Source organism: Lacerta agilis, chromosome 2 (assembly GCF_009819535.1).
Source record: "Lacerta agilis isolate rLacAgi1 chromosome 2, rLacAgi1.pri, whole genome shotgun sequence".
Lineage (NCBI taxonomy): Eukaryota > Metazoa > Chordata > Lepidosauria > Squamata > Lacertidae > Lacerta > Lacerta agilis.
In genome coordinates this window covers 18015708-18137603 of record NC_046313.1, presented here as the reverse complement: position 1 = coordinate 18137603, position 121896 = coordinate 18015708, and the positions used below count along the sequence as shown (strand labels likewise).

Below are 121896 nucleotides of genomic sequence, written 5' to 3'. Positions count from 1 at the left end.
ATCTTCTGACTTCTTTTCAGTAAATTGGTGAACTTGAGTGCGTTTTTTTTTTTTTTTTTTTTTGTCATCCGTTACTGGAAATTGAAGATTTATGTAGCTATAAACATTGGTCAAGCATTTGAACATGTTCTAAAGTGCAAAATACAGCTTAAAAAGAGACATCCAATATTTTTTCTGCCTGCCTTATTTAGCACGAATGAAAAATCTGCTACGCCAGATGTGAAACTGCTGCTAGAAACAAAACTAATATAGGCAATTTAGTACTACTTGAAAAGCACTCATGTGCAAGGCTGGGCATTCCATTCAAAGAGCCAGCTATAATATTCCAAACCTGAAACTCTTTCTACAGCCATAATTCTGCAACCTTCATCCAGTGACAATGTACAGTACAGTGGTACCCTGTTTCCCAAACGGCTTAGTTGACGAACAAATCGGCTCCCAGATGCCACAAACCTGGAAGTGTTTGTGAACATTTATCTGAAGAAGTGTGCATGCACACGGAAGCTCATACAAATAACAAACTTAGTTGGTCTCTAAGGTGCTACTGGAAGGAATTTTTTCATTTTTTATTTTGTTCGGACTACGGCAGACCAACACGGCTACCTCCCTGTAACTGATCATTTTTCGGAAACCGAACGTCCATTTCGGCTGTCGGAATTGTTTCCAAGCCAATTAGCCAATCAGAAGCCGCGCCTTGGCTTGCGAACGTTTTGGAAGTCGAACCGAACTTCCAGAACGGATTGAGTTTGAGAACCAAGGTACCACTGTATTGGCACACTAGAGTCAAACTGGCTTAGTAAGTAAATTAATTTCCTCTCAGAGGGGAAGCGGGGAGCAATTCACACATCAAAAAGGGAAGCATGATAACCAAACTACAATTCTCAGGAATCTCCAGGGCAAATCGGCATAAAGATGGTATATATTTATAGTTTTGGTATGAGGTAAAAAAAAAGGTAAAGGACCCCCTGGACGGTTAAGTCCGGTCAAAGGCGACTATGGGGTTGTGGTGCTCATCTCACTTTTCAGGCCGAGGGAGCCGGCGTTTGTCCACAGACAGCTTTCCGGGTCATGTGGCCAGCATGACTAAACCGCTTCTGGTTAATTCCTTTTGATATCGTTTATAGTTAAGAAGCCACCTATATCTGTACCATAGATCCAAAAAGCAGGGTAGACAGGGTTTACCACATTGATTTCAAACTGATGTAAAAGGGTTAACTTGTCAGTGAGGGAATAAAAAGATAAGCGATTGCTTGGAATGTCAAGGAGAACGCCAACCTGCAGAGGTTTCTCTTCACTAATTGGAGTTTCTTGATTTCTGTGCCATGCTGAGAGACATTTCCTTGACCATTCTATGCACCAGGATACCTCACTTCTTCCTAGCTTGTCACTCCTACCGATGTCCTCGCTGGCGACACCAATAGCCCATCCTGCGCTGTTTCTGGTGCTAACTTCCCAGTAGTGACACCCTTGGGAGAAACTCTGGGAGCCCAACACCTGGCTGATGCGGAATCTCTTTGGACAATGTTCATAGTCAGAGTCCCAAGGGGTCACAGAGACTGTCTTTTTATCTGCTGTGAGTTGAAGTATGTTGTTGACCCTCTTGGGATCAAAAGTCACGTGGGATGCCCCTATAATAAGCAGAATCATTTAAATTAAACAAGATCAACGTGTTGGATCAAGAGAATTTTTGAAACAGGCAAGGACCGCCTCTTTCCATATGAACCTACCCGGACCCTGAGATTATCTTCTGAGGCCCTTCTTCATGTGCCTCCTTCACAAGAGGTCCGGAGGGTGACAACACAAGAACGGGGCCTTCTCTGCAGTGGCTCCCCGTCTGTGGAATGCTCTCCCCAGGGAAGTTCACCTGGCGCCTTCATTATACACCTTTAGGTGCCAGGCAAAAACGTTCCTTTTTAACCAGGCCTTTGGTTGATCTGATTTACATCCTATGCCCTTTTAATATGTGTTTTTTGTAAGGGGGGGGGCTATTGGGTTGTTGTTCTTATTTTTACATAGCTTATCACCTTGCAGCGAGTCATCTGGAGAGACCAGGGAATTATGTCAGAATGCTGTTTATCGATTATAGCTTGGCTTTTAATACCATCCTTCCGGACATTCTTATTAAAAAGCTGATGGACCTGGACCTTTCTTCTACCATCTGTGATTGGATTAAAGACTTTCTGAGGGATCGCACACAAATAGTGAGGATTGGGCCTGTTACATCTACCTCTCTGAAGCTCAGCACTGGCACCCCACAGGGATGTGTGCTGAGTCCTTACCCGTACTAGTGGGATACATTATGATTGTATTTCACCCGATCCATCCACTGTAATTATTAAGTTTGCAGATGATACCACCATAATGGGTCTTATTACAGGTGGAGATGAATCAGAGTATAGGGAGGAGGTTCAAAAAGTCTCGACATGGTGGCTAGAGAAGAACTTGCACCTAAATATCAGTAAGACAAAGGAGATGGTGTTGGACTTTCAGAGGAAGAGAGGGGAACTAGCCCTGTTGTATATTGGGGGGGGGGGCTGTGTGGAGAGAGCCTCTTCCTTCAAATTCTTGGGAGTTTACCTTAGTGAAGACCTCACTTTGAAAATCACTACAACCCAGGTGGTTAAGAAGGCCCAACAGAGACTCCATTTCCTTAGGGTCTTGCATAAGAACAATGTCAAACAAAAATTGATGATCTCTTTCGACCGGTCCACAATAGAAAGTGTCCCTCCATACTGTATTACAGTGTGGTACACTGGTTTGACAGCCACGGACAGGAAGTCCCTACAGAGGGTGGTGAACACAGCACATGATATCATGGGCTGTCCCCTGAGTTCACTAGGTGACATCGCAGGAGACCGCTCGCTGCCTCAGGAGAGCGAGGGAAATTCTCAGGGACGACTCAAACCCCGGCCAGCACCTCTTTAATCTCCAACCTTCGGGCAGGAGATATAGAAGTATAGTCAGCCTCACCAACAGGTTAAATAACAGTTTTTATCCGTGGGCTGTTGGGCTGCTGAATGGAAATAAATAGTGGTTCAATTGACTTCCGACAAGCACACAGAGTGCAAACAAGACTGAGTGTATGGGGGCGGGGGCTCATTTAATTTCACTGCACACAGGTGGTGTAGTGACAATAAAGGTTTATTATTATTATTATTATTATTATTAATGTATTTTGTGGTTTTATATCTTGATTTTATTCTGTGAACCGCCCTGAGACCCCTGGATATAGGGTGGCATATAAATTCATTCAATCAATGCTTATTTTGTATCATGGCTATTTAATTAAAAAACCCATAGTACATTGGTGGGGGTGGGGTGGGGTGGGTACTGTATACTGGTATGATAAATATTTCTCTGTGGCTAGGAAATCATTTAGAACCAGATCCTATCTCACACAATCTAGAGAAGTTTACAAAACATCTTGCAGCTCAATAAAACTAAATGTACCAATGAACAGGATTTCTGAAAGCCATTCATTAACAAAGATTAAGAGATGCCATGCTGTGCTTTCAAAATTTAGGATTGAAAGAAAGGTAGTTCATGATTTCAGTGTGAAGGTTTGACTCTTAAAACAGACAAACAAACAAGTTTGACTCTTCAGGGCCGGATTTAGGTTTGATGAGGCCCTAAGCTACTGAAGATAATGGGGCCACATAATGGGGCCCTATGTCCAGCTGTCCTTTGTCAACAACAAATTGTCACTGTTTTTTGTGTTGAATATATGCTATATGGTAATTTATGGATCTAATAAGTATCTAAAGCCATTTGCACATAACTAAATATGTATTTTATCAAAGTAATTGTTGAACTGAAATACAATTAAGAAGTATATTAATAGTGAAATACAAGTAAGAACTATATCAATAGTGAAATAATTCTTAAGCTCTAACTGTATGTAGGTTTTATTTTATTTGTTTTTTATCTTATATTTTGGAAATGTACACCCAGTTGTTGTTTTTCTTTAATTTTTTTGGGGGGGCCCAAGAGAGTGGGGCCCTAAGCTATAGCTTGTTTAGCTTATACGTAAATCCGACACTGCTTTAACTGGACATAAACTGACAGAAGTCAGCAGCAGGACAATCAATCTAGGTCTTGCAGTACCAAAACAACAGTTCATTGAATGTCTTGTCCACACTTCCTAACACCACTATCTTGCATATACAGTGACTTATACTTACACTGAGAAAACTGACTTGAAATTGCTGGCACTGGACTATCTCTGGCCGGTGATGTTGCTGAAGAAGAGCAGCCGGTTCCCTGAAGAGAATCTTGATGGAGTGCTAATAAAGAGAGTCCCCTTGTTAGCAAGTAAGAGGTCCTTAACCAACAACAAAGGGATGGTGTCATTTGATAGCTGCAGAATATACAGGTGGCCCTAGAAACTCCTCCCTGGGATTATACTGTATATTTACAGTCGTACCTTGGAAGTTGAACGGAATCCGTTCCGGAAATCCGTTCAACTTCCAAATGCGTTAGGAAGCCAAAGCGTGGCTTCTGACTGGTTGCAGGAAGCTCCTGCAGCCAATCGGAAGCCGTGGAAGCCCCGGTTTTCAAAAACAGTTCGCATACTGGAACAGTCACTTTTGGGTTTGCGGCATTCGGGAGCCAAAACTTAGCTGTTCGAAAACCAAGTGTGACATTGACACATGAGAGCGCTGGAGGTGAAATAGTTAAACAGGTTACCCAATCAGAACCCGGGGGGTGGAGTCAGAGGGACTATAAAACCAGCTCTGGGAGAGGCAAGAAGAGTTCGTTGGCGTGTTGGGTGGTTGGTTGGAGTGGGAGTGAATTGGGAGAGTCTGTGGGTAGGTTGAGTTAGTGTAGCAGAATAAGCTGAGTCAGGAACAGTTAGGAGCTAAGAAGACAAGTAAAAAGCGGAGAGGTGGCTTAGGGAGTGAGAGCAGGGAGAAGAAGTTATAGGTCTGGATAGGCACCCCATGATTGTAATTGACGGAGATCGTTTATGAAACCACACAGCTTGTTAAACTACAATAAATAAACAGAGGTTTTATGTTACAATTGAACCCTGACTGGACTCAGTATTTTACCAGGTAGGGCCTGGTTGGTGGTAGCGAGAAATAAAGTGGTGGCACAGGGATCAATAGACGGTGAAACGTCCGGGGACCCTGTGTGATCGCCACACCAAGGTACAACTGTATTTTTTTACTTTTCTTACATTTCCATTCAATATTTCTTCTACGATGTAACCAAAGGTGGTATCCATGTGTTTTCCATGTGGCCACCCATCCGGGAACTAACCAAACCTACACCTGTTTAGCTTCACCAACCTCATGTGCTCTGAGACCATGCAGTGTGGGACTACACAGAGAAGTTACTTGATTTCTTACGGTGCTCAACATTTAAAGCACTATTTTTCTTGGAAAAGATCCAGGGGCCCATTGAACATTAACTAGAGGGAGCTGTGGCTTTCAACTCAGAAAAAATAAAAGAAAACTTCTGCCACCACTTGAAGCATGAGACTGCAGTCCCATGAACTTCTGTGCAGCTGCTCAAAGTTGTAATATCACCCAATTGAAGAAGAAGAAGAGGAGTTTGGATTTGATATCCCGCTTTTCACTACCCGAAGGAGTCTCAAAGCGGCTAACATTCTCCTTTCCCTTCCTCCCCCACAACAAACACTCTGTGAGGTGAGTGGGGCTGATAGACTTCAAAGAAGTGTGACCCAGCAGCTGCATGTGGAGGAGTGGAGACACGAACCCGGTTCCCCAGATTACGAGTCTACCACTCTTAACCACTACACCACACTGGCTCTCGAGCAACAGAGAAGGAATAAGATTCAATTAGTTAACTACTCACAAGAATTGCTGGTGGAGGCAATTTCGTCCTCTGCCACGTTGGTTTGGATATCATTAGAGTCACAAGTAATGTTACTTATTCCTGGAGAAAATTCTGTAGCACAGAAAAAGCATGCTCAATTAAATTACTGAAATGTGAAGCCTGTGTTGACAGCACATGTCAAATTGTTGCTCCTTTGCAGACTATGGTTTCAATTCAGATCTGAATTAGATTAGAATCTGGGGTCCTTAAATACATACCCAAAGTAAAAAACTTCTGTATATGTAAGGGGCTTATTTGGACAGCAATCTACATCTTGGAACGAACTGAGTCTTTGCGTAGACCTCATGGCAACAACATGCAGCCTAATTTTTAGACTCTTGTCTTTTTATTGCCCCTACCCACTTTTGTGCACCATCTTCTCTGATGAAGAGCTCTCAAAAACTCACAAAATCTGCCACACCTTTGTGATACTTTAAGTGGATCAAAATACAGTGGTACCTCGGGTTGCACACTTAATTCATTCCGGGGTGCTGTTTGCACCCCGAACAGTGCGCAACCCGGGTGGCGCTTTTGCGCATGTGTGAAAGCTCGATATCGCGCTTCTGCACATGCACAGACTGCACAGACATGCGCAGAAGCGTCCGCGCTCCGTGTTGCACTTCCGGGTTAGCAGAGTACGCAACCCGAACGTATGCAACACGGTGCGTGCGCAACCCAGGGTATGACTGTAAAGGTATTGCCCAACTGTGGATTTTGGAGTATCTTTAAACATCTTTGTAATTACTCATACAGTGGTACCTCTGGTTACGTACTTAATTCGTTCCGGAGGTCCGTTCTTAACCTGAAACTGTTCTTAACCTGAAGCAGCACTTTAGCCGCCAGAGCACGATTTCTGTTCTTATCCTGAAGCAAAGTTCTTAACCTGAAGCGTTATTTGTGGGTTAGCGGAGTATGTAACCTGAAGCGTCTGTAACCTGAAGCGTATGTAACCCGAGGTACCACTGTATTGGCCTGAAATTACCAAATATCGCACACATGTCCACACCTTTGGGGTGGGGGTGGGGAAATATTAGCACTAGAGCTGCCAATCAACAAAGGAACTAGTCGATTTAGTAATTAGCCAATTTAAATAAATGTGCCTATTATCAAAACCTCAACAGAGGTTCCCTTCTGGGATACTGCAGGAAATACAACACAAACACATTGCTAATAATAGCAGCTATCACTCATAGTTAAAAAAAGAAAGAAAGAAAGGCTATCCTTAATATTTCCTCCTTAAAATTCCCCATTTCACCAGAACTGAAACAGCAGTCTCAACAAAATAAACCTCTCATCAAGCATCCTGTCTGTACAACAAACAGGGTCCAGTACTCATAGTGTTGGCAGAACAGGAAAAATAAAAGGGTGTCTGTCGTGTGATATACCCAGAGCAAAAGAAAGCATCTTGAAGATGTTTGTGTATGTGTGGATATCTTAATATATTAATCCACAATCAGGTTCACTGCACTAAGAAGAAGAGTTTGGATTTGATATCCCGCTTTTCACTACCCGAAGGAGTCTCAAAGCGGCTAACATTCTCCTTTCCCTTCCTTCCCCACAACAAACACTCTGTGAGGTGAGTGGGGCTGAGAAACTTCAAAGAAGTGTGACTAGCCCAAGGTCACCCAGCAGCTGCATGTGGAGGAGCAGGGACACGAACCTGGTTCCCTAGATTACAAGTCTACCGTTCTTAACCACTACACCACACTAATACAAATTGTCACAGCTGTAAAGATTAAGAAAACTGTAAGATCTGATTTTTAAAAAATACCTATTGTGGGCAATTCCAGAGATTCAGAGTGCTCTTTGGAATCATCTATGAAGCTCTCCTCACTTACCTCCCAGGGGCATTTGGCTGCTGTCATTGTAAGGACACAATGTGCGACATGGTCTGATCCAGCCAAGGCAGTACTTACTGAATGTTTCTGGCTGTCAGCACTACACTGGTGTAAATATGCAGACTCCTATTTACTTCTTCAGCATCTTACAGGACTCAGCTTGGTAATGAGTCAAACACATTCCAGATTTCCTTTAACTAGTGGAAAATTTCAAACTCCACTCACCACGAGGCAGCTGCCTGGGGCATTTTTCCAGCACTGCCCTATCCAACTGCCTTCTGAACTCTTCCACGGCATATACGATGCCGGAAATCTTCTGAACACCAACAACAACTTCGGTCACTCTGATAGGCTCACCGATGGAAACTTCTTGTTCTGGCGAGGTATTCTAATATTTGAAGAGGAAATCACAACAACTAGCAACATTTCCAGCAAGGATTTCTGACAATTCTTAAGTTAGAAAAGTATACCGGTCGATTCGGGGCGGTGGACTGAAAACTTCCAATGGGGAAAAAAAAATCTGGAATACATCGGTATATAAATCTATCCAGGGCAATCTAAAACCTTCCAAAGAACGCTGATAATATTAACACAAAGTTTGAAAAAGGAAAAGGAAAAAAAGTGCCAGATTTTCCCATGTATAAGACTATTTTTGGGGACTCAGGTTTAAGAAAATGGGGGGAGATGGCTCCGTGTATAAGACACCCCCTAAATTTTGACATTATTTTTTAGGAAAAAACCTAGTATTATACAAGGAAAAATATGGTATTTTAATTCAAGGGCTAGTATGAATAAATGGCGTTTCTAAAATCCTCCAGTTATGTCACATACATACCTGGGGCGGCAAAAGAAAATGCCCCGGGGGCAGGGCGTTGTGACCGCCTGCGCAAAATGTTGTGTAGGCACACTCCATCGCAGAGCGAAAAGGCAGCTCGTGGGGCTGCCAAGCGCGATCGGCAGCTCCCCGCCGATTGCGCATGGCAGCCTCACAAGCCGCCTTTTCACTCTGCGGCTCAAAAGGGGGCTGCGGAAGCGGCGGTCCGACGACGGAGTGCACCTACGCGAAATGTCGCGCAGGGGCACTCCGTTGTCGGGCCGTGCGCTGCTGTTCCCGGGGCAACGGAGCAAGCGGCGGCGCATGGGGGTGACAAGCAGCGGCCCCTCCCGCCACTACCCATGCACCGCCGGTCACCCTGGGAGCAGCAGCGCTGCATGGACGGGGTGCTCGCTCGGCCATGCACTGCTGCTCCCGGGGTGACGCAGGGAGCCGCGGCGCGTGGGAGTGGCGGGAGGGACCGCCGCTTGTCACGCCCCCTCCCCTGTCACCCAGGGCATACCGCCCCCCCTAGCGACGCCCCTGGGTGTGTCTTATGGACCAAAAAATACGGTAAGTGTGCACCAATAATCTCATTCCTCCCCCACCGCTTTTACCTTAATCACTTCCTCAGAGTTACTTTGCAGTTCCAAAAGCCTGTGAATTCTTGCTATGAGTTGCTCATTCATTAAGTCTATGCTTTGTTGAGCTGCAGCACACTCTTCGTCAATAACATTCAGCACCTTTTCCTCTTGATCATTAATATACTTCTTCATAAAACTGAAGCCTTCTCCAATGGAACTTTTGATCCGAGATACAGAATCCTAAAACCAAGGAAGAGAAGCTGATTTAGGAAGACACATAAGCTCAGAGCTTCCTGAGAAGTGTGGCACAAAACCCCCTCTACCCCACAGACAGGAATTCTCAACCCCTACGTGGGCTTCTGCCTCTTTAAAACTATGGGAATTTATATAAGAAGGAACATTTCAATATCTGGCTTATGATCTACAGACGAGGATGGCACAATTCGAAGTAAAACTTTACAACTTGACTCGATTGAATTAATAAATGGCCTCTTGCGGTATGTGGAATAGCGGGGCGAATGGATGTACAGTGGCACCTCGGTTTTCGAACGTCTCGGAAGTCAAACATTTCGGTTTTCGAACACCGAACACCCAGAAGTAAATTGCTTCGGTTTTCAAATGCTTTTCAGAAGTCAAACATGCTACATGACTTCCGTAGTGAGTTTTCCGTAAGCAAATGCTTCGGTTTTCGAACGTTTTGGAACTCAAACAGTCTTCCAGAACAGATTACGTTTGAAAACCGAGGTACTGCTATAATAACCAAATGGGATAGCTCAGTCGATAAGAGCGTGTGGCTCTTAATTTCAGGTCCCCAAGTTGAGTGAAAGATTCCTATACTGCTGGGGGGTGGAGCAGATAGATGACTCTTGCGGTCCCTCCCAACTCTTCAGTGCCAGTGTGGTGTAGTGGTTAAGAGCGGTAGACTTGTAATCTGGTGAACCGGGTTCGCGTCTCCGCTCCTCCACATGCAGCTGCTGGGTGACCTTGGGCTAGTCAGACTTCTCTAAAGTCTCTCAGCCCCACTCACCTCACAGAGTGTTTGTTGTGGGGGAGGAAGGGGAAGGAGAATGTTAGCCGCTTTGAGACTCCTTCGGGTAGCGATAAAGCGGGGTATCAAATCCAAACTCTTTTCTTCTTCTTCTTCAGTTCTATGATACTATAACATGCCACCCCCCTGCAATCTTATGAGTTGTGAGGAAGGGTCAGGGGCACGGCAGACCTCAACTGAACATTCTCTGACCAAATGAACAACAACCCCAAAAGGCCTCTACATGTTCCAGAAGAGGAGAGGGTAGAAAGAAGCCAAACATATCATCGCAACTCATTCAGGTACCGACCTTCATTTCAGCGCTGTCCTTCGTGCACTTGCCAATTGCTTCACACGCCGCTTCTATTTGTTTGCAGACTTCACTTATTTTCACCACTTCCTGAAGGATGGAAAACCACAAGCCACATATAAACCTAGATCTTGAAAAAAATACCTCACAGACCGCCTCTCCCCATATGAACTGACCGGGATCCTGCGATTATCATCTGAGGCTCTTCTTCAGATGCTTCCCCAACAATAGGTCCAAAGTGTGGCAACAAAGGTATGGGCCTTTTCTGTGGTGGCTCCCAGTTTGTGGAAGGATCTCCCCGATGGGGCTCGCCTGGCACCTTCATTGCGTATCTTTAGGACCCAGGAGAAAGTGTTTCTCTTCAAGAAGGCTGATTAACACCACTATGGCCTTTTAAATGTTTCTGTGGGAGGAGGGTCGTTGGTTTCTTTTGCTCTTGTTTTTGTTTTATTGTGTATCTGGTGTTTTCACTTTGCATTTTTATGCTGTGAACCACTCTGTGATCTTCGGATGAAGGGCACGACACAAATTTAATTAATAAATTAATAGTTGAAAGCCCTTCCAGTTTCAACTGGGTGTACTTCCAAAATAGGCATGCAAAGGTTCTTTACACTACAGTGGTACCTTGGTTCTCAAACGCCTTGGTTCCCAAACGCCAAAAACCCGGAAGTAAGTGTTCCGGTTTTTGAACATTTTTCAGAAGCCAAATGTCTGATGCAGCTGTCAGCTATTGTTTCCAGGGCACCTGCACCAATCAGAAGCTGCACCTTGGTTTCGAACATTTCGGAAGTCAAACGGAAGTCATTTCGGAAGTCAAACAGACTTCCGGAATGGATTAAGTTTGGTACTTTTTTTTTTTTAGGCTTTTTCAGTTCATTTGTTTTTGTGACTGTGTGGAATCCAGTTCAGCTACTGATGGATTGATTGTGTGACTGCGGAAATGGATAAAAGCCTTCCCCCCCCCCATCTAAACAATGACTGTCATCAGTGCAGGTAAGAAAGGGGGGGAATGTTTGGTTTGGTCTGTGAATGTGTGAGTGTGTGTATTTCTGTATATTTACTTGTATTCTTTTTTACTTTTCGTTTCTTCTGGGGTTTTTATGGTTTTTGGAAAATAAATAAAAAGAATTTTAAAAATAATAATAATGTTATATTATTTTTTGTCATCTACAATACTGTTTTATTTATTTTATAGCACAGAGCATTGTTTACTGCTTTCATTTTATGGGTCAATGGTCTCGTTAGACAGTAAAATTCATGTTAAATTGCTGTTTTAGGGGTTGTTTTTAAAAGTCTGGAACAGATTAATCCGTTTTGCATTACTTTCTATGGGAAAGCATGCCTTGGTTTTGGAACGCTTTGGTTTTGGAACGGACTTGCGGAACGGATTAAGTTTGAGAACCAAGGTACTACTGTATATAGTCAACATAGCGCCCTCCATGGTGCCCTGTGATCTTCGGATGAAGGGTGGTATTAGAAATTCAATACATAATAAAATAATAGTAATATGCAGGGTTGTGTTTGTTTCTTTAAGGTGCCGGTACTCACCATGAAGTTGTTACAGTAAGTACCACACTTTTAACACTGGGACGAAGGGAGGTGCGGGTACTATGTACCCTTGAATATGCCCGGTGGGGAGCACTGGATATGTATTTTTGAGCCTTTGCTTTGAATCTAGAAAATATCACCCTGATCCAGCTTATAGCTGTGCCACACAGAATAAGCTGGTATGTATGACAATGTTCCTGTCACCGCAAAAACTCTACAATGGCTGGAGAAAACTAATGCTTCAGAACAAAGTAAGGTAAAAGGTAAAGGTAAAGGACCCCTGGACATTTACCGTAAGTCCAGTCCAGGGCGACTATGGGGTTGCGGCGCTTATATCGCTTTCAGTCCGAGGGAACCGGCATTTGTCTGCAGACAGCTTTCCGGGTCATGTGGCCAGCATCACAAAACCGCTTCTGGCGCAACGGAACACGGTGACGGAAACCAGAGCGCATGGAAACGGTGTTTACCTTCCTGCCGCAGCAGTACCTATTTATCTACTTGCGCTGCCATGCTTTCGAACTGCTAGGTTGGCAGGAGCTGGGGCAGAGTAACGAGAGCTCACCCCGTTGCAGTGATTCGAGCCGCTGGCAAGCCCAAGAGGCTCAGTGATTTAGACCACAGCGCAACCCACGTCCCTCAGAACCAAGTAACGAGTTCCTTGTGGGTATTTTTGTCAAGAGTCCCTGCTGACAAAACACTGCTACTCTCCCATAACTCAGATTAGTAAAGCTTCCAGGACCAAACAGTTTCAAGTCCTGGACGTCTCATTTTATGTTGTGTTATATCCACACCCACTCTCTTCAGCAACCGCCCATGATAACTGGAAAAGGTTGGTGTGAAACAACAACTAGTTTAGAGACTGTGTGCTATAGTGTGGCAGTCACTCACCTGGACTGCTACAAGTGCTGACCTTGGTAGATCTTCCTGGAATGCTGGAACAAGCAGTCACTCAAGGCAGGAAAATGGGTTTATAGGCCAGCCACTAGTAACTGATGAGGTAACAAAGTAAACAGCCTCGGCCTAGTATACCTGAAGGAGTGTCTCCACCCCCATTGAGGTCCAGCTCCGAGGGCCTTCTGGCGGTTCCCTCCCTGCGAGAAGTGAAGCTACAGGGAACCAGGCAGAGGGCCTTCTCGGTGGTGGCACCCGCCCTGTGGAACGCCCTCCCATCAGATGTCAAGGAAATAAACAACTATCTGATTTTTAGAAGACATCTGAAGGCAGACCTGTATCAGGAAGTTTTTAATGTTTGATGTTTTATCGTGTTTTTAACATTCTGTTGGGAGCCGTCCAGAGTGGCTGGGAAAACTCAGCCAGATGGAAGGGGTATAAATTAATTTATTGTTGTTATTATTATTATTATTCACTTAAGCTTTACTTAAATGTCACCAGCAGTGACAGGACTCCTCTTCCCACCCCAACTGTACACCATCCCCATACAGTATCTGCTCTGGAGGGTTAGGAAACCACAACATATTTGGGGGGGGTGAGGTCAAGGGGAGGAGGGGGTTTCCCACTTTCCCAAGGAAGCACTTAGCACTACTTTGAATACAAGCCATTATCAAATTTCCTTTGCTATACAGGGGAGATATTTTCCTTCAGTCCCGTTGGAATGTAACACTTAGTCCTGCCACAAAGGAATCAAACCCCACTGCTTGAAGTTCTAGAACCAGTTCATGAGAGCATGTACACCTCCTAATCTTTTATTGCTTTATCACAACTCAATATTTGACCAGTTCCAGCCTAATATGTGTACTAGCCACTGACAAGTAATGCCTTTGGTATTTGATCTTTGCCTGTGGCATTTGATAGTTGTTTATCCTTTCCCACATGCAATCTAATTGTCCTTAGATTTTGCAGTCACCCAGCCACAAATGTATGTGTCAACAGCGTCCTAATCAAGCCCGTACATACCTTGAGCTGATATGGAAAAACTCCAGCTGACAACTTCAGATCCTGGGATCCACTGGCTGCTTGATGATCTCTCCAGGAGGGTCCACACAATTCCTGGTGGTTTTTCTTCATCTGCTGGTAAGTTTCCACTATGTTCGCAAGTGATCTATTGTCTACCAAATTATTTTGACGGAGCTCCCCCCTGCACCTGGGGCAGAGTGCCTTGGGCCCCATCTTTTTGCAGTGCTTAGAGATGCACTCCTTGCAGAAGCTGTGGGAACATTTGATAATCAGTACTGGCTTGTTAAAAAAATCCAGGCAAAGGCAGCAAGTCAATTCGTCCTGCAAATTCTTAGCAAGATCAACAGCCTCCGCCGCGGTAGCCATGGCTGCAGGGAGGCAGATCTCTAAAGGACTTTCAGTTTCTTTTACAGTATTGGGATAGATAGGTTTCTGTACTTGGAAAGAAAACAGAGTAGGCAGGGTTTGCGCTTCCGCTTGCTGCTGTTTTTGATGCGGGCGGGCGAAGAGCTGTGAATCGGCGGCTTTCAGCAGCCTCTCCGCCGTGTAAAATGTAGACCCGGTTGCCCATCAGGCCTGAACGTGCGAATGCAAGAGCGCAGAGTCAGAAGCAGCAAAGGTACGTCGCCCCCACTAGCCTCGCCCCCCGCCGCCAGTTGCCGCAGGGGTCTGTGTGCGTGGTCTCCATTCTCACGTTAGAGCGGACACGAGTATAATAACACTTTGCGATTCTCTCTAAAGAGAGGCCTCCGATCGTGGGAAGAGACGCACTCCAGTGTAGAAAACAGCTGCGGGTCACTCCCGAAGCATTTCTCTCATTTTCATTTAAGGGTGAAAACAAGGAGCAGCCCTCCCACCTCCACCCGCGAAGGCCTTTCCCCGGGAAAAGACAACGGATGGGGGCGTCAAGAAGCGGGTCTGCTCCTCTGCGGGTTCACACGAGCGGCGGAGGCGGCAGAGGGAAACGCGCGTGTTAACTTTCTTAGAGCCGCGGGAGGGAGCCGGAACGATGCGCACTGGGCTTCGGTTGCGGGGTCGGGGGGACGGACTCCTTTTGAGGACGTGCCAATGGAACGGAGGCGGTGGAGGGGGAAGGAGAAGCGTGTTGCACCGAGCCGAAGTGGGCGAGGATGGGCTTGAGAGGGCTTCCCGACCTTCTCCGGGCAGGTAGAGACGGCATTGGTGCTTCCGAGGGAAGGTTTCCTAACGGGGTGGAAATTGGAAGAGAAGGGGGTGGCCTCTCTGATGCCTTCTTGCATCTCTGCCTCCCAAAGGCCTGCACAGCTGTTCGTTGCAGCAGCCCTGGCTGCAAGCTCCCCGGGTGAATGGTGCCTCTGGGGCTGGCCAGGGGGTGCTTCCCAGGCCCCTGGGGGGCAGTGCAAGGAGGCACCTCTCTTTAGGGCAGCTCAGAGACCAGGGGCAGCAGCTGCGGCCGCTCAGAGGACCCCCAAGGAGAGGGGAGAGGAGACCGAGGGAACACTCCACAAGGGAGGGTGTTCAAAAAGGGGCGAGGGGCTGCCAGCTCTGCAGGCAAGGGGTGACATAACTGGGCTTCTGAACCTCACAGGGGTGCCGTACAAAAAAAGTAGTTGGTCAGGGAGCCATGAACTCAAAAAGGTTGAAAACCTCTGCCCTAAAGCAAGATGCTGGGCTCTTAGAATCTTGGAATTGTAGAGTTGGAAGGGTTCCTAAGAGTCATCTTGTCCAACCACCTGCAAATGCAGAAATCACAGCTAGATCACCCATGACAGATAGCCATCCAGCTTGCTTAAAAAGCTCCATTAAAGGGGAGTTCTCCACCTCCCAAGGGAGTCTGTTCCACTGTCAAGCAGCTCTTACTGTCAGAAAGCTCTTCCTCATGTTTAGTCAGAATCTCCTTTCTTGTAACTTGAATCCATTGGTTCAGGTCTCCGGAGCAGGAGAAAACAAGCTTGCTCCATCCTCCATGTGACAGCCCTTTAAATATTTGAAGATGGCTATCATACCTCCTGTCACTGTCCTCTTATCCAGATTAAACATACCCAACTAACTAAGGATTCTTGAGAAAGATTTTTTTTTTTTGCCCATCACACAGATTCTTCTTCCAAGGATGAAGGGCAGGATGTTTTAAAAATAAAATGTGTATTCAGAAGTCCTGTTCAATACACTTACTTGTGTCTTTTATTGCTGACTGGCACAGAAAAGTTTGGCTAAACTATTCCCTATTATTTGGCATAACAGTTACAGGACATTGAGAATCTATTTACAGGTTTTGGAGAGGAATGTAGAAAAGATTCTGACAGTGAGGCCTTTTTGATAGATCTGTAATGAGAAATGGTGTGTACGATCCACTGAATTTTTCAACATATTACTCATGCTGGTGAAATGACTCAAACATGACAGGCCCTTTATTTTCAGGTAGAAGATGCTTTCTGCAGGTTCCATTTGGTTCATCTTCACTTCAACCTTTATATCTTCTACTGTGTCACAAGAAGTCAACATATGTCACACACCTGAATTCTGCACCAGCAGCTGAGAATTTTAAGGAGGCAAAACGTGCAATAGATGACTTGTATTCTACCGAGCAGAAATCTACTGTTTTGCAGCTACTAAATTCAGCATCCGAGAAAGAACTTAGTGCTGTGAAACTAATGCGAGGAAGGAAGTCCATGAACATAATAGAGTACAGGAACAAGCACGGGCCATTTCGGAATTTACAGTGTTTACTAGAAGTGCCTCTTTTTCAGTATAAAACAGCTGTTAAAGTCTGCAACTTTATTCTCAATCCCAATGCAAAAGAAGAAAGAAAAGAGAAAAAAACGCAGAGTGTCACGTCTGCAATGAAATATATCAAACCTGATATAGAAAGAGAGAGGCTGGAGGTATTGTTTTCATTGTGTCCTACGAATATTGCCATTTCCCACAGAGTAACATTAAGTCTTCAGTCATGCAACTTGGGAACAAGTCACTGAATCCCATTGAATACACCAGGGCTTACTTCTGAGTAAATATCAATGAAATTCAGCTGTGTGATTTTTAATATTTTAGATGGTTAGGCAGAATTATGTGTAATGGTGGATTCAAAGACTTCCTGTGAAGGTACCAAAGGGCTTGAATTTTCTCAGTGAGATTATTATTTTTTAAAAAAAACTTTTCCAGCAAACCCACTGCATTTTAAAGCTTACTCAACAGCAATTGTCTTGTTATTTTGTAGGGGGGGGGGCACTGCTGTTTAAGAAACATGAGGCAAAAGTTCCCTTGGGTGGGCAGAACTTGGTGTACTGTTATTTGGACAAAGTACATTTTATAAGAAATGTATTAAAACAGGCTTGCACACAGCCCAAGCATGTGGGTATCTGTGCTGCAAGGTAAAGGAATGTATCTGCACATACTGCGTATGAGAGTAGGTCATTAATGCAATTCATCCATTTCTCATAGCAAGATGATTGTGCAGTTGGGCACTTCTTATGGTGTTGCTTAGGGTTTATACAGTGCTTCATATTAGTAGCTATTTGTTCTGCGAATAAGTATGCATAAGCCAACTACTCACTTCTGTACTCTGCCACGTGTTTAACCTGCATGTGTGAAGAATTGCCCCTTAGTGTTTATAACAGGGGTCACCAACCTAAGGCCCATGGGCTGGAAGCGGCCCGCGGAGGTTGTTTGACCGGCCCATGAGCTGCCCCCAAACCCAGCTGCCCGCTCGCATGCTGTGCTAATCCAGCGTGGGGCAGGGACTTGCTTCCGCAGTGCCAGAAATCGCGTCTGTGCAGACACCAAAAATGGGGGGGGGGGCGGCACAATCCGGACCACGGAGGAATCTCTGCGGGGCTGATCTGGCCCAGGCAAGATAAACCTTGCCGACCCCTGTTTTACAACCATCTTAGCTAGACTAATTGCCATTCTTCTTTTGTAAAACTCAAAATAGAGATGCGTTTACAGTGTTATACCCTTTATTCTGGGGAGATTTTACAACCTGTAGCAAACAGGAGATGGGGAAATTATGTATTAGAAAACATGATGTGGTTAATACTGTAAGTACCAACAAATCTTTCCTATACTCCCTTTTAGACTGCCAATAGCATTGTGTCCATTGTTTTTGGCACTCGCAAAATTGCATGGGCTCATGTTAATAGACACTTGGCTGTTCAGGATTGGCAGCAGCAGGAGTGCACTATGTTTATGAAAGGTGCTTATATGCCAGCCGTCTATTTTGAAGAGGTAAGCCACGTTAAGTTTTGATTGTATGCAATTTTTCTAGCAGCATATTTCTTTTGGGAGCAGCATGGTTCTGTTAGCTACATATAGACCCAGTTTGCAGAAACCACAAAGCCAAATCATGGTTTGTTACAAGTGTGTGAGAGCTCCGCAGAAGGGATTGTGGCCACTTGCTCCTCCTCCAGTCCTGCTGTGAACTAACCCATTGATTGGATTAGTGCAGAGGTCACCTGTGAAGGCTTCCAGTGGTACCCCAGACTCTTGAGCATTTAAATTTTTTTTTTGAAGTAGGTCTCTAACCCTCCTAGAAAGAAAGTTATGGAGCAAAAAGTGCAGGTACCTTTAAAGCAATTTCTGTGAACTGAGTGTAGCTACCTTGTATATTTTTCATGGGACTGTACTGATAAATGATCCCTGTTGCTATTAGGTAGCAACAACATCTGTGTGCATGTGTGATCTCCATAATCAGGATCAGCAGGACTTCCCATGGTAAAAATAAAGGTGGTTGGGGGTGGTTGTCTCTCTAATTTTGTGTTATGCCGCGCCCCCTCCATGGCATCCATTTTGTGACTGGTGCCCCCAGCACACTCCTTGCCCAATTGGAAGTGCCTATTTACTCACGAAAGACATCTCTTCGTCCAAGTTAATGATTCTAGCTATATTCATGTTGCATATTTTTTTTTAAATGTGTAAAATTCCCTTCATTCAAAAAAAAAATCAGAGAAATTCTTTCATATGTTGAACCAACCTTACTTTGAAACCGTTCAGGGATCCAGTAGGTTAAATAGAAAAATGTTAACCTGTTCTGCATCCTTGTAGAAACAAGCCTTAGCCACATCTCAAATTTGTTTGTATTTCATACTGGCAGATGAATTTCATAGAAGCCTTGACAGCCTAATCGTAAGACATGGTTTTACTTCCTGTTGAATCCATTTGTTTGAGAGTTAGAGTCTCCCGTGGTGCAAGGTTGCGCCACTAGTCTTAGTTTTGGGGCCAGTAGAAGGAAAGGCTGGTACAGTCATACCTCAGCTCCCGAACGCCTTGGGAATCAAACGTTCTGGCTCCCAAACAATCAAAAACTGGGAGTGTTCCGGTTTTTGAACATTCTTTTGGAAGCCGAACGTCCGACGGGACTTCCGCAGCTTCCGATTGGCGGCAGGAGGTTCCTGCCGCCAATCAGAAGCCGCACTTCGGTTTCCAAACGTTTTGGAAGTCTTAACGGACTTCCAGAACAGATTCCATTCGACTTCCGAGGTACGACTGTACTTCTGTTGTAAAATGTTTTTTGCATGGTGCTCCACTAGGATTGATGCTACTGCAGTCCATGTGCTTGAGCAAGTGTCAGCTCCCAGGGAAGAAGTTGTTCTTTGTTTTTAAATCCCATTGCTGGAACTACTGTGTCAGATCTTTTTGTTAATTATCAAAGTATAGGTGCTTATAGGAGTATGAACAAAAACAGCTCAATACATTTTGCAAGTTGAAGTCAAAAGGTCCAATTCCTCCTGCTTCCTTAATGGTGATACAATTTAATCTGAGTTTGCTGCCCTTTAAGGGGTCCCCATAATCTACCACTTGAGACAAGCCATCTCACCCTTGCTAATGATAATGTACAGAGCCAGCTGTCCCAAAACTTTCTAAAATGTACTTCATCCTACTGTATATAATTACTTGCTCTGGGTAACAAAAAAATAGTGTAAAACATTTCTCATAGTACAGGAGATACTATGTTTACGGTGGATTGCTACTATTTATTCAGTGCTTGTTTATTTCAGATTTCTTCAGTAATATCCCAGCTTCCTGAAGCAGATTTTTACGTCTTGGAAAAAAGCGGACTTTCTGCTCTGAATGCTAATTTGTTTCCAGTAACGTTACATCTTCGTACAGTGGAAGCCATGCTCTATGCGTTGTTACAAAAAACATTTTCGCAGGATGGCCAGTACAAAGTATTAAGTATGGCCCGAAGCGCTGTAGGAAAGCACTTTGAGTTGATGGTTGGGGACTCGCGAACTAGTGGAATAGACCTTGTGAAACAGCTTCTCTTAGAATCTGTTACGCACGCTGAGCCCCGTGTGAACTTTTCAAGAGAGCAGGTAGTAAATTATCGAAACGTATTGTCATCAAACAAACAGTGGAGAGACGAAGAGCTGTGTGATTCCTTGCTGCAGGCAGTAGCTTTTTATGAGCTACTAATACTGAACAATATGACTTAGTTCTTATCTTATTCAGTTTTGTTATTTGCTGCCATGGATGATCTGTACAATAAGTTCCAACTGATTCACTGTATATGGGGCACTGGACAGCATTTGATAGGAAAACAGCATTTAATTCCTCCTGAGATATTAAACTTAATAAAATGTGTAGAAACACTTTATGTCAGGATTGTTGATAGTAACATGAGGTTTTTTTTAGGTTAGGGTTGACTGAAAAAAAGTGGAAGAACATAAAACAGGATCATTTTAACCATGGTTAGTAACAGCATGAATTAAGTGAATTAAAACTAGACATGGGGAACCTCTAAGCCCTCCAGCTGTTCATCAGTCACAGCCAACACAGCTAATGCTCAGGAATGGTGGGAGTTGTCCTAAAACACATGCAGGGGAGCAGGTTCCCCATCTGTAACCTAAACCTAGTTGTTATATTTACATGAGACTTGCCTCAAAGCCAGGGTTAGCTAATGTAGCGTGTTCTAGATATTGTTGGCCTCTCAACTCCCATCAGCCCTGGTGAGCATGGCCAATGGTCAGGCATGATGGGAGTTATCATTGAGCAATATCTAAAGGGCACGCAGTTAGCTAACCCCGTCTTAGATGCAGGTCTAATGTGAATGTAATAGGGTATACATTTAGATTACCGATGGGGTACCTGCTCCCCTTCCGACAACTATGATCTCATTAATAACATGTCTGTACATAAACCAAATCCGATGTTTAGATGAGCTGGACCATAAAAAAGACTGATCACCGAAGAATTGATGCTTTTGAATTATGGTGCTGGAGGAGACACTTGAGAGTCCCATGGACTGCAAAAAGATCAAACTTATCCATCCTTAAAGAAATCAGCCCCGAGTGCTCACTGGAAGAACAGATCCTGAAGTTGAGGCTCCAGTACTTTGGCCACCTCATGAGAAGAGAAGACTCCCTGGAAAAAACCCTGATGTTGGGAAAGATGGAGGGCACAAGGAGAAGGGGACGACAGAGGATGAGATGGTTGGACAGTGTTCTCGAAGCGACTGGCATGAGTTTGGCCAAACTGCGGGAGGCAGTGAAGGATAGGCGTGCCTGGCGTGCTCTGGTCCATGAAGTCATGAAGAGTCAGACACAACTGAACAACCGAACAACAACATTTCCTTTCAGAGCTGCTACTATCCTTATAGCTCCACATAGCAACTATGGAGGCTAAATCTAAAGAAAAAAGTTAAAATCGCTAACAAGTCTTGGATCATCTACTGTTTGCTTCTGCTGTCCAAAGTAACAAAACAAAGATGCAGTATGCTAAATGCTTGGATTTTATGAAACGTTTTGGATTCGTGGTGGAAGGTCTTAAATGATTGTCAGTTGATAGGCTTATATGGTGGTGCAGTTTCCATAGACAACAGGGTTGACCACTGTGAGAATGGAACCGTGGACTAGATAAGCATTTGGTTTGAGCAGGCAGGGCTCTTAAAATTACTACATTTTGCTGCTACTTCAAAAAGCTTTCCACAGCTCTTGATACAAGATCTTCTTATTGCTTCAAAGAGAACGGCACTAAGGATTTTAATGGTTTTGGGCTGCATTTTAGTACAAGCCATTCAGAGAACCTTAGTGATGGAGTGGCAAAGAGTTGTTATTAATATATACATATTGGCTATTTTCCCAACCTATCGACATGTATGCAGCAGTCTTCAGCAATTTTCAAATGCTTTCCTAGTTCAGAAGTATGATTAATGGTTATAACTGGGGATAATGTCTACTCTTACATCTAAAAGTCACCCTGCAAGAAATAGGATTCAAAGCCCATCCAGATATTTATTATTTCACTGTAGGTAAAAAAATTAAAAAATAACCCAGAAGAACTTCAAGTGTAGTGGTAGGAAAATATCAGATAGTATAAAAATAAAATGTACAGGGTTCCAGATAAATACAGATAAATATGACTATACAACCCAGTAGAACTTTTAGTATAAATTTACAAAACACAGATTATTTCTCCCAACTGGCTAAAGACCTTACTGTGTTGGTGAAGAAAACATTACTGGCTCATATGCACACACATAAAACCAAGCCCAAATGCAGCCTTTGCAATGAAACAGCAAAAAAGCTTACTGTTACTTCATTATCAGCTAGCTAATCTTTTCTCAAGTAGCACCATACTTATGTGGAAATTAGAAAAGCACCTTATAAACACGATATTATGCCTGAATATATGGGACAAAACCCACACCCTAAAAAGTCAGCCAATCCAGGAGTTGCAGCAATGGGCTTGATATGCTTCAGATTGTATTTGAACGCATCTGGTGTAGATTTCAACACATAGTCACTTCGCATTTGGAATGTGGAAAGTACCTTGGCAGTAGATATATACAAAATAGTTTGTATTTTTAAATACTTAAAAGATTCAAAATATAAGCAGCACTCTGTACATCATTAATGTATATTCAAAGGTACTACAGGTTTGTTTTATGGAAAGTCATTTGCCAGGCTGTTCAAAATTTCTCTTGGAAAATCGAAGTGAATTCCTTCAAGGTAGTGGAGAAATCTGTTGGAAAAGAAATGAAGAAACATGGTCTGTTTTCTTGAAAGAAAGGAAATAAGGAAGAAAGAAAGAAAGAAAGAAGGGAAAGAAAATGCAGTATGCTAAAAGTGACATGAAATTTACATGACTCTTCCCCAGTTGGGATATTTAATACATTTTGTCTACATGAATATCAGTTCTGATGCACAGGTTCTGTGCATGTCCACACAGAAGTCCCACCGAGTTTAATGTTAAGTGAGCATAGGATTGCAGTGTATGTCTCCTGATAAGATATGAACATGATTGTGTTGCTAATAACATGAATGGAAGATTACCTTCTTTTGGCTTTCCCCTGTTCTTTCTGTTTCTCCAACTTGCAGATGTTGCGGAGAATAGGCAGGTAATCCACTACACTTGCTTGTCTGTTACAAAGATTTAAAGAAGGTCTACTGGAAAATACAGTTTCGATTATTTCCAACCTCTTCTGTGCATTATGGTAAATGCTGCAAAAGAAAAGCACATAGGTTTTTCCCCGTCTCAGCTATAGTTTAACAAGAAATAACAGATTAAATTTCAGCAAATGTGCCCAATGTACAATCGCTGTTACACTGTGCTGAACTAGCATCTGTTTAATTCCTGAATTTTTATGATCCAGTTCTAGTATTTTCACCCTTATAGAACCCAGGATTTAGCCTCAAGCAAGCATCCCATTGAAAGCAAACATTTTTCAAATGTACTACAATTAATAAGTAGTTCTGATGTAGATCTCAAAGCTTATATCCTTCTTGGGAAGAGTAGATTGCAACCCTATTCAGTTTGAATCTGCTTGGGCATTGACCAATATTGCCTCCGGCACGTCTGAACAGACAAAAGCTGTTGTAGATGGTGGAGCAATACCTGCCTTTATTTCCTTGCTGGCTTCCCCCCATTTGCACATCAGTGAGCAAGCTGTGGGGGCTTTAGGAAATATTGCAGGTGATGGTTCTGCCTACAGAGACCTGGTTATTAAATATGGTGCACTTGAACCGCTTTTGGTTCTGCTTTCTGTTCCTGATCTCTTCTATAGCTCTTGGCTACCTGTGCAATGTAACCTGGACTCTGCCATAACAAGAACCCTGCGTCATCCATAGAAGCTATTAAACAATTTGATTGACATCCTATGCCCTTTTAAAATGTGGGGGTTTGAGGGGAGGGTTATTGGGTTGTTGGTTTTTCTTTTTGAGTATATATTTTGTGGTTTTATATTTCAATTTTGTTCTGTGAACAGCCCTGAGACCTCCGGGTATAGGGTGATTTATCAATTCAATAAATAAATAAATAAATAGCGTAAATTGTTTTGTGAGATTTGCCTGAAAAGTGGTATATGCATTACTTAAATAATAGGTTCAAAATTAGGTAGCATGTGTCCCAAATGGCAGGCTTAAAAGAAAGCCAGTCATAGAACTTCCAAATGTTGGCCAGGTTGTGTGTGTGTGTGACCTTTTTACCTGAAGAAGTGTGCATGTGCACACGAAAGCTCATACCAAGAACAAACTTAGTTGGTCTCTAAGTGCTACTGGAAATATTATTTTTAATTTTTAATTTTGTTTTGACTTTTTACCTGTGTCAGCCCACAGTCAGGCAGCTGACTCAGGATACTCAGCCAAAGCTTACTGACACCTGCAATCAATAATGTTGTTGCCGTTTCAATTCCAGAACACTGTTTTATCTGTTTATTTCTATGTTTTACCACCTCTTCCCAGTGCACAGGAAGGCTCAAACTGTGGGGAGGTGTAACATGGATGGCAGAGAAAACATTCCATGTATTTTACTTGCAAGGTCCTTTTGCTGTTAAAATCTCTTCCTTCCCTACATTTCACACATGACTGGGCAGTCCCGTATTTGAAAGATGGTTCTGCTACCACCTTTGTTATAGTTAAACTGAGGCTGAAAGCAGACGGGGGGGGGGGGAACTACTAAAAACCAGGCATCGCTAAGACTCCAACTAACATTAGAGTATTAGTGAATATTTGTAATAATTAAACAGTATTATTAGCCCACAACCAACATTCCATGGCTCTTCCAAAGCATACATGGAGTTACTGTGCAAGCAGTCTCCCTTGACTGCTTCAACTGCTTAGAGGTACCTCTGCAAATAAATATTCACAACATGAAAACGGAAGGGGGAAGCCTTTGCTCTCCCTGGAACTTTATATACTGAAAAAAGCATCCTTTTTCCTGTTCATTCAGTATACACCTGTGGTATTTTGACCTTACCTGGAATTAGCTATTGACTGACCAAAGTATAAATCGGCTCTGTCTTTTGAAACATTGAGTGCAAGTTCTTCCAATTCATCCTTCCCAGGAGTCCTGCTAGAGTTACTTTCCATAATTTTTGAAATCGTCTTAATGCACTTGTGAAAACTTAGTGCCTCCGCAGTTGCTTTCAGTTCAGTAGAGCTTTTGAAGTTCCACCAGTCATTATGCTCCATGCTGAACTCGTCCGACAGACCATTTTTTATCTTCCCTTTTGTCCAAACAAATTCCTCATATTTACATGATGGTTTTGATTCCTGACACCTCCTGTTGAAGCAATAATCTAAGAAAGACATATTGTCCACAAATTCAGTTACTGAATTTAGGCACTGGTATGCAGGTGCAGAGCTCTTGGCTTTTGTTGGCGTTCCACTGTCCAGTGCTGCTGTGTTACCCACCGCAGGTTCCAGTCCACCCTTTTCTTCTTCCAAGCATGAACTAGGCATGCCAGATGGTAAAGTAATGAAACCAGAATAGTCTAAATCACTTTCAAATAAATCACTATCATCTAAGAAAGCCGTAATTCTTTGGCGCTTTGTCCGTTTAACCTTTTTCACAGGGCTTGTTTCCTCTAAGCCATTGCTGTCCAAAGACTTATTATTTGAATTGTTTTCTGTAACTGTGTTACATGAAGGATTAGCCATTAGCGTTGGTTCTGGAAGTATATTAACTGGTAAAGGTAAAATGAATTCAAGATTGCTATAAATAAAGTCTATATTCTTCATCTGGAATTCTGTGAGCAGATCTGTCAGTCTACTCCAGTCTTCTTTTGTTGTAATTTCATGCTGTGAAAGATGGAATTAACTAATGAGTTTTAAATTTTTCTTTTAACAGATTTGTAGCATATACAGTCACTCTAAAGCAAGGGTGTCCAACTTCCAAGAGACTGCGATCTACTCCCAACTATAAATAAACTGGCAGTGATATAAGCTGTTTTGGGGGGAGGATGAGCCAAGGTTGTTGAGCTTTTTTTGGGGAGGTGGATCCCACAATCAACCAGTAGATCGCGATTGATCGGTTGGACAGGCCTGCTCTAAAGCATGCAAGCAATAAACAATAAAACAGATGCAATAGTATTTTCTAAAGCAGCCATTATGAGCACAGGACTGTGCAACTTTGGTTTAAGTGAGTAAGCAATATTTGTGTGGGTGTGTGTTTTGTAATTCCCTAGGAGTTCCCTCTTTAAAGTATTTTTCATGTGCCAACATGGCTGCTTGTCCATTCTACTTGGATAGTGCTAATTTGACTTCCACCTACAAAAATGCATGAACCAAACATTTTTTAAAAAAATATTTGAGATGCCACAATACAATCTGTTATAATAGTACAGTATTCTGTTTCATTTATGTCATTAATCAGCAGCATGCCCTAGGGAACTTCATTGTACCAAAATAAACGTACCTTAAGAAATTGGAACAAATCTTCGGAAGGCAAAAAGATGTTCTTAAGGCCAAGCAAGTTCTCAGTGCAGCCAGTGTCACATTTTGGAAGATTCGCTGGAGGGCCAGGTTTACTGATCTTGGAGCTGGTTGCATCTTCAATGCAAATAACCTGTTCTTTGCCACTTACCCCTCTCTCTCCTACAAATAAGAGTTTCAAATGGAATTCGTAACAATGATAAGCTCTGACAACAGTGTAGCAGTCCTGTTCCTTTTTATAAAAAAACTAGTGGATTCAGCCCGTTAAAATAACGGGCGCTAGAACATATGTGGTCATGCCGGCCACATGATCCGGAAGCTGTCTGCGGAAAAACGCATAAATAACGTTGAGGGGGAAATGAAGGTGGGGAGGGGTTGAACAGGCAGAGCGAGAAGGGCAGGAGAGGGAAGCACGTGGAGAGATCCTGCCGCCGGGCGCGCTTGCCTGGGAGTAAGTCGCGCTGAGGCGCTTCCTCCCGAGCAAGCGGCCCTGGTGAAGCCGGCAGGTCCGCGGAGGTGCCTGGGCAGGGCGAGCCCGGCGGCGGTCGGTTGCAACATCAGTGGCCCGGGAAAGCTGCCTGCACTAACTGCGAGCTCTGGGACACCCAGCTCTCTCACCTTGGGCTTGTCGAAAACGGGCGGGCTGTTCTCCATGCTGCTGCCTCCTCCTGCTCCTCCACCAGTCCGGGCTTTAGAGCAGAGGGGGCTGCAGCAAAGTTCGGCAGGTGACAGGCAGGCCGGGCTTCTGCAACCCTTGCCGCCGCCTCAAACCCCCCCCCCCCAATCTCAAAGGCCCAGGGGCGCAGCTTGGGGCTCCCCCCTGGGGCCGTCGCGGGGACAGCGCGCCGGTCGCGGCTAGGGGCCGCCTTGCCTCAGCGCTCCTCCTCCGGCTGCATCAGCGGTTCATGTGGGACTTGGACATGCCGCGAGTCGCGGCGGGGACGTCCCTCGATCGGGCCATGGCGCGACTCACGCTCTTGATTACCCTGATCCTGCCCGGTATCGCGCAGCAGGCCGCCTCCCTTCTTCCCCGCCGCCGGCTAGGTACCGACCCGCAGCTGCTCCGTGGTGCTTGACCCCATCTCCCTACAGCTGGAGACCGTGACTGGCTGGGTCCCTGTGGCCGTTGCCTGAGCTAACCTGACCGAGGGCATCCGGGAGACCGGGTAGGTAGGCGGGCGGGCGGGCGGGTTTTCGCCCAATGCAGCGGGTCAAATAGGTCCCTGGGGCAAGGCTGCGGTCCTAGCGGCTTCATCCGGGGCGGAGAAAAAAGTAGGAGCCCACGTCCCGTTTCTCCCTCCTTCCCTCCCTCCGCGTCTGGTGCGCTGCACAATGGCGGCAGCCGCGACTCCCAAGCTCCGGCAGAGGAGAGGCCGCGGCCTGCAAGAGCGGAGCAAGGAGGGAAGCGGGGGTGGTGATGGAAGCGGAGGTTGCGAGCGAGTGGGGGCCTCCAGAGCTGCGGCGCTCCGCAGGCCGGGCTGCTCTGGGCCGCTCCCGGGCTGCTAGGCCTCGGGGCTCTCCTTGTAGCGGCAGCAGCGGCAGCGTGGCCTTCCTCCTCGGCCGCCCCTCTCTTCTGGAGGCCGGCGTTCCATTTCAACGGCCCCGCTTCAACTGCCACCGCTGCTCCTGGCCAATGTCTCTCCATCCAATCCCTGTGTCCCTGGGGCACATGCGCAGTAGCGCAAACCCAGAGACACACGGACTGGACGCAGAGACACTTGCATTTTATATATATAGATATTTCTTGGAATACATTTTTTAAAATTTTGGATATTTTCTCTGCTGTCATTACTCATTTGATTGTTTACTTCTTTTAGTCTAGTTTCCCCTTGTTGCAGCTTCATTCTGTAATTTCCTCATCTGTTCTATGTTGCTTCTTCATCTATCCAATAAAAAATCACACTAATCATTCTAATAACAAATTCTGGTGACTGAGTGCCAACAGGATTGCATCCTAAAGGGTGTCATATACTCAGGTGAAAGCAGATGTATGCAGAAGTTAAAAACATTAAAAATACAAAAAAGCAGGCTGAGAATGCCATCAGCTGGAAAAGGAAACCATGTGCACTAATTTGTTCACCACTCTAGCTGGGCAGACTTGCTGTGCAGTACCATACCTTTTTCCTTTAAATAGCCGCCGCCACTTCGAACCCAGAACTGTAAGTACAGAATACTTTGTCTGACGTCACAATTATTTGCAGTTAACAAAGCAGCAAGATCTCTTATATCCATTCTTAAGTTCTCAGCCAAACAGAGAACTTGGAGATAGCTGGCAACATTTATCTAAAATAAAACAGATTGAAAAATTAATAATACAATTGGGGGGGGGGGACAACAGCAGCATGTTACTTTACATGGTAAGAATCTGTGCCTACTAACCAATGCTGTCTGCCATGAATGGGTAGTGTTTAAATACAACACATGTAAGCAAAATTTGAACATTTAGGGCAAGAGCTGTAGCTCACTGGTAGGGCATCTGCTTTGCATACAGAATGTCCCAGGTTCAGTCCCCAGCATCTCCAGGTACGACTGAAAAGTTGCTGCCAGCCAGTGCAGACAAAGCTAAGCTAGATAGATCAATCATCTTACTCAGTATAAGGCAGCTTCCTATGTTCCTAACTGCAGTGTTAAATCCCATTTAACTACTAAAAAGTACCGGTAGGTGGAAACCCAGCCAGATGGGCGGGAAATGAATGAATAAATAATAGATTGTTATAAGTCAACTGTGCTGTAAGGTGCATTATTTATAAAGATTTGCTGTCACTGCAGAGCTGTCTTAAAGCTCCTTGCATGGGGATGCTTGAACTAATGCATAAATTTCACAAATCTATAAATTCAACTGCAGTTGTAATAATAGTCTGGTCCACGTTTTGTCATACTAAAAAATCGTAAATTACCGTACTTGTTTTATATTCCAAAAGTGAAAGACTTACCACAGAAGGTATACTGAAGGTGATTTCTTCAAGGTAGCCATCAAATATTAAACTAAATGATGGATCTACACAAAAGATTCAGAAGTAAAGCCTTTTAAAAATTGACCATTGAGAATTATTTTAATGTAATATTAAAATGTGACCCCTGAACGTATATTACAACTGGAGAAAAGGAGAAAAAGATGGGGGGGAGGGGGGACAGAAGCCAGTCTTCAATGCTTCTACTCTCCAATAGCTCCTGAATAGGAAAATAGCTCCCACTGCTGTTCTGCCAACATTTATACAAGTCCTAGAGGAAGAGTTCACTCAGTGTAAAAACAGGTAAACTGCCCTGCGTTTTGTGTAGTATGGTGTAAGGTAAGGTAAAGGACCCCTGGACAGTTAAGTCCAGTCAAGGGCGACTATGGGGTTGCAGTGCTCATCTCGCTTTCAGGCCGAGGGAGTTGGCGTTTGTCCACAGACAGCTTTCCGGGTCATGTGGCCAGCATGACTAAATTGCTTCTGGCACAATGGGACATCATGACGGAAACCAGAGTGCACGGAAACACTGTTTACCTTCCCACCACAGTGGTACCTATTTATCTACTTGCACTGGTATGCTTTCAAACTGCTAGGTTGGCAGGAGGTGGGACAGAGCAACAGGAGCTCACCCTGTCACGAGGATTCGAACCTCCGACCTTCTGATCAGCAAGCCCAAGAGGCTCAGTGGTTTAGACCACAGCGGCACCCGCGTGGTATGGTGAATAACAAAGATGAAGGTGGAAACAGAAGTAGGGTGCCAACTTATGGGGTGAGACTCAGAGAAGACAAAATGTGGGCACAACAAATGGGGTTGCAGAATTAATTAGATCCACTATGCTGTTTCGAAGAGAGACCAGCCTACAAACAACCATAATAGCAACAGCATGTTTTGTTCCCTCAGCATAGAGTACTGAGAAGTAAACAGTTACTTTGAGCAGAAAGCACCCATAGGGAAAAGGGTTAGGCATCCCCCGCAGCACTGCCTGAGAAACCTCCTTGAATTCAAGATTTCAGACTGTTTTCTCAAACTCCAAAACAGAAATTTCACTGTTCTAATGTTCAATTAACAAGATTCTTGGAATCATAATAATAATAATACTCACCATTGGTAGTAAGAATGACAGGTCTCTTGGTAGTGCTCATGAATGTTTTTATTGCATTTAGAAATCCAACATCTTCATCAAATATTACATCAACCTATGAGAAGTGGAAGGTGTTTATTCATATAACGTCCAACAGATTTCATATTTGCTTTTTCTATTTTTCAAATGATTCCAGATCCGGTGTGATGTTTGAGTACAAAAATAGGATTGAATTCAGACTAAGTTAACCAAATATAGTTCCCATTGAAATCAGTGAGACAAGTCATTACATTCCCAATGAAATCAATGGGACTTAACTAATTTATTCTGCATCCAATCCATATATTTTTTAACAGTTTAAATATACAACATCAGAACTAGAATATGTGCAGTTCTAGATCAAATCAAGCAAATAAAATTCAGAATAACATCAGCAATTTTCTACCTCTCTTTTGCTAGGTTTTGGAATACTGAGAAAGCAGTGAGAGTGCTTTCCACACGTCGCTTGAAACCCAGTGCACTAGAGATGGCATTGTGAACCTTTTATCAGTTATACAAATGTAAAAAAAGAAAAGAAAGGAAGCCGACATAATTATGAATAAATAAATGAATAAATTTTAAAAGTACAAAAGTCCTCCAGCTCATTGACCATGTTTGGCAACAACATCCCTTGGAAACCTTAAAAGAAGCTGCTGCAGGAGAGACAATGTGAGCAACAGAGGGAGGTTTCTAGGACTCCGGTGAAACGTTCCCTTCTTATTTTTGCTGTTGGATGCTATATGCTGTTTAAGTAATCTTGTTGCTCTGGTTTCGCCAGAGGCGGCTTAGTCATGCTGGCCACATGACCCCGAAAAACTGTCTGCGACAAACGTCAGCTCCCTCGGCCAGTAAAGCGAGATGAGTGCCGCAATCCCAGAGTCGTTTGCGACTGGACTTAACTGTCAGGGGTCCTTTACCTTTACTTTAAGGTTGTATTATGGGAGTTGGGGGAGATATACAGCATAGCTGGCCAACTCTGGCCCTCTTTCCTTTATTCTGGATGGTGCTGGAACTTTTTTCTTCTGAAAGCAAGACCTGCATTTATGTCTTACCTCTTCAAAGAGGATAAGAGAAGTTGCACTTTTTTTATTGGAATCCTCTTCTCCAGTTTCCCTTTTTAAAGATTTGAGCTGCACTTTTTCTCTAGGCAAGCGTTCTGTATATCCTGAAGGAATAATATAGTGGGATCTGTATCAGTGGAAAATAAAGGTCCAGCAATGCTGCCAAAAGAATCACTTAAGCATGGTGACGTGTGCCACATATACATAAAAATATCTTCAGATTGCCCTTCCTCTCAAGTCTGATTTTACAATGATTTGTAATATCTAAGCAGTACATCGAGAGTTTGCTCATGCTCTCAACATTTTTATTCTGTAACATTTGCAATCATCCCCCAAGCAGCAACCTTTCGATTTAGCACTTGTCTGGTCTTGAATACATAGCCACTAACACAGATTGCACCCATGGCTCTCATTGTTCCTCTGCTGGTACTGAAAAGGATAGAAAGGAGGCAGGGAGCGCTGCGTGTCACCTTCATTCTGCTGTTCTAACACAGGGCTAGACCATGGAGGCTATACACAGTGCTTCTAAATCCATTCTATCCGAAACTCCAAAATAAGGCAATTATTTCTACATACTCAAAGAACCACAGAGATACACTGAATATATTTGTTTGTAAAGGGGGGGAGTTTTTTTTATAAACAAACTTGTAAGACTCAGTAGCTTCCAGCACCTCAATTAGTTTGAGGGTGTTAGTTGGGGAAGCGGGGGAGGAAAAGGAAGACCAAGGAGGTGAGGGAGAGGACATTGTTCTGCTTTTGTACCTGGAATAGCACATCAAGAGGTGTTTAGTTGGCAGAAAGAACAACCACCCTACATTTACATGGCTGCCATAGATTATAGCTCAGTTTTCGTGTCTGATAACACATGCTGTGGAGTTCATTGCTACACAAATACACTATGATCTTTTGTTTCCCATCTCCAAAGATCAAGGACATGCATGTGATGTTAAAAACCTACCTTTGTTGTTTTCTTGCACCTTTTCTCCTTCATTCTTAGGCCTAGGAGAGATTTTGAAGTAGTTTGCTAGTGTTCTGGATGCCGAGCCTTGCTTTAATCCAACTCTTTTGGGTGAAACTGGAAACTTTCTTGGGGACTTCTCTTTTCTGGGAGAGCTTTTTCCTGAAATATACATTTTACGTCTTAAACTTGAAAGAGAAAGCATTGGCCTGCATAATCCAGTTGCAGAACCCCACACCCTTTCCTCAGAGGACTATGGTGAGATGAGATGTGCTGCCGTGGCCAGCAAGGGCAGACTGCTTCCATCACAGATGAGCAAACTTCAGCTGCCCAATCCCAATGCCTTGCTCAGGGGAATATGAAAGAACAAGGGCGAGGTCTGCAAATACTGCCCGAATTATCCTGGTTGCATACAGGTGCCATGCAATTTCTGTCCTCTGTCCTCAAAACTGATTGTTTTATTTTGATAATCTTTTAAAAAAGATTTTTAAAAAAATCTTTTAAAAGCTACTGTAAGAGCCTCTCAGGACTACAAAGCAGGATATAGGTATTCCACATAAAATCAGTCTTGCAATATTTATGCACCTTCATGATACAATTTCAGTTTCCAAATTAAGTGGTCTCTAAAGCCTCAACCATCTTTTGCCTGAGAAAATGAGGGTGAGGTGGTTATCTTCCTACTTCCATGCCCCTTAAAGCTTCAAATAGACAGAAGGCCCAAGGACCAGTTTCTCTGGGGTTGGTTTCACTGAGGGAGAAAGGAAAGTGATGGGAGAGGGAAGTGTGGCTTCTTTACAACAATACCATTCTGAAAGTTTCACTCCATGCATGCTCTCTGGACTCATAAACACTAGAAGGTCAGCATGACCAGAAATTCTGAAGTGCCATTTATATATAAAAAATTCCCATTATTTGGCCATGGTACTAAGGTGCACTCCACTCTCCTAACCTCCGGAAAGCCATGTACAATCTGAAGTACCCATGTGGCCCAGTGGTGTTGGAAAGAGTGTGCCTCCATGGTGCCTGCCAGGAGGTACTACTGCTACTATAGACAAGGTGGGGGGGGACAGGGGGATGCCCTGATGAACAGAACTGTGAGAAGGAAGCACCCTCATTCCCTTGGCATGGAGCTGACAGTCAGCCATCATGAGGAAAGCAAGGGCAAGACTTTCTCTCAGCACTGCTCCTTGTTAACTGCAGCCCAGCAGCAAAGGTTTGGGATATTGGCCAGGGAAGGGGAAGTAGGAGGAGGTCAACCTCACTCCCTTCCAATTAGCAATATGTATTATACCATCAAAAAGTATGTATGCCACTTCTATAAATGGCAACCATGACAAGCTGACAGCTGAGTTCTGCCTACATGAAAATTAAGGCATTTATTTTACAGCATAGATTCCTTTTAGTCAGCAACTGTGACAGTACACTGCCCTGAAACTCATTAAAAAAAAAGGTGTGGTGCATAAAATCTTAAAAAATAAATGCATGTTCCGACCAATTCCCCCCCCCCCCAACTTTTCTACCGATAAAACAAAGAAGCCCATTACTTACTGGGTGATTTAGAGCTACTGTAACTGTTAAAGAAGCATGGCTTATGAACATTTAGACCTTGTTTGTCCACCTGATGAGACTGAGTAGCTTCCTTTAGCTGAGAGAGAATCTGCCTTCCACTTCGCTGACAAGAAGCATTAACTTCAAATATCTACAAGAATGTTATAAAATTAAGATTTGTTAAAATCACTTTGCAGATTCCACATTTGTTATGTAAGTATCTACCCAATAACAAACCTTGAAGCCAAGCTCCTGTGCGCAGGCATAAACCGCTGCTGTCTTCCCAATGCCTGGGGGACCGATAAGCAGCATTGTATTGCACAGAACAGTCTCTTCCTCGCTGTCTGACTTCTCATCTTTAAAATCCGCATTGTCAAAGGATTCTAGTAAGTTAGATCAGAGTAAACACACACATTTGGCTGTGTTATTTTATATACCGTATATTTTTCTGCCTCCCTTTCTAAGAAAAAGAAGCAAACTCACACCAACTTCCATTAAAAAAACCCTAGATGAAACAAAATTTAAAACAATCTTACATATTCTAAAACTTATATCCCACTCATAAGTCTTCTTTTGGTTTCTGAAATAAATCATTTTTATTAATATAAAACTCAGTATTTTACAGATTGAAGATTCTGAAGTACCATCTAGGCTGCCATTTTTTGCTTCTTTTTGAGTTCTGTCTTCTTCGCTGTCAGCTCTTTTTTTCCATTCACATAGCCACCTAAAAATAAAGACATAGGACTATTTTGGTGTCTTTGTGCACATTTGTACTATTTATTGGGACGTATAAGACTGGTTCTCATATCATGCTAAGCTATGGCTTAGCAACACATGCATGAGCAGGACTGGCAGCTGTTATTTTTGCTTTCCCTTAAAGACACGAGAGATCATTTTGTATTGGATGAAGTACTGCATCAAAGAATCTGTATTATTAAGCTATATATGTGGTATTATTAATTGACATCTCCATCAGTTTCTGCTCTCCAAAATGTTCCCATTGGCAAAGGCTGACTTTCTGTATTATGTAGTGACCCGCCCTGCAACCTTTAGTTGAAGGGTGGGATATAAATACTGAAAAATAAATAAATTAGACAGAGTTGGTTATAAACCACAATCTTTGGTCTGGATGGCAGGACAAGCTGAGAAACTGGGGAGCGGGAGAAGCCGCTCAAGTCATGTGTGCATGGTATGCAAATTAAGCCACTATCTAAATGTGCAGTGTGTTCTAACACGACACTGAAAGGGTGGTGGTAAGGAGGAGGAATAGCACATAACCAGAGACTGTTTTCACTAGGGGGTGGGGTTCTTTTGTGAAACTCTCAGTGCTTTTTTAAACTTAAAGGTGTTTATAAAAGTCGTTTAGGAGCTTCATGAAGCTGCCAACACGGACCCAACAGAATTGCAGCTATTTAGCTGATATACACTTAACACTGTCAGTTTTCCTAACCAGATAGGAGACTGGCTCAAGCCACATACTCATGTACTCTCCTTTGCCAGCATGGTGCAGAGTCACACCTAGTTAACCAGAACGACCTTTAACTAGCAAAACATATCACAAAAATCTGGAGGGAAACCCAGTTGCTGCACTAAGCACTTAAAAAAAAAAAAAGATACAAGAAATTCAACAGTTTCTAACCTGTGTAGTTTTTGAACTGCTGCAGCATTTCCTACAAGCTCACTGGAGTGCTGTGGCTGGTATTTTTCTGTCCAGAGCACATCTTCATTTGCAAAATCTGCAGATGATGAACATGAACACAGAAATTACCGGTACCTATTTTAATAATTACCCCATGCAGAAACAAGGAAGATTTACTATTTCATTTTCTGAAGATGTTTTTAGCCCAAATGTCTGGCCTACAGAAAGGAAACAGTGAAGTAAGTTGTGATCAATATTTATAGGTCAAAGCTGCAGTGTTTTAATACACAAAACATTATATAGAATGTCTTACATTTCAGTCTCAGATGCATTACTTGAAAGGGAGTTCTACTATTTTCAACAGACGTAACTGACAAACTGACAGCAGAGGATATTAGAATATTAATAGGTATTATTGATTATCAGATCTTTTGACAAACATAAACGCAAAGACAAATGCTCGAACTACTAACCCTGAAGGCTTCAGAATAAGTGGATTTGAAAATAACTGGATTGAAAGTTACAGCTTTATGTTTGCAAGAAACAAAAGGTAAATGGTTAAGACACTCGTGAATATATAATCTGCATTTTTAAAACAGCAGTCTAACTTATAATAAAAGAGTACCATAAGTCAGTATAATGGACTCAAAGATCCCAATGGCGAAGCAAAAAGCAAGTGTATATTATAGATTCCCCTTCCTGTATGCCGCTCCCAGTGCCCCGCTCCCAACAATTGCTTCCAGAGACCATAAAAAGCATTTTTTTTTCACTCATAGAGAAGGCAACTGGTAAAACTAAAACCTTCTAAGGCAGGATCCAAGTCATGGTGCTTATTTTTTAAAGTACATTAATTCCTTTTAGGTCTACTGGGCTGTGCTCCAATAAGGTTCTCTGTGAATCAATAGACTGCAACGTCACTAATATCCATATAACAATTGTCATTTAAAGAAAGGGGTATGAGGTTCCAAAGAACCCGTTAAATATATTCTTTCATTGCGTAAGAGGACTGTACTGATAAGGTGGACTTTGAAATGTCACTGTTCTGTTAACAGCAGTCAGAATGTCAATCCCAACTTACTGGAAAAATATAGTTTCCCCCTGCCCTTGTCAGAGCAGTTTTTTGGGGATTCAGGATTTAGCTGCAATATATAAACTCAGTTATTATGTCAGGAGCAAGAGAAAGTGAATTATATGCAAACAGGTTTATTGAAATATGGTGCTTTTGTGATAAATATTTATAATAAAAAATTATTTTTTAAGACGTCATTGGCGCTGTGGTCTAATCCTCTGAGCCTTTTGGGCTTGCCGATCGAAAGGTCAGCAGTTTGAATCCCCGCGACGGGGTGAGCTCCTGTTACTCTGTCCCAGCTCCTGCCAACCTAGCAGTTTGAAAGCATGCCAGTGCAAGTAGATAAACAGGTATTGCTGCGGTGGGAAGGTAAACAGCGTTTCTGTGAGCTCTGGCTTCTGTCACAGTGTCCCGTTGCAGCAGAAGCAGTTTAGTCATGCTGGCTCCATAATAGTAATAATAATAATAATAATAATAATAATAATAATAATAATTTATTTATACCCCGCCCATCTGGCTGGGTTTCCCCAGCCACTCTGAGCGGCTTCCAAAAGAATGTTAAAATAGAATAATTAACATTAAAAGCTTCCCTAAACATGACCCGGAAAGCTGTCTGTGGACAAATGCCAGCTCCCTCAGCCTGAAGCGAGATGAGCACCACACCCCTTAGTCACTTGTGACTGGATTTAACCATCCAGGGGTCCTTTACCTTTTTAAAGAATTTGTCATCTTGAGCACAACATGTATTAATTTAGGACATTTCAGATTAGCCATTTTAGAATGGATTCACTTCTACATCTAGTTAAATAAGAAACATGTTCTTAATCACAACAGCCATACTTAATATGTTCTAAAATATTATGGATAAAGTGTAAGTTACCAGAAGCAAAACTACTTTCTGATCGAAGTTCAGAGTCTTCTGTCTCATCTAAATTTATTATGGGGATTATGTTTTCCATGCCAGTCTGTTTTTCACATGGAACCTGGTCTGGAAATTTAATCTCTGCTTTTCCAATTTGTTTCCTTCTTTTGGATTTGTGATCTTCAGCTTTTCGTTTTCTTTTGGTTGCTTTTCGGTTATCAGAGTCTGCATTTGTCCCGGTGCTTACAGCTTCACATTGCTTTACTAGACAAAGAAAAACAAAACATGCAACATGTCATACCACTGAACAATTCCTAGCACCTCTTACTCTTGCCACCACCAACTAATCCAGACAAATAGGCTTTAGTCACGCTGGCTAAGATGTATAGTACTGTGTTCAGTGTTCCACAAGAGTGTGGGGTTTTTCCAGCTCCCCCCTGCAACCTCATATACTAAGACATGGCCCCACTACCTGAAGATCTCTGTGGAGCAGCAAACGAAACCACCACTACCACTACTTGCTTGAAGAAAGACTCTGCTTGCATGCATGCACAGAGTTCAGCAAAGATCTTTTAAGTTGCCTAGGCTGAAATCCTGTGTATACTTTCCTGTGTGTAAGTTCCATTGAGTAAATAGGCTTTATTTCTGAGCAAAAATGCTTCAATATAGCCAGGCCTCCACTTGGTCTGCCACCTCTAGGGGAAGGGACTGCAGTGGTAACAATTAACAGCAAGCATGCTTAGGATTGTGCTGCTAGACATTTACTTGCTACCCATGCCTGAATTTTACATGTCAGTTACATATACTTGCTAACCTTGTTTAGTAGTTTGGTAAGCAGCTTGTTTTTTCAACAGCAAATGAAAAAACCGTTTCACAGGAAACTGGGCATTGGAAGAATGAATCTCCTCCAACAAACAATTCCTTTGAGTTTCAGAAAAATCTGGTCGCCATCCAGAAGACTATAAAACAGAAAAAGCAACGCAATATATTTATACACAATTAATATTTTTGAAGATAGAAAACAGAGTTTAGTAGCACATTACCACACACAGGGAAGCATGTGATCTATGGAATTTAAAAACATTAAACTGCTACATGTCAGTTTAATAAAAACAAAATGATAAGAGCTTTCATAAGAACAGATCAACTGAACTGAAAGCCATCATGGCAATAAAGATTTGTAAATACTAACCACAACAATTGGAGAATCAGTACTGTCAGACTGTGTTTTTAACACAGAAAATTCACCAAGTGGAAAAGTGAGTTTTGCAATATCAGTTACTTCAGAATTCACCTCTCTCAGATTACTTAGAAGTGATGAGGGTGGTGCCAACCTCCACATCAAACATCCTATGAAAGAATAAAGACTCAATTAGCAAGCGGGGTTTTAGAAATAGGTAACAAGGAATAACTTATAGAAGGATATTCACCCAATGATAGAACGCTTTGTTGATAGTAGCCAGGCTCCTTGCAAAGAGCATTAGATACAGTGCAGCACTCAGACTCGGATGAATTCAGACACCTGAACTAAAATAACTTGACAGTTAGGTCCCTTTAACTAAAACCAGTGATCCACTTACCCTGGCATGCACTGTCAGCACTTTGCAGTCCCATACGTGCTGTTAAAAAACCAATATCTGCTTCTTAAAATGGGTGCATCTTTATACCTAGGCTGCTCCTATGCAAGCTGTCCTTAACATTTTATCTCTTATGGCTCTTCTACACAGCCACTCTTCTTCTAATATGATACATCTCTAGGGAAGCACAAAAAATTATCTGATCGTATACTATTTCTCCCAACTATTAAAAAGAACATTTAGCAGCATTAATGTCTATAGTTGGGGCAGAGGAGAGCAGAGGAAGGACTAAATTAGTGCTTGTTTTTGTCGCCGCCTTCTTCCTTATGAAAGAAGCAGTCACCATTCCCACTGCTCTTCAAGTTTCTGCAAAGCAAGAGGCAATCATCCTCAAAGCTAGGAGTGTGAACAGTGTCTAAGCTGAGAACCACATTATAACAGGAAAAGCTGTCAGAAGCTGCATGCAGTAGTAGGTGGGGCCTGACACACACAGTCACATAACACAGAGAAAGCTATTCCTCATAGGGACAGAGGCATAACTTATTAAGTCAAGTTCCATCTTCCATTTTCTCCACATTTTGTAAAACTTTGTTTTTTAAAAAAAGCTATCCAACATCCTTTACCTGCCCTGACTGCTCAAAAATGTAAACACAACTCAATCCCTGTAAAATAACACAAATGTCAATTGACAGGTGAGCTACAAACCCTGCCCTATAGCTATTTGGAGCCCCTAACTTCAAAAATGCAATTGTATCCCTCCCAAACGCAATTCATGCAATTGCAAAGTGTGTGGACGTTTTTTTCTCATACAGTGGACCCTCCGGATATGAACTTAATTCATCCTGGGGATCCATACTTACCCTGAAAAGTCCGTATCCAGAGGCGCCGCTTCTGCGCATGTGCGAAGCGCGCAGAGCACTTCTGCGCATGTGGTGAAACCCAGAAGTATACACTTCCAGGTTTGCCACGTTCGTAACTCAAAATTACATTGCCTGAAGGTAACATAACCCAAGGTACCACTGCATTTGAAAGGGAGACAATCTACCACTCTTGCTGAAGCATTTCCTCCTCTTGCTTTCATCTTCTTGTAGCAGATACAGTATACTGGCAGAAGAAGGAACTGTAATTGCACACTCTGCTCAGTATCAAAGCCCTTTCCCTTATCAGCTGATTCCTACTGAACAGCTGATGGATAGGACAGGGTCCAGGGGCCACAAGCTGGGGTGGTCACCTCTGCTCTAAGCCCAAACAGAATATAGTTTTATGAAACTCATCTAAATTTATGCCACCCAAGCATTTGTTAGTCTCTTACAGTAACAAAAAGTCAATAAACGTTATTTTAAGGCAAAAGCTCCAATAATGTACAGTCATTGCAAGAACTTCAGGAGGTCAATACTCACCACAGTCCTTCTGCTGAACATGGACCACTGTTCGAAAGCAGGAATTAACTGAAGAATATGCTTCCAATGCTGCTGCTTTCTTTGCAATCTGCCTTTTTAAAGACTCTGGCAAACCACTCATTAAAAATTCACGTTTCGCTTTGAACTGCTTGCCATCTTGTGAATTTTCAGAATCTTGATCACTAGGTGTAAGTGACAACCAAAAGCAGATAAGCTTCATTATTTAATGTTGTTTTGCATTCCTTTCAGCAAAGGCTTTGGAACTGTTCAGGAGAACCCCAAGATTCCTGAGCAGCTTACCACAATCTACAATGATTATATCAGTAATGGGAGGAAAGCTTCTCCGAAACACCACTTGCCTACAATTACTGACTGTTCTCTGGAGTGTGCAGCCCTGAGAAGAACCGTCAATAATCTCTCACTTTATGCTGCATCCTTGCTTGTTGTATTGCACCAGACAACCCTTTCACCAAGTTTCCACTTGTGTACACTAATACAGTTCTCCTCCAAGGGGCCCAGGTCTGAATACAGTGAAACACACCACATTTCACCCTCTGAAAGGTTAAGCTAGGTTGAGAGAAAGGGGATGTCCAGAGTCACCCAGTGTGCATCATGGATGAGCAGGGGTTGGAAACTGGGTCTCTCCCATTCTAGTTGAACAGTCCTTTCATTCCATTATGTTGCTCATGGTTCTATAAAAATGGGTGTGGATTTATGCAGTTCCATCTCATTCATTAACACACACACACACACACACACACACATCTCATTTCTAGTCATAAAAAGTATCAGAGCAGTTTACAACAATCATACATAAAACCATAATATAAACGCCATATTAAAAAGTTGAAATCAGCTATTATGGAAATATGGAATTCGTAATTGCCTGCATAAGCCTAATGAAATAGAAAAGTAGGTGTTTAAAACTTGAAACAGAAGGTGCCTATTGGCAGAGTGTTTCATAATAATGGGCCAATGACACTTAAAGGCTCTGTTTCTTGAGGTCGAATGAGCCTCACCAGCTTGGGGAATGAGCAGTGATGCTCCTACAGATGATCACAGTGATCATGCTGGGATAGAAGGGCTCAGAAAAGTCCCTGAGGACCTAAGTTGTTCAGGGCTTTGTAAACCACTATAAGTATATATGTGACAAACTGACCTGCTTTCATCCAAAACATAAATTGCTGCATCTGTAGTCTTCTGGACCTTTTTCCTAATTAATGAAGACACTTTCTCTTTGCCTTTAAAAGTAAAATATTGCCAGATTAGCAAGGCACTAATATAGCCCTAACTCAGTGCTGCAATGTAAAGTTATGGAAGGAACAGATATACATCAAATTAACCACAATTAATAATTAACTGCACACTATATCTCAGATTCTTAAATTATTACATAAAATGTTTTTAAAAGTACACTGTTTAATTTCCCCAACGATATATTAACTATGTATATTTTAGCTGAATTCCATGCTTCTATGTTACACAGTCACAGGACAGATATTCTCTCGGTTTCTGAAAATCTTAATATTCTGTGACCACAAAACAGTACTGTTACCTGAATGAGCATGTGTACCAGGGTGCACATATTTCAGAAAAAGCAAACAATTTCATTTTCAGATTTATAGTATAAGGAAGTATGTAACAAATTTTAGGAAAAAATATTGGGAATGTGGAGTTTTCAGAACAGTGCACAAAACTCCTGTGAACTTAGTTGTTTATCATCTGCTCATAAACGTGTTTTAGCTGTATTTTAAGTTCTGACAATCTGCATAAGCATTTCTGTCATTATGCATGTAAAATTTATACCAAACCCCCCAACAGGAGAACACAATCCTCAGGGTGATAGCTGTAACACACACTAACACACAAAATCCAGATTTTCTCTTAATGGGGAACATAACATGCACCTCCCCACCCATTGAGGCTATATTCATTGGGCATATAGTGCAGCTTGAGAGGGCTAAACTTTGCCCCTAGCATCATGGTCCCATTCTAAATAACTCCCATGGCTGCTTTTAATAAACATTTAAGGAGATGCGAGATCACAAACCTCCAACATTTCAATATATTTCGGCTCTGTGATAGGTGCTTAATACTGTACTCATCTCACGTTGAGTGAAGGACACTTTGTGGTGACATGGAATAGGAACCTTCTTTGTGGTGGCACCTTGACTGTAGAATGCCCTTCCCATTAATTTAGGCTTGGTGTTGATATTGCTTACCCTTTGACACCACTTGAAGACATACCTCTTTCCCCAGGTTTTTATAGCAGCCCACATAGTGGCTAACACAGTGCAGTGAGTTGAAAATTTTAGAAGTGTCCACCTGCTTTTGCTACAATGACTTAAAAATGCTATTATTTAAATTGTGAGTTGTTTTATCATTGTAACCTATCCCGATTTTATGAAACATTGAAGTATGGGCTAGAAATTGGAAAGTTAGTGAGTAAAATTTGGTACCATTTGATTTCATAGCTGTCTTCACATTTCCAGTCTTCTTCCCCAATACATCATTCAAGTTTCGAAGTTTCTTCGGTTTGTTCACATTTTCTGAAACAGGACTTGAATCCAGAAAAATCACTGAATCCTGAACACAAACAGGATAAATATTACAGGTCTCAGGGTGGTTCACAGAATAAAATCAAAATATAAAACCACAAAATACATAATCAAAATTAAAACAACAACAACCCAATAACCCACCCACCCCCAAGTAATTTTATTGTGCCTATGGAGCCCTGCATGAAAAAGCTCTTGCCACCGTTAGATAACTCACACATCCCCAGTGCAAAGTCCCTGACAAGGAGGAGAATGCAAAAATACATGCTTCAATAGAGCTCTATGCATACACTGCAGTTCACCAGACATTTATTTCATTTTATTTAAAGTATCAGAAAATTCTAGGGCAGTGCACAACATTTTTAAAAAAAGCAAATATAAATGAATGCAAACCAAAAGACATGATACTAAGTAACAAAATAAGCTCTAGCAACTTGCATTTGGTTCCAATATTTCTATGGTATTGGCTGCTACTATATTTCAAATGAACAGTTGTATTTCATACAAACTTCTGTCAGTATTACATCAAATAAAAATGACCCTCTCTATCTACTCAGTGTAGTATGCAAAAACTATTGCACAGCTGGATGTGGAACTTGAGCTCAATTCAAATTCACCATCAAATTCACTTGGTAACCATGAACAAACCACTTTCCCTTTCTCATTTTCCCTTGTGTAGAACAGGACTAGTGAGAGATCAAGAAAGTACACTGCATAGATACAGTTAACAAAAAGTTCATTTTTTATAGAAAGCGTGTTATACGTTCACTGAAAATGTTAGGAGAAACTATACAATTTCTGCTTAGTCTTCTTAACATACGGAAGTGTTATATTATTATAATAAATACTCAAGAACACTAACAAGCACCTAAAATGTGATCATCAGCATTTATTGGAGTATGACTGACAAGTGAGAACAAACAATTTTTAGTTATTCATAAAATTAATCTCAGAGACTGTCAGAGGTCAGCAAACTAAGGTCCGCGGGCCGGATGCAGCCCACCGGGCTCGTTAATCCAGCCTGCGAACCTTGCGGACCCTGCCACCTGCTCGGTCAGTCCCCGCACTAAACAGGCGCAGCATGGAGGCCTTGCCGTGCGGAAACTGACTTCCGCGGCATGGCACGGCTTCTGATTGGCTGCAGGAAGCTCCTTCAGCCAATCAAAAGCCGTGGATGCCTCTGGGCAGGCAGGACGCTGGCGCAGCTTCTGGTTGGCTGCAGGAAGCTCCTGCAGCCAATCAGAAGTCGTGGACGCCTCTGGGCGCCACCCCTTCCTTCGCGCTGAGGCAGCTGAGCGGGAGGAAGCGGCCGAGCAGGAAGGAAGCGGCAGCGGCACAGAGGCTGCCTCCCCTGCCCAGGCCAGCGGCTTGGGCTCTGCACCTTGCTGAGACAGAGGACACTGACGCTGCTGAAGACGAGGCGGCGTCGGCAGCTGCGTCGTGAGTGGCATCGGCAGGGGGGCGCCTTTTGGGAGGGGGGTGCTTTTGGGAGGGGGTGGGTCCAGCCCCCCACAAGGTCTGAGAGACAGTGGACCAGCCCCCTTCTGAAAAAGTTTGCTGACCCCTGGTTTACACTCATCTACTTTATCACTAGAACAGATACTTTAAAAAATTGTTTTCAGACAAATTCATAGCAATGACTACAAGTTTACAATATCATCACAAGTCATTTCAAACCCCTTATACTACAGAATAGAGAACAGGTCAAAGACAAACTGTTGCTTAAAGCAAGTGAACTCTAACAACAATGCTGATTCCATATATAAGCTAGTTTATGGACTTACTTCTGTGTTCTGTGACTTTTTCTTTTCAGTCAAGGCCTGTTGTCTAGAAGAGCGTCGCAGAGGCATGGGTAATGTCTCTTCAGTAATCTTCGTTGCTCTGTTATGCTGTAGAGCCTTTGCTTTCTCAACCAATTTCTTTGCTTTGGACATATTGTTCATCTACAGTAAAATTAAAAGGAATCATTAATGGGCCAAGGGCCAATGTACACCGTGGCTTGGATCTACAGAGGCAAAGGTGGAAATGTTCTTCACCAATTCCTCCTACTCATTAAAGCACCCCCACAAAAAATCCTGCTCCTGGGGGCTGGGGGACTCTCCAAAATAGCATGGCAAATTACATGGGCTTGCAGCAGGTAGGGGGAAGCGTGGGAAAATCAGACACCATGCCTTGTATGAACAGAAATCCTTTCTGCTCAACAATGCACTTTTCAATCTGTGCTAAATTTAAATCTATTAATCCAGGTAAATATTTAAAAGCTGTGTATGTTGTATTTTTAAAAATAATTACATAATTATATTAAACTGTTTCTCACTGAACAAAGAAAGATTGTGTATGCCAATATATCAAAGTGTATGACCAGATATATATTAAGAGCCTTTTCATACAATAATTTCCCTCAGAAACCTAGACATGCACAAAGATCAAAAGAGGTTCCAGATTTGTCCTCCTCACACTCAACATTCATTTGTGTAAACATAAAGCCAGAACAGGAAATTCTAGGTGATATGCAATGTAAGTCATAGATAGACCCACTGAAATCAACGTACTTGAAGTCCATTAATTTCAACAGGTCTATAATTCCATCTTTATTTCAAATTTATTTTCAAATTTGGATTGCAATGAAGATGGTAATTCCTGGTTTCAGTGTTACACTCTAAATATAGTGAGGAGCTTGGAAGAACACCTAGAAGTAGTACAATGCTTACGTTCTACTGCTGAGGGGGAAGAATAATATCATTCAAAGTATTCTGTGCATAATTCAAGGGTGTGCAACAACTTTTTAGACTAGTATATTTAATTCTATTGGGCCTTCATATTCAAATTACAGTGAAATTTATTCAAAACAATACCTTCACACTCTGTTGCGTAAATCTTTCAGATGTACTAATTCGAGTGAATTTCATCCTGTATGAGGGTGAAAAAAAATCCCACTTATTATATATTTATTAAACACCACTCCTTAATACTGTTTTGGGATAAAGAGCAAAGTGCTAAAGCTGCAAATGTTCAGAGCTACTGTCTCTAGATAAAGTTTAGGTACTTAAACAAAAATTACTTACACTCTAAAATATGTTTACCTTATTGGGCTCGTTGAATCAAAGGGTTCAGTAATCACCACAGCCTTATACAAGACACTTTTATTAAAGGATTTGTTTGTTTGGGGAGTAGAAGCCTGTACAGGAATAGGATCTGATGTGTTTTCATCAACAGTCTCTGAAAACCTTGTTTTTTCTGGTGTAATATTTATGGAGCTTTGGCTTTTCTTTTGCCGTGGACTTCTTCTCAATCCATTCTTTTTGGGGGACAATTTGCTTTCTGCTTCTGTTGAAGTGGTTTCCCCAGCAGCATGGTCCAGGCTGTTGTTTGTATTTAAATCTTTCTCCTCTGCTCTTAGTATCATCTTTTCCCTGCTGAGCTTGCTGTTTCTTACTCTGGTACGACCTTTCTTAACTGTATTACTATGGGAATCACTACCAACAAAATCAGATGATAATTCATTTCCTAGTTTTTTATTAGAAACATCCTCTGATTCTTCCACTTCCAGTTTGTGCTTTGAAGATTTTTCTACTTCCTTCTGTTTACCAGGTCCTTTTTTAGATCCATTTTTTACCGTATCAGATGCTGGTTGTCTAAAAGCTTTCATAAACTGATATCTTTCTTCTGCAGTGCATTTTGACTTCATGCTCTCGGAACCTGCAGCTTCTAATACTGCCAGTTCTAACTCTTCTTCTGCTATCACCACATTAGATTTTCGCTTCTGTGTAATTTGCTCAGCATTTATCTCTTCTGAGGCAGACGGACTGCTTTGTCTTCTAGCTGCTTTGGTTTTTTGCTTTAAAAAGATAGAGGCTATTTTCCTAGAAGAGGGAGATTTTGGAGGCATAGAATGAATTTGTGCAAGGACAGTTACTTTCTTAAGTGGGAGCTGCTGAGCAGCTTGGCAGCTCACTGTTTCACAGGGTGCAGCGGGACTATCTGATGTTTCTGCTTCGGGAATTTGATGACTTTTAACTTCACCTTGGCTTTTTAGAAAGTCTTCAAATGATACAGTAACTGTGCAATCATTTAAAAGTGGTGTCTCATGCCCATTAGTCTCAGGATGCATAATGTTTTCTACGCTTTCATTTTCTGGTTTACTTGCAGATATACCTTGTTTATCATCAACTTCTCTACTATGATCTTTCTGTTGTGTTTCAGCAGAAAAATGTTTAGGCAAGTCCACCTTATCTTTGTGTTTCCGTTTCTTTAATCTTTTTTTGCTACTTTTTATTCCTTCTTCATGTTTCCCGTCAACAGTGCTGAGACAGTGTTTACTACAATCATTTAACATTTCTTCCAGATTTGTAGGGCCAAGCAATGCAGGAACACTGTGACTATTGAAACTGTTAGAGTCTTCTTTTGAACTGAGAAATTCTCTACTATCATCACTATTAATTTCTATCACATGGTCATGCCCAATTGTTTTTATATCTTTTAATTTATTATTTAAATTATATATCTTTCCTTTCCTCTTGAGTCTTGACAAAGCCTTTGAAGAATTTTCCAAGGGTGATCTATCCGTTTTACTTTTCTTCTCTGTTACAGGTGCAGCAATATTCTCATATGTGGGGGAAGTTTTTTTAAAATAATCCATTATATTGTTGGACTTTGGTGGTGACAACACTTTATCAACATTTTTTCCTAATGGTGAAAAATATTTTGTAATTGCTTTTATAGAAGGATCATCTTCTTTCCGTTTCTTACATGGCTATAAAGGAAAAGCAGAGTTGTTTTGTATAAATGAACAGCTTTAGCTAGCATTAAAATTGCTTATGTGTTTATTTCTTATTTGTTATTCAGAACACAAATTGTCTAAAAAGCTTGTCATGCTTATTACACCAGAACTGCATTCAAACATTTCATTTTAAAAGAAATATGGGGCATCATGTTAATCGGTAAAGCTATGTTAATTGTTAAAAGCAAAATAAAAATGAAATATGATCTATCTATGCCACCTCAGAAGCAGTTAAGCTGGAAATATTATTAAAGCAGGCTGTCACCTATGAGACTGGGTTGAATGAAATAACTAATTATTAAAAAGCATACAAGCAGCCTCTCATTTATGCATGTTCAATATGTACGTGACCATGTATACATGCATTGCACTGACCCTGGAAGTGACACAAAAATGTTATAAAGATTTCACTGAAATATCATTAAAAGGGCGGAACAGGAGTGGGGTGGAGGCAGAATGAGATGTTTGCGGGCTTTTTCAATGGGTTTCAATTATATGCGATTTCATGTAATCCCAGTATGAACAGGGGGCTGCCTGTATTGAATAGCAAACAAACATGCTCCTATCTAAACTGACATGAACTTTATTGTTCATTCTGAAGATCCCATTACAAATACAAGAGACTGGTATTATTTCTATTTTAGCCAGTGAATACAAAATTGGGCTCAGACCTGGGAAGCTCAAGTTCTAGCTAGAGCTCAACTACTGAGTCAGGCTTGCAAAACTAAAAAGGACAATGTAAATAAATTCAACCACCTGAACTTCAGCAGGTACTTCTGTACCCTCTACATCCCTACTATAGGTCAGCCAAATGGAACTGCCCCTCATCCTGAGCCTTAGGGCCCAAGTGGGATGTTTAACAGTTAAGCTGGACTATGACTGTAAAAACATTCCCTAATGAAGAACATGTGGGTTTCTTTTTTTCAAAAAAATATACACACATTTTCTCTGAAAGATGATCCCTCTCAGAACATGGTATATAGCAACAAACCAATCACAAGGTTGCTAAGTTTTCTCTGGTACAGGCCGCTATGCCCTCTCACCCAGAACTACCATTCCCAGGATTCCTTGGGGACAGAAAAATGTGGTGCTAAACCGGTTTAACACCACACACCCTCAACAGCATCATAAATGAAGATTTTCACCAAGGCCCTCATGTCGGCCTATGTGTGCCTGTATGTACTTTCACATTTATTTTTATTCTATTTATTAAATGTATATACTGCCCTTCATCAAAAGATCTCAGGGAGGTTCACTGAATAAAATACAAGATAAGACTATTATAAAATTATGAAGAAATCTGTACTGGAAAACTCACCGACCCCACTGAGACAGTAAAAGGCGGCATTTTTCCAGATCTCCACCATCAGGCTATGAGAGACTACCTTTGATCCACCAATTTGTTTCAAATGTTTAGAATTTGAATGGGGGTGGGAAGTGAAAACACGCCTGATGCCACACACCCCAGTAAACAGAAAAACATCAAGAATGCTATTTTAAAAAGAAAATAAGGTGCGCATACGGGAGTGTGTCATGATTAACCCCTTTCAAAAGAGCCAACTCCTAGGGGCAAATAAATAAATATCTGAGGGGGCTGCTTCCCCCCAAAAAAGTTGATGAGCATCGCCATCCAGATGGTGCGAAAGTGCTGAGCATCAATGTGATCAATGACATGAGCTGAGGCTTATCAGGGGGCCGCCAATATTTTCTTCAAGTTATTGTTATTGCTTATTACATTTGTTAGTCGCTTTATCTTGCTCAAGGCAACCCAGGGCGACTTACAACCAAAAAATCTAGCCAGTTTGCATGGCATGAGTAGCTCCAAAATTGGCGCCCCTGGTCCCTTTACCTCTGCCACAGGAACCAACTCCTAGGGGTCAAAGGGTGTCTTCGACCCCTAATAAAATAAAATATTTGAGGGAGCCGGGCCAGCCCCCCCAAAAAAAGTTGATGGCCGTTGACATTCAAACAGTGTGCGTCCACCCACGTCATGTGATCGATCATGTGAGGCGGGGCTCACCTCCCCCCAAAATTTTTTTGTTGACTCGAGTTGGCACCCCTTTACCTCTGCTGTTCATGACTCTGACAGCTGCAACCCGCCCAGAGGCGGAGCCGCCTCGTACGTATCCTAAGCCCATTTCACTGGCACCGAGTCCGCGAAGCCAGAGGGAGAGGGAGCTTCGCCCTCTTTCTCTCCCTCTCCCTCTCCCTTACCTGGACGTCGCCGTCGGTTGAGGCAGCCGCAGCTTCGGCGGCCATGGCCACCCTCCCCACCACCTGCCGCCTTTCCTCAGCAACGGCCGGCGATTTATCTCGCCTCTCAGCTCAGCGGAGGAAGGTCCTCGGAGCCATGAAGGAGGCAGGCGCTCGCTCGATGGAGGCCGCCTTTGGACACCCCGCCTGCCGACCGGCCGGCCCGGTTTGGGGGGACACGGGAGGTCGTGGAGAGAGAGATCCTGTCAGAAATTCGCGCGCCAGACAACAATCGGACAGAACTAGAAAAGCGCGCGCTGGAGGGATTCCGCTGCGGTGGGCGGGGCGTGCGCCTCTGGAGCTCACGTGACAGGGGAGCGCGCAGCCGCCTTAGTTCCCCCAACCTTCGCCCGTGTCACGTGAGCTGTTCCCGGCCAAATGTATTGTAAAGGGAATCCGGCTTATCTCGGGGTGGAGTCGCGCCCCACAACCTTCTGCTTTTCTGTTTTCTCGCGAGAACTTGGCCTCTCTCGAAGGAAAAAGCACCACGCGCGGCTTTTTCGAACTGCAGTTCGCAGGCGACTGGAGCTCCCTTGACAGATTGGTGCGCATTTAAAGCACGTCCGGGGGGGGGGCACACAGAATCATAGAACTGTACAGTTGGAAAGGGACTTCCCAAGAGTCATCTAGTCCTACCCCTGCAATGCAGGAATGACTTTTCAAAATTTGTTGTCATTCAGTCGTGTCCGACTCTTCGTGACCCCATGGACCAGAGCACGCCAGGCACCCCTATCCTCCACTGCCTCCCGCAGTTTGGCCAAACTCATGCTAGTCGCTTCAAGAACACTGTCCAACCATCTCATCCTCTGTCGTGCCCTTCTCCTTGTGCCCTCCATCTTTCCCAACATCGGGGTCTTTTCCAGGGAGTCTTCTCTTCTCATGAGGTGGCCAGAGTACTGGAGCCTCAACTTCAGGATCTGCCCTTCCAGTGAGCACTCAGGGCGGATTTCTTTAAGGATGGATAAGTTGGATCTTTTTGCAGTCCATGGGACTCTCAAGAGTCTCCATCAGCACCATAATTCAAAAGCATCAATTCTTCAATCACTTCCATACATTACTACTGGGAAAACCATAGCTTTAACTATACGGACTTTTGTCGGCAAGGTCAGGTGATGTCTCTGCTTTTTAAGATGCTTTCTAGGTTTGTCATTGCTTTCCTCCCAAGAAGCAGGCGTCTTTTAATTTCGTGACTGCTGTCACCATCTTTTCAAAATAATCTTTTCAAAATAATAATAATCAAATCTGGGAACTGTAACGTGTTTTTTAAGGTGCTGGGAATTGTAGTTCTGTGTTGGGGGAAACTGCAGTTCCCACAATTCTCTGGGAGAAATGGCATGGGCATAGCCGAGCTAAATCCTCAAAAAGCATAGAAAAGTGTTAAAAATTCTGAATTAAAGGAGTTGAAATAATAATAATAATAAAAATAATAGTCCAGTAGCACCTTAGAGACCAACTAAGTTTGTTTTTTTTTTTTTTATAAGAATTTATTGGCATTTTTCTATAACAAACATATACCCACACCCACACCTACAATTAACAAATGCAAAACAAATAAAACAAATACAAACAATGTCAAGCTTTCTTATTGCATCTTTCTAGGAAAAAAATTTCTAATTCCATATCTTGACTTTTGACTTCCCCTGCCTTTTCACCTTCGAGTTTGTATCCTTAGTCTATTTTATAACCATTTCTCCTACAAAAAAAAAAACATTAACTACAATTGTATAATTACCTTCAATTATATCTTCAACAATTGCTAAAAATACATCATCATAATAATACCTCACCATTTAATCTTCTAGATCCATAAACTTAATCCACTTAAATTCACTTTGCTTATACTCCACCTCATAAATCTTCTCAAATCATTCACATCTAATCTATCTCTTCTATCCTTAAGGTTGCTGCTAGTAACATAAACACTTGAAATATCTCCTTTCATGTTCCAATAAGAAATATAACAAAAAATTGTTGACAGTATTCACCCTCCGATTTCAATTTACCATTTCAGGCTGCTTAAAGTTTTACTTAATGCTTCACCCCACACCCCCTCTGTCCATTATTCTTCTCCTAATGGCATCAGCACTGAACTTCCATATCTCTTCCCTCTCCAAGCGTCCACAGATCCAGGCACAGTCCAAACCTCTCCTTGCCGCAAGTTCAGAGGTGTCCATCTCATCATCTCTCAGCTTCTTCGGTTCTTTGTAACATTCCTTTTCTTCTTGTAAATACCTTAATTCTCTGTCCCTGGCCCCCGAGCTCACACCTCGGGGACTGGATATACGAAATCTTAACGTCGCCTTGGGGCTGCCACCCCCAAAAAGCGAATTTCTTCTCCGAAGTAGCTCATTCATTTCACTCCATCTTTGCATCCATCCTCTCAGCTCTTTGGCAAGGCTTTCTTCCAAAGTATCAAAAGTTTTGTAAGCCTCCTCTGTGGGCAATTGGTTCCATTTCAGACCCCCACACAAGACTTTGACTTTTCTATAAAGCAGTTCCACCTTCAAGGCAGTGAGTCTCTGTTTGTCCGTTAGTCCAGAGTTCAGTGCCAGTTCAAGGACGAAACCCATCATACTGGCAGAGGAGGAGGAAACGGGTGTCATATTTCTACTCCTCTCTTTGTTCGTCGCCATTTTCCTGAACTGGAGCGCAAATACCGCAACTTTAAAAGGAGATATTTTCCTCTAGTTAACTTCCCAAAAGAAAAGTTTGCCAGTCTCCTGTGTCAATTTTAAGTACATTGTAACCAGTTCTGTAGCAGCAATCAGTCAAATTGGTTAGATTCTTGAGCTCGAAGGGAGGGAGGGCAGGCTGCCATTCTCCTTCCCCCCGGATCGTTCCAAAAGCACGATTTCTGATCAATTTCTTTACTCACGACCACCGGGTTCTTTTAGCTCCATTCTTCACAGGTAGAACTTGGACGCTCACCGCGGGCTCTGTCGCCGCATTTGCATCCCGGTTGGGGCATGTCCCCGAAGCCCGGCTCCGTTTGCCCTTCACCCCCACTCCCCCTTTACAGGGGGGGCAAGGGAAGGGTTCAGAGCCTCCGCGGGCGCAGCCGGGGAGCCCAGGGTGCGGGACGCTCTTCCCGCACCCCAACCGGAGCCGCGCGCTGCGGTAGCGCGGCTCCTAACCCCCGGGATGGACAAGGCGCTTCGGACCCGAAGCAGCCTTCGACCACCCGACGATGGCGTCGCCGCCGGAAGTCGAGACCAACTAAGTTTGTTCTAGGTATAAGCTTAGTTGGTCTCTAAGGTGCTACTGGACTATTTTTTTTTTTATTTTTTATTTCAACTGTGTCAGACCAACACTGCTACCTACCTGAATCTTGAATTAAACGAGGTTCTGCCACACCCCCCAACAGAAGCCTGCCCCCACAACAAAAGTCTGCCTCCCCTAATGGGGGATTTGGGGGAATTTTACCCGTGATTTCCCCCAAAAAGCTCAACAACTTTTGGGGCACTCTGCCCCCAAAAAAGCCTGCCCCCCCCTAACAAAATTCCTGGCTATGCCCATGGGAAATGTCATGCCTTAAAATGTGTGCGCAGCTGGTATTTCTCTCCCCGTTACTGGTGATAACAGAACAGCATGGCTAGAAAAATTCAGAGTGGTACTAGTTGCATTAGTATATACTTGTTTTCTAAAAATATCTGTATATACAAAAAACAGCAATGAAATGAAACAACTTCTAAACACAGTAATACAGGTGGGTGCAATTTGTGCAGCTAAACAAACACTTTTCGTTGCCAAGTATTAAGGTAAATCAGCCTCTAAACACCACAACAAAGTAGGATGACAGCCTATTGCAAATAAAAACACTTTCAGTTGCCATGATCTGTCTATTATAGATGAGCATCATGTTCAGTTGCCAAATGCGTTTTGATCCCTCAGTTTTTTTCAGTGGCACATCTTGAAATGTAAAGTAACCGTTTCAGACTGAATCCAGAATGCAAAAGTCATTTTTATTTCGGGGCATGTTGTGCTCTTAAACAAATCTGTAAAATAATTTGATATTTTTCTGTTACTTGTGTTGTATTCACCTCTATAATTTCATTTAGAATCTTTTAAAATTATTGTTATTTTTCATATAAGAGGTTGCATTTTCGTAAAGAAAAATAGTTGCTGTTTTAGTCCTACTTCAATACTGCATTTTAGTTATTACTAGTATTTTTTAAATTTATATGTTGCCTGTCATTTGAAGATCACAGGGCAGTTTATAGTATAAACACTCATACAAAAACACGGATCATAGTAACAAAACAAGACCAGTCAGGAAGTTTTTTGTCTTCCTTTGCTTTGCCCCTCAGTTTTGCTAAACTATTCACAGCGCCGACAAAAGGGCTGCTTAGAGTTAAAACTACGACAAACTTCTCCAAAACAGTCAGTTAAGCTACTTTGAAAAACTAAGGTTCTGGAAGGTGTAAATACAAACAGGAAATCTTTGCTGCGCACACTTCATACAAAATTTGTCAGCTTTCATTTTTTTAAGTGCCGTATTGTTTTGAATAATTTCCCATCAAAAACTGTAAATCCAGATAAGTCATGATGCTTAAAAAATATGTTTAGGGCTGGATTTAGGTTTGGTGAGGCCCTAAGCTACTGAAAGTAAAGCTAAAGGGACCCCTGACCATTAGGTCCAGTCATGGACGACTCTAGGGTTGCGGCGCTCATCTCGCTTTACTGGCTGAGGGAGCTGGCGTACAGCTTCTGGGTCATGTGGCCAGCATGACTAAGCCGCTTATGGCGAACCAGAGCAGCGCACGGAAACGCCATTTACCTTCCCGCCAGAGTGGTACCTATTTATCTACTTGCACTTTGATGTGCTTTCAAACTGCCAGGTTGGCAGGAGCAGGGACCGAGTAACCGGAGCTCACCCCATCACGGGGATTCAAACCTCTGGCCTACTGATCGGCAAGCCCTAGGCTCTGTGGTTTAACACTTTATATGTCCAGCTGTCCTTTGTCAACAACAAATTGTCACTGTTTTTTGTGTTGAATATATGCTATTCAACATATAGGGGATCTAGCCAGATAAAATAATAATAATATATGGTAATTTATGGTCCTAATTACACCATGGGCGCTTACACAACACAAAACAAAACACTGTTGCTGTATGTAGGTGTTATATTATTTGTTTTTTTATCTTATATTTTGGAAATGTACATCCAATTTTTTTCCCTTTCAATTTTTTTCGGGGCCCCCAGGCGAGTGGGGCCCTAAGCTATAGCTTGTTTAGCTTATACTTAAATCCGGCACATGCATGCATCACTAAACATTCTTATAGCAAACAACAACAACAACCAAGAACTCCCGCCTTGTTTACCCATTGTCTAAACTTCCTCTCCGTCCCCGCCCTGCGATGCCTCTGGGAGAGAAAGCGAGCCAAAAATACCGCCAATTGGCACGAGTCCAGGAAGAGGAGACGGGGAAGCGGGGCGGGGAGAATCCCCCCAGACCCCGCCCTTTTCCTGCGCCTGCCGACGGCGCTGGGTGCCCGGATGCGGGTCGCTTCCGGGTGTGAGGCCGCTGCCAGCAGTAGGTCCGCCCGCGGCCTGCGAGCACCTCTCTCGCTGTCTCCCCGCCGACGGGGACGGAATGGAGACGGAGGCGTTGTTGCTGGAGGCTCGCGAGAGCGTCGAGGCGGCGCGCACCTACCGCCGCGAGCTGCAGCAGCGCTTGAAGGGGCTGCAGCTGGCACGGCAGCAGGTAACCGGGGTGGGTGCGCGGGGCTGCGGGTGGAGTAGCTGAAGGGGACCGGGAGGTTTTGCAAAGCGCCGCGGAGCCCCTCTCAGCCTGAAGCTGAGATACCTCCGCCGAGGGTCGGGGCAATTCGGTGTTGTGTCGGTATTGCCCCTTCTCTACTCCTGACAGGGCTTTTTGCGCCTTCTCTGCAGCCACGGCTGCTGCTCCTCCCGGGGACGCCAAGAGGAAACGTTTTTATCTGTCTCTCTCTCTCTCTAGCTATTTCTTTGGCGTTTTTGAACATCCTTTTAAACGTGTTTGCTAGGCGGGGCTTATTAGTTTGTTCTGGGTTTTTTCTTTTTTAATTGTGTCTTTTGTTGTCCTCGTTTCTTTTCTTTCTTTGAATAACTTTATTATTATTACAGGTAGGTAGCCGTGTTGGTCTGCCATAGCCAAAACAAAATATAAAATAAAAAAATCCTTTCAGTAGCACCTTAGAGACCAACTAAGTTTGTTCTTGGTATGAGCTTTTTGTGTGCATGCACACTTCTTCAGATACCAACGTTTTCCATTCATCTTGACACCAAATTCATCTTGTATGACTTCCCCCGCCCTCCCGGTTTCCAACTTTTTTTTACATTTCTTCCCCTTGCATATAATTACTTTTCCAATTCATTTTTTAAGTCTTATTTTTTAAAACTAAGATATCAGATTACTTCATAAATGCTACACCAATCCTGCTCATGTTTTAACATATTTACAGTGTTCTTTGTCATAATCTATAAATTTTATCCAATCTTGCTTGAATTTCTTCTCGTCTTTTCGTTTTTTGAATAACTTTTTATTGGGTTTTATAAAACAAGAAAAATGTTATACAGATAAGTATGCCAAGTTTTCTCATGTCATTTGTATGTCACAAAAATAGCATAATAAATATCTTCAACGTATGGTTCATTATTAGTGGTCAGTGTGGATAAGTTCTTGGTTCATCAACTGGTTTAAACAAAGGGGAAACAGGATAGAACAGAGTATTTTTATTTCTATTTTGGTGGGAAGAAAAGAGGGTTGGAAGGGGTTGGGGGGAATGGTAAGTGGGTGGGGTCAGGTTGTTATGTTGTGGTGTTCTCGTTTTGATTTTTTCATGCCACGAACCACCTTTGGGTGAAGGATGGTATACAAATTTAATAAATTATGATGATAATGAAGATGATGATGATAATCAGTGCTTTTTTTCCTGGGGAAAAGATGGGGGAACTCACCATGAAAGTTAGTTAGTTATGAGCCTAGTCCCCCCCCCCCCCGCATAGACACCCTGCAGGCGGTGGCAAAATATTAATATGTAGGTGATTAAGGAACTTGATCGGACAATGATATGAATCAGAAATGGCCACAACTTTATTGATTACAGGTATAGGTGGATTTTGGCCTCAGGGATAGGGTGTATGTCTGTTCCAGCCCCCGCAGATAAAAATAATTATTATTTGATTATTATTTTTTAAAGGTAAGGGAACTCAGGTGCCCCGAGTTCCTGTTCAAAAGCCCCACCAATAATACCGGTAATAATAATAATAGGTGTCATCAGTATGTTCTTGTGCAATAGGCAAGGGCGAAACTAGACATTTCGCCTGGGTCAAAGATCCAGTTTGGCATCTAAGAGCGATAGCTATGGGGGTGGGGTAGCTGAGTTTCTTGCCCCTGGTGAAGCCTCCAGAGGGGCTCCATTGAGGCTTCCACCCATGGATATCTATGTAGTTGGCTGCACATTGATTTTTGTATTTTGAAAAGAAGCTCTTGCTTGTTTTGATTATGATCAAGGACTGTAAGCATGACCCCTAAAGGAGCTAATTTTTAATGAGCTCAGACAGCTCCTGTGTGTCTTCAATAGACAGGAATTAAGTAGATCTTAGATCTGCTTGCTGACCTCTTCCAAATGTTTGAAGATGTTTTTGCCTGTTCAGAACCAGGTTAATTAAATAACTCTGAAATTGTATAAAATACAAACCTAAATTATAAAAACAATTTCACTGAATGTGCAGCTCACTGTAGTAATGGTCATAGAGGTAGCCGTTTCAATTTGTGTTGCAGCAAGAAGTAACAAACTTATAATTGAATAGGGTCCACTTCATCAGATGCATGAAATATTATCCCCACTTGCAGGAGGATTGTAATTGGTGAGATTAGTGGGGAATTAAGTAAAAAAAAAATCAGATAGTGGACAATTCAATAAAAGCTTTAAGGTGTGCAAAAATAAGCACAGTGACCCTTCTCTTCATAGCAGAAGTGACAGGTGAAACACAATCAACTTAGCAATACTGGGTTAATTAATATCTGCAGAGACAGGAAATGGTTGTTTTTGTACAGACCCAAAAGAAACTCTTAATAAATTGTAATCCAGCTGCTTTACATTGCAACTCCCATTGAAATCCCTTTGTTCAAGAATGCCCCCGTTATGATCAGTAACAGAAATCAGCTGGTTTTTTAATATTGCCATTTCCTACGCCACTCGTTTCTTTTTCAAAAGCCTGCTTGACCTATCCAGAATGTGCTGCCTTGTTGTAAGTGTGGTTAAATAAGGGATTGGAGCTCCTTCCCAGTGAGGAAGGGGTTTTTGATTTCGAAAAAATATATATTCATAGAGCATAATTAGCTTATTGGGTTCACTGCTACTGGCTTGTGGCTGGAATGGCCAATGACTTGTTTGGACTGGTTTATCAGTGTCTTTTATGCATGATCCCCCAATGAAACCAACCCGTTTGGAGGCACTGTGATACTCAAGACCAATTGCTATGAGGAAGCAGGCTGGCAAGCTTCCTTGGATTCCTTGGTTGGTAGATCTTTGGTGGTCTGTTCCAGCTAGGCTGCTCTTGCATGCACACAAGACCTGCAGCCGGATACAAAGGGTTAGTTTGAGTGGGATTTTCTTCCAAGGAAGTTGGTGTTGAATTTCAGCCTTAGAAAACTTCTAGAACAATGTAACAGTGTCATCATCAAGGTACGATCTGGAAAAGTGCCCACTGTTACGTACAGGGTTGTACAACAGCCCGTCTTGCTTGCCACACTGTAAGCACCTTCTGAAACTCCTTGAAAGCATGCGTTGGTGGTGTGAGCATTTAGGCAAGAGAGAGAGAGAAATCTGTACTGCGCATACTTCATTCTAACATTTGGTTTATTGGTCTTGCCTTCTATTTAACCTGGTGCTGGGTGTACATATTTAAGCTCAGTATTGAGAATACTTCCTTTGATTTCTTTGAGTTGTTATCAGGGCACATGTTGATATTTGGGTTATTGGGGCTCAAGGGCAGAGGAAGGCTAAGACTGAGTGATTGATGGCTCTGAAATTATGCTCCTCTCATTCTCAATTATTTTTCTATGTAGCAATGAACTTTAGCATAGTGGCTGAAATGCTTTCATGGGCTTACCCAACTTGGTGGCTCTGCTCTCTCTTACACAAGCCTGGACATTTGGGATGCAGTGGAATGTTTTTACCATTATGCATCACTGTAATTTTTCTTTAAAGCTTTGGCTCCAAAGCCATAATTTTCTGAGCATGTATGTGCACATCTTTCAAGTTCCCACAGTTGGGTAGTCAGGGCAGATTGAGTAAAACTGATTCCTTTATGTAAAAGGAAAGCTTGGACATGCTACCGGTAGGTGGTGGGTGTTATGAAGCGCCCTTGTTTAAACAATAACCACAGTTTAGGATTCAGGCGACACGCTAAACTGTAATTGATTTCAGAAGTGAAATCTTCCAGAATTTGATTGGCAAATAGCAATTTTGAATTGATATAGCAACCGAGGAATTTCGTTGTTTCCCGCAAGGGGACAGTGACAATAAAGATTTACTCTATTCTATTCTATTCTATTCTAAATGAAAGCAAAACTTCTTGGACTGTTGTCTCTTGCTGTCTTGTTGGCCTGTTAGTTCTGCGCCTTCAGCAACGGCCAATAACTACTTTCATTTAGGCAATATTCTCATGGCACTCTCTTTACCTCAGAAAAGGCAATATTTAACTACAACTGCTTATCTCTAAAACTTCTCAGACTCTTGGTGCCTGTTGCTGCCAACCTCTTCTGTTAGTGCCAGATAAATGTTTCTTGCAGAATCCAGATGCTATTTGGCCTTGTATTTGTGTATCTAATCTCTCTAATCCAAACAACTGTAGGTGTATCAGCGTAGTAACTTCCATTGTTGATGCTGTTCAGGCAGCAAGATAGCCATATGTTGACTTTAAGGCCTTGATTTGAAGCTGGAGAATGTCAAGGGCCAGTGTGGTGCAATGGTTATAATGTTGAACTTGGACTGGAGAGATTTAAGATCAGCCATGGAGCTAGCTGAGGCTGCACTCTTCTACCCACCTGCCTGGGCGCCAGCTCCATTGAATTCTGATTGGGCACTGTGAGTAACCTTGTGCTTTTTGGAGCATTCTTGTTCTTGGCCTAATCTTCCTTAGCACAGGCTGTGACTAACATGCTCCAGGAATCCTAGTTAACACATGAATTTGCAGCATATTTACCCAAGCTTGCAAGCAAGTCCACATAACTCATTGGTCCACAATATTAGATAGAACACCTGTCCACTTGGGCTTTCATTCATCATTTGTGGCCCAAAGGAGAGAAAACAGAACCAACTGTAGCCTAGAGACAATTCTTGCTTGCCCCAGATGTCCAAACAAGTGGCTTTTTAGAAGCCTTTTCTAATCGAATGTAGCTGCCTGCAGGCAGTGTTTTTACACTGGGGCAAGCTGGCATCTTGGATGGCATCCTGTTCTTAATCAAAAATCCTGTTCTCTGATTGGCCTTGGCATTAACGTTTCTGAATAAGATACTTGCATTTTCTGACCAAATTATTGCACCAGTGCAAAAAGGTTCCCTGCTCATATAATCATAGGAATGGAGGGGGCTTTATTATAGACCATCTTGTGTGACTGCCTGCTTGATGGAAGAAACCTAGAACTCTTACAGCATGCTTATGAGAGTTGGACTCCAACAACATCTGCAGGATCCCAGATTCCCCATTCCTGACCTAAAGTAAATACTTTTTTTATTCTTGCCCAGGCATTTTATATGCTGTTTGAACTGTTTCGTTTGCTAACTTTTTAATAAATAGTGTATTTTTTTTATTCCAATGTGAATGTAGCTTTCGTTATTTTTAACCTTTTGTAAACAGCCCTAGGGGACGACAGAGGATGAGATGGTTGGACAGTGTTCTCGAAGCGACTAGCATGAGTTTGGCCAAACTGCGGGAGGCAGTGAAAGATAGGCGTGCCTGGCGTGCTCTGGTCCATGGGGTCACGAAGAGTCGGACACGACTGAATGACTGAACAACAACAAAACAGCCCTAGAAGCTGTTTCAGTGAAGGATAATATATGCAATTAGTTTTTTAAAGGCCTTACACTACTGCAGTTGTGCTGTCCTGACTTGCAGCATCAGTGCAGTTTGTCCCCCTAATATGAATGCTTTATTTATTGTGCTGGATAAATAATATACTGTACCAGCTGATAAATTGAGATTTACTCATGCAGCCACCTTGGCCCTGTGTCCTTGCACAGCATGGTGGAGGATCTTCTGGCTTAAAAGATCTGGGGGAGAAAATAGTGCTTCCCTTCTCCTTTTCCTGCCACTTCTGTTTTATGTATATAGCCATATACTTCCTTTTTTCTGAAGCACTGAAAGAGCAAGTGAAGTCTTAACTGCAAAGGGACTTCAAAGTCCTTTGAATGTGGCTTAAAGAGGAAGTTGAGCTTTACATAACGGTAGAGCATCCTGTGTTTTTCTGAAGATCAAGAAGTTACATCTGGCTAACATCTCTGCAGCCTCTCCGATTGAGAGGAACTTCTTAAACAACTTTTCCATCTGGACCAGGATTGATTTCTCTCCTACTGAGTGGCTTAATTCTCTTTCCAAGCCAGATTAAATTTACAAACGAGCTCTATTCTTTATCGTGCGAAATGGTTATTGCTAAATCATTTTGGCATCTTGCGGTGGTGATTGCCATCAGAGTGTCTGTTCTGAAATTCAGCTGCTCTGCTTGGCATAAATTAGGCACGTTGCCGTACAATTAGTGCCATTTTTAAATTCGCACCACTGGCTACTCTCTCCTTGCATCATTGCGTTGCTGATTGCATGAAGCTGTTGATTAAATGAGGGTGGCAGCAGTGGACCTTTCTGGAATGGATGAGAATGCCTTTTATGCCTGGTTTTCAGGGCAGAAACTGCCCACGCTGCTTTGTGCTTTTCTCCTTAATGTAAGCAAGATGCTTTGTTCTGTTTTGTTAATCAAGGGTGTGTGGAATTCTGGGGGGAAGGCCGCCTAATTCTGTCGTGGTGATTCTGCATCACAATGCAGATCCTTTTGATGAGCTATGCCAGTGACATCGACAGGCTAAGCCAGATGTAGTATAAAGGTAAAGGGACCCCTGACCATTAGGTCCAGTCATGTCTGGCTCTGGGGTTGCAGCACTCATCTCGCGTTACTGGCCGAGGGAACTGACGTTTGTCCTCAGACAGTTTTTCCAGGTCATGTGGCCAGCATGACTAAGCCGCTTCTGGCGAACCAGAGCAGCACATGGAAATGCTGTTTACCTTCCCACTGGAGTGGTACCTATTTATCTACTTGCACTTTGATGTGCTTTCGAACTCCTAGGTGGGCAGGAGCAGGGACTGAGCAACGGGAGCTCACCCCGTCGCGGGGATTCGAACCACCAACCTTCTGATCAGCAAGCCTAGGCTCTGTGGTTTAACCCACAGCACCACCCGTGCCCCCAGATGTGGTACAGGAAGACCTATAATCAGCTCTCCTGTTTTCTTTTTTAAACTTTAAATCGGATGCAAGGAGCACCAACTTCGATGCAGCGACGAGAGGGGGAGATGCTGTATCCTCCTGTGCCATTTCTCCAGTCTAAATCGTATTGTTAAAATAGTTTGTAGGGATCAGCACAAAATGTCAAGATGCTTACAAAGTGCTTACAAAGGTGTTTACAGTCCTGCTCCCCAAACCAGCTGTTAAACTGCCTGGGGGGGGGATATGTCTCTTCCCCCCTCCCCTTGGAGCTAACCGTAACTTAGAGAGGGGAGTAGTTTTTACTTTGGAGACCTTGTTTCTTAGATTTAGGAATACAGATTGGGCTGTTCCTTCTCGTTTTCTGACAGGAATAAATAATTAAATTGATGATGATGATGATAATTGTATTCCTGTAATTTTTCTCTGTTGTGCTACATTATTTTGAGAGCTCTCCTGCACACTGTAGTGTTACTACAGTCATACCTTGGTTTTTCAACAGCTTAGCTCGCAAACAACTTGGAACCCGAACGCCGCAAACCCGGAAGCATGTGTTCCGGTTTGCGAACTTTGCCTTGGAAGCCAAACGTCCGGTGCGGCTTCCAATTCCTGCAGCCAATTGGAAGCCGCGCCTTGGTTTTCAAACATTTTGGAAAGTTGAACGGACTTCCGGAACACATTCTGTTAGAAAACCAAGGTACAAACTGTACTATTCATCCCCAAATCCTGAATGGCAAGAGCCCAGTTGGGTTTGGCCCGGCTTCTCATGCCTTTTGTCTCCTTCCAGATCAAAGAGAGTGCGGCACTGACAAGGGATGTACTTGAACAGCATTTTAACGACTTGAAAGGGACCTTGAGGAAGCTTCTGGATGAGCGGTTGGTCTCCTTGCTGCAAGAAGTGGATGCCATAGAAGAGGAGAGCATCAAACCGTTGGATGAGTGCCGGAAGCTAATAGAACAGGGCGTTGGCACTGCTGATGAACTCCTCCGGGAAGGTAGGAGGCTATCTTTAAAACATGGCAGTTCTTTTTGAGCATGGGGACTCCCCCCCCCCCCCAATAAACCTCACTTATTTACAGCACACATGCAGGGATTACACTCTCTTGCCCCACTCCTCTGCCAGTGATGCCTCCCACATCTTAGGTGACAGTCGGCTGGTCCTACTCAGGTACCAGTATACACATACAAGACACCTCCAAGCGACGTAGAATCTCGATTGGCTCCTCCCTTGGGTGGAAGGAACCCAATGCATGTGTGATATTATGCACTTAGAGCCTGTCCACATGACTGCCAAGCATGCAGTGTCTCTGATTGGTACACCCACACACATCATTGGTGAGGGGGTGGAACTAGCTGCTGCGACACCCCCTTTGCACATGTTTTCAGTGCGTGTGGATGTTTCTGTGGAACACGCCCTCCACACACACATGATAGTTATATTTCATTTATGGTACACATGACATCAGCTAGGCTCATTGTGCTAGATCAGCCTTCCCCAACTCCCATCAGACTCAGCCAGCAAGGCCAATGGGCAGGGATGATGGCAGTGGCGTGCGGTGGATTTTTTTGTAGGTGAACAATTGGGGCCAGAGGCACCAGCTTGCAAGGGTGATTTTTTCTGAGGTGGGGAGACGTCATGCGCGAGCATCGGACCTCCTTCCCGAATCCAGGCAGAAGTTTCTCTGGCTTTGGGAAGGAGATGCCAGGCCTCTCAAAGGATGCTGGAGCCCTCTTTTCCAAAACCAGACGGGCTCTCTACAATAGAATTATAGAGTTGGAATGGATCCTGAGGACCACCTAGTCCAACCCCCTGCAATGCAAGAATAAACTAGATCATACATGACAGATTACCATCCAACCCCTGCTTAAAAACCTCCAAGGAAGGAGAGTCCACCACCTCTCGTGGGAGTCCGTTCCACTGGTAAACAGCTCTTACTGTTAGAAAGTTCCTCCTGAAGTTTAGTCGTAATCTCATTTCTTGTAACTTGAATCCACAGGATTGGGTCCTAGCCTCTGGAGCCATTATATCTGTTGTAGAAATACCTTCCGATACAGAATTGAATGTTGCATGTTTCCAGTTGCTGCCTCCAGGTCAGGCTTGCCTTTTCTCAATTAAAAAAAAAAGAAGAAGGTAAAGGACCCCTGACAGTGAAGTCCAGTCGCGAACGACTCTGGGGTTGCGGCGCTCATCTCGCTTTACTGGCCGAGGGAGCTGACGTTTGTCCGCAGACAGTTTTTCCAGGTCATGTGGCCAGCATGACTAAGCCGCTTCTGGCGAAACCAGAGCAGCACACGGAAATGCCCTTTACTTTCCCGCTGGAGCAGTACCTATTTATCTACTTGCACTTTGATGTGCTTTCGAACTGCTAGGTTGGCAGAAGCTGGGACCGAACAACGGGAGCTCACCCCATCGTGGGGATTCGAACCGCTGACCTTCCAATTGGCAACCCCTAGGCTCAGTGGTTTACACCACAGCGCCACTTTTCTCAATAGGAACCTCTTAATTTTTAATTTTTATTCCAGGAGAAACTGTCATCCATGGTGTAACAGGGGAGGAGAGTGACAAGCTGTGCAGCTTTACCAAAAAGGCGTTGCATATTCAGCTGGATAGGTAAGAGCATGGGTAGGCAAACTAAGGCCCAGGGGTCGGATCCGGCCCAATCGCCTTCTAAATCCGGCCCGTATACAGTCCGGGAATCAGCATGTTTTTACATGAGTAGAATGTTTCCTTTTATTTAAAATGCATCTCTGGGTTATTTGTGGGGCATAGGAATTCGTTCATTCTTTTTCTCCAAAATATAGTCCGGCCCCCACAAGATCTGAGGGACAGTGGACCAGCTGAAAAAGTTTGCTGACCCCTGGGTAAGAGCCATGAATTGAGGGTGGAAGTTTGATACTTCTGTGACTGGCTGATAATGGGTGTCAGGGTTGATTTAGTGCTCCCTTTTCCCAGTTTAGTACAGTTGATCTGAATGAGAAACACCTCTTTAAAAAAAAGGTATAGTCTATGCCAGCCTTTCCTGACCTGGTGCCCTCCAAATGTTTTGGGACTGATGGGAGCTGTAGTCCAGAACACCCAGAAGGTGCAAGGTTGGGCATTGCTGGTTTAGACTTCCCTGGCCTGTTCATACATGAAACTAGCAAGACTGGTGTGCTTAGCATCATTTACCCTTACAACTCAAAGCACTGTCTGGTCATCATTTGAGATGCCTGGGCTTCAGAAGAGATTACTGTGAAACTCAAGTAGGCTAAATTTGGGGTTTTGTAAAGAGCTTTTTTTTTACATTGGAAGGTTCCTTTGACATTATTCCCTTGAAGCCCTTGAGGGGTGAGGTTGGGGAGATAATCAAATACATGTGCACTCTCTTGTAAATCCTTTCTCTGTAATCAAATCAAGAGCGCCAAACACTTGTTGATTCTTTGAAAACAGTTGCTTATCAAATTGCTAACAGTACTGAATAGTCTCTCTCCTTCCCTCTCTCTCTCTTTCTAGTTTGCCAGAAGTACCATCCTTGGTTGATGTGCCTTGTTTATCTGCCCAGTTGGATGACTCTCTCCTTACAGTAGTGAGAAATCAGATCTTTAACCATGGAACAGTAGCATCTCGACCACCAATACAGATAGAAGAGCTGATTGAGAAGCCGGGGGGCATCATTGTTAAGTGGTGCAAGGTGGGTGGAAAAGAGTGTTTTCAAGACCAGTCTCCAATATGCACTTTCTTTCTTTTTGTTTGTGCTTCAATCCCTTTCATTTAAGACAGTTTGTGATTTTTGATTCTCAGGCAAGACAGTTTGCAGTTAGTCTGCCCTCAGTCCTAACCGTGTATACTCAGAAGTAAGTCCTGTTGAACTCAGGGAGGGCTTACTCCTGGGTAAGTGGGGTGTAGGATGCGACGAACCCCCACCTCTCAATTACTAAAATCGTGTCCACAAGGGTACAGGGGTTAAACCAACCCCCCTCCACTTGGTTCGTCTCAAAACAAACCCCTCTTACTTCAAGGGCTTAATAGTAATGAGAGTCTTTTTCCAGCTTTTGTGGCCTGATATCCTCACTACTCTGGGTTACTTAAATGAACAACCTCTTGCCTACAGTAAAGGGCCTCTCTCAGCTCAGATCCCCACTGTCTCGATTTGCCTCAACACTCTGGCAACTTTGTGGCACTCTAGGTTTTCACCATCTAACCCTTTTCTGTGTGACTCTAGGACACAAACTATCACCTCCCTTTCCTCAGGTAAGTTTTGCCCTTTCTTGAGTCCACACCTCTTTGAGATTTGATACTCTGCTGGACCAATAATGACGATTCCTCCTTGGCACCAAAAAGAACTGAACTTTATTTTCTTGAGAACATAGTTGTTTTAAAGATTCATGCATTCGCCATCTTTGTTGCGGTAATACAGAAACATCTTTTGATCTATAGTTTCATGTTAAACTACTCCTAACCTAAACCACCACTATCCTGGCCCCACACCCTTCTTCTTCCCTGTCTCCACACACACCCTCCCTCTTCTCCACTGTCAAAACGGCTGTTCCCTCCTTTTAAACCCTCCTTTAAAACCGGGGACCGCCCCACCCCCAAAGGATGAACTGTCAGTCAAGATGAAGGTGGATTAACTCCTTCTGAGCTGGGAGGTAATAACTCCTCCACCCTAGAGCCAATCCATCACATAGGATTTCAGCCTTAGCTGGCTATGATTATTTTTTTTTTCAAAAATCTGTCTTTTTTTGCTTTGCCTTGGAATGTTTTGGACAGTTTCTGCAGACTTCTTGAAGTTCTTTGCAAAACAAAAATTAAGTTGCAGCATCTATAAGCAAAAACAAGAAGAAGGGTACAGAAAACATGCCTTCCTCTCTCTGTGCGTTGACCCAAATTATTCCCCTTTTGAAATTACAGTATATTTCATTGCTTCATATTTCATAGACTCAGGAAGCTTCTCCACAAATTAAAGACTTTCTCGTGAATTCATATTACAAGTAGCAGTTTTTAACTCCATGATTGTGTGGCTTACAAATACCTACTTTGAGATGGTTGCCTAAACGGATATACAGTGCGTTTTGGGGTAACTTTTTGCTTTTTAAAAAAGAAGTAACCAGCCTCAATAGTGAGTGAAGACTGATATCCCGCTAATGATTGCAAGCAGCTACAATGTTCACATATTGATTGATTTAAATTATTATTATTATTATTATTATTATTATTATTATTATTTCATTGCATCTTTAGGTCAAGGTTAGGAACATTACACATAACAAATGCAATGCAATAGTAAGCACCCACAACAACCCATTAAAGAAAACACAACTCCACAACGATAAGTCAACGCAGTAATAAAATAGCACCATCATGTCATCAGCTGCTTCCTGGTCTTTTCTGCCTCCGACAGGATTTATGCTGCAGCCAATGGAACTCCAGTGTTCAAGGGATACTTTGGTGCTCTGCATGGCTTCCTTTTCCCTTCCTTGTGATTTCTTGCCGTTCTCGACTGCCACTTCTCGTTTGTTCCGTCCTTTTCCTTCTGAAACCGCGCAGGTTGATTGTTTATTTACTTATATCCCATTTGCATGCCAAAATAGCTTCTAAGCAGTATAAAATAAATTACGTTTTGTTTTTAAAAAAACAAAAACCCCACAACATGATTCAACTCAACATAACAGCCAAAAACAGAAACAGAACATCACAGAGTGGTTTACAATTACTAACAATAAAATAGCTTAAAAAAATACTCAGCTGAGTAGAATATGATAAAAGTTAAATTAAAATTTCAAACTGTATATAGCAAACCATTCCGTTTCAGGACTGAGGTCAGAAATTTTGCCATATGTAAAGTTACAGTCGGGTCTGTATCTTGCAACAGAAGAGCAAGGTAAGTCTCTTCCAAATACCCCGGTAATTTTTGAATTAGTGGAAGTAGTAAAGTCTTTCGGGCATCAGAATACAAGGGGCAGACAACCACTATATGGTGCAAGGATTCAATCGAGCGGTTATCACAGGCACATAAGACTGAAACTTTGCTCACTTTGCTCCCAGAAAATCTGTGAAAAAGAACGTTTGAAGGGAAGACATTAAACCGTGCTTTAGTAAAAGCAAAATGGTGACTAGCAATAGAAAGAGATGATAGATAATGGCAGGTGTTTGAAGTGGGGGTACAATGCCCAGCGATCTCAGTGAGCATGTCCCCCCGCCCAGCATAATATTGAGCTGCAGCTCAATACCATCCAATCTTTGGGAGATGGTCTTCACAACATAATTTAATTTCACAATAAAACAAAGCCCTAAAAAATCATTAAAAAAATCACCCACCATTAAGACGTACAGTAAAAACAAGCCATTTCAGAAGCATAGCAATTAAACCAGCTCAAAATACAATTAAAACAGTTGGATCAGATAGTTTAAAGTTCAGGGGAATGCTTGTCTAAACAGGTTCTTTGAGCCCCCTTGCCTGTTTCTTTTTCTTTCCACAAAAATTACAAAGAGTGAGTTCAAATAAAACATTGCAAGCTGATTCCTTTTTGCAAATCGAACATTGGTTTGCATAATTATCTGTTCACACTGTTTTATTCAGAACACACAATTGGACTTTCCGGGCACCCAAATTTTTATTTATTTATTTGCTGCATAATGCAATTAACCCTGAGATGTTTCTCCTTTCGCTGCTGTGACACGAGAGCTTGTGTTGCCCTCCTTCCCCTTGGGAGAGGTTTCTTGAGGACTTCCTGACCCGTGTGACCCTGAGCCAGCAAAAGATAGCGTGTTGCTGCTTTGCAATGTTACCTTGACAAATGTTGCACTTTTTGAGAGCTAGCAAGATAGTTGAATTGGAGGAAGATTAAAAGGCAGCGTGTTAATCCAATAACCGGGCTCTTGTTTCAGGTCGACGAGGACTTTGTGCCACAAGATTACAGACTCCAGTATCGCAAGAGTACGGCCAGCCACTTTGAAGATGCGTATGTCGGCTCGGACACAGAATTCATAGTGCTCCATATCGATCCAAATGTCGATTACCAGTTCAGGGTTTGCGCACGAGGAGATGGCCGCCAAGAATGGAGCCCATGGAGTGTTTCTCAGACTGGTCGTTCCACCTTGGTGCCCCACGGTATTATTCTTTGCATTTATCTGTATTATTATTTACTATTTGTACCCCGCCCATCTAACTGGGTTGCCCCACTCTGGGCAGTTCCCAACAGAATATTAAAAACATGATCAAACATCACACATTTAAAACTTCCCTAAACAGGGCTGCCTTCAGGTGTCTTCTAAAAGTCAGGTAGTTGTTTATTTCCTTGACATCTGATGGGAGGGCGTTCCGCAGGGCGGGCGCCACTACCGAGAAGGCCCTCTGCCTGGTTCCTTGTAACCTCACTTCTCGCAGTGAGGGAACCGCCAAAAGGCCCTCGGAGCTGGACCTCAGTGTCTGGGTTGAATGATGGGGGTGGAGATGCTCCTTCAGGTATACTGGGCCGAGGCTGTTTAGGGCTTTAAAGGTCAGCACCAACACTTTGAATTGTGCTCGGAAATGTACTGGGAGCCAATGTAGGTCTTTCAGGTCATTATTAATATAATTACCATCATGATGCCCAATTGATGCGAGGGGTTGCAGAGAAATTCCCCCGACAGGACTCAATTGGATCCTGCCCTTAGGCATTGATTCCAGCGGGACCTCTCTGTGTGTGGACATATTTGGGTCCAGATGTAGGTGTGTTTAGGAATAGAGACTCGTTGTCTTTGTAATGCTGCTGAAGTGCGTGCATTCTCTGGAGTCGTCCCGTCCCATCCCCCCCCCCAATTATTTTTTTTCAAAATAATGCGGTTTTCCTATTTTGGAGTGCAGACAAACGTTCTCTAAACATGAGAGCTGCAGCCCCTCTTTTCCCGGCTGGCAAACTGGGGTCCCAACATCCTGGGAAGGCTGTGTTGCATCGCACAGCCAGCTTGCACCTAGTTACTGTTTGCCCTCCTTCACTAGAATGGACGCCTGGCTTTGAAGGCTACAGCTTGAGCAGCCGAAGAAACATTGCGCTTCGAAACGATTCACAAGTGGGTGGGGTGCTGTACTCCAGGGCTCCAACCTACTATTGCGGTCAGACATTGACATTCCGGTAAGTCGTGTTGCTTAGCTAACGTGCGGCGGCATGTTTTTCCTAGCAGGATTTTGTGTGTGTGTGTGTGTGTGTTCCTTTCTTCTTTGAGAGATCTGGCCATCTGTTGTTTTGACTCAGTGGAAGCAGTGCCCGATTTTACCCAGCATTCCTAACCGTTGCCTTATTTTGCCCAGCATTCCTTGAGCACAAAAGGGGGCAAACCTGTAGCACCAAGGGCAGTGTTAGAAACTCAAGATATATAAGCTGGGAACCAAGTGGCTCCTTAAACCAAGGTTGCAGTTGCCAAATTGGAATGTCTAGTTGCCATTTTGGGGCAAGATGGCTCTAAAGTCTCTCCCCCCCCCCTGCCAAATGATGGACTGACTGTGATTGATTCTCAGTTAAACATCTGGCGAGATCAGATGACAACCTTGAACTAGGTTAAGAACTTTGAGAACTTAAAGAAGAAAAGTAACTTTATCCAGGGACAGTCCGCATATATATAATGGCCTGTTCCAGCCTCTTTTTTTCTTAACGGCGACATGGATCATTCATAACGTGAAAATACAGGGGACCCTCCGGATATGAACTTAATTCGTCCCAGGGGGGGTCCATACTTACCCTGAAAAGTCCGTATCCAGAGGTGCCGCTTCTGTGCACACACGTGGCAAAACCCGGAAGTATACACTTCCGGGTTTGCTGCATTTGCAACCTGAAACTAGGTTACCCGAAGGTAACGTAATCCGAGGTACCACTGTACTCTTCACAACTGTGAGCAGGGCAGTGGGGTGGGGTAAGTGAAGACAAGTTACAACAATTAAATATAACGTTCACAGCATTTTGGTTCCTGAAATTCAATCCGCTTGTGCAGATAAAATAAAACCGGTAGATTTCTACAGCATGCAGTATTAGTGTGTGAAAACAGTCTAGATCCAATGACCCCCAGGCACACACCTCCAGATGATGGAGATGTCAGGCCCCATCCTGGCACCCAGGCATCTTTACTTGGTCGCAAGTGGCCGCTAGCTAGGTGCAAAATGCGCCTGGCGCTTGGCTCATTTCGAACACTGGCCAAGGGTTGGCATGGATAAGGGGCTGCCCGTTGCTTGACCTTGAGAGATCCCTGACACTGCTGCTTCTCTTAAATAGTGGTGCAGACTGGGGGCAGAGCAGAGGTGGCATGTCTGTAGTCCAGCTTTTCTCCACGTTCTTCTTTCATTAGATTCCAAGATGGACCATATCCCCCCCCCATCAGCCTTAAAGATATTTGAAGCCCACAGTGCCCTAAATTGTTCTGAGTGGTCCCTTATCTAGTCACTTCCTCCCTTGGCAGAGGAGCTCACTTGTTCAGCTGGAGCCATTGCAAAGATTCCAGCTGCAATTGCTGGTTCATTTGTGTCCAATATTTGCCACCTCCCCCTTAATTATAGATCTGACTATGCTACGGATGGCTGACTTCAGCGGAAACTCCCAGCGGGAGGAGGCTGCTTGGGCAACGTTGACTTTCGGAATTAAACTTTCTAATTTGGGACAGTGAAAATAGAAATCTTGGCACTGCTCCTGTCCTCAGGGTGATGCTGTTTGGGCCAAGGAAAGGCCCCTGTAGAACCGCCCTGGTACCAGTTGTTATTAGTAGGGTAAGAGACTTAGTCTCTGATTACACAGGTGCTTAGCTTTAGGAAGCCTCGTTCAATAGGCTTCCCACTTGCTCTAACCAGCTCCATATGGCTCTGGTAGGCTATTGGCAGAGGCCCTACTTTGCATCCTCCTGCCTTCTGCGGCTAGTGGGTGGGGACCCAAGAGTGGACCTACTTGGCTGCTGCACCCAGGTCTCTAACCTGGGTGTGGCTCCCCTCCTCCCCTCTTGAGTTTCCATCTGAGTGTTCACATTCCCACCCTCTGGAAGCACATAATGCAACCGCCTTGCTGGAGCTAAGCTTAGTCTAGGTCTGTTCAGCGCCTGAATGGGGTCGTAGCTTTGCCTTGAGTTCCACGACAAGAGAAAGGTAGGGTGTCGTTTTTCTTTCGTTTTCAAAATAATAACAATCCTAAAAAATAAAGCAACCGTAAAACACCACAGGTATAAAATATCAGTTACTACTAAAGCCGAGAATAAAACAGGCTCAGAACTTCAGCAGTATAACGAGATTCCTGCCTCCATCCAGTGAGCAAGGCAAAAAATTGCTCTGGGGAGGCCAGTGAAAACCAATGAAGAAGAGGAGTTCGGATTTGATATCCTGCTTTATCACTACCCGAAGGAGTCTCAAAGCGGCTAACATTCTCCTTCCCCTTCCTCCCCCACAACAAACACTCTGTGAGGTGAGTGGGGCTGAGAGACTTCAAAGAAGTGTGACTAGCCCAAGGTCACCCAGCAGCTGCATGTGGAGGAGCGGATCCCCGCTGGTATCCCAGAACCAGAAGAGGACTGAAACAGGTGGAGCAACAGCATTGTAGGCGCAGTCTCTGATTGCTTGGGGGAAGCCCTGGAGAGGAGGTGACTTAGATGACTGTGGGGAGGTGGGGACTTTCAGTCTCGACAACTGAATCATGGGCCAAAGCCTACTGGGGATGAGCTGCTGTGCTCATTTGGCTTGACGCTCAGGCAAGGGTGAAATGTGAAGATCGTGTTTTTGCTAATAAAGAGTTAAGGTATGATTTATTGCCGGCCAGCCCTTAGACATCAACTCATTTTATAGGGCCATCATTCACCAAACACAGTAGTGTTCCATGTGTGAGTAGTTAATTAACTGAATGAAATGCTATTGTGTCCATAGTTGCTCCCTGCCTCCCCCTCCCCACAGCTTGGGGAGAAACCATAGGTCAGTCGTAGAACGTATACCACACATGCAGAAGCTCCCAGCATCTCCAGTTAAAAGGAACAGATAATTAGGGGGGGGGAACTCTTCTCTTCCTGCGTTAGATCCTAGAGAGCTCCTGCAATAGTAGACAATGCTGGCTGGTTTAATGTAGAAGCATATCTGAGCCAATGGCTATAAATAAGTGCAGAAGTTTAAAATAGTATTTATTTTTATTTATTTTTTTTAAAAAATATTATTTAAAAGAAACCAACATTGGCTGACAAGATCTGATTGTAAATCTCGGGTTTACTTTTCCAAAGAGAGCTGGATTGCTTCCAGATGTAAGAGATTTAGGTTTTCCCTCCCCTTCCCCCCCCCCATTTTGCAATGCACATTTTTGGCTCTTGGGAGGCAGGAAAGCTTGGTGGGAGTATTCGCAGTGCAATACGGCTACGATTTTGAGCTGTACTCAAAATGTCTTGACAGGCGACTCATTATTGCCCAACCTGTCCTTTAAAAAAAAAAGCAAGCAAACAAGCAAGCAAAACAAATGTAATTTCCTCCTGAAAATTTCAAGCGATACTTATCGCTCGACACATGTTCCATATCCAGTTTGCTTTCATGGCAGGCTATAGGAAATTGCGTCATCTCTAAAATAAACTGGTGTGTTTTCTTTTATGTCTGCCACTATGATCAATGTCTACAACTTCACTGATCTGTTTAACCGGCAAGAAGCAGGGCAGTAAATGTGCTTCTCTCCTTGCATAGTTCCAATCTGCAGGTGTTTTGTCTCATCGGTCTGCCAGATAGCATTCTTCCATGAATGCTGGGGATTTTTTTTTGAAATGGGGGAAAAGAATGGTGTCTGCCCTTCCCCGTTAATAACCCTCTGAACAAGGATAATGCAGTGTTTTCACATAGCGGTGCTTATGACACATTGATGAAATGGGAAGATTGGCAGGTTCTTCTGGCAGAATACTTACAGCTAGCAGTGTTGACAGGGAGAGTTAGAGGCTACTCTAATCAAAAGGTCCAAAAAGAATGGGATTTCCCCCCCCCCCCAGAATATTTAAATCAGTACTATAATATCAAAATCTCCTGGTAGACTTAGCGTGATTCTTGTATATAAAGAAAAATAGCCCCTCTGTATCTAGAAAGACCCGAAGAAGACAACATAATAACGTAGATCCGTGTATAAACAAATGGTAAAAATAAGGACGCAAGGAGTGTAATCGGAAGTCAATTGTGTTTATTTTGTGTTGTATGTTTAGTTTTGTCTTTTCTTTTTTGTTTCTTTTTCTTCCTTTGCTCTACTCGAGCTTCTTTTTGCTTCAGTTCTTTTCTTTTGACTTTTTCTTTTCTTTGATTTTGGCATACTTTTATTACTTGACCTACAGAAAAAGAAGGAAAGTGGGCAAAGCTTAATATACCCTGTTTCTCCTAAAATAAGACATAGCCATAAAATAAGCCATAGCAGGATTTCTATGCATTTGTGAAATATAAGCCGTTCCCCAAAAATAAGCCATAGTGACGTGGTACCTCCCATTAAAACAGCCTGGAGAGGCGTGGCTATGCAGCATACCGATGCGACACGGTTAAAATAAGACATCCCCTGAAAATAAGCCATACTGTGTTTTGTTGAGCGGAAAAAAATATAAGACGGTGTCTTATTTTAGGAGAAACACGGTATATTATGGAGGATTCTTAAAGGAGGTTATAAATTAACAAACATATTAGCTTGTAAATACGGAGGAAAGGGTCAACGGTAATGAAGAAATGCCATTATGTTATTGTTTTGTTATGTTATGTCACTATATGTAATTAATATTGTTAATTTTGATTTTTTTATGATGGAAGTTTCAATAAAGTAATAATTTTTTTAAAAATGAAATGTCAACATTGTCACCGTAATTTTCAGGGTGTGGGTGTGCGCTGATACCATAAGAAAGTTGCATTGTCATTGATAAAAACTGATAGAACTTATATTAAAACCTCAAAATGCATCCAACTTTCTCCTCAGAATTGAAACAGTTGGTCAGCCGGACAAAAAAGACAGTATAGGTGTTTGTGTGGCGCAGCAGAATGGCGCCGATTCCCTGCAGAGAGATAAAGCAGTTTGCGTGAGCACCAACGGTGAGTTACCCAAGAATTCACTTGCACAACTTTTAAAAAAAATTATATGAAATCAACACATTATGGAACAAAGAGTAGGGCTCTTGAGAACAGACTTGTAAATACAGTGGAACCTTGGTCCTCGAACTTAGTCCGTTCCGGGAGTCCGTTTGACTCCCGAAACCGTTCAAAAATCAAGGGGCGGCTTCAGATTGGCTGCAGGAGCTTCCTGCACTCAAACGGAAGCCGCGTCGGACGTTCGGCTTCCTAAAAGCGTTCGAAAACAGGAATGCTTACTTCCATCTTTTTGGGAGCCAATTTGTTCGTCAACTAAGCCGTTTGAGAACCAAGGTATGACTGTACCCAGCTGCCTGAACATCTGTTGCAAGTAAGAATTGCCTCCAGGTGACAGAAAAGTTAGATTTTGTAGACACTTTTTTCAGATAGTGTCATAAATGAAATAATAAAGATGTGTTTGGACCGATTAACTAATGCTGATCTCTTGCTGGCCTAATAACCTTTATAAAGTTGTTTTCGAGGCTGCAAAGGGGGATAGAATAGTCAGGTCACAGGCCAGACGTTACTGGGTTTTCATGTCTAGTTGATTGTCGTCCGCGAAAGCTAAATGTTTCTTGCCTTATCTGTTCCAGGTGCCGTCTTCGTGAACGGAAAAGAGATGACAAACCAGTTGCCTGCGGTTACTTCAGGATCAGCTGTGACATTTGACATGGAAGCTGTGAATTTAGGCCCTTCCAATAATAATAATGAAGGGGGGAACTTCAAACTCAGAGTGACAATTGGCTCCAACAACAGGGAAGTGGTCTTTGACTGGGTACTCGATCAGTCCTGCGGTTCTCTTTATTTTGGGTGTTCGTTCTCCTATCCAGGCTGGAAAGTGCTGGTGTTCTAACTTTTCCACCTCTGAAATGATGCCGACTGTTTTTAAACTGTATCATTCCTCCAGTGGTTGGACTAGATGATGCAGCGATTAACTAGTGCAGGCTCTGAGTACACTGGTGTGAGTCTGTGCAGGAGGGGAGTTCCCTAACGCAACCTGCCTATGTGATACAACATTACTTGAACTATTTACTGGATGCAGTTTAAAATACTGGTGGTGTGTTTGAGTAATCTGGGGGGGTGGGGTGGGGAGTAAGCCTTCACTGTTGCTATCAAATTTGTATTATTTTTATTTTTATTAATTTTAAGGGAGGAAAAGCCAGAGTCGATCCTTTTACTGTGCTCCTGCCTGTGTGGTTACGCTTAATGAACAGCCCAGTTTTGCTAAAGTGCTGTTCTTTTGGCTCAGGGTTTATGGACCAAAGTTATTTGTATGCTTATCCTATTCATCAGAGTACGGTACTGTAAACTGCTGCTGGGCATGCACTCAGCAAATGCTTCATTTTTGTGAGTTGGATGCCAGGCATTAGCGTTTCTTGACCTGCTATCCCACCCTGCTCCCCATTTACTGCAGCAAGTTGAAGCATTAGTTTCGCCATGTGCAGTACCTCGGTCTCATCTCTTTACCTGTGTGCCTTGGTTTTTATTGGAAAGTATTGTACAGGACGGAGAATTAAGCTTTCCAACAGTGAACATGCAGTGCCTAGTTGAGTGCCACTGAACGGCTGATATTTAAGTTGGGCCTTATATTACCTCCTGCTTCAGAAAGTGCCTCCACCAAGATGATATCACATGTTCCCAGGGGAAATTCTGTAGTAGGGGAGGCCAGCCTGTGGGGAAGATCCTGCCCAGGAACCTATGTGTAGCAGCCTGTTAAGATCAGGCAATTTTGGTTACCTTCGGAAAGTGTCTCTTTTCCCTCTGGCTAAGGTACCATTGCAGGAAGATCTAGAGGCTCTGAGAGAGAACACTGCCTTCCTTGCAGTGGTGGCTCCCGAAAGGAAGAAGAGATTTTTACAAGGGAAAAGAAGAAGTCCTGATCTAGATGTTCCTCTCCTAGCCCAGTACTCCCATGAGGAAAAATGCTGTTGAAAAGATCCCTGTCTCTCCCTCCCTGCCTCTGGTTTTTCTGCTGATCAGCAGAAGGGGAGGGTGTGTCTGATATATGGATAGTGACTCTGCTGGCCACTTCTGGCACATGGCTGTTAGTGAGCTGACCCTCAACAGGGTCCTTCAGCTGAAAGAATTAAGCTGCCCTCATTCTGTAAGGAGGTTTTGTAGAACTTCTGAGCATTTGTGGGTGGGTGGGAATCTATAGTAGGTGGCAGTCAGAATTAACCAGAATTCTTACACATAGTTGCTTTGCCCTTTCTTACCCACCCGTGAGTTCAAAGAACAACTCTGCAATAACTTAGTTAGGATAGCGTGCTACATGAGTGATGCTGAAGTGGAGGTACCATGTAGACAAAAGGTGTCTGTAAATGCATCATCTTTCAGGGATTTTATTATTTTGCTGATGTAGCAAGGTCAGTGCGTAGACAGGGTAGTGATATTAAACAGGGAATAACTGCCGTGTGGCACAGTTGTGCACTCAGTCGGGGGTTTCCCAAACTTGGGTCTCCAGCTGTTTTCGGACAATTTCCATAATCTTTGAGCATTGGTTCTGCTAGCTAGAGATGACGGGAGTTGTAGTCCCAACAGCACTTGGTCTAAATGATAGTTTAGGCCAGGTGTGACCCTCCAGATGTTGCTGAACTACAACTCCCACTAGCCTTGGCCATCGGCCATACTTGCTGGGACTGATGTGACTTGTAATTTAGGAAGCTCTGGGAGGCCAAAGGTCTCTCCCCCCCTCCACCCTTTGTTTAGGCAAATTCAACCATGCAAGTGACGTGAAATGCCCTTTTTCCGTGTTTAAAATACAGTACAAATCAGTATTACTTGCAGACATGTCCTGTCACAAACTGTAGCTGCTCAGCGCCAGCCAGAGGCTGCTTACCACAGCATCCTGTTGGGGACAAAGAAAGTAAGAAGTTGTTGATGAAAAACAGGAAAGCACCTTTCTGTATATCCCAGCTGCTCTAGGGCTGCGCTAAGGCCGAGACCTCGGGTGCCGGCACAAGAGCTCCAGTGACCCTTAAACTGAAGCCTAAGAGGATGGCATTATCTCCTTGCTGCACCAAGTTTGGGCCTCTCCCCTGTCCTGAAGCCTTAAGGCTACTAGTGGGGAATCTTTGTCCATCCAGATGTTGCTAACTACAACACCCATCAGCACTAGCAAGCATAGCCAATGTCCCGGAATGATGGGAGTTGTAGCTCAGTAACATCCAGAGGGCTAAAGGTTCATCCACCTCCTCTGTAGCCCAACAGCTCTGCGGAACGGGGGCTGTTGACATTTTGCAAGTGAAAGGCCCCCCCCCATCCCACCCGGCCACTCCCTTGGCCTCCAAGTACAAAGCTGGGGTTTGTCGTGGACTTTGGGTTCTCTTGTGCCACATGCCGGTATATTTCCCTTGCACTCAGGCAACCAGCCTGCCGTATTCATGTTAACACAGGTTTCATCGTAGAATTGGGAGGGATCCCCCCCCTCCCCGATGATCATCTAGTCCAACCCCCTGCAATGCAGGAATCGCAATCAAAGCACGAGCTACGTTAGAGCAATTCTAAGAACTGGGCAATAAAGTAAAATCTAATGTAAGCAAGCAGAGCTCTGCAAACTTGAAATGGAGCACACACAAAAAACACACTATGAGATGTTAAGGGTGGCTAACCCTTCTTCCCTTCAGATCTGTTTCCTAAACCTCCCATAACAGATTTTGAGGGTGCATTGGGGAAATCCTGTTGCATCATTAGGCCGATGATGTCACCCAGCTGTTACATGGGAAAATGTGAAGGCAAAGACCAGTTCACATTTAGCTGTCAAGTGTGTGTGTGAGAGATATATACACACTGGAGGGTGGGGATTCTTTTCCTCCCTCTAGAATGTGCTTGTAACAAAATAGAAAATTCTTTCCAGTAGCACCTTAGAGACCAACTGAGTTTGTTCTTGGTATGAGCTTTCGTGTGCATGCACACTTCTTCAGATACACTGAAACAGAAGAAAGCTCATACCAAGAACAAACTCAGTTGGTCTCTAAGGTGCTACTGGAAAGAATTTTCTATTTTGTTTCGACTATGGCAGACCAACACGGCTACCCACCTGTAACTGGAGCTTGTAAGTGTGCCTCTTGACCAGGAGGAGGCTGTGCTGCCTTCCACAAAGGCACACATATGGGGGGAAATTGTGGCCTGCCATATGCTGCTGGGACTACAGCTCCCATCATTCCTGACTGCTGGCTGCGGGGAGTTGAGAAGCCCATGCACCAAGTCGTGATTGGTTCGTAGAAAACCTGTGGACAGAACTGGGTGGCTGAAGTTGCTCAGCTTCACTCCTACAACAGTAGTTTCCAACCGTTTTCCCAAATGAGGAAGACCCAAAGGGCAAGCTAGCCATTGGCTCTATGTTTTACCAGTTCTGATGCTTTCATTTAGCCCAAATGCCTTTCTACCATTGGCTGACTCGTCACATATGGGGGGTGGGGGTGCAGTTTACGTGGGGCTGATAATCCTTTGAGGTAGTGTGTGTGAATGAGTTATATTTGGGGAAAAGCAGCACTGTGCAAAATATTGGTTTGAAAACTTACCAATAAAGCTGAAACAAGGACCAAAAGGCTTGATGGAGATTAAAGGCACCTAGCAATGGACCAGTGATAAACTGCTTGGCTAGTGAAAAATGTATATAAAAAGGAAAGGTTCCGGATACATTCGCATTTATTTTAATAATACCCAAAAAGTATTTGGTCCTTTGGAATACATTTTACCCCATACAGTGTTAAGGTAAAACTTTGAGACAATGTTGTGAAGGGAATGTGTTTATAAAACTTCTATTTACCTCAGCATACGTACTTTGTATTAAGACTTTTTAATAAAAGTTTGTCCATCTGCCTGACTAGTGTTATTCCATTAATACTGACTTGCTATACGTGACCATTCATTCAGCAGCAGTGGTGGCACTGAATTATCCTCAGACCAACACTAGGGCCAAGCAAAGTGAAAACAAGGCTGAAAAGTTGTTAAAATTCAGTATTATTTACTGTTTCATTGATAAATGGCTACAAAGTTCATGGGAACATTATTGCCTTGGGGGACCAACTTTCCTCTAATTCCTAAAATCTCCACTGCCTTTAATAGTAAATTCGTGAATCTGAGCCAGAGAATTCTTAGACCAAGTTGTTATGAGCTACTGTGGAATCATCAGTTTAATGCATGCCAAATAATTATTTCATTATTTCTATGCTGCCCGTCTGGCTGGGTTTTCCCAGCCACTCTGGGTGGCTCCCAGAATATCCAAAACACAATAAAACATCAAAGATTAAAAACTTCCCTATACAGGGCTGTCATCAGATGTCTTCTAAAAGTCAGGTAGTTGTTTATTTCTTTGACATCTGATGGGAGGGCGTTCCACAGGGCGGGCGCCACTACCGAGAAGGCCCTCTGCCTGGTTCCCTGTAACCTTTCAGGAAGGGAACCACCAAAAGGCTATTCGAGCTGTACCTCAATGTCCAGGCTGAATGATGGGAGTGGAGATGCTCCTTCAGGTATACGATACCAAAGCCGTTTAGGGCTTTAAAGGTAATCACCAACCAGTGTTAGAAACTGAGATAAAAGTACATTAAACAAGGCTACTAAAACCTAAACAAAACATGTTGGGTTTAAAAGAAAATTTTCACGTCCCCAATCTATGCACGTTTTACTTGTGAGGAAGCCCCACTGAACTTGGTTGGGATTTACTTCCAAGTAACAGTGGCAATTTTAATCTGAAATCTTAGGGGCAATACTGCGCCCAGAGCTCAGAAACTGTTCACATTTATGAAATTCCCTGTTGCAGGACGCACCTAGAACAATGGGAGTTTTGAACGCTGGCACCAACACTTTGAATTGTGCTCGGAAACTTACTAGGAGCCAATGTAGATCCTTTCAGACAGGTGTTATATGGTCCCAGCGGCCACTCCCAGTCACCAGTCTAGCAGACACATTCTGGATTAGTTATAGTTTCCAAGGCACCTTTAAAGGTAGGCCCACGTAGAGCACATTGCAGTAGTGCAAGTGGAAGATAAGCTTTTCAGGCTCAAGAGATACAACCAGTCCTCATTTTATGCAGGTAAAAAGGGAAAGTAAACAGAAGTTACTTCATTTCAATAAACAAATAATGCACAAATTAATGCATAGAGAACTGTCCATATCAGGCTGCAGATCACAATACCTGTTCCAAATTCAAACTATAAAGTGTTTTCAAAACTAGATATGCCTGGTTCCAAGACAGAATCTCTCTCTCTCTCTCTCTCTCTCTCTCTCTCTCACACACACACACACACACACACAGCTTACCTGGTTGCACATTTAAAAAAGCAACAGCACACCTCAGAAGATTTTATATTATTGAACTTTATGTACAAAATCCAATTTCAAATAAACATTTAATGTAAAAACAAAAAGGTCCATTAAACACTTCTTTTATATCTACTGTACCATTCAAATGTTCACCCAGTTTACATGATTTACTGAAAGTCTTATTAAGGGTACATATAGAAAATCCATCTTTATTATAAATAGAAACAAAGGGATTCTCAGCTTTTATTATAAATTGACATGACATACAAAGTTTATTGGACAGAAGTAATTTTATTACTATTTTGGGAGGGGTCACCAACTTTTTTTGTGCAAACAATGCTAGCCTCCTTTTAAGTATTAAGAGCGCAGCTGCTTAAGAAGTGACATAAGCAATAGTTCTACAACTACGTCTCTCCTAAAATATATTTTTTACATATGTGCACAGCTTTAGCAAATTAAAGCCCAAGAGAAATGCTTGACCGGCTATTCAAAGGTGTAATAAGAGTTTGCTACAACTCAAGAGCAGGAAATTCGAGAAGTCTAAAGAAAGCTGCAGTCTCCCTCTTTCCTATTGACACAAATCTGTGACCAAGAACTTAATACTGGATGACAAATCACATCCACACCATTAGTTAAATAGTCTCACAGTTAAACACATCTTTAGGGACCAAAGTCAGTATTTACAGTTTTATAAATTTCTGGGAAAAAAAACCCATTACAAAGCTTACCCCCACCCCCACCCCCACCCCCACCCCAAACAAAAAACAAAAACCAACAGGGATCTGCCTTCTTGTGGTGGTGGAATGAAATAAAAAATTAGAAACACCTGTATTTACATAATCAATCCTTTATAAATAAAGAATATGAAAAAAATGAACTATTCAAGAATTTTAAAAAAATGAGGTGATGCCACTCAACCACAGTGCTTGCTGGAATAAACCCTTGAAGCTGATACTGTACCAGTAGTGAAGCTACTTTCCATTGGAAAAAAGAAAATCTGTAAACATGTGCATAAAATGTGTTAGCAGTGCAAGACTGCACAGGTTAGCATCTGTATTGAATGCAATACATCACAGAGTACTTGCATAAGAAGTGCAACACATTTTCTGGCCTAATTTTACAGTGCATTTCCCCCTCAAAACTTAGCAACCAAAAATCCTCTTTAACGCCATGCTTTGATCTTACTGTCTGTATATAGGCAAAATAGGTACATATCCAGGCACTGCCTACCACGGCCTCTAGGTGTTAACACTTGATTTCTTAGCCAAAAGGCCGAGAAAGGCCTGGGTGTTAAACAAAGCATTCTATTAAACAACTCTCAACAGTTATGCTTGATTAGGTTAAAGGTTTGATCTAGTACACCTTGTTATCTACAGATTCGCTCGGACTACTGACAGAATTAATATGGTACTTCCCCTGTGTTTGTAATGAGAAAAGGTGGTCCCCCCCCCCAAAAAAAAACAGGCTTGAGACAAAGAAATGCTATGTTACAGCTGAATGTTAAAAAAGTGTTTAAAAATTTGCAACCTGTAGTTTGACACCTATGAGATCAAGGTAAACTTTAAATGGTGTGTTATTTGCCACAAAAAAAGGTTAACCTAAGGAATTTCTAAGTACAAAGCATAAACTGTCCAAATCTCTTTCCCTAATTTTCAACTCCATGGTAGGTAGGAAAGACAGCCAGTACAGATGCAAAAAAAGGAAAAAAAGATCTTTATATAAAAACTGGTTTACATATACTCAAGTTATGTAAATTCAGTACAGTTCATAATTAAAATTCCCAAAAATTGTATTGCTCTTCATGCTCAAACTTTGAGTATTGTCATTACACCACTAGAACTGATATACATGTAGTACTTGCATAATCAACTCAAAAGGAACCATATTGTTGAAATCCTGTTTCCAGCAGTGCCTGTTAGGAGCCTGTGTATCTTATTAAATTCCTTATAGAGTTCATGCATCTTAAAAAATGTCACTTCATTATTTGTGCATTGAATGCCCCTTCGCTCTTCTTTTCAGATCTTCTGTTTTCTATTCTGTTTTGCCATACACGAGACAGCATCCATTTCCGAGGATCTTTCCCTAGTGTTAGTTTCACTGCAGCCGTTGGTTATTCCAGTTTGTTCTTCAGAAATCTCCTCTGTTGTGGTGGCAGCAGCAGACTCTCCTTTTTCCAATTTCTGCTGCATTTCTCGAAGCTTAGTAACAGCTTTGTCTATGGACATTATGCTTATAAGGTTAAAGTCATGCATGCTGACCAGGTGAAGCATGAAGTTTCGACACAAGTTCTTCTTAATTATTTTGTGTCCATAATTTTCAACAAACAGCATACAGGCATGATTCATTTGATTGTCTGCAATAAACCTGTGACATAAAAAAAATGATGCAAGGCATTATTACAGATTTGGGTGCCCAAAGATGCCTGCAATATCAAAATCCTGCTCAGACATGCTATCACGTATCACTTGCTTCTCCACAATTCCTACATAGGGTTTTGGAACTGCTCAGTAGTTCACACAATAAAAAACACATTAAAATAACAGATATGTGAAATGTTTAAAAGGATTTCAGGGTTGTTTTTTTATTTTTAATTGTAACCTAATCACTTTTCATGAATTTATAAATTCTAAATACGCACCCGTGCTTCATAACGTGTAGATTCCATAATTTCATCACTTCTTTTTCTCCTTCATTCACATCTGAAAACTCTTCAATTTGCTGCAGTGAGACAACCATTTAAAGGTCATTAGCAGGCATATATTTAAGTCAGGCAGTACTTGGCTTGTTTCCCCCATCAGCAGCAGCAAGAGCTGGGAAAAGGCAAGCAGTTTTGCTACAAATGTCCCTGAAGTTACTTTTGTAAGAAATTGAAGAGATAACAGTTAAGATATTTTGGGAGGGGAAGGGGGAATATAGGGAAAGGGCCTTGTGCTTGCATCTGAGTGTTTACACTAACAGAAAATATCCCTGGTTCCTTTGGGGGTTTTTGCGCAATGGCAAAGAGATATGAGAGGGGAAAGTCTATTAAATCCCTTTATTGGGTTGATGCAAAGGCTCTTTCACTTCAATATACACATATTATTTGAACTGGAGGTTTCATTTAAAATAATGGTTAGATATCACTACATGTCAAATCAATAGGATGAAACTTGAACAGAAAGCTGAATGCTGTCAAAAAGCAGGGATGTTACATATTTGGTGATGTGGTCCTGCGATACAAACATTATGGAGGTGAATAGTAAGGAAAATTAAGGCTGTAATTGAAGTAAATATTTCTTCAGACCTTTTAAATAATTTTATTTTAAATAATTTTATTAGGGTTTTTGGAAGAAACAGAAGAACTAAATTTTTGTGGGGGGGGTTATTGGTGGCAGACAAAATACTAATTAAAAAAAGGAACAAGTCCAAAAATGATTAGAAATTTAAATGTTAAAAATAATCAAGTTGGCAAAGTTAACCTACTGGATTAAATAGAGAATAAAAAAGGAGCCTGTAAAATGAATTATTGTGAAACTTCTTAAAAAAACTGTAAAAGTAAGCTAATTTTAAGTGGAAATTGGATCGAATTAATGGAGTTCTAAGCAGGTGTTTATAGATATGGAATATATATAGATTTAAAATAATTGTTGTATTTAAATTATCAATGTATAGGTTTAAATATTAAGTTGTTATCTGAAGAAATGTATTCTCAGATTTTGTGATTATTATGAGTATTTTATTTCTAAAGTGGAAATAATAGCAGTAATCATAAAAAGAGCAGGTTCTTTCATGAGCCTAAAATGGGTTATGACGAATGAGGATTGCCATGCCTTAACTTCAGTTTCCTAAACAGTCCGCAGTGTTTTGTATTGGGATTATTTGTGTGGCATCCAACAATGTCAGTCTGCCAACAGAATGGACAAAGCAGGCAGAATTCCTCTCCCTTCTACAGCACTCCCCAATAACCCTGCTCCCCAATAACACCAGTACAGATTTGGGGAGGGGTGTGTGGGAGTTGCAAGGGGGAGGAGAGGAAATCAAAGCCTGCTCATGTGACGTTAGAGGTCACTCTTCAATCTTGCTTGCCGAACTAGTCCTTAGGCCATTACTGAATATTCTAGTATTGTCCAAGTGATAATATTCTGTTATGATAGCTTCTAGCAGACATTCAGTATCCGGCAATTCCAAAATGTTTATGGCACAAAATGTGCGTGCATGTAATTGTTACTGCCTCTGACAGTCACAACCTATTATTTATAGGGAAGAAATGCCAATGAAAACCCTCGTCGTTATATATTTTACACGGCTGTTAATTTGTATTCATTTTAAAATTTTATACATGGGTGTTTTTTGATGGCCAATACTTGTAATGCCTAATAAAGGTTTGGCGAAGTAAGCAAGCTAGTCACAACCATCAATTTGGTCCCGTTTTATCACCAAGCTCGCACATCCAATATTTCACCACCCCATAAAAACTAATTGTGTTAACAGATGGCTTCCTCAACCTCGGCCCTCCAGATGTTTTTGGCCTACAACTCCCATGATCCCTAGCTAGCAGGACCAGTGGCCAGGGATGCTGGGAATTGTAGTCTCAAAACCTCTGGAGGGCAGAGGTTGAGGAAGCCTGGATTAAGACATAGTATCGCAATGTGCCTTTTCCAAGAATCCAAAGTGGGAAACACAGCATGTAGGTTTGTCCCATGGAAAGCAGGAATATTGCTCAGCAAAACAAGAACAATCTGCTGTTGGACAAAGTTACCGTGATAGTTTTCTCCCTTAGCCACTCAGGGTCCTTTTCATCTTCACTGTCAACTTCCATTTCTTGTGGACGGAGAGGTAAGCATGTATCACTGTGGAAGTATAACCGATTGTGTCCACTGCTGTATGTTCTTTGCTGTTCCACTTCTCCATCTTCAGATTCAAGGAATTCAGACATGCTAGCTTTTGTACGCTTTGGTCTGAAAAAAAGATACATTGGGGGGGGGGATATGCATGTATGGTTTGTAGCAGGTACCTAAACAGCTTGGCAGCCATATATCTGCAACACATAGAACAGATGATACCTACAAAGCTCACTTTTCAGTTGGATCAGGGCTATTCTATGATCCTAGAGTTGCTGCCCATCTGCAATTTACCAAGAACTTAACAGCATTTAGCACAAAATCCACGAAAAGAAGGCCAGATGGGTATCCATGTTAGCTTCTTACAGAAAAAACAATCAAGTTTTATACAGGTGATCTTTAAGGTGCCACAAGACACTTTGCTGCATTTGTGGGGGGGGAAATGGAAACATATACAATGGCTAGCAATATGGAGTGTCATTGCTGCACATTTCCAACTATTTCAAGAACCCACAATAGTCTGTTTTGACAGGTTTCTGCCTCTGCATAGCATGTCACTAAGGAATTATCTGAGCCTGACTAAAAATCAAGATCTGATAAGTGGTGAGTATCACAGACAATGTCCTGGCAACCAAATTAGCTGGATACCGCAGTTTAAGAATAAAGAGCTTTGTTTAATTTTCCGACTTCTATAGCTGTGGGAATAACATTCTGATCACTACAGCCACATGCACAATCCTAACCTTGTCTATGCTACAGAATCCATTGGGGCTTACACCCAAGTGGGGTTAGGACTGCGGCCAAAGTTACTAGAAAATAGGAAAATCTAGATTGGATGCTATAAATTAAGCCAATTTTTGTTAGGCCTGCAATACGTTTTGCTTGGTAGAAGAACCAAGTGATCAGGGGAGACCAATTGGAATCAACAGAGCTATGAAAGAAGAGCAGACAATTTCATTTTTTGAGGCTGTGGCATTACAGGAACAGCAAAGTATTAAGGATGGCCTTTACTTTCAGTGGGTGGTAATGCTTATTAAAGGAATTCCTTCGCTGTGTGTCAAAGCAGGCTTCCACATTTTCATTTGACGCAGTGGCTATGGACACATGCAACACTGAACCAAACTGTGGCTCAGCATGAAGCAGCAAGCCTGCTAATGCAGTGAGAAAACAGCAGCCACTGTGCTGCACTCCTGTGAGCTAAGCCATGGTTCGGTTTAGCATTACATTTGTTTGGGGAGCCAAACAATGAGCTCAGATTGAAACATAATGCTAAACCTAACCATGGCTTAGCATGGCAGCAGCAGGACTGGAGAGAAGCACAGTGGCCACGGTTTTTGGTAATGTCCAAATGTTTCAAAAGGCAGGCAGAATAAAAGCTCCTCAGTTGATGGTCCTAAATTATCCTAAATTAAAGTTATGTTTAGGCTTGTTGCTGAATTTAATTTACTCTACTTTGATCACTGCCCACCACTGGCTTTATTTAACAAGCAGCACATAAAGTTAAACGGAATGTACCATTGTGCACCACTATAATATGTCCTGCAAAGAAGAGGGCCATTTTTAATTTAAGTGGGAGGAAAACATGGAGATCAAGAACTTACTGTAATAAAACTGTTTAAGTCGCTTTAAGATTTTCAGTAGCAGGCAGTACAGAAACGTTTTAACAGATAGAGAGAGATAGCTATATAAACAGATTAAATAAGATCTTACAGACAGGGAATGCAAACAGTTGCAGATATCTGCAGAACAGTTTCCTACCAACCTGCATACAAGAATGTGCGTAATTGGTGTTCGCTTGACTGGCCCATTGCGACTGAATGCAAACCCAGGCTGGCGATGAATATCCTGAGGATTTCCTGCATATGAGCCATCATAACACTCATTGATGGAAACATCTATCCTAGCACCTTTGGGATGATACTGTAATAAATAAATATTTAGCATCGTAAGTGTTAATTGCAACCACACATTCCTTCCGCGACATGAAAATTCTGCTTTTCCTTTTTTTTTTTGTATTTTTTATTGCTTTTATTCGTTACATCAACAGATTCACATAAAGAGAATAACGACAGTTTTAAAACTTATTACAAACAGTTATAAATTCAGACATTTTCTTTGTATATCCCTATACTCTGCCGAGTATTGTGACTTCCCTCCCTTCCATCCCTGGGTTTCAATCTTCTCATCCTTCTCTCGCTTTAGTTGTTGTCCATCACCATTGATATGTACATTTTTGATTTATTCTTATCTACATCTATTATCGAATATTCTCACATTGCAAGTATTTTGTTAAATCCTGTTGGTGTTTCCATTTTATTACCAGACTTTTTTAAATACTCAATAAATTTACTCCAATCTGTTATGACCTTTTGGTCTCTCTGGTTTCTTATCCTCCCTGTTAATCTAGCCAATTCCAAATATTCTACTAATTTATTTCGCCACTCTTCAATTGTAGGTAAGTCCGGTGTTTTCCATTTTTGAGCTAACAAGATTCTGGCCGCCGTGGTGGCGTAAAGGAATATCTTCTGGTCATTTTTTGTAATATCACTTCCCATTAATCCTAATAAAAAGGCTTCAGGTATTTTGTGGAATGTGTATTGCAACATCTTTTTTAGTTCATTGTATATTGCTTCCCAGTATTGCTTTACTTTCTCGCACCCCCACCACATATGGAAAAAGTCCCCGTCTTTTGTCTTACACTTCCAACATTTCTTATTTCCTGTTCTGTACATTTTGGCTAATTTGGTTGGGGTTATATACCAACGGTATAACATTTTCATCAGATTCTCTTTTAATACTATGCATGCCGTAAATTTAATGTTATGATTCCATAATTTCTGCCATCTATCATACTGAATGTTATACCCCAAGTCGACCGCCCATTTTATCATGGCCTCTTTCACAAGTTCATCCTTTGTGTACCACTCTAATAAATAATCATACATTTTAGTCAACAATTTCCCCTTCCCTTCCACAATTTCCAATTGAAATTTAGATTTGCTTTTTTCAAAACCGCCTTTTCTTTTATCCTCCTTGAATATTTCATTCACTTGGTGATATTGTATCCATCCAGTCATTTTATCCATTACAGCCTCATAAGGTTTTAGCTTCCATCCTTTATCATGAAAATTCTGCTTTTCCTGACCCATCTCTTACTCTGGCTAAAGCCCCTGAACACCGAAACAGCAGCATTAACCAAATTTAAAATAACGTTTTCCAATCCTATCACACAAGGATTAGAAAGTTTCAACCATTGTTAGTCTCCTTTCGGGCAGGTTAGTTATGAAAGCTATTGTAGCTGCACTTTTGTCACTCTGCCTTGAAAGTATCAAATTTGTTTCACTTGACCTTCTGACTCGGTATCATACCAAGAGCAAGGTAATAATATCAACTGCTGCCCTTGTGGTCATAGAAGGGCTTTTGGCCCACTGAAAGCATCTGCCAATGGAACTTTGGGGGGGGGGCTATTTTCCCAAATTTCATTTCCCCTGCCTCATTCTACCCTACAGTGGTACCTCCGGTTGCGAAAGGGATCCATATTCTGGAGGTCTGGCCGCATCCCGAGAAATTCGCAGCCAGAGAACCGCTTCTGCGCATGTGTGCAGCGTGGTTTAGCACTTCTGCGCATGCGCCGAAACCCGGAAAAATACTTCTGGGTTTGCAGCATTCACATCCCGAAGTTTACTTATCCAGAGGGATACGTAAGCGGAGGTACGACTACATTATGGAAGATCCCCAAACTCTCTAGAGCTGATCTTCCAGGGTGCCAGGGGGGAAATCAGATGATCATCTCCCTTCGTCTTCTGTTAGTGGATCACAAGTCCTTGTGTGAGCTATAAGAGCAGCAACTGGATTACCTCCGTACCAGAGATGTTACAGAGATACAAGGAAAAATACTCACCACATAATTGAAAATAAACCGGCTGTGACAAAGCTTGAGATGTTTGAGTAAGCTGTAAAGTTTACGGCAGTTCAGTGTGCACCACGGGCAATGCAAGTCATCTCTAGCTTCAGTCTGCTGCCTTGTATTGTTGTTATACAGGAACTGGAAAAAACCAACAGTTTGTTATTAGTCTCTTTTTCTAATATGCAGATGGGAAGCAGTGCTTGCAAATGGTCAGGTCTAATCATGTACTGTCTCAAATAGTAGCTTTTTCAATACCTGATAAAATATTCTCAGTTTCTGTCGAGGTTCATTTGAAACATCCCTTTCTCTTCTTGCTTGCAGGTCCGGCGGCAAAGATTCTTTTACAGCTGCAAAAGAACATGGATGTCACTAACTGTACTACTGTTCAAAATAAACCTGTACAGGACTCAATGTTTTGTAAGCAAAGTGCCACCATTTTATTGTAAGTAGCTGCTTAGCAAAAGGGAATTGAGTGGTCTTATTGAATAGTTACACACGTTTCAGAACACAAGACAGGGCTCCTTATTAAGACAACAAGTAGGAGAGAATAGTATGCTTTTAGCACTAGCTTCAACCTCTCTTCCTTCTAAAAAAACCAACAACTTCCACTTTTTAGTGCATAAAAAGTACAAAAGAAAAATGAAAACAAAAAGAACCTCTTGTAACATATGAACGGATTGCTGGTAGACATAGACTGTGTATGGACAAATATGCAGACATAGACTGTGTGTGGACAAATAAACTGACAATTGGAATGGATTTATAAAAAATATAGACAGTTATATATAAATAAATAAATGTATTAAAATAATAATTCCACTTATATACCTTTGTATTAGACAAGCGTGTACGCAATCACCCCTACTTCACATACCATACTACCTACATTTGTTCTTGGAGAATAATTATGTTAATCTTGCAAACAAACACAGACTTCAATCCTATACTACATTTGTATCAGCCCTTACTTCCATGCAGCTTATTATCCCGTTCTATGATCTTAAACGCTTGCCTAAAGCTATCCACAAGCTTCATGGCTGAGCAGCTATGTCTAACACACCATCTACTAAATCACACAAGAACCTAGTCAGTATATGAACTTTTTAACGATTGGCTGAACAAAAAAAACACCTTTATTATATATAATTTCTCACGGTAGATCACTCCTTTTCACCCATCTGCATGGCAGCATACCATGATTTTCGAGAACCTTTTGATAAGAAGAAAAAAGCATTTCCACCCTCAGAAATGAAAGGCAAACGATGCTTCATACATTATAATACAGTGGTACCTCGGGTTACAGACGCTTCAGGTTACAGACTCCACTAACCCAGAAATAGTACCTCGGGTTAAGAACTTTGCTTCAGCATGAGAACAGAAATCGCGCAGCGGCAGCAGGAGGCCCCATTAGCTAAAGTGGTACCTCAGGTTAAGAACAGTTTCAGGTTAAGAACGGACCTCCAGAACAAATTAAGTTCTTAACCCGAGGTACCACTGTACTGCCATCACTGCAATTCTCACACCAATTTCACTTTTCCCACCAATCTTTTTTGGAGTGAAAACTGGTCTGCATCTAAATCTTCCCCGTACCTGTGCCACTGCTACATGTTGATGAAAGGAATTGGAAGCAGTACAGTTGCTTTTTAATGAATATTATAAATATTATTAATTTGCACCCCCTTGGTTTGGGTGCCCGGTGTGAGGGAACTGCTTGCACTGCCCTAAATTCAGCGCTAGCTTAAGAGTCATAAAGCTAAAGACAGTACTAAAGGTCTTCAAGATCCAGACACATTGATTCTTTGCAGATAAGATTGAATATATCCAATTCATTCTGGTCAGTGGCCGAAATAAATTGAGTCACTCGTTCATTCAATATATCCAATACCACTACACTAAGAACGGTTCTGACCTAAAAGGTGACATGGGTGGTTATACTGCCCTCTTGTGCGACGACAGAAAGGACTGGTCAAAAGGAGAAGGAAAGCAAGTAGCTAACCATGTGATTCCAGTCTTATGGCACTAGAGGGCAGCATAACTCACCATGTGATGTGCTTACCACCTTTGGAGAAGTAAAAAATATGATGTTTCCCCCTTCTGTACCTTGGGGAAAGGTGAACTACGCAAAATTTCATGTGGCAGAACGAAAAAACCTTAGTAACCACATTTTGTTGTTATTTTGACATACACTTCTAATGCAGGTCATGATCCTGTAACCATTACTGAGATGCTTGCCTTCTGTTAGCCTGATTCTTTGCTTAATATTAGCAAGGGTTTCTCTTCACCAGAATTTGCTAACAGATAGCACAGGGACGGAGGTGATCAGAAGGTCGGCAATTCGAATCCCCGCGATGGGGTGAGCTCCCGTTGTTCGGTCCCAGCTCCTGCCAACCTAGCAATTTGAGAGCACGTCAACGTGCAAGTAGATAAATAGGTACCACTCCGGCGGGAAGGTAAATGGCATTTCCATGCACTGCTCTGGTTCGCCAGAAGCGGCTTAGTCATGCTGGCCACGTGACCCGAAGCTGTCTGTAGACAAACGCTGGCTCCCTCGGCCTATAGTGCGAGATGAGCGCGCAACCCCTGAGTCGTCCGTGACTGCACCTAATGGTCAGTGGTACCTTTACCTTTTAGCACTGTTAAAATCTGTAAGAACCATGTGCTTGTTTGCGTGAGGTGGGAATACTCAATGGTTAGGAGAGTTTGCCTGCACTGTCAGAGTGTGTGTCCCCTGCCCCAGTTATTTTAACAACTGGCAGGCCCCATTCTATGGAACAGCATTTCTGTTGAGATACAACAAGCATCCATTTTTTGTACTTTCTGGAAATAATTGAGGCCATTTTTGTTTGGACAAGCTTAGGTGTTCATTTTGTATCATTTTAAAAACCGCTTTCAGTTGGTTTTTGTACTTAAAAAAATATTCTAGCTGTTTTTATGATTTGACTAAATTGCCTTTAGACATATATGTAAAAGGCAATTCATAACTAACCAGCAGTAGTATGCTATAAACTACTATATCATACATTTTGAATACATTACAACATAGAAACTGAAATTATCTTAACATGAAAGTTTGTCATTAACGCAATACAGTATGCAAAATAAATTATTCTGTTCTGTTCTGTTGATATTTCAATGCCACTTGGTTCTCACCATAAAGGTAAAGGTACCCCTAACCGTTAGGTCCAGTCACAGACGACTCTGGGGTTGCGTGCTCATCTCGCTCTATAGGCTGAGGGAGCCGGCGTTTGCCCGCAGACAGCTTCTGGGTCATGTGGCCAGCATGACTAAGCCGCTTCTGGCAAACCAGAGCAGTGCATGGAAACGCCATTTACCTTCCCATTGGAATAGTACCTATTTATCTACTTGCACTTTGATGTGCTTTCAAACTGCTAGGTGGGCAGGAGCTGGGACTGAACAATGGGAGATCACCCCACTGTGGGGATTTGAACCACTGACCTTCTGATCAGCAAGCCCTGATCAGCAAGCCCTAGGCTCTTTGGTTTAGACCACAGCGCCACCCACGTCCCTCACCATATTACATTCTAAATGCACAGCAACATTAATGCTCTACATTTGTATTAGCTCCTGGGGGAAAATAACTGAAAATAAACACAATTTCAGCCTTCCCTAAGATTCAAAAGAATCTGAATCAAACCAGTTCTAAGAATACTTTCCTAGCATTCCCTGAAACTACTGAAAGACTTAAAATAGTAAGATTTTTACAGTTGGAATCTCGACTCCTGATTCATTACAAAAAGTCTTTACAGCAGGTTTTAACAGGCTGCAAAGAGGGAAAAAGAGTGTCAAGAGAATGTTTGAAACCAAAGGGAACAAAGCTTCAATGTTTTAAAAAGCTGTATCTATAAAGAGTATTCTCCTGCTAAAAATGGGCTTGTGTTCATCAAGATGTATCTGACCAATTTAAGAAAATAAACACTTGGCGAATAACTGTTTTCCACATAATACAGACACCTGCATTCCAAAACACGCTAGCATTTGGAATATCATAGTTTTATCACCAAGAGCAGTGGGTGAGCATTGAGGGGAAATTCACAAAACCATATTCCACAAACCAAAATAAGCCCAATTCACCCTAAACATCTTTTTTATTTATCAGAAATCTTCGTTTCTTCTATCACATATTAACTGCTAAAGATGAAAATGGAAACTCTTACAAAATTAATCAACCTAGACAGAAATATAAACAACCATAAACAAGCTGCAGATTTAAGTGAAGGGCTCATTAGGGAGTGGAGCTCTGCTTATGGAGGGAGGGGGTTGCTTCCATCTGACTTTTGGCAATTCCCCTCTTCCTTCTCATGTTCTCCCCCTCCCAACCCCACCCAAGATATACTGTGCGTTTATAAGCTTCACAGAAACAGGTAACAAGAGCATTCGCCAACTTCTTATCTATTCCATACCGAACATATCCAGCTCATGTAAACATTAAAAAACAGCACAGAAATACAAATGTAATTAGGAAAAACGCTATTAACACAATAGACTTTAAACAACATAAATTGAAGTTGCAGTCAGCAGCAGAAAACAAGACTAGAAAAAAGGGAACCTGCAATAATGAGCACAGGGACCAACTGGAGTTCCCTAGGCATAGGAATTCCTAAGAGGGTACCATGATGGGAAAGAGAAAACTCTTACAGATCACACCAACAAAAGGGATGGGGTACATGCAGAATTTCAGTTGCTGATCTCACAGTGTGATGAGGCAAAGACAGAAGCAGGTGTTCCCAAAGGTATGCAGGATGCAAATGTTAAGGGCTTTAAATGTCAACATTGGGTTCAGGAACAAATCTGAAACAGTGCAGTTGGACCAGCACACAACTGACAGAATCTCTCTAGAGCAGCCAACTAGGAAGCAAACAAGCACATCCTGAGCTCTGACACAACAGGATCAAATTCCCACAGATTTCCAAACAGAGACCACCAGATTAAGAAATGTAAGCATTGTACACCCAATCCTACCCGACAAATCCCATGTAAACGTATATATTTCTCTTGATTTTAGACTAGTAACAGAATCACAGAATTGTAGAGTTGGAAGGGACTCCCAAGGATCATCTGGTCCAACCCCCTGGAATGCAGGAATGTCAATTAAAGCAGCATACACATGGAACACATTAGAGCAGTTTTCAGAACTAGGCAACAAAAGAAAACGAAATCCAATGTATGCAAGCAGCACTATCTGTATGTCAACATTTCCTTACCTATAGTCTGTGTAGGTTTCACAGAGCTGGGCTTGTTTTCTTGAGGGAAGCTCTCCGAATTTCGGGTTGAAAGGGGCTTAGCAGTAGGAGTTATTGGCTTGTCATTTGCCTCTCCAGACCATCGAAGGGTAAACTGAAGTGTGGGTCCCTGAGAAAATGTTTCAAATGGAGGCAGCCTCTGAAACAAAAATATATTGCTTTGTGATATTTTCAAAGGAGCTTCAAACTGGGACTGTTACAGATGCCATTCCCAGCGCTTGCAAAAAAAAAAAACAAAAAACAGACATACAGAAGTTTTATGCATTCAGTCTGTTTTTAGCTTACTGTTGATTTCATGTTTGAGTATTTTTAAAGTACCAGTTTTTAACTGTTTTTACTGATAATTTTAACGGCTTTTAGGGTGTTGTTGTTGCTGTTTTGTAAACAGCTTTGAGGTTTTATTATAATTAATTACAATTATTATAATTAAGCAGTACAGTGGTACCTTGGTTTGCATACGTTTTGCATTACAAACACATCAAAACCGGAAGTGTGTGTCCCGGTTTGCAACCTTTTTTTGGATTACAGCACATTTTCTTTTGATTTTTTTTTGGGGCGGGGGGGAAGCCCCATTGGTGAAAGTGCGCCTGTTTTGGTTTACAAACGGACCTCTGGAACGAATTATGGTTGTAAACCAAGATACCACTGTAAATAAATTTTGTTAATTAAATAGTCTATTTCGCTTCAAGGCTTCGGTCCTACAGCTTTCAAGAAGCATCACTACTTTCAAGGTCCTTAAACGTTTTGAAGTTCAGAAGGCAGTGCAAGAAGCCTCCTCACTTTATATACACTTTTCAAGAAGGCTTTTTGGCAAATACCAATGACACAAACCTTCCCATCCAGTATTGTCTCCCATGTTGCTCTTTTCTTGCTGATTGGACACTCTTCCACTTCTTGCATGGCTACTTCATATTCCCCATCAAGAAGCTGCAGTCGTCTGTTGCACAAAATAGATGTTTAAAAAAATAATTTCATTAGCTGGTATTCAATAACAGTCATGTTAATTTGCATGAATCCATCATCCATATCATGGCTGGGCTGCATGCACACCAGGGCTTTTATAAGTTCCCTTTCCTATTGCAGTTCCATGGCACAAACCTACCCCAAAGCACACCTGAGCAAGGGCTTCTGTGAATCCCAGCCAGTTTTCTAAATAGTCCAAGGTACATGACAACCAAACACAAATATTCCCAAATCTATTTATTCCCACCACCCCTCCCAGAAAAATAGCAGCATGACAATAAGGTGTACGGTTTCATTAGAACAGCAGCTGCACTTGTTCATCCAATGGAAAACCCACCACAGGAAGCCCTTAAAAACTATGATGGTGGCACATGAATTCTAGACATCAAGTTCCAATATAATCCATGAAAGGAGAGTACAAAGACAGTGAAAGGTAGCTACTTATTGTTTAGTCAGGAACTTAAAGCTGCAAGTTTGTAACTTTTGTTTGCATGCGAAAAATGTATAAATTCAGTATCCTAGAGTTTAATCACAATAGCACAGCCCACTTGAAGGATGAAAGCTCTACCCTTTTCCATAATATTTTAAGCATTCCACCAGATCAGAAGGACCGCAGCAGTCATATGTTTTAAAACACACACAGAAGTAAAAAATGTGTGGGGTTTATTTATTGACGCAATTTCGATACTATTATGTACACATGAGCAGCTTGCATTTTAAACAGAGATGAGGGTAGTAGGCATGTTTCAGGCAATTCTTTTTACGATGCCACTACAGTGGTACCTCTGGTTGCGAATGGGATCCGTTCCGAAGCCCCGTTTGGAACCTGAAAGGTCCACAACCTGAAGTGCCGTATCTGCGCATATGCACGGCGCGATTCGGTGAATGCGCAAAGCACAATTTAGTGCTTCTGCACATGCGCAAAGTGCTGAACCCAGAAGTAACCCGTTCCGGTACTTCTGGGTTCGGTGTGTTCGTATCCCGTGACAAACGTAACCCGCAGCGAACGCAACCCAAGGTATGACTGTACTAGAAATGTGAAGGCTGGGGGTGTGGAGAGAGAGGAAAAAATTGGGGAAAGAAGATGATTTTTTGGGAACATTGTATTTTAAAATAATGAATAAAACATTCAGAACAATATATTTATTCCCCCTAAATGATTTTTAAAAACTATGCTAGAGGAAGACTTTTATGTAAGGTTATGTACTGGAGGAAACTTAATATTCTGGAATACTTAATATTCTTCTTTGTTTTACTATAATGCCAGTGGTCTCTTTTATTTATCTTTTATTTATTGCTTTTTGCTTGCTTCTCATCAACTGGTACAAATAAAAAATGTGGTGGCTTCTTACAGTAGCTCATTTGTAGCAAAAAAATAATTTTGTTAATTTGTCTGATTGAACTATGTTTTTAATATACCAAACATGATAATTTTATGGCTAACCAATTCATACACAATACATTTTATGCTTCTAAATTGACGGTTGACTTGTAAACGGGGTTTGAAAGTAAATCTTGCAATTCTTTCAATTTCCCGCAAAATTTCTGATTTCCTCCCATTGCTTCAAAATTTCACATCTCTAGCCTTGACAAAGAATTTCTCAATGCCATTTTGGGAAACATTAATCTCCAAAAATAGGATTTATTTTACAGAAGACATTTAAAATGCAATTCCAATACATGCCCTGGAAGAAGTCCCTTTAAAAAAAGTATTACCTGTTTTTATCAAATACCGTCATTTGTGCTACAAAAGTCTTCTCCCCATCTTCACGGTTGGAAGAATTGCGTTTTCTTCTAGCTGGAAGCTCCTCATTAACATCTGCATTTAAGCACAATAAATTTAATACTTGTAGGGAATAAATATACACAAATTTTCTGGCATAGCTATTCAGTAAGAGTCACTGAATTAGATTCAATGAGGGTTTATTTTAACGATCGTTTCAAATTTTATACAGTTCTTTGTTCAACCCCTGGTAAATATTACATTATTAGAATAAGGTTCAGTTAAGAATCTTCCAAGGACATCTAAAAATGGAAGTTCTATTCTAGCATGAAAAAATGAATATAGAAACCTCAAAGTTAGTATTCTTGCAAGGAGTGGTTTTCTTGAAATCTTACACACACATTTCAGTTGCTGTAGTGGTGGTGGTGCAATTGTTATGCCAGTGTGACATCCAAACAATTCCCATGTTGATCCTTAACTTTTTAATGGGAAATTATTTACACCAGTTCCTGATGGGTGTATTTATCCATGGAATGAATAGGCATAGATGCTCTTCCTCTATGCCACCCACTTTACCAGCAGAGCTTGCCTGCAGTACGTGGGGGGAAATTTCCATGGACACATCTACAGTCAAGGCAGTGGATCTGCAACCTCCAGGGTTGTCAGGAACACTTTGTCTCATCCTAAAACCACTCACCCAGAAAAATTGTTGAGTATAGGATTGGAAGTAATTGGAAGTAACGCCCACACATTCAAAAGCCTGCTTTTTTCTTTTAAGCAGCTAGCTGATTCCCCCCGATTAAATGAGTAAGTTCTGGATATACTTCATGCTTACCAATGTTTTCATTAGTTTCACCATTTATCATCCCATTAAATTCTCTTCTTCCTGGACGCGTTACTCTGAATAATAATGAGTAAGACTTCACCATATGGCTGTTACTGGGTTCAAATTCGTTGCTGGAAACTGCTAGTGATGGAAAGTTGCCTGGTTTCATTTGGTTGAGGTCTGGATTCAAGGGTACCTGCTTTTTACCAGTAGGTACTTGCCTTACTGGACAACTAACATCCTGTAGACATAGAACATATTTAATACTTTTCAGTATCTGGATAAAGTGAAAATGAAATGCCTGTGAGGTTTAACAAACACCCATGGGGGGCAGTTTATAAATAAAATGATGAACATGTTATTGTAAAACTCCCTCTTCTATAGATTCTAAATCTAGGATATGACACATATGATGAAGTTAACAAATCTGCTTAACATGAGAGAGAAGACAGCAAGTAATCTCTTTCAACATTTACTGAGTTTATTATTTTATTAGAGCAACAAAGCACAAGATTCTGTAAACCCATATTCTTTGGGGGAAAGTTTAAAAGCAGGGAGTACAGACAAAATATTAAAATAAACTGGAAAATGGTTGTTACTTTTTATGATTTGTAGAAATATTTAAATGATTGATTTCCCACCAGGGAAAATGTGGGGTATTAATATATAATTATAATAAAAAACAGCAGCAGCAGCAGCATTTTGGAGATCTTACAGGACTGAATTTAACTGTGGATTGTTGTATTATATTGTATTAAAACACCTTTGCAGAGTCTCATTAATAAAAAAATGGTTTATATATATTTTTAGGAAACTCTACTGTTAAATGCTGCTTTCTCCTGGTATTGCTAAACCATGCCTAAACTTACCTTTCGCTTCTTGTGGCAAACCTTTATAAGCAGTACTTCCAGAGTTACAGAACTTTGTTCATTTTCTGAGTTTTGCAATGGCTTATCTAAAAAGAGCCCAAGGGAAAAATGTTTTAAACTTATGAAAAAGAGGTTCTACCCCAGTGCAACCCAGATACATATCTGCCAGTCTAGGTGCTGTCTTTTTGCTTTAATGTGTCACTGGCCCTTTAAACTATATAGAGAGCCTTAAGCACAGCACCTGTAGCACTGTACTGCATTACCCAATTTGTGTGCAGGAAAGGGAAGAGATCAAGGGGAGAGTTGAATGGAGAAGTGCATGTTAACTCTCAGCTGTGCTCACCGGAGACACTGCTGAAGCCCAGGGTTAATAGCCACAAGATGGGGCAAATGACAGGGCCCACTGCGGCTGATACTAGATCCCTGATGTCCCCCTCTTCTTTTTCAAGCTGCTGTTAGGGTGGCAGTGCTCAGACCAGCACTATAAAGTGTTGTGTCAGGTGAAGATGAACCCACTACGAGGTCCAGATTAATTCCAGGGAAATGAATATTACATGCAGCTATCAAAGCACTGGGCCTGACTGCTGCAAGCTCACCACCTCCCTAGTAACTACTTTTTTAAAAAGCTATTTCCATTAGCTATTGGTTAGCTAATGAGAACAAGTCCCATAGGACAGAGCAAGCGCCCCAGCAGGGCACTTGGACCACGTCCCCCTGAAACCTGATTCCAACCCTGCAACTGCTATTCATTTATGGAAGCAAGCAAACAGCAATTTGCAGAAAAAGAGGACTGTTGCCATTTTCATGGACATGTAGAGCTCAACACTTCCTGACAATTTAACACCATTCAACCAAGAGGCCAGTCCTTAATGTGGTCTGCCTGCACATGTCCCAATAAAATTACATGGGTTACAGCACTAAAATTTAAATGTATCTTGAATCTAGCTTAGATCATTTCTACTGTTATTTTTTAAGTGATCTTGGTTGTTTCTCCATGATAACTTATCATCCCAAAATGATAAGTGTACCATAAAATGATATACCATTCAGCTTATCTCATAATGAAAGGATTTTATAAGGGCACATTTTGCAGTCTACAAGCAAACCACAATAAATACTATTTAACCCAGTGAAAAAGCAAAGGTCTATGAACCTCAGTTACACACCAAAACATTCCTCTTTTATCAGTAAATGACATTGAAAGAAAAAGTGTATGATGAAATACGTACCATTTTTATGGAAGAAACCAGTAAAGGTGAGTTGTAGATGAGCAGACAAGCTAAAATAAGGAAAGAAATATTGTTTCACTCTTCAGACATTTTAGGCACATTTAAGAAACGTGAGAGAAGACGACAAGTAATCTTTTTTTTTAACCTTTATTTCCTTAGTCTAACCTGGCCTCATTCATGCAATAATTGCATCCAGATTATGTTACAGAAATGCACTTCACACGTGGCTGCCTTTTTAGACAGTTTAGGAATTTCTAGAAGTATCTGGCTGGCCAATGCGGGATGTTAATCAAATGGGTCCTTCTCATGTTCTTATGAAAACATGAAACATGCCTCCCTTTAGCAACATCATGGGACAAAGCATTGGCCCAGGAATTTCCTGAAGGGATTATACTTAATGGTCAAATCAGTGTTTTTCACTCATATTTTGGATCATATCACAACTAGATGATTATGCACGTGGAATGACTAAGTGCAACAATGCTTCCCTTCCTTTATTAATTGTATCTCTTTTTCCTTTATTTTTATTGTGTGCCCTCTTATGAGTTTTATGCTTAAGCAACCTATTTTTTTTTCTTACAATAAACAAGTGATAATAGGGTCACCAATTCATTAACAAGTTCAAAATAGCTTTCTTTGTTTTGTATTAAATTCAGGTTTTTAAACAAGGTAATTAAAAAAAAATCATTCATACCCTATCTTTCCAAATAGTTCAAGGTGGCCAACAAAATTAATATTAAGATATGAACAATAACACATAATTAAAAACTGTACAGCAACCAAAAAAAACCCCCCACCCTTAAGGATGCTCAACCAAGTGCACTAAATTCACTAACAACCCAAGGATTTCCCTAAAGTGGAAGATTTTCACATTGCAGTGGAAGACAAGTCAGGTAAAGAGTGAGGTACATGTGTCTGGGAGGCAATTCCAAAGTCTGACCAAGGCCATCAAAAAGGCCCATCACTCTGGTCCCAGGAGCACAAAGGTTCTCCTGTTAATTATCTTAATACTTGAACAGACTCATAATGGAGAAGATGGTCCATCAAGAATCCTGGTCCCATACCATGTAAGACTTCACATGTCTTAACCAGTACTTTGAATTGGGCCCAGAAACCAACTGCAAGCCAATTCAGCTGTTCCAACAATGATGGAACTTACCCCTGGCATTTATCTCTAGTTAATATCCTAGCCATCACAGTTTATTTTTCTGAACATTCTTCAAAGGCTGCCCCCATGAAGTAGTTCAAGCACGATGTGATCACCCCAGCTGGGCAAAAGCATATTCCACCACAGCTTGTCACCTGGTCACCCAGGGTCAAAGCTGGGTCCAGAATTACTCCCAAACTATGAAGCTGCAATTTCAAGAAGACACTTCCCCATCTATCAACTGATACGTTTACAATTGGAGCCATAGAAATAATTAAATAATGACGGTCAATAAACTTATTCCTATCTACAACAAAGCATAGGAATTTTATGAAGGTTTTCTGGCAAGGTTTTGGCATATTCACTAACACCAATGCAACAACGGTTTTGAACAACAACAAGCAACCTGCAGCAATAGATGGAAAGGTGTGTTTCCGCACATGCACTACATACAGAATAAACCGTGATTCAACTACATAATGGAAATCAATGAAATTTCAAAAACAAATAAATTACTAGAGCCGGTCTACATGTTTTGCAGTTTTTCAGGAAGTGACTGTATGTTTTATTTCATCCATATTAAAAGCTAAACACTGTAGCGCAAGTTTACCAGAGAACAAACAGACACCACACACGACACCTCTGGTAAAATTAGTTTGCAGGCATTTTATTATGGGAGGAGGCGGATTTCATTATATTTCCAGTCATATTTCAGTATGACTTCTACTGACATAGAAAATACATAATCCCATTTGAAACACTGTTACTGAAACATTCTCAGTAGATAAAATGAATGTTACCTTTGCAAGTCGTGTTCTCCCTTTGTTTTCTCTACTTTCGTCAGCATCCCGTCTACTCTGAATGTTTTCCTGTAATAAAAGTTGTTGTTTTTTTTGAAATTTCACTGATCTCCATTATGGGTTGTTAAGTTTTGCTTCATAAAGATTTGTTCCAATAGCTTTTTTTTGAAGACCTAGAAGGGAGTCGGGTGCACCAAGTTGTGAAATACTTCACAACATGACATAGAAAGCTAGTGTTTAGCCGCATGATGTTAATCTCTAAATATTTTGTCTTTCAATCATGGCTATTTTCAAAATGTTTCAATATTTACTCTTAGCTAAAGAACACTTACAGAATTAAAATGTACTATCACTTAAGAATCACCACAGGCATAAATAGACAAAGGTACCGTATCAGAAAATGAATTCTAGAGTTACAGAACTAGAATTCAGAAATGCTGTTTTTGCTTTGTGGGAGCTAAGCTGAACACTAGTGACATTCCTTGTACTAAAAACATTCGTCTGGCAGTGTGCCAGTGTCTTCATAAGACAGCCCTTTACTGAATATTGGGGTATAGTACAAGGAGGGCTTAGGCGAGGCATCAGCTAGTAGTTGCTAGATGCATTTCTCCAAGAAGATAACTGAAAAAGGTTACACAATCGTTTAGATCAGCCTGTCAAACTGAAAATAATTCACAATTGAGAAAAGCTGGTTTCATATCAAATAGATCTTGAAATCCTATACTTGACTGCACTCGTCAAGCTTTAATACTTTTATTTCTCAAGTTGTAAAAGACTGAGAAATAAGTATATATAATTGGAAGGTACTTCCCTTTGCGATTCTAAGGACAAAAAATATAAATATGAGAGAATGTTAATATAGCATCCCTGTTAGGCTACAGTTAACCTACTTTTTAAAACAATGATGGGAAATTTTCAAATAAGGTGTAAGTAAGGCAAAAGACAAAAGTTAAAAAAAGGAATAGTGCAAGTTCCTTAAAGGCTTAAGCAATGCTATTTTCATTGCTTTGTAAATAATTTACTCAAACAGAAACATGAATATTTATACAAGACAATCCATGCCAAACTCACTCAGCCGCCTTATATTCAGAAAGCTAGTAACAATGGTCATAGCATTTTATACTTGCTTTTACTACTCTGAAGAATAAAAAGCGAACATTTTGACGTCTCTGCAGCTTAGGCTTAAAATACAGTATATAGTTTAGTCTCTGCCCATGATTGATTGCACAACTGCTACCTGAGGTTTTTAGTTGTTCTTAGCACTTGTAGGCTTATGTGTGGAACCGTTGTTAAATATTCGGGAAACACTTTTTGACTGTTTATATTGGGAGTATGTTTCTGAAGCTGGACGGATGGGGCAATGTTACTGGATATGTGTAGGACAGGAAGGTGTATAGGATAGGGAAGAACACGCTAGGTAATGGGAAGCTGAGATATCACACAAGTGTCGCTCCTGATCCCTCCTCCAGTTCTGGGAACTGAGGTAGCCTTGCTAGCAATCCACCAAGTCTTCGAATGTTGTGGGTGAATACAGGGTCAGTTAACAAAGAAACGATGTTCATCCACAATTTGATTCTGGGTGAGAAAATAGACATGTTGCTTACTAAGAGCATCTGTTTGGGGGAAGGAAGCGTAAATCTCCCATCTCTGCCTACCAGGCTGATTGATGCAACAATCTCCTGAATGAGATGAGCATGCGTGTGACCCTAGGATTCAATACCCTTTTTCAATGAGCCTTGTCCAACACTCTGCTAGCTTCCAGTGTGTGTCTTTACAACTGGGTTTATAAAGACAAGATACTATTTATTTATTTGTAGCATTTGTACCCTGCTCTTCAGCCAAACCACCTCATGAGAAGAGAAGACTCCCTGGAAAAGACCCTGGTGTTGGGAAAGATGGAGGGCACAAGGAGAAGGGGACGACAGAGGATGAGATGGTTGGACAGTGTTCTCAAAGCGACTAGCATGAGTTTGGCCAAACTGCGGAAGGCAGCAGAGGACAGGGGTGCCTGCCGTGCTCTGGTCCATGGGGTCACGGAGAGTCGGACACAACTGAACGACTGAACAACAACAACTTCAGCCAAAAAGGCTTTCAGAGCTGCTTACATAAGCAAAACAAGACAGTCCCTACCGGGCCTACCCGCAGGCTTACAATCTATACACACACACACACACACACACACACACGTGCGTAAATGGACAGGGAGGGAAGATGGGGGAAATGACATCAAGGGTTATCAAGTCCAAACCCCTGCTATGCAGGAATCTCAGCTAAAGCATCCTTGACAGGTGGCCATCCAACCTGTGCTTTAGAACATCAAAGGAAGAAGCACCTGCCACCTTCCAAGGGGGTGAGTTCCGCTGACAGCTCTTACTGTCGGAAAGCTCTTCCTGGTGTTTACTCGTAATTTCCTTTCTTGTAACTTGAATCCATTGGTTCAGGTCCCAAGCCTGCTCCGCCTTCCATGTGACAGCCCTTTTGATATCTCCTCTGTCTCCTCTTTTTCAGGCGAAACATATCCAACTCCCTCAACCATTTCTCATAAGGCCTGGTTTCCAGACGCTTGATCATCTTGACTGCCCTCCTCTGCATGCATTCCAGCTTGTCAATATCCTTCTTAAATTGTGGCATCCAGAACTGGACACAGTGTGGCTGACCAAGGCAGAATTCTGGACGCTATATTTCTGTTGATGCAACCTAAAATAGCACAGGCGTGGTTTTTTTGCTGTTGCATCACACTGTTGACTCTTGTGGTCTATTATAATCCCAATATCCTTTTCATATATACTACTAGCAATCCAGCTGTCCTCCATTTTATATTTGGGCAGCTGGTTCTTCCTGCCTAAGTGCAGAACCTTGCATTTCTCTCTACTGAAATTAATTTGGTTAATTTTGGCCCAGTTCTCCAATCTGTTAAGGTCTTTTTGAACCCCAATTCTGTCTTCAGTGGCATTAGCTACTCCTTCGAGTTTGCTCTCATCTGCACATTTGATTAACATCCCCTCAATTCCATCATCCAAGTCATTTATAAAATGTTGACCAACAAAGGGTCCAGGACAGAACCCTGTGGCACCCTACTTGTCACTTTTTCCCAGGATGACAAGGAACCATTCATGAGCACTCTTTGGGTTTGGTCAGTCAACCAGTTACAAATTCACGTAAAAGTTACTTTGTCCAGTCTACATTTTACCAGCTTCTGCACAGGAATATTATGGAGGACTCTGTCAAAAGCCTTACTGAAATCAAGGTACGCTACGTCCACAGCACTCCCCTAATCCACTAAGCTGGTAACTATAAGAGAAGAAATGAGATTCATCCAGCATGACTTGTTTTTGAGAAACCCATGATGAGTTTCAGCAATCACAACATGCTCTCCCAAGTGCTCACAGACTGACTGTTTAATTATCTGTTCTAGGACCTTTCCAGGCATTGATGTCAAGCTCACCAGTCGGTAGTTACCTGGGAATTCTCCCCCCCCCCCTTTAAGATGGGGACAATATTTGCCCACCTCCAATCCACAGGGACTTCACCTATTCTCCAAGAATTCTCAAAGATTATAGACACAGGTTCTGAGATTACATCCAAAAGCTCCTACAGTAAGATCACTGTTCTTTCCCTCTCCTACAATGTTTACACAATCTGCCTTCCATGCTCAAAATCTTAGATATCATCACAAGTATACACATCATTTATTTTGAGCAGGTTGTACCCCTCAATTTCTACATTCCAGCCATGAGTCTCATCCCATCAAGTTTCAGCAATGCTTATTAGATCATATTTGTCATCCTGTAAGAGCTCAAATTCTTCTTGCTTGCTTCCTGTACTTTGTGCATTCATGTAGAGACAACTAAAACCACCAGTCATTCCTCCACACATTGCTGCCCCGTCCTCTGCCACCTGTCGTCACCACACATCTTTTCCTTCGCTGGGGAGTGGCAGAAATCGTTCTGTACACTGTACCTTCCACTACTACCTCAATGTATTCCGAGGTCTGCAGTTGCTGTTCTTGCTCCTCAGGCTGAGAATCAGCATCTGAGGTGAGGACATGAAATTGATTTTGTAGCTCCAGAGACACAGCATGGCTCCTGACAGCCCTGGATTTCTGCCTAAAGTTGCTGTAGCTTCTCTTCCAGCAAGGCAACTAGCTTGTACTCACTACAGGTGCAGCTCTGCATTCTCAGGCAGGAAGACCAACAGGGCACTGGTGTTGCAGGTCACTGAAGCAGCTCCCTCACTGTCAATGTCTCTTGGTCCTACATGCACCATGAGACAGCACTCCAGGCTTCCCCCTCAAACTTCTCCCATAAACACCTGTTTACAAGTCCCTCCAATGCTCCAACAACATTCCTTCCTCCCTAGGAACTCTCTTGACTTTGTGGAATTTAAATATCATTCCCTGCGAGGTCATTTGTTCGTGTCCCCTAAAGCACCTTTGTCTTGGTGGGATCCAGCTTAAAGCACAGAACTCTCTTGACTTTGTGGAATTTAAGTCTCATTCCCTGTGAGGTCATTTGTTCGTGGCAAAGGGAAATGTGATGTTTTGTTAATAGGAGGGTGTGTGGGGTGAGTGGGTGGGTGTCTACAACTCTGCTAAGTAACCCTTTTCTCGCTAGAATCTATATGGGATCTCCTGCTTTGTACTGCCCTTTGCAAACATAAGAGCCCTGATGGATCAGACGAAAGGCCTATTGTCCAGGATCATGTTTCCCACAATGTCCAACCAGATGCCTGTGGGAAGTCCTGCAGTTTGCTCTAAAGCACCTTTTCAGACCTCCCCTGGCCTTATACTTTTCATTTTGCACAATCTGAGAACGTGGACAAGATTCTTGAAACTGAAAACCCAGCATGATCTTTGTTCATCATGGCTTGCAAATTCAGCCAGAACAGGGTTTGGGTTGCAGAGGACGTTTGACAGCACTTAAGTAATTGTGAAGACACTCTTGAAGATATCCTTGCACTTCTCTCCAATATGAATGAGTTTTGCCCCATTTCTAATATGCATTTTTTATTAAGATACCTGACCATGTTGTGGTGAACTAGCTCCAACCTTTGATTTTTGGAGTCCTAAACAGTGAGGCGAATGAATCTGTTCAGGAAGTCTGTTGTGGATCTCCTCTAGATTCCATAATGGGAGGCCCTTTTCTGTGTTTCCCCTGCAACTTAAGAACGGTGAGCGAGCACAAGAATGGGCCTTCTCACCTGTGCCATCCATATTGTGAAATAGCTATTTTACAGAGGTATGGTTTGGCCCCCATAATACATCCTGTCCTTTGGTGGGCGGTAAAGACAATTTTATTTCAGCAAGCATTCTCCTAATTTGGTCTCTGTTTAAACTGATGGCTTTTACAATTAAATTCTTTGCACTTTATTATTTGTAGCTGTGAGCTGCCTTGAGAGTACACTTCAGGAAAAAAGACAGAATAAAAATATATTCAACAATATTGTTGTTTTTGCTTCTTGCAGAATACAGCTGACATGACCATCATTCACCTACAATTCAGATCACCTTATTTTGCAATTGTGCTTTCACATTAGTATTCTTATATTGCACAGTTACTAGCCCTTAACACATTTTAATAGTCATTTATGTCACACTGTCATTTATACCACATTGCTGGAAATAACCAACGGATCTCATTTACAAAAGCTTCACTGCCTGGCCTCTTGGCTGCAGTTCTTTCTTACCAAATGTTTACCAGTCAACTACCAGTAACTATATGCAAACGTGAATTAAAGATTAAAGCTAAGAATCTAGGCCTTTTCAGAGTGAAACGTGGCATTTACCAATGCTGTCTACCAATTAGCAGCAGTAGAGAGAAACATACACAATGGCAGCTTTTGCATATCACAGTAAGCTATGCCTTACTATGTACAATAGAACAGCAGCTATTTTGCTCCTTCCCTCTTTGGCTAGGAGAAAACAAATCCATGACCCCCAGTTTAGTGTTACAGCCCAATTAGGAACCAGTTTATTTTGCTCAAGCTATAACTGCTATGCCAAGAAGAAACACTGGCTTATCAGTATGGTTTGCTTTAAAGAGCAAAGCAAACCAAAGCAGGATCACTTGTTTGGACTGCTAAGCCAGGGGTCGCAATTTGCTTCCTCCCAACGTTACTGAGGAGTGAAGTAAGCACAATTCATTTGAACATGGCAATCCCTGGTTTATGGTTTACCATGATGTGCAAACACAGCCAATTTCATCTTTCTTCATCACACTGCAGAAATATATGCTAAGTATAGGTGCTGCAGTAAAAAAATATTCCTTTGCTATCTGCAACAGCAGAAAAAGCAGTCTCCCATACTGTTGCTAAATATAAGACATTTCTGGAAAGAAAACAGATTTAGTTTGAGAAATTCCATGAGTCCTTAAGTAGCCATGCTCTTTCAATACCGCAACTACATTGAAACAAAGACATAAATAATAATACACCTATATGTAGCTGGTGCTCCATTATCATCCAGTAGCAGCACTGGCCATTACAAGTTATTTGACAAAAGTCCCAGAATCAGAACATGATCAAGGTTTCATCCCTCTGTTTGCACTAACACCCTACAGCACACAAACCTAACTCCTGAATCTCCAAGAATAGATTATCCTAGATGTCCACTGATCTATACACCACTATAGTCTTGTGACTAATTAGACCTATTTTTACATTATTTAAATCTGTTGCTTCTTGCTTTATTTTAAATGGCTTTGGATAACAATTCGTGTTAATGGGCAACAGCAATGCTATATGTCTAAGAATTAACTCCCATTGTAGTTCCCTTTTCCGTGGCAAGCATACCCCATTCCTTCGGTGTACATTTTATCGCTTTGTTTTTTTCCATCCTCTGACGTATCTTATGCGTATCTTGTTGACTCAAACAATGTTTTGCACCACTAATTCCATTCAAGTGGAGTTACAAATTTAATCTTTATAGGTTATCTGAGATAAAAACATTACATTGCAAGCACTCAAAGCTAAAGGCTGTTTTAATTATTTTGAAGTGTATTAGTATTTCAAGGCTCCTGATTGCTAAACCCACTGCAGAAGCTCAAAAATGAACAGTTGGTTTGGATTACCAAACACTCCCAATTACTTATGAAGTGTATACATTTTTTCTGCAATGTGATCTCATATTTGACAGCAAACAGTTGATATTTTTCATTGCTATGCATCAGCAAAGTGAATCTCTGAACTACCACTTGCAAGCTCACATTGCAAACCAAATACAAAGGCTTCATTACATATGTGCATGTTATGTGGTCATTTCCAAGTGAAGTTTACAAAAAGAATTTAGGTCCCAATTTTGGAGAAAGTTATCATTCATACTATACATAGGCAGTACCCTACTATTATCATCATCTCAGTTGCTAAAGAGGGGAGGATGTTAACATATTAAATAACAAGCATTTTTAATATGTGATGTTACCTTTTGATATTTGTTCGAGAGTTTCTGTGGGACATATACGTGAGAGTTCTGTGCAAGAATATTGGCTGCAACAGAAAATGAAAAAGTCAATTCAACATTGCCATGAGTGGATCAAAAAATTAAAATAAAGGATTAACAGTTACTCACAGCTATGAGATTGCGGGTGCGTAGAAATCTATATATTTGTGTTGGTTCTGTGAGAGAAAATAGAGCAGTCTTTTACAAAGCAGATAATTTGAGACTTTACTAGCTTTTCCCTGCAACACATTAAATTTTTGAATATACAACATTATCCATTCATACCAAACATGTTTAGTACATAAATACCTAAGACTGTAATGAAGCTAGTGGGCTCTTTCAAGCAGTAACCTAATCACTATCAGCTACAACCAAGTGACCACTACTCATCTACTACTGGGAAATATAGCAGTATATATTTGAAAATAAACACCCTCAACATACAGCAGTAGATCCAATAAGATAGATTAAAAATACTTTTGTGGAATGGAGTATTTCCAGAAGCTAATTTTGTGTCCCTGACACTTGAATAACCAACCGCAGCATTACACCCTTGGATATAATACATTCTATCTTGCTAGCAAAGTCTTGACTACAGTACTTGGCTTCTATGAAACACAAAGTTCACAAAGGAGGAATAATATTTAGATGCTTAACCAGAGTTACCGGTATTCCTGTTAGTGTACAACCCTTCAATATTTCTACAACATCTTTGAAAATATATAAATTAAGTGGAAGAAAACATCTCAAATACTTGCTGCTGTCTTGTTAGATCAAAGTTGTAGGGACTGAACCTTTTCACTTTAAAAACTAGTTGTTGCAATGTTTAAAAAGGGGTGGCAGTTAAAACCTTTTTCTATAAATAAGGCAATTTTACAAGGTTACCAAATAATTGGCCACATTCTTCAGAATAATTCCTGATCACAAGTTTCCTTCTGGAGTTCTCCACTCCTCCTTCACCAGCGTTTTCCATACCTTCAGCCTTCACCACACAACTCAAAATGACAAGTCTGCAATTTTTGCCCCAAGTAGAATAAGCAACCTTTTTAAGGTCCAAAACCCGAGGCCAATTCTCTAACCCTCCATACCTCCCCTTGACTTTCCTTACAGTTCATAAAACCTCCATTTCGAAAATGATCTTTTGTGGGGCGAGGAGTCCTTCAATCGCTTAGGAAGACCAGCTTCCCAATGAGCTCTCAAGGGATGGGGGGAGAGAAAATGAAGACACTCGAAACAACATAGTATCAACTTACAACGCCCCCCCCCCCCCGCGGCTCTCCCGAGCCCCAAAAGGTAATCCTACCGAGAGGCGCAATCTGACTACTGTACTGTACTCCTTAAAATCCTTCCGAGGTGGAGCGTGTGTGGCACGGCCTCATTAATGTAACAATTAGGCAGGGCGCGGGTTTCCCCCCACGGGCAGCCCTAGGGGCTGACATCCCTGGCAGAGGAGCAACAGCATTGCTTGCAGAGCGCACACACACCCCACCGAAAGAAGGGGGGAACCACCTCCCGCCGAAGGACCCGCGCGCGCCAGGGGGGGAAGGAAGGCAGCCCCGCCGCCCCACAATGAGCGGCCGATGCTTCTCCCTCTCCTCCGCCCATCACGCCTCGACTCGGGCGGACGGGCGGCAACAGCGGGAGGGGGCGCGGTAGGGGAGGGGAACGGTTGTTATTTTCGGGCCCCCCCCTCCCCCCACCGCGAAGCTCACTCTCGAAGGCCTGCAGAAAGAGCTCGTGGTCGGCCTGGATCTGCTCCATCTTCGGCTTCTTCACCGGCGGGAGGGCCGCTGCCGAGGCGGCCGCTGCCGACGACGCCGAGGAACCGCCGCCGCCTCCGCCGCCGCCCCCCGAGTAGCCGCTACCGAGGCCTCCCACGGCGCCGCCGGACTTGCCGCCCGGCGCGGCGGCCGAGGTCGAGCCGCCGCCGCCGAACCCGCCTCCGCCGCCCGTGGCGGTGGCCGCGACGGCGCCTCCCCCTCCGCTAGGAGCAGCCGAGCTGGGCCCCGCGCCGCCACCACCTCCGCCGCCGTGCTTCTGGGGAGCCATGGTAGTGGGAGGGGGAGAGAGGGCCCCTTCCGACGGGGCCGGGTCGCGTGGCGGGAGACGCGGGGAGCGGCGGCCCGCGAGGGCCAGAAGGCGCGGCGAGGCGAGGAGGAAGTGGGTAGCGCTTCAGCTCCGCCAATTCGCCCCGCCGCTCGGTTCTCCTCAAGCGCCCTCTCTGCTCCAGCCAAACCCGACGGCGCCGCCGCCAGCCGCTCCCGCCCCCTCCGCCGAGCGCCCATTGGCCCGCGCCGTGGCGCCGCGCCGCTCCATTGGTCGGCGGAGAGCCCGCCCAGAAGTGACGGCAGAATGATTCCGCGAGAGTTTGGTTGGATCGCGCGCTTCGCCGCTGGGAGCTTACCTCCCCCCCTCCCCCTCCTTCTTCCTTTGAACTGAATTCGCGGGAAAGCGGAGCTGCTCCTTCCTCCCTCCTCCCCCTCCCCCCCACCCGCACGCTTTCGCCGCTGCGGTGCATGACGGGAGAGGACGTGGGCTTTACGGAACTTCTTTTAACCGACGGCTCACGTCGAGTTGCGAGGGGGCACCGAGGCGCGCGCCCGCGTTCCGTGGAACGCGCCCCCATTGGAGCCGGAATCCGAGCGCGCGGAAACAGGAGTGGGATGGGGGGGGGGCGGCGCAATCGCGCGATAGTGAGGCTGTGTCCACACGTGCCGCGCAGAGTAAGGTGTCGGCTGCCATCTTTGTTCTCCTCCTGCAGCACCAGGTGCTCTCTGGGTGTATTGGTCTTCAACTCCCATTAACCCAGTGGGGGGAAACTGCCTCCCCGCTAAATAAAATAAATAAATGACATAGTGCATCGCAGATAACTACCCCCCCCCAAAAAAAAATCCTGGCTACGCCCATGTCCCCAACCAAGCATATGGGGAGACTGTCATGGCACTCCCTTTTTTACCTCTTTGCCTGGGGTGGGGAGCCTACGTTCAAATGGCAGGAACTACAGTACTGTATGTGTTTTTGTTAAGGGAAAGGGTGAAAGAGCCTCATCTCGAACTGATCTGCTAGGCTGACTCCTAGTGTCTGCCTAACCCAAGATGGCAGCTACTTCTGATATAATGCGCTAGGTGTTGTTGAGTGAGAGCCTGCGTGGGTTTAAGGATGTGAGTGAAAGGTGTTCAGTTGTTCACAAGCCACAGAGGGGGGGCCCTTCTTGAGTGAGAGGAAGTGGAGGTGATTTGGGTGCACTAGCTAACAGAGGAGGTGAGAACTGTTGCTAAGGCCAAGAGGGGGGACCTCTTCAGTAAATCACAATCTGCAGAACCCATTCTTTTTTAAAGAGAGCTGCTAGCATTTGTAGAACCTAAAAAAAATGTACCGATTCTAATCATTCTTTTCTTTAGAAATTGGGCTGCTTCCCTTTTTGGTGTTTTACTTTGCCCCCCCCCCCCAGATTCCTGCAGACACCTGTGGTTAAATACAGTATTTTCTTTACCTAGGTATTTTGTTAAATTGCAAACTCTTAACTCTTGTTTTGCTTTACGATGGAGCTGTTAATTTGGTTGTTATTTCCTGGACTTGTTTTTATAGGTTTTGCTGTTTTTGTATATTCCTTTTTCTGTATCATGTTACTGTTATTTTGTTTCACTGTTCCCCACTTGGGGATGGAAATGTTCAGTGAAGAGGATATACAAATAATATCCATAAGGGCACAAAGTGTTTCTCTTTTAAACATCTTTGAAAGGTAACCCAGACAGCAGTTTAAAGAATAAAATTCCAGAATTACTACTGTGTGATTACCCTTGTAGCTTTTCTCCTGTTGATATGGCACCTTTCCTCAACAAACTGCAGTTGAAGCAGCTAACAGACATCCATTCTTCAGAATTCAAAACATGGTGGGAAGAGAAACTAGTTTTGTAAAGTTTAATAAAATCAAATAATACAATATCAATAATTCAACAAACAATTCATTACTGCTGATATACAATCCAGGCTTTATATGTAAGCACAAATAAAAATAAAAATTAATGGGCTATCAATAAACACAGATCAGAGTGGAAGAGGACTTTTCTGAGCATGCTTGATGGTTCAAGGTTGGCTCCCTCAACTCTCCGCGAGAGAAGGGTGAAAGCAGCTAGAAGGAAGTCTTGAGGGCAATGATGGTGTATTTTATTTCCCAGCTTCCCCAAAGCAACAGCATTTATAAAATATATAATAAACAATGTGGTGGTTCTGGTAATCTCTTGGAAGTTTGTTTTTTAAAGTAGTATCAAGTGCTGTGGAGCAGCAACCTATTTTGCCTTGCAAGACCTTGACATATTGTGTCCCCCGCCCAAATTTAGTACTTAAAGGTTCTAGGTACAGTAGTTTCTAGGATGAAACCCCACTTCTTGGGAATCTCCTGAGAATAAACCAGTCTCTTCTATCCTGGTGTTCTCCAGATGTTTTGGAAGAAACATCTGTTTTGCTCCAAACATGCACACCACTTTCCATCATGAGTCATTTTCAAATTCTACCTCTAAACTCATTAAAAACTGGGTTTTTCTCCAGACCCAATTCCTGAGTCCAAATAATTGTTATCTATCTTCTCCTTTGAAAAGGCAGAACTATAGAATATCTTCTCTGGTGATCACTCGTAGCTGAGTAAGATTGTCTTCCATGAACACTGCCTTAACAGTGAGTCTGTAAGTGACTGTGGAGGCCAATTCGTGATCCACACGTCCTTCCACAGTGGGACATAGGTTTCTGGGCAGGAGTTGATCATGGTGAGGGTTTGCCAAATGTGCCTTTCTCATGGCAAGTTTCTCCCTTTTGCCCCAAGTTTGAGTGTATTCAAAATCCATGACAACTTTGGTAAAGGCTGTTCTCCAGTTGCAGCACTCGCAGGCCAGTGTTTCCCAGCTGTCGGTGATTATACTATATTTTTTAGATTTACCTTAAGAGAGTCCTTAAACCTCTTTTGTTGATTACACTTTCCATTACCTGCTACTGAATCATGATTCTGAATCTAAACTTTTTATGAGTCATAATTGCCTACTATTCATATTCAGAAAAAAATTAACTGCTTTTAGTTAGCTCTGAATTTGAACATCTGTAGGCAGCACATTTTCCGTAAGTGATAGGGTTGGCATGACCCTTAAATATTACTGAAATACAGCTCACATTGTTAACCATAGGTACCGTAGCTTATCTACTGGCTGCAGGAGCTACAATGAAATCTGCTGAGGTTTTATATTAAGTTTGAGCCCATTAATATTAGCTATAGGAACATCTGAATACCAGCAGGTGAAACTCCAGAGGTGCTTGACCAGACATTACCTGTGGAATAGTGATGCTTTTAAAGAGGGATAGAAGCCTTTCATTTTGGGGGGGAGGGGGGGAGGCGTACAGGGTGGTAACAGAGCTCTTTCCAAGTGCTTATTTCAGAATACTGGGTCACTATTTTCTCAGTGGAGGGAATTGCTCAGATTTTGTTTCCTTGAACAATTTAAAATGTGATACATGCCTTTCCATAAATTACATTTAGATTAGTTAAGTGGGTTATCCTTACACTGATAAACCCCGATCATATTATTTTTTTGGTCAATATCCCATGTTTTGATGGGAGCTAGCAGCATTAGTTTGGATGACTTTTACCATGAGAAGGGAGAGTAATGTATGGTACTTGATATATGTGCTCAAGGGAAAATTGCTCTTAAGCAAATAAAAGATTAAAAGATTGCAGCAGCAACAGAGCATGAGGGACAGTAATGGGCCTCCCTCTGATTACCCTGTTGTAGCATTTCTGAGACAGTCTCTCCCCTACTCTGAAAAATGTGTAATAGATCCTTTTTGCCTAATTTTCCGTGATCCGTTCAGATGATAAGCCTACAAAAAGGGCACATGGGAAGCATTTAAAGTGGATTTTCCATGGGGGAAAGAACAAAGGACATGTCAGGTTGCATTTTGATTTGCATTCCAAATCTACTGTGCAGTGTTCTCCAGGGTCTGGTCTTTGCTTGCCTGCCATGTGCTGCATTTGTTACTTTGGTTTGAATACTTCTGACAGTCCATAATATTAATTGTTCTAAGGATCACTTTGTTAGACTGTGAATTAGGAATGAGGTCTATTTTGGTGATTTCCCCACCCCAGAAAAAGAATATTATTTTCAGTTATTGGTTATACTTAGACTGGTTATTTAACATCACACTCCAGCATTTTAAATATATTTGTTGTTGTTGTTTCCTCAACATTTGTGTTTTTAGCAAAGAGACTTCAGGCACTCCCGAAATATAAAAGCTTTGGAATTCCATTGTCCTGCTGTACTGCTTTCTTTTTTGTTCTGCTTTGAGCCTAACAGCTATAGGTCATGCAGAGTGGTTTCAGCTTTGTCTGTGGGCTCATATCATTGCAATATTGTAAGGCTGCATACACCCTACCTGTTTGTAGCGCAAAAATAAAGTTTTTCTAAATCTGTAATCATTTGTGCTCAACCTCAATGTAATCCAGATTGATTCTAGATCCTGCCACCCACAAGGGTGGGCGTGGTTACTTGAAACATGTTTGAAAACTCCCCTTGATTAGGTTATCCGTGTCTTTTACTCTCTGCACATGCCCCAAATGAATTGAGAAGGAAGTGGTTATTGCAATATTGGCATGTGCCCACTCACAACATCAGTGGGCAGGTATACACCACCCCCATTGATAGGACTGCCTACATCTGTTTTCAAATAGACATGTAACAATCAATCCTCAACAAGCTTTTATTTCCAGAATAAAACCAGTTTCTCAATAAGAGCTTTTAAAGGGCAAAAATCAATGCAATAGATCTAGAGTGTGTGAACTACATAAGAAAAAAACAAATACTTGATCCTCCTTGATTCTAAAATAAAATGTTGTGTGTACACTGACTCTGACAATGGCCAATTAGCCAGCATTGCTTTATATTGTTGCTCTTATGTGGACAGCATCTGAATAACTTTTCAAAATCTGGTGAGTAGATTATTATTTTGGCCTAAGGATGACTAGTGAAGTAGCAACAAATAGGAAGAACCTACTGTTTCTCTCCTTCTGTTCCTTTTTTTCAGAAGGCAGTGTTAGAAACTTAGATATACAGTCGTACCTTAGAAGTTGAACGGAATCCGTTCCGGAATTCCGCTCAACTTCCAAAACATTCAGAAACCAAAGTGCGGCTTCTGATTGGCTGCAGGAAGTTCCTGCAGCCAATCAGAAGCCACAGAAGCCCCATCAGACATTTGAGTTCCGAAGAACATTCACAAACTGGAATGCTCCTGGGTTTGTGGCATTCAGGAGCCAAAACATCCAAGTACCAAGGCGTTCAGGATCCAAGGTACGACTAAACTAATCACCAAATGGTACCTTAAACCTAGTTTATGGTCACCACAATAGAATGTCTAAGCACCTTTTTGCGGTAGGATGTTGTTGTTTCTATACCACTTTAACACATTAAAACATCAGATAAAACAATCCAGAAACAAACAAATTCAAGATTCTCTAAGTGACACATTGCTTTCCCCATATTTATTTACCTACTTTATTTATATAGCTGTTCCATAGCAGAAGTGCTCTAGGAAGCCAATGTGGTATAGTGGTTAAGAGTGGCAGACTAGGACAAAGGAGATCAGGGTTCGAATCCTCAGTTGGGAGACTCACTGGGTGATCTTGGGCCTGTCAGAGCCTCTTAACCTACCTCACAGGGTCGTCATAGGGATTAACTGAGGAGGCAGGTGAACCATGTACCCCTTGGAGGAAAAAGGTGGGATATAAATGCAATAAATGAGCTCTTCTGCTTACCTGCTTAAGAAAGCTGGAGGGGCCAGCCAGATAGAGATGTCAGTCACCAACTTAGCATCCAGAGATATCCACACGGTTGCGGTTGGACTCATGCCTGTTGCAAAACATGCCTGGCATTTGGGGGGTTTCTAACACTGCCTGTAAGAAAATGAATCACACAGTCTGTCTCCAGCTTTATATCATGCCAACCAGGGTTAGAACACAAAAGTGTTGGGGTGTGTTTTTTTTTTAGCATACTGATGCAGCAAAGATGCTGAAGTAATTCCATCCCCAAGTCAGTAGACCAGCCTCATAATTTATTCTTCCTATGGTGAATGCAATGTTCTTACAATCACCACCTTGCTCACTACTATCAATGTTTGTACTTACTACTTTGCCAAGTTGCAACACTGAGCACCTGTAATAAAAAAAAATGGATGCTGTTAGGGCTCACGTTGCTTTTTATGGTATTCTTGCTGGTTCTGTCATCGCCGTTTCTTCACTGACTGGGTTATAAAATTCCAGAGAGCATAATTATTTTTCCAGGTAAAGGGGCAGAACACAGTGGTTGCTAAGCAGAGCCTTGATTTGTTCTCCACTGCTTCCTGTTCACAGCTCAATTCTGGTATGATCACGCATAAGGAAGTCCTAATGTGTTGAGTGATTCTTATTTCCAAGTAAAACTGCTTGGAGTTGCATCAGCGTGTGAAAACAAGTTATATTTTCTACTGATATCACCCCCTTTTTCTTATAGTAAATAACTATCTTAATGCAACTGTAATATAGTTCTGGATTTGCAGTCAAGGATGTTTCCTCTGTGTGCTTTCAGATTCCCGACTGATATTCTATAAAGTGTTTCATATAATCTACGAATTGCAGAGAAAAGCATTTGAGGCAGCTGCACATGGTGACAGTGCAATCCACTTTTCTGCAATTCCTTTGAGCATTAGAGTAGCAAATATAAATATATACTTCAGATGTATGAATTCCAGATGTACAAGGAATATGATGATCACCGTTGCACCAGAAGATGGGCATCTTTATGGGTGTGAGCGATAAAACAACTGGATCTACAGCTATTGGAGAATGTTGTTGTTGTTTAGTCGTTTAGTCATGTCTGACTCTTTGTGACCCCATGGACCAGAGCACACCAGGCACTCCTGTCTTCCACTGCCTCCCGCAGTTTGGTCAAACTCATGTTGATAGCTTTGAGAACACTATCCAACCATCTTGTACTCTGTCGTCCCCTGCTCCTTGTGCCCTCCATCTTTCCCAACATCAGGGTCTTTTCCAGGGAGTATTCTCTTCTCATGTGGTGGCCAAAGTATTGGAGCCTCTGTTTCAGGATCTGTCCTTCAGGGCTGATTTCCTTCAGAATGGATAGGTTTTATCTTCTTGCAGTCCATGGGACTCTCAAGAGTCTCCTCCAGCACTATAATTCAAAAGCATCAATACTTCGGCGATCAGCCTTCTTTATGGTCCAACTTTCACTTCCATACATCACTACTGGGAAAACCATAGCTTTAACTATACGGACCTTTGTCAGCAAGGTGATTTCTCTGCTTTTTAATATGCTGCCTAGGTTTGTCATTGCTTTTCTCCCAAGACCCTACTATAAAGAATACTCGATGAGGTGTTGTAGTCACAGAAAGGTGACACTAATGTTGTATAATGTAGTAAGAGGAGAAGAGTCCTCCTCTTTTGATTCCTCCTGAATATTCTTTTGATATATTCATAAGAAAATACTGTTAAAGCTGGTAGTGGTCATGGTCATGTGGCCAGCATGACTAACCCACTTCTGGCGCAATGGGACACCGTGACGGAAGTCAGAACACACGGAAATGCCGTTTACCTTCCCGCCGCAGCAGTACCTATTTATCTACTTGCATTGGCATGCTTTCAAACTGCTAGGTTGGCAGAAGCTAGGAGAGAAAAACAGGAGCTCACCCCCATGGTACAGATTCAAATCGCTGATCTTCTGATTGGTGAGCTCAAGAGATGCAGTGGTTTAGACCACAACCCCATCTGAGCCACAGTAAAATGGTACATAAGTATATATTGTTCTGTAGATCCAAAATGGTGACGCTTTCAATGCCTCCAAAGCAAACATGCGGAAGCCTGTAAGAATTGTCAGTAAAAAGCTTATCACAAAACCTGACACACACACACACACACACACACACACTGCGTTTCAATGAATGTCAGTCGTCAAGGTTCAGAGAAATGAGAACAAGCCAAGAATCAAATTTTCAGAACATTGCTAGGAAATCAAGGATGTTGCTAGGGAATCTAGAAATAATGCTTCAGGTGTGTGTTAAAAACGTTAAAATACAGACTTGTTTAATTATATTCATGAAGCCATAATATTAGCACACATATAAGTAAGGGAAGGATGATAACGACAAACAGAGGAATGTAGTCTACGAACACAACCAGAGTATACTTTATACTGACTGGTATAAATAATGTACTGTATGTGCAAAATCATTGATTTTTATATGGGTTTGGATTCTAAGACAAGTTAACGAAGTTCATGGAAGGCAAATTTATTATTTCCTTCTCCCTGTGTGGCACCATAAAAGACCCTCTGCAGGGTCAGAGGATTTCTGAGCAATGTTTGACAGAGGCATGGGAGGCTGCTGTTGGGAGAAGAGAACAGGAAACCTTTCTGTGAACTTCCCTAAGTAAATTTACTGAGGGTGAATCCCCCTACCAGCAGCCGCCTCCTGTACCCCATACAACTACATTGTTCCTATTTAGACTTTTAAGGGGGCTGCAGTGGTAGGGTGAGGCAGGACGCCTTCGTTCCACAGACTTTCATAAGTTAATTTAGGATCTAAGTGGTTATGTTCAATTGCATGTCATATACACTGAGTATAAAATCTGGATTTGTTTCACATGCACTGTAGCATATGCATTCGTCAACACCTCCACAGTTTGTAGCAGCTACAGTGTAGGCTACTGCAGCTGGCTCTTCGAGGCCAGCACTCCTCCTAGCCAGCACCCCTCCTAGCACAGCATACAAATACATCCCTTCTCAGGCAGGGCCTGCAGCAATACAAAAATGTAACTACAGTATTCTCAGCCTGA

General features: G+C 42.4%; 5 protein-coding genes across 7 annotated transcripts; 2 read left to right on the top strand and 3 right to left on the bottom strand.

Annotated features, from left to right (window-relative positions):
• Positions 1–1026: 1026 nt before the first annotated feature.
• RNF135 (ring finger protein 135) lies at positions 1027–14287 on the bottom strand. The gene is made up of 7 exons (XM_033138754.1): positions 13877–14287; positions 10415–10504; positions 9111–9317; positions 7905–8067; positions 5821–5913; positions 4182–4283; positions 1027–1628 (listed from the first exon to the last, which is right to left on the bottom strand). Exons 1-7 carry the CDS (start codon positions 14240–14242, stop codon positions 1099–1101), a joined length of 1551 nt encoding a protein of 516 aa, XP_032994645.1. The 5' UTR covers positions 14243–14287; the 3' UTR covers positions 1027–1098.
• Positions 14288–14449: 162 nt separating this feature from the next.
• TEFM (transcription elongation factor, mitochondrial) lies at positions 14450–20863 on the top strand. Of its 2 annotated transcripts, none has more exons than XM_033138753.1 (4): positions 14450–14495; positions 16274–16737; positions 17927–18076; positions 19846–20863. In XM_033138753.1, the coding sequence occupies exons 1-4, from the start codon at positions 14465–14467 to the stop codon at positions 20281–20283; spliced, it is 1083 nt and encodes a 360-aa protein (XP_032994644.1). In that variant the 5' UTR covers positions 14450–14464; the 3' UTR covers positions 20284–20863. The 2 variants fall into 2 exon arrangements, with proteins under 2 accessions (XP_032994644.1, XP_032994643.1); XM_033138752.1 differs by lacking the exon at positions 14450–14495 and adding an exon at positions 14923–15043 and having other exon boundaries at positions 19846–20861.
• Positions 20864–22055: 1192 nt separating this feature from the next.
• On the bottom strand, positions 22056–50442 carry ATAD5 (ATPase family AAA domain containing 5). The gene is made up of 23 exons (XM_033138751.1): positions 50241–50442; positions 46330–47999; positions 46102–46156; positions 45031–45189; positions 43148–43274; positions 41848–41929; positions 40689–40870; positions 38904–39061; positions 38526–38670; positions 37730–37975; positions 35781–35877; positions 34786–34865; positions 34379–34524; positions 34142–34292; positions 32594–32755; positions 31627–31739; positions 30557–30650; positions 29433–29497; positions 28616–28782; positions 26483–26663; positions 25043–25866; positions 23122–23289; positions 22056–22810 (listed from the first exon to the last, which is right to left on the bottom strand). The coding sequence occupies exons 1-23, from the start codon at positions 50283–50285 to the stop codon at positions 22732–22734; spliced, it is 5196 nt and encodes a 1731-aa protein (XP_032994642.1). The 5' UTR covers positions 50286–50442; the 3' UTR covers positions 22056–22731.
• A 5351-nt stretch (positions 50443–55793) lies between these two features.
• CRLF3 (cytokine receptor like factor 3) lies at positions 55794–76821 on the top strand. Its single transcript, XM_033138750.1, has 8 exons — positions 55794–55987; positions 63530–63737; positions 65266–65353; positions 66236–66413; positions 69611–69833; positions 70704–70836; positions 75637–75749; positions 76379–76821. Exons 1-8 carry the CDS (start codon positions 55877–55879, stop codon positions 76636–76638), a joined length of 1314 nt encoding a protein of 437 aa, XP_032994641.1. The 5' UTR covers positions 55794–55876; the 3' UTR covers positions 76639–76821.
• A 6937-nt stretch (positions 76822–83758) lies between these two features.
• On the bottom strand, positions 83759–113085 carry SUZ12 (SUZ12 polycomb repressive complex 2 subunit). Of its 2 annotated transcripts, XM_033138748.1 has the most exons (16): positions 112748–113085; positions 111165–111211; positions 111018–111082; positions 103601–103669; positions 101654–101703; positions 100425–100510; positions 99565–99796; positions 98723–98825; positions 96875–96980; positions 96005–96182; positions 91038–91129; positions 90777–90920; positions 88638–88795; positions 86794–86992; positions 84694–84773; positions 83759–84419 (listed from the first exon to the last, which is right to left on the bottom strand). In XM_033138748.1, the coding sequence occupies exons 1-16, from the start codon at positions 113082–113084 to the stop codon at positions 84071–84073; spliced, it is 2295 nt and encodes a 764-aa protein (XP_032994639.1). In that variant the 5' UTR covers position 113085; the 3' UTR covers positions 83759–84070. The 2 variants fall into 2 exon arrangements, with proteins under 2 accessions (XP_032994639.1, XP_032994640.1); XM_033138749.1 differs by lacking the exon at positions 103601–103669.
• Between the last annotated feature and the right edge of the window lie 8811 nt (positions 113086–121896).

Excerpts from the sequence above, each read along its gene's own strand:
- RNF135 (XM_033138754.1), bottom strand. The coding sequence starts at position 14,242 with ATGGCTACCGCGGCGGAGGCTGTTGATCTTGCTAAGAATTTGCAGGAC. Across the intron at positions 9,318-10,414 it reads AGGACAGCGCTGAAATGAAG|GATTCTGTATCTCGGATCAA; the intron begins GTCGGTACCTGA and ends CCTTGGTTTTAG. Across the intron at positions 4,284-5,820 it reads TGCCTCCACCAGCAATTCTT|CACTCCATCAAGATTCTCTT; the intron begins GTGAGTAGTTAA and ends TCTCTTTATTAG.
- TEFM (XM_033138752.1), top strand. The coding sequence starts at position 15,007 with ATGGGCTTGAGAGGGCTTCCCGACCTTCTCCGGGCAG. Across the intron at positions 15,044-16,273 it reads TCCCGACCTTCTCCGGGCAG|GTAGAAGATGCTTTCTGCAG; the intron begins GTAGAGACGGCA and ends CTTTATTTTCAG. Across the intron at positions 16,738-17,926 it reads TAGAAAGAGAGAGGCTGGAG|ACTGCCAATAGCATTGTGTC; the intron begins GTATTGTTTTCA and ends ACTCCCTTTTAG.
- ATAD5 (XM_033138751.1), bottom strand. The coding sequence starts at position 50,285 with ATGGCCGCCGAAGCTGCGGCTGCCTCAACCGACGGCGACGTCCAG. Across the intron at positions 40,871-41,847 it reads TATGTTTTGGATGAAAGCAG|TGATCAAGATTCTGAAAATT; the intron begins GTCAGTTTGTCA and ends ACTTACACCTAG. Across the intron at positions 35,878-37,729 it reads AGAAAGTAGTTTTGCTTCTG|ATTTTGCAAATGAAGATGTG; the intron begins GTAACTTACACT and ends CATCATCTGCAG.
- CRLF3 (XM_033138750.1), top strand. The coding sequence starts at position 55,877 with ATGGAGACGGAGGCGTTGTTGCTGGAGGCTCGCGAGAGCGTCGAGGCG. Across the intron at positions 55,988-63,529 it reads TGCAGCTGGCACGGCAGCAG|ATCAAAGAGAGTGCGGCACT; the intron begins GTAACCGGGGTG and ends GTCTCCTTCCAG. Across the intron at positions 65,354-66,235 it reads TTGCATATTCAGCTGGATAG|TTTGCCAGAAGTACCATCCT; the intron begins GTAAGAGCATGG and ends CTCTCTTTCTAG.
- SUZ12 (XM_033138748.1), bottom strand. The coding sequence starts at position 113,084 with ATGGCTCCCCAGAAGCACGGCGGCGGAGGTGGTGGCGGCGCGGGGCCC. Across the intron at positions 103,670-111,017 it reads TCTCGAACAAATATCAAAAG|GAAAACATTCAGAGTAGACG; the intron begins GTAACATCACAT and ends CTTTTATTACAG. Across the intron at positions 86,993-88,637 it reads ACGCACATTCTTGTATGCAG|ACCAAAGCGTACAAAAGCTA; the intron begins GTTGGTAGGAAA and ends TCTTTTTTTCAG.